Raw genomic sequence first — 144,179 nt, 5'->3', positions numbered from 1 at the left:
CGCTCGGCTCATAGACAACAGAAAAATAAATTTAATAACAACTCTTAGAGCACAAAGTGTTCTCTATTGGACCGGCACACGTAATTTATAGGGGGTTTTGAATTCAAATCCGACCGTTCCCCCCAATTTCTGATAATAAATTTTGTTTTGGCAGTAGATCTTCAAAGATTTTTGCGTTAAATGCTGCCACCTCACTCCACTTAACCATTTTCTGACCGTCAAGTAATGAATAGTAACTCCAAGGGTCATATTCCTGCTGTGTTGCGTGGTACCTTCCCCCATGGCACAACTTCCTGAGTGTAGCTTCTTGGGTTGTATCTATGTCATTCTCCACGTAGCCTGCTCATTGTGTTGTCCTCCAAGCTGGGTAGTGTATTTTATAGTCCCGCGCTCCCTTGCAACTGCCTTGAGCACTAATACTATCCTACTTCCATATAGTCATTGTGCAGGATCCCCTGTATACAACTTCAACCTTCTCTCATTCACTTTTCCCAGGAAGGGTTCCCCATTCAGCTTCACGAGCTGAACTGCACCTCAATTGTAATTTCTTTGACATTATATGGTCCTAACCAATGCGTCTAGAATTTACCTAGAAATTTAGTGAATTGACTATCATATAACAGGACAAGATCGTTTACCTTGAACTTGTGAAGCTTGATGTGGTGATCATGCCATGCTTTTTCGTGTTCCTTATACACTTGTTGATGGAATCCTACCAAAAATCTATCTTCTTCTAAATCCATTAGCTGCACGAGTCATTCCTCCAAGGCCTCGCGATCCGCCATACCCGATAGAGCTATTATGCACAAACTAGGCACAATGTACTCCATCGACATTACGGTTTCGACCCCATATACTAATCTGAATGATGTTTACCCTATCATCTTCTTACAAGTAGTCCTGTAAGCCCATAGTACTGCAGGTACATGCACATCCCATTCATTCTGTTGCGCGTTACAGATCATTTTTCAGTGCATTCTCCAAAATATTGTTAAAAGCTTCGACAATTTCGTTTGCCTGCAGGTGGTATGGCATACTCTTCTGATGGTAGACCTGGAACACTGCAATTAACATGTTGATCGTTTTGTTCAGAAAGTGCGTACCCTTGTCACTCATCAATACTTTCAGGCAGCCAAATTTGGTTAATATATACTCAAACAAGAATTTGGCTGTTGTAGCCCTTGTACAACCTTTAACCGGCTATGCCTCCACCCATCTAGTGAGATATTCTGTCTCGGTGATAATATAGCACACACCCAATTTCTTTCCAGGGGGCTGGATTGGCCCAACAAAATAAGTCGCCCACTTCTCAAAGGGCTGCAAAGATACTTGAGGATGTAGTGGTAACTCATCTCTGCGCGAAGGTCTACTAGTTTTTTGACATGCATCACACGCCTTACAATGTGCCTTGGAATCCTTGTGCAATGTTGGCAACCATAGAACTGCGCGTAAAATCTTTTGCACAGTTTCCTTTCCTATATAATGACCTCCCACAACTCCCCCATTAGCTTCAACGAGAATTCTATCCCGCGCAAAGTCCAGCACATATCTTTGCAATATTTCATCTGCACCCATCTTATATAAATGTCCCTCAATGACTGTTATATGGAATTTGTACCTACGGATAGATACATCTTCCCTAAGTGGGTAGTTACACTTAGAACAATAGAAAGAAAGTGGTTTAGCCTTTTCCTATAATAGATAGATGAGATGAAGGAACTCACTTGTGATCTTTCGCTTCCTTTGATCTCCTTTGAATTGCTCCTGTCGCTCCTGCTCGAACTGAATTCATTCAATTGGTACCTATCAATAGAAATAGAAGATGACAACGATCAAAGCATATGATCTATCTACTATAAACAAATGGAATCGAAAACATTTAAACATATATGCATCATAGATATGAACAAGAATATGGGAAAAGGAACAAACAACTTTATTAATGTAGAAGGAAGAGTTACACCTAATGCGGTTTGATCCTGTGTCACTCATCCGGCTTCAGTCCAAACCATCGTCACACCAAAAGCACATCAATCCAGTAGCATAACATTACTTGACATGAACTCAAATATCAAACCAACAGTATTTCTCTACAATCTTCAAATTCCACCCACCTGATCACTCTGATGAGTGATCAATTTCTAGGGAAATGGAGGTGGTTTTGTCATAAATTGGGCTTTAAATGGTTTTCCAAAGTTGGAGTTAGTTTCCATGGAGCAAGGGATGAGAGGATAAGAGGTTAATTGATCCATAGCCTATCCAAATTCAAGCTCATAGGATGAGATAAGAGCTGGGATCCTTCTAGAATGATCTAGAATCAAGGAATATTCCCAGAACCCTATGCAAATTTCGCTCATTCTCGCCCAGCGTAGGTGTAAGTGGGCCTAAGTGCATTGAAGTGCAGGCCTGAATGGGCCTACCTGCTATGCAGTGTAGTTACCCCTGACCAAGGCTGCGCTAGTGTCCCAAGGAGGCATTTCAGCAAGGTTTTAAGCTAGGAAACTTTCATGGATGGAAGCATTCAATGTGATGACTTGTCTAGGGCATGTAGCAACTGAATTAGGGTTTGATGAGCCCTAATTGTACTGATCTAAATGTTGGGAGTGATGTGCCCAAATAGACTTGTAACAGTTGCCCCCTAAAGCATGAAGTCGAAAATGATAATGTCGAGTGATATGCTTTATGATGTGTTGAGGAGGATCTGAAGTGGACGGTGACCTGCATCGATTACAATACATAATATCATGATATCTTTGAATTTTTCATGAATTGCTGAGGGAAGGCATACCCATACTCAGCATATAAAATTTTCATTACATGTACATAAATCAGATAGTCGTTTACAGATATAGACCCTTGATATGATGACCATCTGTGTAAAGCCATCGTACAAATGATTTAGTACTCTCCTGAAATCGTAGCCCGGATGGATGAAACTAGATCCGGGGTCTTCTATCTCGTCCAATCGTTCACTCAAGTACGAGTCTAACCATGTGAAAATATGATCTGAAGTCGAACATGGGAAGACACCATCTGATTACTGGCCAATGATGTAAGTTGTTAACAGACGCAAGAGAAATCACCAATAATGATAATGATTCTCAAGGTACTACAGTACATTTTGCATGGTGTGAATAGACGTTTTGATGTCGAACACCATACAAAGTCTTTCGGTCGAAGGTTAGTGATGTCAACCTGTCGCCGGAAGCGAGAAACTTGCCATTAATGTATGTAAGCCTCAAGGTACTAGAAGGGTGTTTCTAAGTCAACTTCCTGGATAATGTGCTGATGTCGACAAGAAGCGACTTGTCACAGGAGGGCCTTGATGTATCCCCCATCAATGAAACGAAATGAGTGTTAAGGAATGGCATCATGAAAATGAAGGTTTATGAGTATTGCAAAGAATGAAGTTTACTGAGTGACTTCTCTTGAACATGTCGGTGACACTGAATGAATTGGCAGCATTGACCCAAAACCAAAGTGATGGATGGTGTGATAGACCATATGTATGATAACCATCAAGCAGATAACATAATCCAAATAGTCACAGAGATGAAGTGAAAGTGTCATGTTCAAGAGCGACTTGCTACCATAAAGTGGTTTACCCATTTTCCCATTTTCCCCAATCATTGCTGACTAGTACCTCTTTATTTTTTAGACAATATGAAGGAGGATAACATATGATTGTTGTATAATTCCACCCTTCGGGTGAATCCATCGCTATGTGATGTTTTAACGAGTCTAGCGAAGGTGAAACTTGGTCTTGTCATGATAGACAAGTTTGTCTCTATTTGATGTTTTAACGAGTTTAACGACAATGAGAACTCGGTCCTTTTCATGTTTAGAGAGTTTGAAAATGGACGAATAGAAAACTCCAGAAGTTCTTTTTCGTAAATTTGTCTCTCAAGTCTGAAAAAGCATAAAATAATACAAGAGAGAACCTATTGACCATGTTCGATCAACATATTCCTTTTTTGTAAGTAATCTATCTCAGTCTGAAAAAGGGTTAAACTTATACTGAGTAGATGTCATTTCCAATCCATTTACTAGCTGAAAAGGACAAGCGCTTGACAATTATTTCATTTTTTACAAGTCAGAAACAAGCTTAAAGGTGACTCGTCTTAGAGGAATGAGTGGTGTCTAGGATAGCGACTGGTTCCGGTGATGTTGGAACTTCTCAAAACATGTTGATTTATGTGAAGAGGCAGGCTAATAAGACCACTCATTGCAATTTTTCCTCAAAAAGGGTAAAACAGCCAAGTGAAAGCGTATGATCAGCCAAGCAGATAGTGACGATGGAAGGAGGAAAACCAAGGCTCATCTGATGGAAGAGGCTGATAGAATGGCAATCACGAGGGTTAAAATGGAGATGGGTTCATTTTTACACAAGTTTGAACCATAGGGAACTACACTTGGATTCAGTTTCATGTTTACACAAGCTTGAAATGAAAAACTATGCTTGGATTTAATTTCATTTTTACACAAGCTTGAACCATGAAAAAAACTATGCTTGAGATTAGTTTACATGCCCCCACCATGATGACTTGATTCTAGGTGCATGCCCCCCAAGCTTCATTACATTCACCTAAGTAGACTGCTCGTGGTTATCAGGTGGATGGAATGAAGGTTCATTTACGAGATCAAGTGAAAAACTCAACTAGGATTTTACGAGATCTGAACAAAGACTCAAATTGGAACTTTTCCCCAGGGGACCTTCTTTCATTTTCTAATGAGCTTGACACAAGACAAGGAACTCTACTCAGGTTCCTTGTTTCATTTTTTAACGACCTTGACACAAGACAAGGAACTATGCTCTGGGACCTGTTTCATTTTTTAATGAGGTTGACACAGTAAAAGAACTATCCTCATATTCCTTGTTTCATTTTTTAACGAGCTTGACACAAGACAAGGAACTATGATCATATTCCTTGTTTCATTTTTTAATGAGCTTGACGCAATACAAGGAACTATGCTCATGATTCCTTGATCACGACCCATAAGAGGTCATGACTTCCAAGAGGTTCTCATTAGATGGGAGAAAAATGCTCTAGAAGGGATACGTAGTAAGGAATCCAATACAGAGATCTGGTTCCATAGCCCTCAGTACATAATGCACAACATCACAGAATTGATCGTCAGTTGATGTAGCCATGGAACAGGTTGCAACATAATTGACCCATGGCAGGGAAGATATCATTGGGACAAAAGGACCATTTAGGGAAGATGGTTGACTGGAAGCCATATTTGGGCTGAGAAATGAAAGATGGTCAACGATGACAATTCTGCCTTCATGCGGGAAACACATCACTCGAAAGAGTGTTGAAACAATAGCCCCCGTGTCATAAACATAGTCGCGCCCAAGAAGTAAATTGTAATCTAAAGGGATTGGGACTACCATCACATTGAGATAAACAATTTTTCCTCCCAAAGTAATAGGCAACTGAGGAAGGATCCCTAATGGTTGACTGGTTCCTCTGTTAAAAGCCAACAGTTTCTGGGTAATAGGCACAAGTGGCAGTGAATCGAGCGCTTTCCAAGCAGTGGAGGAAATGATACTCACATATGCACCTTCATCTATAATAGTGCTAGATAAAATCATATTATAAACCTGTACTATGATATGGAAAGGCACATAAGAAGGAAGACAGCATCCTGCCAGTCGATTCCAATCAAAGGAAGTGACCAAACTAATTGGAGAGTGTACGGTAAGAATGGGAGAATTACCCCCTTGAGTTACAAGAACGGGAGTATTTTCCTCTTGTCTTGATGGAATAGGAGGGTTGCCTCCAAGATCATTGGAATCTGAAGAAACAAAAAGAGCCTAAGTGGTATCATACTCACTCTCTATGGGAAAGGTACGATTAACTGAAGGTGAAATCAGGTCAACTGTTTCCTCGACTTGTGATTGGTTAGGTATAGACTCATGGGATTCACATTCAGAGAGAGTGGGTTTGACCGACGGTTGATTTGGGTCAGTCACTTCATCAACTAGTGAAGGATTAAGGGAGAGTCTCTTGTAACCAGATGGAAGTCACTGCAGAGAAGCAGGATGGTTATCCAACACTTTTTGGGCTTCATCTAGATAGGGACAAAGGTGAATGGGGTGATTCCCTTCGCATAACCTACAGGGAAACTTAACTTTACCCTTCTTTCCATGAACTTTACTACCACTAGTTGATGGTGTGTCACCAACATGATCTCCAAAAGTTGATGACACAAGATGATGTGAATGAGAAGACCATTCTTCTAAGATCTGAGGAATACCATAACAGTTTCGAAGAAGATGGTCTCCCATACAAAGTTTACAAGGATATCGAAGTTTGTGAGGCTTATCGGACAGTTTCTCATCAAAAGTTGCATTCAAAGCAATGGTTGCTTGGTTCCCCCTGCTGAATTTTCTTCTTCTTCTTATTCTTCCCTTCTTCTTCTTATCCACCTGGTGACTAGTGTCAATACTTTCACCAGGTGAAGAGGAAGAAGGGGAGGAAGAAACAACCGACGAAGAAGGTAAAGGGTCAACTTTAAGATCAACTGGAGGTTGATTTTGTCCAAGTGGAGGAGTACTCGATTGCGGAGAAATCACGACATTTTGAACCAAGGAGGTTGAAAACAACCAAACTAGCAAACCAATGGTAAATCCTGGAAGGGATAATGTATCCATATATGGAGCACCAATATTTCTAAAAGGTGGAAAAGGACTAGGATTCCCATCAAAAGGAATTCCTTGATCGGTGGACTCTGAATTTGTTGCCATATGTCTCAACCTAAGATCAACTAAGGAGTGACATGGAGGGTTCATCCACGGTCAATTAATTTTATTTTAATCAAAATAACATAATAAAACAAAAGAGGGATAATCTAAGCAAAAGGATTACCAAGTAACTGTGAACTGCAATATACTTCCTCAGTAAACCAAGGACTTAACATACATGTAGGAAATATCCTCGAATGTTGTTTTCGGTGTATCAAAGTATACAAGGTGACCGACTCGGTTACCTATGGATGAATAGCAACCTAATGTATTCCTCCCAAATATACCTGAAAGTACGTGGATGCCTAATCCGTGTTAGCGTTGTCTAATGCGAAACGACATAGTGAGAGCATTCATTTATACTTTTCATACTATAAGACCGCCCAATATACCCAAATGTACGTGGAAGAGCTATGATATACTTACGTACGTGGAATGACGTATCACACTTGGAATGTATCGTAGACCATTAATGACAACTGCTACGTTTAATGACGTCAGAACACGTCTCTAGCCTAGACCTCTAAATGTTATGCGTTAAGTTACAATGCTCAATTAGGTTAATTGAGATAACTTTTAAGTTGATCTTATTAAGAATTTTCCTTTCAAGGTTCACCACGTGATGTATGTTTGCAATTACTAGAATGAAAATAACATGAGAAACATTCTTTCATTCAATTAACAATGAAAACCGTAGCTAGTAAGGGATAGAACAATCAGATCTTTGACAAAGAGCAAAGAGCACACCTAATGCAATTTCCCTAGCTATTCCTATCAAGCATTCACAAACTAAAATATGCACAATGTAGGTTTTTTCTTTTCAGTCCCTTTAGTATTTAGATGAACAAAAAGGAACTAGATGCACAAACGATCAATCAATGCTTTTCACAAGAAACAAAGACTTTACGACAGTTTCTTTTTCAAAGAAATGAAGACTTTACAACAATTCTTTTTCAGAAAAGTAAAGACTAATCAATGTAAGCTAACTTTGACAATGAATTGATAATGATAAATAAATCTCTTAAGAAACACTAAACAATCAAGGCCAAAGTAGGGCTAGGAGAAGAAATGCAAATTGATTTCAGAGGCATAAAAAACTTCGATCTTTCAACAAACAACATCATAAGAAACTTTGGAAAAATCAAGAAAAAGATGGGTTTTTTAGCTTGAGAGGGACCAACATAGGTCTGAGTGGGAGATAGTGTGATGCAGAGCACTGTCTCTAAGCCAAGGGTGAATTGCAATGTACTATCCCCTGAGCATGGGTGCACTGGTACCAACACATTCCTAGAATAGGCATTCTAGTGAAAATTTCGACCAAAAAAGCTTCAAAATGACTGAAAAGAGATCAATGAAGTCAAGTAAAGTCTATTAGGATATAATATGATAAGGGTGAACTACCAGGAATGACAGTCATTCCCTAGCGGAGTCTCCAATTTGTTATATGGAATTTGTACCTACGGATAAATACATCTTCCCTAAGTGGGTAGTTACACTTAGAACAACAGAAAGAAAGTGGTTTAACCTTTTCCTATAATAGATAGATGAGATGAAGGAACTTACTTGTGATCTTTCGCTTCCTTTGATCTCCTTTGAATTTCTCCCATTGCTCCCGCTCGAACTGAATTCACTCAATTGGTACCTGTCAACAGAAACAGAAGACGACAACGATCAAAGCATATGATCTATCTACTATAAACAAATGGAATCGACAACATTTAAACATATATGCATCATAGATATGAACAAGAATATGGGAAAAGGAACAAACAACTTTATTGATGTAGAAGGAAGAGTTACACCCAATGCAGTTCGATCCCGTGTCACTCATCTAGCTTCAGTCCAAACCCTCATCACACCAAAAGCACATCAATCCAACAGCATAACATTACTTGACATGAACTCAAATCTCAAACCAATAGTATTTCTCTACAATCTTCAAATTCTAGCCCCTTGATCATTATGATGAGTGATCAATTTATAGGGAAATGGAGGTGGTTTTGTCATAAATTGGGCATTGAATGGTTTTCCAAAATTGGAGTTAGTTTCCATGGAGAAAGGATTGAGAGGATAGGAGGTTAATGGATCCATAGCCTATCCAAATTCAAGCTCATAGGATGAGATAAGAGCTGGGATCCTTTTAGAATGATCTAGGATCAAGGAATATTTCAAGAACCCTATGCAAAGTTCGCTCATTCTCGCCTAGCGCAGGTGTAAGTGGGCCTAAGTGCACTAAAGTGCAGGCCTGAATGGGCTTGCATGCTATGCAACGCAGTTACCCCTTACCAAGGCTATGCTGGTGTCCCAAGGAGGCATTTCAACAAGGTTTCAGGCTAGGAAAATTTCATGGATGGAAGCATTCAATGTGATGACTTGTCTAGGGCATGTAGCAATTGAATTAGGGTTTGATGAGCCATAATTGTACTGATCTGAATGTCAGGAGTGATGTGCCCAGATAGACCTGTAACAATGATTGAAAAATCGGCCGCGCACACTACTAATTCCTTCTTTTGTTGGCTTGTATAGCCTTCCGGTGCCATCCCCGTAGTGAATAAGTGAATAATGTCTGAAAATGATCATCTGCTACATGCACTGCAAAGAGTTGCGCATCTGGAAACCCTTCCTCCAGATTATTAGGCTCCTCTCCTATTTCGATCTGCAACAGATGGTCAGGTCCTGAAATTAACCTTCGTAGCTTCACAATGAATTCAAAGTCATACTGCTAAAATAATAGCAACCATCTGTAGATCTTACCCCCCAACACAGGCTTTTTGACCAAGTATTTCAAGGCAGAATGATCTGTGTACATCTTGAAATGCCCTCCTAACAAATAATGCCTAAATTTTTGCAGCACGTACACCATGGCCAATCCTTCATGCTCAGTCGTTGAATAATTTTTCTCGGCCTTCGATAACTTCCTACTTGCGAAGGATATAGGATGGTCCATTTCTCCTTCACCGACCTACATTAGCACTACACCCAATGTAATGCAAGAGGCATCCACATGTACATGAAACTCCTTTTTCTAATCAGGGAATATCAAGATCGGCGCAGTGACCATCTTTTCTTTCAACACATCTAAGCTATGCTGGCATTCTTCGTTCCAACAGAATGTTGCATCCTTCTTCAGTAGTTTCTCCATGGGCACGGTAATTTGAACATAAGCTTTGATAAATTTTCTATAGTATCCCGTATGTCCCAGCATTGCACGTAGCTTCTTGACATTCCTAAGGGCCTCCAAATTCACAATTACCACAATCTTTGTGGGGTCCACCATCAATCCTTTCTTGCACACAACATGACCCAAAAAGATCCCAAAAGGAACACAGAATATGCATTTTTTCAAATTCAGTGCAATCTGGTATCTGTGACATGTATCCAACATCATGCGCAAACTTGCTACATGGCACTTCACTAATCCAAACACCATCCAGTCATCAAAGTATACTTCCAAAAAATTATGAATGAACTCTTTGAATGTTGCTATGACTACATGGGAAAATATCGCAGGCACATTCTTGAGTCCAAATGGCATCACAGTGTACTGAAAACAACCCCACTTTGTCACAAAGGTCATTTTTCTCTTATCCTTGGGCACGATCTTAATCTGATGATACTCGAAGAATCCATCAGTAAAGGAATAGGCCTCCTGCCCTCCAACATTGTCTAACACTTTGTCTGTAAATTGCGTTGGAAATGGATCATGAATGCATGCATCATTAACCTTCTCAGATCTACGCAAATACTTATTTCACCCTTTTGTTTCTTATCCTGAACCACCATCGGGCTCACCCAATCAGATTCTTCAATAGGTTCTATGATGCCTACCTCCAACATCTTATCCAACTCTTGGTGAACCTTTTCCTTGTATTTAGGATTAAGGCGATACAACCTCTATTTAATAGGCTTCGCGTCTGGCTTCAGAGTGATCTTCATAACACCCAAATCGCCAACTATGCCCTTCAAATTTGAAAACTTAGTGGGGAAGAGATCCTGGTATTCGTGGAGTAACTCAAAAACTTTATCCACTGTAGCGTCGTCCCAATAATCTCCAATTTTTATGAACTTCGGTTCTTCTTCAGTGCCAATGTTTACTTGCTTTGTCTTCAAAGGTGCGGAGATGTCCGAGTTTTCTATTTGTGGGCCTTCGACTTCACGATGCCCTTCTGCCTTTGGAATATTAATGTTTCTCGAATCTTCATCTTCCTCTTTAGTAGTTACATTATAGCATTCCAATGCATGATGTATCTAGGTGCTCCAGTCTGGTTAGATCCATTCCATAGGTTCCTTCGGCGCTCTGAAGATAACGACCTTAATCTCTTGTAGTGCTTCATCAATGCTTGCAAAGTTGTCTTCAAAGCAGAAGGTCAATAAGAACCCTTCCTTCAATACATCCCATTCTGTGATGCCATGGCAGAGCTCCGTTTCCAGATACTAGTTCATGGGAATTGTATCCAAAGTATGGAAAAATATGTGTACCCACTTTGGCTATGGTTCTGTTCCCCATGTTTTATTCCATTTTGCTAGGTGATCACGAGGATCGTCCCTTGCTTTATATTTCTCAGTCATTCTGCTGTTAGGATGCCCAAACCATAACTGCATCATTCTTCGGTAATCCCACCATCCAGCAAAACTATCCTTATGCGTACCCCACCATCGTGTAGGCGTAGCATGCAGTGCCAACTCTAATGCTTGGAAGCAGTGATCCTCAGGGACTTCACGCTCAAATTCATCCAAAAACAGATCTACATTAGTTAAACCATCATAATATGGTAATTTCCTTACCTCCGATGAAACACAGTGCAGCGACTTCGTCATCATATTGCATCACAATGTAGACACTTCATGCAAGCAATTATGCCAATGCTCTAACTCTTCGTCTGAATCAAAGGTGCAAGAACTCTCCTGGTCCCATGCAACCCATCCATCTATCGTGAGATTGATCCAGTCCTGATCCTATGTTGTTATCTTGTAAATCTGATCTAGTTCATCGTCACTTTCATCATAATCATGGACTGGTTCAGTATAGCGTGCCCCTTCTATAGGATCTAGTGGCACTATAACTTGCAATGACTTTCTTTCAAAGGACATTGTCCTTTTCTTCAAATTAATGACCCCATTCATGTCAATAGCCTAGTCAATTCCCAAGAGTGCGGGGTAGGGGTTACTGTCGTCAACGATTTCTATAACCTCAAAGTTGGCCATCGCGCTTGCACCTTCTATATCAATTGTTATTCCATATAACCTTCCCATGGGGATGATTTTCTGCTGGTTCGCCATTCTAAGCTGAATCGAAGACCACTGCAGCTCAGGTCTCCCTATCCTTTCCCATGTTTGTTTCGATAATATGTTCGCATTAGACCCCAGATCCAAAATGACCTGGTCCTTCTCATAATCACCTATCTGTGGGGTGAGCCTCATATCGCACCCTGTTCGTGCCTTATGTTTGCCAATTTTTCTGACCACCTGGTGTCCATCAGGGACCTTCTCTTTGCTGGAACATTTTTTTATTAATTCTTGTAGGCCTTCCCCAACTTCTCTATCGTGCAACAGTTTTATGCAGGTCTCCAAAAACGTAGTGAGTACAGAGGGATCAACCATTGCAGGCACGCTGATATCTTGCATCTTGTCCTGGTTCCTTGAGGTGGAGACCTCAATAAAGCTCTTCTTGGCTTCCATAAATGTTTCCTTAGCGCAATCCAGATCAAAGCCGGCTTCTTTCTCTGGTGCTTTGCATACCCATCCTTCTTCTTCAGGCTATTTACCCTTATCAATGACAAGCGTCATTCCACTTCTTAGCACAATGTTAACGCTTTGATCTTCTTTGTGGGGCTCAACCCTCATCATCTGTAGATTTTGTGTAGGCTGCTGAGGCTGTGTTTTCTTCTCTTGTATTTTAGCTATTAGCATTGGGCATTCCTCTATAGTATGGTCAAACTGTTTGCAATATTGACATGACGGGTGTGTAGGATTCTGGCACTCTCGCGCGTAGTGCCCTAACTATCCGTAGTTGTAGCAGATAATCTGACCGTGACCTCTACCAGGTCCTCCTCCTCCTCGACCCTTATAACCTCCGTGTGCTCCTCTGGTGCCCTGTTCTGGAGGCCAAGTTTCTACTTTCATTCGGTATGTAAGTGTCCTTTCCATCCTCAGCTCATAGTTTCGACTGTGGCACTCATCGTGTCCCATAGATTTTTAGAAGTTACAGAACAATTGTTGGGGTGTTTGGTTGAAATTTTGAAGTAAATGGAAATTATCTGTCACATTTTGTCCAGCAACTTGACAAATAGCACACCATAGCACAACCCTCACGCTCGGCCCTGCTGAGGCTTCTGGCTTCAGGGGAATTGGCCCCCCTCCTGTAATATAATTCGCGTACACTGGAGAGTGGTCTTTATCATGCCCATGGACCTTCCACTTCAAACACCAGACTTTCACGCGCACTTCTGGTTTAGTCTCCTTGTCTTTTTTCGAACTCTGTAACTCTGGGTGTAAGCTAGCTAATTATGAGTGGATCTGCTGTACTCCTAGGTTCATATCCTGAATAGGTGATGCCTGTAGCCTCATTGCAATCTCTAAGGCTTCTGCCTGTGTTTCTATCTTCTGTTGTTGTCATGTGGAAAGAGTCAATTTTGCGGACAAAACCGACCTCCCTAGAAAACAAGGCTTTTCTAGTGACAAACAAAACAATCAAGCACTATCTTTCCCTAAATATGCATTTAAAATAAAAGCAACCAGGTGTTTAGGGCTTACCTCTAGTCCAACGCTTGTTTGTAGCAGCCAAGCCTCTTCGATCCAGATGAGCTCCTTCTCCTTGAAGCCTGCATTCACTAACAAGCAAACGATTACATAGCACCTTAATAACTCATATAATAAAACATATTCATCATAAAGACCAAGGAGTTTATGAAACAAATTATATATAACAACTTGTTGAGAAAAATGAACTTAATTGCATTAATTGGAAACAAAAGAAACCATTACAACTAGTGCCTTGGTGTTGTGCAGGTCCCTCCCAGGGTCCAGCAAGAGTTCTCCTTTACTTTGATCAGCTCACCCACTTCCAAATGAAGCTAAGAAATGATTGGAATCTCTCCTCTCAAGCTCTAAAAGGGAGTCCTAATTTCAGCAGCATCTACCCTTAGGAATGTTTAGCTTTCAAACTCCCCTCCCTCTGGCCCAATGCCTGTACTTATAGTGCTTTGGAGGAAGTTAATCAGGTCCACCATCAAAGGGATAAGCCCCTCTTTCAAAGGGATAGCTCCCCTCTTCATGGGATAAGTTCCTCTTTCATAGGGATGCATGAACCATCTGGAGGTGCTCAATCCACGTCAAACCATCTTCTAGAATGCTCTAGAATCGACCACAAGTAAGTTTTTTGAATTAAAACTTGCGCCCTTTGACCTTTATAGGAGTACGCACCCACCCCTTTACAGACAGAGCATACAAGTACGCAGGTATTATGTACTTGAGGTGCGTACACACAGGTAAGGGTAGGAGAAACTGCGTAACCACAGTTATATTGAATTTTAAAGACTTTCTCTCTTTTTTGGAGTTTGACATGAGGAGCAGAGGTATAAGACTTGCTAAGGAGGACAATATGACTATTGATGGAGTCATACTGATTGCAAATAGTCATGGTGACAAATTTTAGTGTAACAGATTGCCCCCTAAAGTGCGAAGTCTGTAGTAGATTAGGGTTTTATATCATCTAGGAAGGGTGAAGCACTTTTATCATTTCGAGGATTATCTTGTGGAGAGCCCAGTTGGAACCTGCAAATATTCAACACAAAATACATATATGAGATCATATCATCGTTGAGGTAGGAATTCCCATACTCAGATCAAAAACTTAACTAACAAACTAACCACTGCTCTGATATAGGAATGCTTTCGCAGTACATCATAATCATGGACACATGTAGACACAGTATGGACGCAACCATCTGTTTATAATTAGTCTACTATATAATGAATACAAAACTCCTCGCAGCCTCGATGGCGGAAACTAGATCCAGGGTCTTCATTTCTACTTCCCGAAATAGTACGATTCTATCCATGCGAATAAATGAGTTGATGTCGAACATGGTAGAAACCACTTGATTACCAGTCAATGACGTAAACTGTTAACAAGTGTGAGAGAGACCACCAGTGATGTCAATGGTTCTCAAAGTACCCAGTACAATCCATGAGATGTGAATGAATGTGTTGATGTCGAACATGTCACGGAATCCTTCGATCGAAATTCAATGATGTAAATTGTCGTCAAAGGCGAGAAAACTACCATTGAGGCATGCAGATTTCAAGGTACTGACGATTCCTAGATCATCATTCTAGATAATGTGCTGATGTCGATAGAAAGCGATCCGTCGTAGGTAAGCCCAGAACACGAAATCATAGATCAAGTTGAAGAAATGTAGCTGTAAGGACTGACTCAGGGATGGTTAAGATGGATGACAGATATTTTGTAGATGAATGTTTTATTTGCAGTGACCTCTTGAACACATAACGACACAACAGATGGCTTGGTGACAATTGACCCAGAGTTAATACCCGGAAACTGGCTGAAGACTTTCAATGTGGTTTGATCAACTGTGAGGCAAAGGATTTCCCAACCCAGGTGAATGAAAAGTGTCGTGTTCAAGAGGGGTGATAAGGTTTTTCTGAGACAAAGGATAACAAATAGGCTCATTTTTCTCTCTTTTCCCCCACCATTTCTGGCAAGTACCTCTTTATTTTTTACAAGCTTTAGGAGGATAACATTTGCTTGATTATAAGCTCATCCTTCGGATGAGTCCAACTTAGTTTAGATTCGAACCCTAAGAAGGAGTGGTTCGTTCCTGTTTGTAATCGAACAAGTCCTTTACTGTGAAATTTTAACGAGTCCAGTATAGGAGAAACTCGGCGTTTTTCAATTTTAGAGAGTCTGAAAAACTTAAGAAGACTCCAGGGTTGACCTTTTTCGTAAATTTGTGTCTCCCAAGCCCGAAAAAGTATAAAATAATACTTGAGAGAACCGCTTGATCTTTACGACCAAGGAGTACTTTCATGATTAGTGTCTCTGACCTGAAAAGTAAAAAGCGATCAAGGACACGTCATTTTATTTCCAATATCGAATTTGAAACGACAAAAATCCGGCAATCTTTTCTTGTTTTTACGGTCAGAAAAGGGCTGTAAGAGGACCTTCTTTTAATTTCGTTTTAACGAGTGTAAAAGAAACGCTCGGCAATCTTTTCATGTTTTAGGAGTCAGAAAAGGGCTTAAAGATGACTCTGATGTTTTTGTTTGTAAAAAATGACAATTTCCCCTGAAAATACTTTATCTTGCACAAAAACCAACACATTACTCATACCTGTTGAAGATAGATAAAAATACTTTGAAAAATACCTTTTCATGGTGAAAAATAAACAAATTTACCATTTATTTACCCAAAAAACCTATAAAAAGGGCTTTTACCAATTCATTTTTACCATTTTACAGTTGAGGAGAGAAAAAGGGCTTTTGGCAAGAAACTTCCCGTGGACATTGCGGAGAATCCGACCGTCAAACCCGAACGCCGTCTCTTCTAGGTAATTTTCAACATCCTCCTCTTCAATTTCATCCGTTTAGAATTCTTTTTAAGGCCCTAGATTTCATTTTTTGGAGGCTTTGGGGTTTCAAAGACCGCCTCTCAGGGTACGCAGGCACTACATTAGGGACCTGCGTACCCCGACATTTTCTCAGTTGGAAAAATGTCGGGAGTACGCACCTTGCCTTCAGGGAACCTGCGTACCCACGCTCTGTCCTAAAGGCGGGGTGCGTACCCCGCGCAACGAGTTTTTAAACCCCAAATTCTCCAAAATGGACCAATTTTTTTTTATTTTATAGAATCTAATGGATGTTTTTGGCATGTAGATTGCTCACCATGCTTGATTGGCGAGAGAGAGAGCACGAAGATGTTGATTTGGCCGCCATTAATCATCAACCGTCAATTGATGCTTTGAAGGCATGCGGCCTTTATAAATACTGGGCCATACCTGGCATGAGGGCCCAAGTGAGCTTTCTAGAGTGGCTGGTAGAAAGATGGAACGTTCAGGACCAGTGTTTTTATATTGGAGGGCACCAGCTCGAGATGGAGCCCACAGATATCTACTTTCTCACTGGTTTTCCCAAGAGAGGCGAACACTTGACTCTGTTCGGGACTAGGCCGGGTGGCCAGTCCATCGCTAGTCTCTGACTAGAGTGGTGTAACACTCAGACTCAGGAGAAGGGGATAGAGATCAAAACTATATCCCATCCTGAACTTAAGGTGATTGCTTTTATAGTTACTAGACTTTGCGGGGCTGCCGCTTTACACATTGCTACTGGAGCGCAGATGCGGATGGCGATTGATTGCTATCGAGGTACCATTTTCAACTGGTGTGATGCTGTGTTGACCAATATAAAAGGCCAACTGACTAGAGCCAAAAACGGACAGCTAAAGACTTTTGGTTATGGGCCTTTAGTTGTGAGTTTTGGCTTAGAGAGGGTTCCGATGTTGATCCCACAGCAGCTCACTGTTGGTGTTGGGCTTCCTCGAGAGCCCAAATTGATGCGATGGGTTGCGGTTATGGCCTGTCATCCTGATGAGGGAACAGAGGTTGTCCGATTTACTCCGGAGTACTTTCACTGGTTAGAGGACCAGGTCTTTTCTATACAGGATTTCCCTTATGCTGGAGTTGATTTTCGTGGAGATCCGGACATGGTTCTTCCACCGGGAGAACAATGGGATGATACAGGTAACTTCATTTTCCACAAGTTTTTTAAACTATCTATTTTTTTGTTTGTTTTATATCGTCTCAAAATTGATAGTAATAATTTTCAAAATGCAGATGTAGGTCCACGACGTCCAGCCAATCTCCGGCCTTACGAGAGGAGACTACCAGTTGCAGCGGCGCCGGCCCCACAGGACGAGGCCACAGAGACTTTGGCTGAGTTGTAAACTGACCTAGAGCGTCTTACAGCAGACATACCAGAGACTACAATAGATGATATTCCAATCAGGCTTTAGCGCTATGTAGTTGGGGTCCCAGGACCTTTTAGGAGGTTCTTGTGTAGGGTGGCCCGTGTAGTGGTGTCATATAGAGATCATCACCAGTGATTGGATGGTCGTTTTTGTAGACACATGTGACATTTTGGTTTTTTGTACTTATCATTTTTGCCGATCATAAGGTGTTTTTCAACCTATGATCGAAGATGATGTATTTTTTGACACACTCCTATATATATATATATATATATATATATATATATATATATATATATATATATCATTATTACCGGTTTATCTTGTAAATCATGTTATGGAATGATTTTAAATTTACATGTATGATTATCGCAAATGTTTATTTAACACTCGAGAAGCAATTGCATCTGCTAATGTATTTAAAGACCTTGGAATATGTTGATATTCAATGTAATCAAACTCACGTTCCAAGAGATGCACTCTCAAAAATAACCTTAATAACACTGGATTTCTAATGGCATACACTCTATTAAGCTGTAATACAATGAGTTCAGAATCTAACCTCACTATCAAACTCTGAATCCCAAATGAAATAGATTCAGACAATAACTCAATCACTGCACTGTATTCTGCAATGTTGTTTGTTGTTTGACCGAGGCTCACCCCATGCATAGATACTAACTCGTCAGAGGGCGAATAGATAACCCAAGCTGCGGAAGAGATATTCCGTGTACTACGACAAGCACCATCAACGAAACCAATATATGTTTGGAGAGGCATCGACATCTGCATCATCAAGAGTAAAACCAAGATAAGCTAGAATAACGACGAAAAAACACACTCTCTAGGCTAAGCACACTGTCTAAACTAACAAACACACTAGCTAGAAAGAAAAACTAACCTAACTAAAAATCTCCATACCCATCTTTTAAGCATAATACCTCTTTAGGTAAAGTCCATTTCTGGGTTTACCCAAAGAGTCCCTGTCAAAGTCTACCAACTCATAGGCCCCTTTTGCTAGCTTTCGCTTGACAATATAGGGCCCATGCCACATAGGAACGAATTTTCCAGCACCTAATTTATCATTAGCTTGATCATATAATAACACTAGGACTCCTTCCGAAAAATTTCGAGGGGTCACATTTCGATCATACTGAGCTTTCATACGTTTTGCGTGAGTCTCGATCGCCAATGCAGCATCACGTCGATTCTCATCTAATTGAGCTAAGTATAATAAACGCTTCTCCTCTTCGGAAGTAGTTGGAAGTAACTCGATGGCCATTTGCAGTGATGGGATTTCGCATTCAATGGGTAGCACAGCTTCCAAACCATAAACTAGTTGGAAAGGAGTGAACCCTATTGATGTTTTCACTGAGGTTCGGTACGCCCAAAGCGCTGAAAATAACATGTTGTGCCAATTCGACCGATGAATACCAATGATTCGTCAGATCATGATAACTAAAACTTTGTTGATGGACTCAACCAGACCATTTGCTTGTGGATAATAAGGAGTTGAACTATCGTGACGCAAACCAAGCTGGCCCGTAAGTTTTGTCATCATAACGTTTCGAAAATGGCGCCCATGGTCAGTGATTATCGCTTGTGGGACACCAAACCTAGCAATTATATGATTGAACACGAAAATTGCAGTTGTCTTGCCGTCTGCCTCGAATGTAGGCATCGCCTCGGCCCACTTAGTAAAATAATCTACCGCAAGGATGATATACGCATGCCCCCCGGTTGAGTGAGGGTTACATGTAATAAAATAGATACCCCATTTGGCAAAAGGACAAACGGCAATTATAGGGTGGAGAGGAGCAGGTGGAGCGCGCATCTTTCGATCAAACACTTGACAGTTGTGGCATTTTCGGACCGCAGTAATACAATCTTTAAACAAGGACGGCCAGAAGTAGCCAGCGCGCAATATCTTTTGGGCTGTGGCATACCCAGACATATGACCGCCACATGCTCCAGAGTGACAGTCATTTAGAACCCTCTCAGCCTCTTCGTGAGTTAAACAACGTCGAAAGATAGAGTCCGCCCCACGGCGATAAAGAATATCTCCAATAATTTTGTATTGTTGGGACTGGAAGCGAATTTTCCGACGTTCCGACTTTGAAACTTCGGGCCGAAAGGATTGGGTCTGGAGATAGACGATGTTATCCCCATACCACAGATCTAAAGTGCTGATTAGAAACAAAGATTCGTCCGCAATTGGCTCTTCTGCCACAGTTTCCGTGTCAGCACGCGAGAAGTCACACATTAACTCTACAAAAACTAAAGATTTCTTAGACTTGGATTTCTCAAACTCCAAGTCGAACTCTTGCAGGATAACAATCCATTTAGAGTACTTGCCCCCTAGCAATTGTTTGGTCAAAATGTAGATCATAGGGTTGCAATCCGAAATGACTGTAGTTTTACGAAGTAAAATGTAGTGACGAAAACGTTAGACAGCTTGAACGGCTGCCAATGCCAATTTCTCCACATGTGAATATTTTAGCTCAGTTGGATTTAACGTCCGACTAAGGTAATATATCACATGTTCCGTTCCGAATTCATCTTCCTGAACTAAGACCATTCCAATGGTGGAAAGGGAGGCGGCGAGGTACAAAAAGTAATCCTGGTTGTAGTTGGGAGGATGCAACAACGGTGCATGGGTCAACTCGTATTTGAGTGCATCAAAAGATTTCTGAGCTATCTCATCCCAAGAGAATTGAGCGTTCTGTTTCAACAACCTTGTAAAACCCTTTGTAACCTCGGCGTAGTTAGGAATGAATCGTCGTAAAAAGTTTTCTTTCCCCTGCAAACTTTGGAGTTGGCGAAGACTCGAAGGAGGAGGCAATTTGATGATAGCTTCTACCTTCGAGGGATCGACGCGAATGTCGGCTTTCGAAACTACAAATCCTAGTAATCGACCCACTTCTATACAAAATACACATTTGTGTGGGTTCAACTGAATACGATAATGCCTACACCTCATGAAGATTGCTCGTAAATGGACAAGGTGGTCAACTCGATGTAATGAATGAGTGGGCAAATCATCGAGATACGGTTGCACAATGTGTTTGATGTCATGAAACGCATAAGACATCGCCCTTTGAAAAGTTGCTCTGGTATTATTTAGCCCAAAAGGCAATTTGCAATAAGAAAATGTCCCCCATGGACAAATGAAAGCCGTTTTTGGTTGATCGGCAGGTAGAATATTGATTTGATTGTAACCGGAAAAACCGTCCATAAAGGAAAATATTTCACTGCCGGCACAATCATCAATGATTTGATCGATATAGGGTGTTGGGTAGTTGTCCTTTGGACAAGCTCGATTAATGTCCTTATAATCGATGCATATTCTTATTGTTCCCTGTTTTTTGTTAACCAGAACAATATTCGATACCCAATCCGTTAACGGGATCGGATAAATGAAACCTTCTTTCAACAGTTTTTCAACTTCTGCTTTAATTGCAACAGCTTTTGGTGGGTGAATCTGAAGCAAACGTTGACGGACGGGTTTAGCATCCGGGTAAGTCTTGATCTCATGAACAACAATCGCGGGATCAATTCCTGGCATTTCCTCATAAGACCAGGCAAACACGTCGCGAAATTCTTGAAATAGGGCCTTGTATGTCTGAATCTTGTCATCTGTACATGAGGCACCTATATCAATGTTTTCAACAATTCTGGGCTTAACTGAAATGTCAATGGGAATAGTTCGAGAGATGTTCCCTAAATTCAGCTCTGAATCAGGATGTTTCATGGGATTCTGAGCTTCCTTGACATATTCAGCTGTAAAAATTGATGAGAAATCATTTTCAAAACGATCATCCTCGGGTAAAAACGAAGATCTATGATGGAGATCCTCCCATGGTAAATCATCTAGACACAGGACTTCACGAAGTTGCTCGTCAGATGACACAACTTCGGGAAATGCTATTATCTCCGAGGTTGATGTGAAAAGTGATTCCCCACGGACCACATTCATTTGGTCGATTTTGGTTGAACACGGGTCGGTAAAAGATTGCACGGCTTCATAGGCAATTTCATATGGACTCAAAGGCATAGAATTACCAAATGAGTCTATTTCAGATTCAGAAGGAACGATCCAAGGATCGTCATAATAAATAGTGTCTGATGTAATCATATGAATGGTTGCAAATGAAGATGATGCGTTGAGTGGAGGAAAAGGAAAAGTTCCCAGTAAACCGGCATCTTTAACTAATCCTACTCCAACATCCTTATATGGGATAGTCGTTTTACCGACATGCTGAATACTCTCTGAAGAGATTGGGTCGGATGAAAAGTAGGCCAGCTGGTCTATTGTTACGATCTTTCCATTATGTGGAAACTTTATTACTCGGAAGACCGACGAAACGATCGCTGTCATAGCATAAGACCAACTTCGACCCAAGAGAAGGTTGTAGTCTAGAGGGGCATCAACCACCTCCACATCTAGACTAACGGTTTTTCCTTCAACCCCTATAGGAAAATCCTGTAGAATGCCAAAAGGATGAAACCCACGGCCATCAAAGGCCTTAAGAATTGTCGGGGATTGATTTAGTGAAGGAGAACCAAGCGATCTCCAACACTGTATCGACATAACACACGTTGAAGCTCCCTCATCAATTACAGTCCGATGAATAGGCCTGTTTTTGACTATCACTGGGATCTGGAAAGCCATTTGGTGAGGCAAACGCGGTGTACTATTTTCTAGATCAAATATTATTAGGTTCGGGTCCTGAACATCAACAGCTCCTATAGCCGACAAAAATAATTTGCGTTGTGCTGGGCATGATTGCAGCGCTTCCAAAGCCGACATTACTGAGGGTGAAGCAGCTAAGTCCTCAACAATGTTGTAATTCTGAGCCGCTCTCGTATGTGGATTGAAAGCAGACCTTCGAAGTACACCCTTGGCGGGCGGTTTGATTACTAAGTCTGGGTTAGGCTTCTCGATCTGTAGTGGATCGGAACCGGGAGCTGAGGTTGATGGATTAGAATGAGAAGATTCTGCTTCTTTACCATCAACAGGACTTTTACTACCATAATCTTGCGATCAAGTCGCAATCCTTACATGGGACATCATCAAAATGGGTTCTTGATTGGCACTCGAGGAAGAACCTATCGTTTTGCTATCTTTGGGAAATGGATCCTTCAAGACAACAGGAATTTGGGAACCTTTGACGATCTTCGCAACCTCTGCTCGATGAGGGCAGTCTCTTGTAAAGTGATCTTCTTCACAAATGAGACATGGATAACGAGGTTTGCGCTTTTTGTCATTGGATTCCGCTTTTTCAGTTTTCTCCTTTGGAGTTTTGTCTGCTTTATTCTTCTTCTTCCCTTTCTTCTTCCCACCGGATTTTGATTTAGCTGTAGATGACTCTACAGCGTGAATGTCGGCAGAGAGTTCAGCAGAAGAATCTCCTGTCGGGGAATCAGGCAAGGTTATAATAGGAGAAGAATTCTTAGAGGATTTCTTCTTGCTTTTAGTGTTAACCGAACCAATCATGCCATCAGCGGCATGAGATCCCGAAGGAGCTGCAGCGATTTGATTTGACTTTGGAAGATCTGGGATCTTTTCGTGTAACGTACCTGACTGAGTATAAACTAAGTCAAGGTACTGCGATTGAGCAATCACTTGCTCCTCAGTAACTACTTCGGCCTTAGCTATGTCTTCAGTAATCTTCGGTAACAATGATTTAACAAACCATTCAGCTAAGATTTGGTCCGGGATAAAAACTTTCACTAATCGCCTTCGACGTCTCCATTCATAAATATGATCGGAAATATAAGTGGACGTCGATTGTTTTAATGATGTTAGTAACTCCGTGCCATTGTCATATCTGACTGGCAACTGAAAATGAGTTAAAAACGAGGTAGCTAACTGGCTAAAATTATAAAAAGAGGCCCGTGGTAACTCAATGTACCACTTGGCCGCAAGACCAATGAGAGTGTGCTCGAAAAGATGTAGGCGGATCGAATCATCCGAGATGGAATTAGAGGCACACCAGAGGTGGTAAGTCATCACATGATTCGACGGGTCCTCTCCATATTTACCCTCGAACTTGGGAATGTCACTGGGCAACTTATTCGGCATTGGCGGCCAAAACGGAAGATAATTAATTGGATCGTTTGTTAGGCGCGACAAGTCTAGTAAATCCAAAGTTGCGATAAACGGTAGCTGCCAATTAGGATCCCTAAAACTCTGGGTCACGAGACCAGCCCCAGGAGGAGGATATCCGGGATAACTAGGAATAGGAATTGCGTTCGGGATATTGTATCCTCCTGGAAAACCAGGATTAACCGAACCGTACTGGGGTTGCTATGGTTGTTGATAAGTGTACCCAGGATACGGTTGATACTGGTAAACTGGCTGCTGGACAGCAGGACCGAATTGGTATTGTCCCTGGTACGGTTGATAAGTGAATTGTGGTTGACTTATGACAACCGTACTTAAACCAGGTTGTCCTACAGGCATCTGAACCGTAGTTTGAATCGTGGATCCAGACGATGGTAAAGATGTCTGAGGAGTAGATACAGGAACAGTAGAAACCGGAGCTGTCGATACTCCAGAAGTAAGTGGGGTAGATTGAACAGATGTTGCGGCAGTTGCAGGAGTCGTTTGAGATGGAGTATGAGGCGAAATAGGCCCTGACTGAGAAACTACTGAAGGTACAGAAGTTTGAATATTAGACTGGACTGGTTGCTGGGGTGAACCAGAAACTAAGGGTTGTCCAGTTTGAGATGACAACTGTTCATTTGGCTGCAACACCTGTTGAACTTGCGATGGATCCCACACTATGTTGATTCCGGGGTACTGACCCATAACAGGTTGAGAATATTGAGATCCAAAACCGGGTTGAGGGTAGGATTGATAATTGAAAGGTACATTTCCCATACCTTGAACATAAGATTGACCTTGGGATGGTTGGAAACCTTGACTCGAGTACTGACCTTGGGGCAGATACCCTTGAGGCATGTACTGATACTGGGGTTGACCTTGATGTATAAATTGGTACTGGGGTTGACCTTGGGGTACATATTGAGTCTGGGGTTGACCTTGAGGCACGTACTGTCCTTGAGGTTGCCCCCCAGATGCAAATTGTGTACCTTGAGGTTGCCCCCCAGGCGTTAATTGAGGCTGCCCCCCAGGCGGTAACTGGCCACCTTGAGGTTGAGAAGCGGGAATAGAACCTGACATCATAAGAATGTCTTCTACGCTCAACGGCTTTGTACCATTGCTTCCAGTGAATATCCTTTGTTCAATGGGTTGAGGAGATACTCCCGAAAAAGTACCAGCAAGCGACTGATACCCAGAGGGAACAGAAGGACCGCCGTGCAAAAAAGATTCAGGCGATTGAGTAAACATGGACGACTGACCTGACATATTTACGAGAGTATAAATACCCCTAGGTGGATAAGAAACACAAGGTGGTGAAAAACTTGACACTGAGTTGTCCAAATAATTAGTTAGAGAAAGATACCAAGTAGTACTTCTAGGTGGACTGTAAAAAATTGATTCACGCTCCCTTAGATCAATAGTAGGTTGATTTTCAAGGATAGGGATGCCTATTTCTTCTTCCGGAGCAAGTTCTTCAATAGCTATCAAACCAGAAGGAAGATTTTCGGTGATTACTCTTTCTACCCTAGGTGAATCAGGAGCACTAGAAGTTGGAGAGATTAACCCCGATGTTGGAGTAACAGGTTCAGATATCTCAGGTTCTTCGCCTATATCACTAGTAGATGAAAAGCTACCAGCAAGTTCGGAAACCGAAATAGCTTCAGGATTATAACCTGTTTCTAGAGTTTGGTAATCAGGATGAACAACCAACGAAGACTCTCCTTCTTCAGGTGACCCTACTTTATTGCCACTAGGAGTTACGAGGACTTTCAAACCTTCGTAATGGCCCGGGACTTCTTCAGGAGGTTGGCCCCGAAGTCTACGAGACTTCCTCAACAAATCAGCCACGGTTACAACCTCAGGAGACTGGCCCCGAAATCTACGGGACTGTGTTGGTAATTCAGCCACAGCTAAAAACTTTTAACTACTGCACACGCAAACAAAGTAAAATCTCAAAGCAAACCGCCTAAAGTCTCTAAAGAACCAAAAAAATTCGAATCACACGCCTAAAGAATCTAGGGCGTCAAACCACACACAAACAGTAACTTTCCGGATCGAAAACACTAGTTGGTGATGAAATCCAACATCGCAGAATTCAGTACAGAAATGGCGGGTGGAACAGTTACCCCGGCAACCTGCTTAATGAATAGACTGGACCAAATTCCTCCACTTTAACCGTCTCGAGTGAAGTGAACCCCCCAGAAAATCCAAGTGAGTCTAGCCGACGTCTGCTCCAGGTACAGTGGGATCTTCCCTCCACCGTCACCTTAGGAAGAATCCTAAAGATAATAGTCACTAAGGTCAGCAACAGCAACAAATATACCTGGGGGAACAGTCTACGATCCAATAGCATGCAAGGGCAGAGTAACAAGCTCAATCCCCTTGCCGGCTCCTTGACAATAATCCAAAGTTTACCAACAAGTGACCCCAGGCTCCTCGACAATGATTAATCCGAGGTTTACCGTTTGTAGTACGTGCATATCTGGTGTCGTTCCCAATGAAGGAGGATTGATTCCCTCACTGGTTCGGACACGATCTCGTGCTTCTCCTTTAAGAGGAGCTTTCCCAGAGTATAAATGAAACAGTTGGATTTATCCTACCGCAAGATAAGCTACTTGTTTGTTTTTACTGTCTTGGAGAGTTAATTACTCTCCTACTCCAAGACACTAGCCTGATCTATATTGGTGTATCAGAGCCCTAGTAAATAAAAAGTTACTAAGTTAATTTTACTTTAAGCGTTAATTTTATGGCTTTTCTTTAGGACAAAAGGTAGCGGAGATGAAACTTATGATGTGTAGACTCGACTCAAATCCACTAAAAAGATGCACCTAGGATGAAACAAAACAATCTTTCCTTTTCAATGAATTCCCTAGCTAAGAGAGTTGGAGAATGCAAAATTTATAAAGACAACTTTCTTGGCAATGAAAATCAAAGAAAAAATCTCTTTATCTTTTCCAAAGCACACAACACATGACCACTAATTATTTCACGAAAACTTCCTTTCTCTTTTCAAAGACTTCAAATGCTACTAAAACAAACTTTCTTCAAAAGAGATTTTGTATTTTTCCTATTTTAACAAAGCATGTAAAACTACTTAACGAAAATCAATTTTAAGATCTATGAAAATGAAATCAATTTTAAGATCTATGAAAATCTAAGAGAAATTTACCTAAAAAACAAATCTAATGAGGTAAAAGCCTACAAAATATAATTCCAGGTTGTTTTACTCAGTTACAATTCAACCAAGGACTAATTCATGCAGAATCATAAATCAGTCAAAAACAAAAATTAAAAACTCTTGTTCTTTTTCTTAAGAATGAAATTCACAGCTTAACAAACAAGCCTTCTCGAAATTCCGCAAAGAGACAACACAACGGTAGGTTTCTCAAACAGAGGTGGATTTTACGAATGGTCTAACTCCTAAGAAGACTGAAAAGACCAGGGATATCCAAGGTTTTTAAACTTCTAAAGCCAGAGTCACTACAAGACCAATACAAAAATCAAACCTAGGGCTAGAATCTCTATGAACTTCACTAAAACCCTTGATGCTAATGAAACAAGTCTAGATGAAAACTTTTGACAGGTAACCAGTGGATCTGGGTAGCAACAAATAAACTATAAACAAAATCTAATAGGTAAAAAGGAAAAAAATTGAAATTTTCTAAACTTTTGACAGGGTATGCAGGCAGCCTGTTTTCACAGGTGCGGCCACGCTCTGTGTACAAATCAGAAGTGCGTACAGGTACGCACTGTGCTTGACGCAGAGGGTGTGTACTGCTCTCAAAAACAAGAAAAATAAAAACTAACTCAATCCTAAGCTAATCCACCCAAATTCATAGTCAATCAGTAAAAAACTATAAAGAAATCAGATTTTCTCAAATCAAAGTATCAATCAAAAGAGAAATCAATCAAATCCATGGATTCCCCAGTGGAGTCGCCATTTTGTCATGCGGAAAGAGTCAATTTTGCGGACAAAACCGACCTCCCTAGAAAACAAGGCTTTTCTAGTGACAAACAAAACAATCAAGCACTATCTTTCCCTAAATATGCATTTAAAATAAAAGCAACCAGGTGTTTAAGGCTTACCTCTAGTCCAACGCTTGTTTGTAGCAGCCAAGCCTCTTCGATCCAGATGAGCTCCTTCTCCTTGAAGCCTGCATTCACTAACAAGCAAACGATTACATAGCACCTTAATAACTCATATAATAAAACATATTCATCATAAATACCAAGGAGTTTATGAAACAAATTATATATAACAACTTGTTGAGAAAAATGAACTTAATTGCATTAATTGGAAACAAAAGAAACCATTACAACCAGTGCCTTGGTGTTGTGCAGGTCCCTCCCAGGGTCCAACAAGAGTTCTCCTTTACTTTGATCAGCTCACCCACTTCCAAATGAAACTAAGAAAGGATTGGAATCTCTCCTCTCAAGCTCTAAAAGGGAGTCCTAATTTCAGCAGCATCTACCCTTAGGAATGTTCAGCTTTCAACCTCCCCTCCCTCTGGCCCAATGCCTGTATTTATAGTGCTTTGGAGGAAGTTAATCAGGTCCACCATCAAAGGGATAAGCCCCTCTTTCAAAGGGATAGCTCCCCTCTTCATGGGATAAGTTCCTCTTTCATAGGGATGCATGAACCATCTGGAGGCGCTCAATCCACGTCAAACCATCTTCTAGAATGCTCTAGAATCGACCACAAGTAAGTTTTTTGAAGTAAAACGTGCGCCTTTTGACCTTTACAGGAGTACGCCTTTTGACCTTTACAGGAGGAGTACGCACCCCTTTACAGACAGAGCGTACAAGTATGCAGGTATTATGTACTTGAGGTGCGTACATGCAGGTAAGGGTAGGAGAAACTGTGTAACCAGAGTTATATTGACTTTTAAAGACTTTCTCTCTTTTTTGGAGTTTGACATGAGGAGCAGAGGTATAAGACTTGCCAAGGAGGACAGTATGACTATTGATGGAGTCATACTGACTGCAAATAGTCATGGTGACAAATTTTAGTGTAACAGTTGTGACAGAGCCATTCTCAAATGGGGAAAAAGCGACGTGATAAACCATTCACAATGTTGGTTGTTTGTGATCTGCATTTTAGCCTCTTTGATCTGACACTTCAACATCTGATCAAATTCCCAAGTCGTCTCATTGACCCGCATCATGATCTCTTTAAATCTAATTACTGACTATGAGTCAGACTTAGGTTTACTAAACTCTTTGTTTAAAGATACCTTACTCTTTGTTAGCATTGCAAGATGATTATTAGAAAAATACTTAATGTACAAGGTTAGAGTGCAATCCTGGAAAGAGGTAATCAACTGTGATTTCTTTATATTTTCATCAGTAATCTGTTGTGTTGTCCATATGGCATTCGCAACAAACCAGAACTGCTTTGCATCTTCACTTCCTATACCCTTGAAGATCGACATCTTCATTGCATTCAACATGTTGAATGGTGGTGGTGGAGGTGGAATTGTGGGCGAAGGTGTATGCGGTGGAGGTGGGGGTGGAGCTAGAGTGGAAGGAAGCTTTGCTGAAGGAATCCCCTGAGTGATTAGCTGAACAATGCTTCGAGGCATAGTCTACCCAGCCCCTTCGTCGTCACTTGGAGGAGGTCCAATCAGTGGAATATACTCTGGTCCCGATCCTTCGCGATTTCCAAATAACTGTATGTTTCACGTAGCTATGAACATAAAGGTAATGGCATCACCCATTTTTCACATAACAACATTTTAATCCAAGTATTCAATGATCTTAAATACTTACCTCGCGGTCATTTGAAAATTTGCTGCTCTGCTTCGTTATCGCTGACTGAGGTATCCACTGCAAATTCTATAACAAATCCTCTTAGAATTCGATCAAGTCCATGATCGATAGCCTGCACAATCTTGTTTTTAGAAGTTTCTAATCGTCACACTAATTCTGGAGTCCATACCATAGGACTATCGAGCTTCCACGTTCCTTAACTGTTTGTGAATTTCACTAACCACTCATATAGTTCAATGGGGAAACTGTAGAAGAAGATCTTGTGTATCTTCATATACAGATACATGTTCAACCACTCTTCCTTTGACATGCGCATATTCCTGTTTTCTCGTGCCACGAACTCGTGAATATTTCGATCCAACCAATTTTCAATTTTTTCTTGGTCGGATTCCAATGATGCGACATCACACATCTCTTTCAAGTAGATCCCGGTCCCAGTAATGGAACCATTTGTTGGCTTAGGGGGTCTTGACCCAGGTTCAAAGTTATCTGTGCCAACCAACAAAACCCTACACTATTGGCCCTTTCGGAAACAACCTGTGTAGCGCAGGTTGTAGTCTCACCTGAAGCAGTATGGGGGGACGCAAGAACCAAGTTTCTACATCCAGAGACTAGTGTGATGTATTCGAGCGCCTCAGATCTGCCTTCACGCATATCGATAAACTCTTAGGGAACATTGCTGCAACTCTGTTAAAGTAGCCTTCAGACCTTCGTGAAGGTCTACGATCAGTCCTTGAGGACCTCTAACAGTCAATTTGCCTACTTACATGCATCAGAGAGTAGTTCTAAATTAGTGTTCACGCAGATTTACTTAAGTCAGAGAGATCATTAGAGTTTTCGCGATAGTATTTAAACATGCATTGTGCACATTATTAAGACTTATTCAAGAGAATTGCGTAACATTCAATCAATATCTCATAAACAAATCATTCATCAACAGAATATAACATTAACAGAGATAAATAAAAATACTCAGGAATTCTTTGAAAAACAGTCTTTATTGATCTTCAATTCAAGGTTACAGACTCAAATTGCCTTGCGCACATAGCTACAGGGGTCCGTGCACTCAGCTGCGGACTCTACCTAAGCCTCTGCGCACTCAGCTGTCGAGTCTTTTTTCCCCTATCTAAGCGCAGGAAGAAGATCCTTCCTACCCTAGCTCCCATCCTAGACTCTTCAATCGACCCAATTCTCTATCTTTTCTCTATCTTTTTTTCTAAGTCTACTTGTCCCTTCGTTAAGACTCACTCTTTTTACAGACTGTGAATCTCCAAATCGACTCAAAACTTTACATAAAACAAGGGGCTAAGCCCCTTTGACTCCTATTCATCTACGCGCTTGGCATCCACAAATCGCGTAGACTTTACATTATTTACAAAACTGTACCAAAACTTGGGTTATCTTAACCCCAAACTAACCCAGGGGACCCCGTCCCAACAATGTGGGTTGATATTTTAATGTAAATTAAGTATATATTATATATCATTTAAAAAAATGTATATATATATCATAAAAGAATTAAGTTTTTATGGTTAAAACTTTTATTTGCTAAAATAACATATTGTATTTTGCATTCCCTCTCGGCTCATATTAAATGTATACTTAAATAGATCTATATTAGTCTAAATTTAACTTATCAATTTTTTTTTATACTGATCAAACTTAATCCCAAATCCAAAAACCAATAAAATAAAACACATAATTCTAAAGTTATTAATTCATATTTGACCACCTAATTTGATAAAGTCCCTTTACCTAGAAATGAAACTAAAATAACAGAACTTTACCACATGTTCACTATGTTCGCTATATCATTTGCCTACTCAATGAACATTTTGAAAAGAGTGATACTTTATCAATTCCTTATGTGTTAAATATTTCAAAAATAATAAGAAGCATAGAATTTAGTTTTATTATTTATTCATTAACCCTTTCCAGCATGAATGGAAAAATGATTTTTCACTATAAATTTCTAAAAATCCTCGTAATAAAATCTAATATGGTGAACCAACTGAATAGGTGGACGGTCTTTTTCTTGAAAACTCAGGTTACTTCTAACCAACCATCAATTTCATTAAAGAAAAAAATAACATAAAAATTTATGGGTAGTTTTAGATTTATGATCTAAATTAATTCTCAAATCATTTTAACAGTAAGTCAATTTTCCATTTTTAATATAATTTGTTAATTTTAAAGATTTATTTAAATAATAGACATTTCACAAATAAACTACTGATTATTTTTTAATTGCATTTGTGAAAAATGTTTGAATACCATTTCAATTTATCTTTTGTCAATTATCTATCGCTGAAATTTTATTTACAATACTAGTCATATAAATATACTTGTTTTGAGGTAGTTCCATTTTTTCTATCCAACTTTTTCTTTCTTCATTCTTGAAACATATACCAACATTATTATCGGTTATGTGGAGTTTTAGTTTTTTAAGTATTTTATTTCATTTTCTAAGCCATTTAGGTTTAGGAATTATCTTTTCATCGCAATATATATCGGTACCAATTTTATTCCTATTCATTTTACAAATTTAAATGTCTTTTAAACTGCTCTTTTGTCTTCATTCCATTTTCTCATGTTAAGATTTAACATCCTTTAAACTATAAATCCCTATGTCATGGAGATATTCAATTAAAAGACACAAAAGTATGAAAATATTGGAGCATCTTCATGAGCATCATATCCAAGGATCTTCACCTATTTTGATTGTATTCATTTTCCTAACTTCCCAACCTAATCACTTACCAAGTAGAGGATAAGGGTTGACTAGATTTTTCTAGATTATTGAGACTTCCTTCAAGGACTTTTTCTTATTCCTTAACTAATCCTCTATAGACCTCTAATTTTTCTATGAACTGTTATAACTTTATAACTTTTTCTTAAATAGTTTGTATTATTTATAAATTTTGTTGTTTTATTAATATTTTGTCCATCATAATTGGAAATGTGCTCTTTTGCAATAAAATCTCCCTATGTATTTTAGGTCTTCAAATACATGTATTGTAATATATGGGAGTTAGTAATACACACTATTCAAAATATTAAATATTAATAGATAATTTGACATTAATATCATTGTAAATTAATTAAAAATTCAATCTTAAAATATTATAAAAATTAGCTTTTAATTATCTCATGTTTGTAAAGCTTACGTACACCATGCTTGTAAATGCACAATAAAAATGTTAATTGCAAATTAAAATATTATCTTGTCTAGGCAAAGAAAAAATATTTCACTATAATCAAACCATTCAACATAAGCAAAATCAGAAAAATTTAAGTTCTAAAATAGGTGTTTTAAGAAAAATAATAAAATAATAGTTAAAATAATGTTTTTATATATTTGAGACTTGACTAAACCTATAAGGATATCAACAATACAAAAAAATAGTTTTTTTCTTTTCCGTCCAAAAATATTTACCCCACATCATCATATTGAATCTTTTTTTTTTGGTAGGTAAGGAGCCATGGGGGATTTGAACTAGTGACCTATTGAAAGGAGTGCTTTAACAGTGCACCCATTCACGGTCAATTCAAAGCCCCATGGGCTATCATCATCTTGAATCTTATTGGTTCTTTTAAAATTGATTTTATTAATAAATTTTATTAGTAATTTTTTTTAAAGCTCATATTTTATCTCAAAATAAAACTTAATAACACTTAAACCATCCATTAACATCTAAACAAAATCATCACCAAAATAAAATATATAAATCAACTTTAATTCATAATTCATTGAACAATAATTTAAACAATATTATCACTTCAATCATTCAAACACAAAATAATTAAAGAAACTCAATACATTAAACAACAATTATAAAATAATATAAAATCAATTGATAATTAACTAGAATTTGCACCACATGTTGCAAAGGAAACCCTGTAAGGCAATGACATAAGTTTTCAACACCTCTTCCTCTGGAATATAGCTATTCTGCAGAGTTTGCCAAATTTCTTCTCCCACAGAGATTCAATTTCGTTAATGGAGTAGGCTATGGCAGAAAGCCTCAAATACAGGATATCATAAGTCTAAAAATGCAAAGGGAAGAAGGAAAAATATTGCAAATCATTACCTGCAATTCTTTTCAACACCTCTTTCTCTGGTATATAATTCTTCTCCAAAGTCTTGCTAATTTTCTTCTCCCATAGATCTATATGCTCATTAGTGAAGTAGGTGTTGGCAAGAAGCCTCAAATTCAAGATCTTGTTTAGAGTTATAGGGTCATCCACTACCTTGACGAGATATATGTCCCATATCATCCTTCTTTACAAAAACGATTGCATATCTAATGTAGGACAGTACATTAACAACTGATCAAAGAGTACACGATCAAATGCTAGTCATAGAACGCAAACATTTTTTACCAGAGAGAATACATTAAACGCCTTTAGCATTTCCATCTCAACATATGGCAACTTTATCCCTTGCACTCGCAGTGAGGTCTGGATACCCCAAATTTAGAAAACATAGCCCCAAAAGATAGTTGCTAGAGACGTGTAAGGGATGCCTTCTATCTCAATGTCTTTGAGAATTTGATAATTTTCGCTTTGGTAGAAAACATGGTCTTTATAGGCTCCATCACATGGGTTTAATCAACATAATCCCTAAAATCAAATGGCAAAAACCTCTGTAAACTTCATAACTAATGATTATGAAAAAATTTGGAATTCCCATCTACTTCTAATATATATACAAAATTCTCAAACCTCATCAACAATGCTATATACCTTGATGGTTCCAACCTCCTTAATGGCCTCAATATTATTCAACTGATCCATCTTCCATGGTCCCTTTACAGCCAGGATAATGGGATAACTATGTCAACTTTCCTGATTACCTCCACCAAGCTTGCCTAAATCTCTAAAGATCCCTACAAATATGCGATCATAAACTATGTCATGCATCTGGGCATATCCAAAAACAATAAGGCCCTATATGAAAACCTACTGCAATTTTCTGCCTGAAATACAAGATTCTCTGGAACACAAGATGACAAGAACATTATTCTTTTAGGATGAATAATGACAAAATCTATGATATAACCCCTACATTGTTGAATCCAAATATATAACACATAAATGCAGAGTGGAATCTCTATGTTGGGAGAAAACAAACATGTTAGAATGTTTACTCATAATGAATCACAAAAAATAAAAGCCAAAATATGCATAGCAACAAGGAAAAATGTAGTAAACTATTACGTCCTTCTCAGTTATCACAAACCACTTGGACAGATGACCTATTGGGATACTGATGAGAAAAAAGAAGTAATGAATCTATAGATTAAGCCTAGTGTTCACAATCTAGTGACATGGAAAAATGAAATTGATTTCCCAATGGAAAAAATCAAAAACAGATATTAAATGTGCTCATCATCTCTGATGAATATGAAATTAGCAAGCATCCACGGGACAAAACCAAAAGGAGCAAGAACTTATCTCGATTGTAGAGTAAAGATAAACTAAACATAACACTAGAATCTCTCATCAAATTTACAATACTTTGGATGACTATTTGAATTTGAAATATGATATACTTCAGATTGTAGTAGAGGCTTCTCATAGCAAACTATATTATCCACGCCCAATTGGATGCATCAATGAAAACTATATCGTCCACGCCCAATTGGATGCTTGAAGAGATGTTCAAACGCCAAACACCAAATTTTCTTAATGTGATTAGACATCTCCAGAATTATGCGCATCTATGGCAATGGTTGCTTTACCAAATTGTTTGGAGGTTTCATTAGATCAGGACGCCTTAAATTTAAGGTCTCGTCTAATGTGAATAAATAAAATGTTTCATTGTACACATATATAATGGAAGCAAATAGATGCATAAATCTCTTCAGATCTTCATTAAGTCTGGAAATGTCAAGGGAACAAGGAAAAATATTCCAAGTTAACCTACAATTTTTTTCAACACCTCTTCCTCTGGAATATAGGTATTTTGCAGAGTTTGTCCAATTTCTTCTCCCACAGAGATACAATTTCATTAATGGAGTAGGCTTTTGCAGAAAGCCCCAAATACAGGATATCATAAGTCTAAAAATGCAAAGGGAAGAAGGAAAAATATTGCAAATCCTTACCTGTAATTTTTTTCAACACATCTTTCTCTGGTATATAGTTCTTCTCCAAAGTCTTGCTAATTTGTAGGATAGTACATTAACAGCTGACCAAAGAGTACACAATGAAATGCTAGTCATAAAACGAAAACATTTTTTACCAGAGAGAAGAATTTAAACGCCTTTAGCATTTCCATCTCCAGATATGGCAACTTTATCCCTTGCACTTGCAGTGAGGTCTGAATACCCCAAATTTGGAAAAAATAGCCCCAAAATATAGTTGCTAGAGACATGTAAGGGATGCCTTCTATCTCAGTGTCTTTAAGAATTTGAGAATTTTCACTTTGGTAGAAAACATGGTCTTTACAAGCTCCACCACATGGGTTTAATCAACATAATCCCTGAACTCAAATGGAAAAAACCTCTATAAACTTCATCGCTAATGATTATGAAAAAAATTGGAATTCCCTTCTACTTCTAATATATATACAAAATTATCAAACTTCATCAACAATGTTATATACCTTGATGGTTCCAACCTCCTTAATGGCCTTAATAATATTCAACTGATCCATCTTCCATGGTCCCTTTACAGTTGGGATAACGGGATAACTATGTCAACTTTCCTGAATACCTCCACCAAACTTGCCTAAATCTCTAAAGATCCCTGCAAATAGGCGATCATAAACTATGTCATGCATCTAGGCATATCCAAAAACAATAAGGCCCTATATGAAAACCTACTGCAATTTTCTGTTTGAAATACAAGATTCTCTGGAACACAAGATGGCAAGCACATTTCATTTCTTTTAGGATGAAGAATGACAAAAATATATGATAGAACCCCTACATTGTTGAATCCAAATATAGAACACATAAATGCAAAGTGGAATCCCTCTGTTGGGAGAAAACAAACATGTTAGAATGTTTACTCATAATGAATCACAAAAAATAAAAGCCAAAATATGCATAGCAACAGGGAAAAATTTAGTAAACTATTACGTCCTTCTCAGTTATCAAAAACCACCTAGGCAGATGACCTATTGGGATACCCACGAGAAAAAAGAAGTAATGAATCAATAGATTGAGCTTAGTGTTCACAATCTAGTGACATGGAAAAATGAAATTGATTTCCTAATGGAAAAAATCAAAACAGATACAAAATGTGCTCATCGTCTATGATGAATATGAAATTAGCAAGCATCCACGGGACAAAACCCAAAGGAGCAAGAATTTATCTCGACTATAGAGTAAAGATCAACTAAACATAACACTAGAATCTCTCATCAAATTTAAAATACTTTGGATGACTATTTGAATTTGAAATCTGATATACTTTAGATTGTAGCAGAGGCTTCTCATAGAAAACTATATCATCCATGCCCAATTGGATGCATCAACGAAACTTATATCATCCATGCCCATTGGATACATCAATGAAAACTATATCGTCCATGTCCAATTGGATGCCTAAAGAGATGCTCGAACACCAAACACCTAATTTTCTTAATGTGATTAGACATCTCCAGAATTATGCTCATCTATGGTGATGGTTGCTTTACCAAATTGTTTGGAGGTTTCATCAGATCAGGACACCTTAAATTTAAGGTCTCGTCTAATGTGAATAGATAAAATGTTTCATTGTACACATATATAATGGAAGCAAATAGATTCATAAATATCTTCAGATCTTCATTAAGTCTGGAAATGTCAGGGGAACAAGGAAAAATATTCCAAGTTAACCTACAATATTTTTCAGCACCTCTTCCTCTGGAATATAGGTATTCTACAGAGTTTGCCAAATTTCTTCTCCCATAGAGATACAATTTCGTTAATGGAGTAGGCTTTGGCAGAAAGCCTCAAATACAGGATATCATAAGTCTAAAAATGCAAAGGGAAGAAGGAAAAATATTGCAAATCCTTACCTGCAAATTTTTTCAACACCTCGTTCTCTAGTATATAGTTCTTCTCCAAAGTCTTGCTAATCTATAGGATAGTACATTAAAAATTGATCAAAGAGTACACGATCAAATGCTAGTCGTAGAACGCAAACATTTTTTACCAGAGAGAAGACTTTAAACGCCTTTAGCATTTTCATCTCCAAATATGGCAACTTTATCCCTTGCACTCACAGTGAGGTCTGAATACCCCAAATTTGGAAAAAATAGCCCCAAAAGATAGTTTCTAAAGATGTGTAATGGATGCCTTCTATCTCAGTGTCTTTGAGAATTTGATAATTTTCGCTTTGGTAGAAAACATGGTCCTTACAGGCTCCACCACATGTGTTTAATCAACATAATCCCTGAACTCAAATGGAAAAAACCTCTGTAAACTTCATCACTAATGATTATGAAAAAATTTGGAATTCCCATCTACTTCTAATATATATACAAAATTCTCAAATCTCATCAACAATGTTATATACCTTGATGGTTCCAACCTCCTTAATGGCCTTAATAATATTCAACTAATCCATCTTCCATTGTCCCTTTACAGCTGGGATAACGAGATAACTATGTCAACTTTCCTGATTACCACCACTAAACTTGCCTAAATCTCTAAAGATCCCTGCAAATAGGCAATCATAAACTATGTCATGCATTTGGGCATATCCAAAAACAAAAATGCCCTATATGAAAACCTACTTATGTGTTGTCTGCGTAATTTTATTTTTCACCTATGGATCTGCTAGAACTAATTGTTTGTCTATCTTCCCTTTTTCATTCAGATTGATGCAATATTCAGACTCCTCCATTGATCAGAGAGATTTCCAATGTTAATTAATTTTGGGAGAAGAAAAAATAATAGTTACCAGTGCGTGGGTGTGTCAAATATGATGGAAAAAATGAAAAAGAAAAAGAAGAATCCAACTCAGTCGTTTCCTCTTGATGAACAGGTAGGTTTCTCTTTCTATTTCTAAAATAAATAATGCTAAGTAAGATAAATATGGATATATCAATCTGGAATTTCCTGATTAGATTACATTGGTTGATTCCATCATAGTTTTCCTCCTTACACAAAAAAAAGTACACATCACAAAGCTAATACACAATAAGTTTCATATCAAATTTCGTTTCATATTCACGTTAGAGTTAGAACTTGCACAAATTGCCAATGCAAGACACGTAGATTATGCCTCTACATAAGGCTCGCAATTAATTAGAGTTTGAAGCACCCATCAAAATCTGTTATATGTTTAATATTTACAACTTTCACTCATGGATCCACTGGATTTATTTGTTTCCTTGTCTTCCTGTTTTCATTGGGTATGTTTCTTCCATCGTGAAATAGTATTTTGATGCTAATTAATTTTTGGCAGTAGTGATTACTTGGAATGAAAAGAGAAAATTCCACCCACTTCAATTCTTCTCCATGTCCTGAATGACTAAGTAGGTTTCTCTTTATTTTTTCTAAAATAATATTGATGGTTTGTAACAGCCTTAGTAGTTTCCTCCCTTTTTAATCCAAAAAAATTTATACATATTAGAAAACCAGAATAAGGTTACGCAATATTGTTCTCATATAGCCATCCTCATGGTAAAACCTTGAATGGGTATACTCTCCCATTACTATTTTTAGTATAGCACTTAAACACATAATATAGTATTACTATTTTTAGTATAGCACTTAAACACATAATATAATATACATAAATGGTTACATTTAATCATAGAATGGGATTGCTAATGTTACACTTAGATTACTCTAAGTAAAACTATGAGCTAATCTCAAAAGAAATGACTCACTTGATTCGATTCAGTGCCCTTTTCAAGGAATCGATTGATTCGATTCAATGCCCTTTTCAATGTAGCTCTGTATGATTGACCTTTTCACAAGTCAAGTATTTGAGATAAACAATCAGAAAACCCATATGACTCTCATATCATTCTCAATGTTTATGTTTGTTATTAAGGCTTGTGATTAATCAATGTTTGTTATTACTGAAAGGACTCGATTACATCAAAACTTTCAAGACAATATTAATAATTAGTATGATGAAACAGGTAACAAGTAATACAAAATCCAACACATTGACCACATGACGTGATAGATAATATCAAAACCTTAATATTTGAATTTATGTAACTATTTATTTATTGAACCTAGAAACAAAATACAATTACAACAAAACATTATCAAAGTTGATGAAAACACGTGATGTCTACTGGCTAATTTCAAAAAATAAGTCTTTCTAGTCTCTCATAAACTATGTCATGCATCTGGGCATATCCAAAAACAATAAGGCCCTATATGAAAACCTACTACAATTTTTTGTCTAAAATACAAGATTCTCCAGAACACAAGATGGAAAGCACATTTTATTTCTTTTAGGATGAAGAATGACAAAAATTTATGATAGAACCACTACATTGTTGAATCCAAATATAGAACACATAAATGCAGAGTGGAATCCCTCTGTTGGGAGAAACAAAACATGTGAGAATGTTTACTCATAATGAATCACAAAAAATAAAAGCCAAAATATGCAAACATGTTAGAATGTTTACTCATAATGAATCACAAAAAAAGGCCAAAATATGCATAGCAACAGGGAAAAATGTAGTAAACTATTATGTCCTTCTCAGTTATCACAATCCACTTGGACATATGACCTATTGGGTTACCCACGAGAAAAAAGAAGTAATGATTCAATAGATTAAGCTTAGTGTTCACAATCTAGTGACATGGAAAAATGAAATTGATTTCCCAATGGAAAAAATCAAAACAGATACAAAATGTGCTCATCATCTCTGATGAATATGAAATTATCAAGCATCCACAGGACAAAACCCAAAGGTGGAATAATTTATCTCGACTATAGAGTAAAGATCAACTAAACATAACACTAGAATCTCTCATCAAATTTACAATACTTTGGATTACTATTTGAATTTGAAATCTTCTATACTTAGGATTGTAGCAGAGGCTTCTCAAAGAAAATTATATTGTCCACGCTCATTTGGATGCATCAACGAAAATTATATCGTCCAAGCCAAATTGGATGCCTGAAGAGATGCTCGAACACCAAACACCGAATTTTCTTAATGTGATTAGACATCTCCAGAATTATGCTCATCTATGGCAATGGTTTCTTTACCAAATTTTTTGGAGGTTTCATCAGATTAGGACGCCTTAAATTTAAGGTATCGTCTAATGTGAATAGATAAAATGTTTCATTGTACACATATATAATGGAAGCAAATAGATGCATAAATCTCTTTAGATCTTCATTAAGTCTCGAAATGTCAGGGGAACAAGGAAAAATATTCCAGGTTAACCTACAATTTTTTTCAGCACCTCTTCCTCTGGAATATAGGTATTCTATAGAGTTTGCCAAATTTCTTCTCCCATAGAGATACAATTTCAATATATGGAGTATGCTTTGGCAGAAAGCCTCAAATACAAGATATCATAAGTCTAAAAATGCAAAATGAAGAAGGAAAAATATTGCAAATCCTTACCTACAGTTCTTTTCAACACCTCTTTCTCTGCTATATAGTTCTTCTCCAAAGTCTTGCTAATTTTCTTCTCCCACAGAGTTTTATGCTCATTAATCGAGTAGGTGTTGGCAAGAAGCCTCAAATTCAATATCTTGTTTAGAGTTATAGGGTCATCCACTACCTTTATGATATATGTCCCATATCATCCTTCTTTACAAAAAAGACTGCATATCTAATGTAGGATAGTACATTAACAACTGATCAAAGAGTACACAATCAAATGCTAGTCATAGAACGCAAACATTTTTTACTAGAGAGAAGATTTTGAACGCAATTAGAATTTCCATCTTGAGATATGGAAACTTTATCCCTTGCACTCGCAGTGAGGTCTAAATACCCCAAATTTGGAAAAAATAGCCCCAAAAGATAGTTTCCAGAGACATGTAAGGGATGCCTTCTATCTCAGTGTCTTTGAGAATTTGAGATTTTTCACTTTGGTAGAAAACATGGTCTTTACAGGCTGCACCACATGGGTTTAATCAACATAATCCCTGAACTCAAATGGAAAAAACCTTTGTAAACTTCATCACTAATGATTATGAAAAAATTTGGAATTCCCATCTACTTCTAATATATATACAAAATTCTTAAACCTCATCAACAATGCTATATACCTTGGTGGTTCCAACTTCCTTAATGGCCTTAATAATATTCAACTGATCCATCTTCCATGGTCCCTTTATAGTCGGGATAATGGGATAAATACATCAGCTTTCCTTATTACCTCCACCAAACTTGCCTAAATCTCTAAGATCCCTGCAAATAAGCGATCATAAACTAGGTCATGCATCTGGGCATATCCAAAAACAATAAGGCCCTGTATGAAAACCTACATCAATTTTCTGTCTGAAATACAAGATTCTCTGGAACACAAGATGGCCTTGTGAACTGTTACGAAAGTACCTTACTCTATTTGACCTGAAATTTTCTTGAGAGTTAGATTTTGGTATTTGGATCATTCTCCCTTTTTACAGTAAGTCGTTGATCCACATTATCATTGAACAAGGCCGAGAGAGATTGAACCTCGACGAGAGGGAAATTATGTCAAAGGTGTTCAAGCAGGTCGGCATTTCGGCAAGTCGGGTTGGGGGAGGGGAAGGCCAAGCCAACATCTTCAAGCTATCTGACATCGACATCGTTGTCAGCCTGCTAGCACTTGAATCCCTGGCGGAACCAAGAAACCTCCATGACATGTAGAATGGTGATGCTCGTACGAGGGTTAGGGTCTAGCAGTTGGATAGCCAGACGCTAGACCTCAGAGGAAAACCAGGGCAAGCATTTGAAATCCCCTTTAGATCTTATTATACATCACTATCAGATTTGCATTGTTTCGCATCGTGGAAAGGCAAGTAGCCCGCCAGGGGCAGGAGCGCAAACAGTATGACTCCGCAGGACCAGATGTCTGTCTTGGCTCCATCGTATTCCTTTCTTGGTAATCGCCTCTAGCGAAAAGTATGATTCCTTCAGTTTCCCCTTTTCGACAACCACATTTAAGAGCCTTTAACTATGTGATTCGAATACCTGTAACGAATTTGTAACTATTTTTTGTGATCGAACGGTTTAGCCTCTCAATCATCTAACATATAATCTTAGGGTCTATAAGGATGACAGGTGGGCAAGAAGGGGAGTTGATTTCAAAGGTGAACACCTTACGGCGTAAAAAAAAACCACAATCTATAAGACATAGATCACCATTCTCTTTATATAGTCATGGATCAAGGCATACATCGTCATTCATATTAATCATGTTGTTGTCATTTATATTAGTATGCTCTTGGCTCATGGCACATTGATGCATAGAGATTAAATAATTCATACCCATGGATCAAGGCATACATCGTCATTCATATTAATAATTTTGTTGTCATTTATCTTAGTATGATCTTGGCTCATGGCACATTGATGCATAGAGATTAAATAATTCATACTTATGGATCAAGGCATACATCATCATTCATATTAATCATTTTGTTGTCATTTATTTTAGTATGCTCTTGGCTCATGGCACATTGATGCATAGAGATTAAATAATTCATTTTGTTGTCATTTATCTTAGTATGCTCGTGGCTCATGGCACATTGATGGATATAGATTAAATAATTTGACGTTAACAGAATTTAAGTTATGATTTGTGCAAAGGTGTCTAAAAACAAATGTCTAAAAATATTTATCAAAGTAATTTGATGGGAAATTTGTTGTTTAGGGTTAGACAAATAGAAAGAGATAAAAAAACTACACACAATACAAATCACTCTCATATATTTATTGATCACGAATGTTATAGATATATAGGATACAAATTACTGACTTCAACAAATCTAGATCCTAAGAAAGTGGATCTGTGACTAGGACATGACACAACAACAACTCATATACATGGAAACAACCACATCTAAAACTAGCTTAAATCCATCTAACAAAGGATCTATCATGCGCCAAGAGGGGTCAAATCCCTCTACGTGCAAATCTTCTTTTTGGTGTGTAGAACTTGAGGAAAGGTTTGCACCTCAAGGGATTTGATCCCTCTCCGCCCATGATAGATCCAGTGTTAGATGGATCTAAGGTGGTTCCAGATGAGAGAAACAATGTCACATTTTTAGATTATCATTATTATGTATATGTTTGAGATAAAAATTCAAATTCCACATTATGTTTTTTTTTCTTGGCATGACCATATCATTCTCTTCTTTATTGTGGTTTGTGTTTCTTTCCTTGAATGGTTTATACAACTGCATTTGGATGCTTGGACTCGTTTGTGTGTTTATGTATTTGGATTTCGATAGTAATGTTTGTAAATATTACAATTGTTTTGTTATATTTATTTATATATGTGTATGTAAGTGTTTATTAGTAATTAGTTGGTCATGAAGAAGGGAGACAATTTTGTCAATAATTTGCAGGAAGATTGATATTGCACATCTATTTCATTTAAGTTTAGGTATCACAACTTTTGAAAATTAATTAATTCTAAATAGTGTTCTTCCAAATATTACAAAATATATCATGAAGAGTAGTTTTAATAATTTGTTGCGTCAAGATTACTCTTGAAATAATTTGTTCTTTTTTTATGTTTGAAATAATTAATTTCCTTCAAGAATATTTTGATGATTTTTTTTTTTTTTTTTTTTTGGTTATCTATAGTCTATTTTGCAAAGTCAAGAACTAATTTTTTTTGAATTTTTTAACTAATGTGTTTTTGAATTTTTTTTAATGAGTGTCCAGATTTGTAAAATATTTACATTATTTGTTTCTCCAAACAATTATTACATCCCCTTCAAGAATATTTTGATCTTTTTTTCTTTTTTTTTTATGTTTATAAATATACATTTTTCTCTTATAAATATTTTGAATACGTTGTTGTAAGCAATTACTCTATTAGTAATTTTGAATATATGTAACTGTCTATTTGTAATTAGTTGGTGATGAAGAACGATCTTGTCAATGATTAATTTGCACTTTGCAGAAGCATTGATTTTGCACATCTTTTTCACTTTAATTTTAGCTATCGCAACCTTTGACAGTTAATTATTTCTTAATAGTGTCCCTCTACGTGTTACTAAATATATCTTGAAAAATATTTTTTTTATAATCTATAACTTCAAGATTAACAACATCTAATGCAAACAATCAAATAGGATTAGAAAACAATATCTTCACTAAAATCAATGCATCTAATGTAAGCAATCAAATAGGATTAAAAATCCACATCTACACTGAAATCCATGTATCTAGTGCAAGCAATAAAATAGGATTAGAAATCCACATCTACATTGAAATCCATGCATCTAGTGGAAGCAATCAAATAGGATTAGAGATACACATATACACTAAAATCAATGCATCTATTACAAGCAATCAAATATAATTAGAAATCAACATCTACACTTAAATCGATGCATCTAGTGCAAGAAATCTTCTTCCCTATCTTCTGCATCAATCTAATCTTGTTTTTTTTTTTTTTTTTAAATTTATAGTCTCAAGATTAACAAAAGATAATCCATCTACTGCAAGTAATCAAATAAGATTATAAAACAACATCTACACCGAAATTAATGCATATAATGCAAGCAATTAAATAATATTAGAAACCAACATCTACACTGAAATCAACGCATCTAGGGCAAGAAATCAAATATAATTATAAATCAACATCCACACTAAAATAAATGCATTTAGTACAAGCAATCAAATTAGACTATAAATCACCATCTATGGTAAAATAAATTCATCTAGAGCAAGCAATCAAATAGGATTAGAAATAAACATCTAAACTGAAATCAATGCATCTAGTGCAAGCAATCAAATAGGATTAGAAATCATAATCTACATTGAAATCAATGCATCTAGTGCAATAAATGTTCTTCCCTCTTCCCCCCCCCCCTCTCCCCAATCCCCCACCCGCCCCCTCCATTATATCTATACCCCCCTCCATCTCTCCTTCTTTGTCTCTCTATCTCACCCCCCTCCAAACACACACACTCTCTCTCTCCATATCTATATATCTCTCCCACCCTCTCTATATCGCTCTTCTTCCCTCTCTTCACCTCCAATCTATATCTCTATCTCCCTCTGCCTCTCCTTTGTCTCTCTATATCAGCCCCAAAACATACACACTCTTTATCCATATCTATATATCTCTCCCTCCCTATTTCTCTCCCTCTCTCTTCCTGTTCTCTCTCTCTCTCTCACTTATATCTCTCTTCCCTCCTGCTCTCCTCTCTCTCATTCTCTTTATCTCCCTATCGCTCCCTCTCTCTCTCTCCACCTTTCTCTCTCTATGTATTTCTTCTTACCTCCCTCTCTCTTACCCTCCAACTCCATCTCTCTCTCCCTCCCTCTCTCCTTCTCTCTCTCACATTCTCTCTCTCTTCCTTCCTCTCTCTCCCTTTGTCTCTCACCTTCCTTTGTCTCCCCCCCCCTCTTCACCCTCCAACTCTTTCACTATATCCCTCCCTCTCTCCTTCTCTCTCATTCTTTTCCCACTTCCTTCCATATCTCCTTATTTGTCTCTCTATCTCACCCCAAAACATAAACACACTCTCTCCATCTCTCCCTTGTCACTCTCTCTCTCTCTCTCTCTCTCTCTCTCCACTTTTCTCTCTCTTTATGTCTTTCTTCTTCACTCTCTCTCCCCCCTCCAAATCCACCTCTTTGTCCCTCCCTCTTCATCCTTACCTTTTTCAAATATTAGAACTTTGATGTGGAAATATTTATGCCTTTAAAGACTTTAATATATCCATAGGATATGATTTATCCTTTTAAAGATTCATTTTACAAATATTTAATCAAAACAATTATTAAAATATTTGAATTAACCTTGTTCCTTTGATTTAAGAGATGATATTGGCTTTAGTAATTCTCAGTAAAGATGTTTAATATTTTACCTAATTTGGAATTTTAATGTGGTAAATTTTTTTGTTAAAGGTAAATTTATGATCCATTCAAATTCACTTATATCATAAAGGAACTATTAAACACATGAGAAAATTCTAATTATATATAATAATACATGGTTATATTTTAATAATTAATCTTAGACCATTAATAAGATAAAAAAAAGTTATATATAATCTAAAGATTCAAGTTATATATAGTTTAAGATTCAAGCTAATGTTTTGGTTTACATTAGTAAAAAATATTTTTATTATCTTTTTAGGACATGACATACTTACACATCGGTGCCATAATGGGCTGTAGAATGTGCCTCTCGGCGCAATAACACCTCAGAATACTCACTAATAACTTGTAATACATATGGAACACATGACATGGAAGCATTACTTCCGGCACCCTCCCTTATTGCTTACATTGAAAACACATATTATAACAAGAAGGACAATTTATGTTTGACTGGTCTTCATCAACACTCACATCCACTCTAGAATCTCGCAAACACCTCTCTTTACCACCACATCTTTGAGTTGTCACATGACCTCTATTTAAAATGTAACCGCCTCTGACCATCGTTGATGAAATCTCCAAGATCAACCTCCAATTTTAACACTTTTGACATATATCATTGGCCACTTGAAACTCATTCGCACCAAATTTCAGATCCATATCTCAAATTCAGATCTGTGTAGCTACATGTATAGTTTGTGGGCATGATTTTGCAAATTTATAATATGATAGTGCACACAACTTTGACAAAACCATCTAGGCATGAATTTAATTCCTTTGAACATTCTGGGTAGATAATCACAAACGAAACTTTACAGATGGAAATATGACGGATAAATCTGACGACGCTTGAAGAAGATGCAAACAAACGAATCTATATGCACACGATCATAAACAATTTCACACATTAGAAATAAACTCTCACACATATATACTAATATGTACAAAAATAATAACACTCGGATCCCTCACATATTCCTGGCTTTCCCTTGAGGGAGGCAAGCTAGTACTAACTCTTATACCATGTTAGAAAAATAGAAAGAGAGAGGAAAATTACACACAACACAAATTACTCTCATATATTTATTGATCACAAAGGTTACATATATATAGGATACAAATTACTCACTTCAATAAATCTAGATCCTAAGAAAGTGGATCTATGACTGGGACATGACACAACAACAACTCATATACATGGGAAACATCTAGAATAAGATCCTAAGAGAGTGGATCTATGAGTGGGACAGGACATAACAACAACTCATATACATGGGAAACAACCACATCTAGAATAACACCTCGAAATACTCATTGACAACTTGTAATACACAAGGAACACATGACATAGAAGCATTACTTCCAACAAGTCAGATAAATTAACTTTTGATCTTGCACATTTCCTTCTAAAAAAACCTCTTTGTCAATTGCCTAAAAACTTGTTGGTCGTTTCTCATCATCTCTTAATATTTATATCTTTTTATATTAATTAAATTTAATTTAAATTATAAAAAAATAATTATTATAAATTTAAATTAAATAATATCTAAAAAATTCTTAATAAACATATTTTCATTTTTATTTTAAAATTTTAAAATAAAATCAAAATAAACTTAGATTTTTTTAACCGTTTGAATGCGTATTCCTCACATAATTGTCACATGTATAAAAATTCTATGAGATAAGAATATTGTTGCGATGTCGGCTTTTATTGGTCCACACAAAAACAAAAGTTAAAGACGGTCTTCACATGCCTTATGTGTCTACACTATTGAGTGTAAGTTTTTATGTTAGGTTATTTTTAATAAAGTTTATTAAAATAAATGTAGATATTTTTTTAATTCTAGACGTGTAGAGATGAATCAAATTATTTAAGGTGTAATCAAGTTGTGTACTAGAAATGGTTTAAAGATTGAACTTGAGTAAACGTTTGCACCTCGAGAGATTTTATTTTGATAGCTCTGAAGTTAAGAATCACCTACACTGGTTTACATAATAGATAATTATACAAAAACAAAGCATAAAATTTTAAATATAAAGACTATAAATACATGAATCAAAATCATTAAAATGAGATTCCTTATTTTTATTTTCAAAACTTTGCCTATAATAAGACATAAAAAATAAAGCTTATATTTTCAAACATAAGGACCATTCACAAAAGCTTTAAATAAATTAATACACTATCATAAAAACACTCTCATAGACAACAAATAGAGGTAATTTTGGTTTGAAAATTTTCTTTTATTTACACAAACTATTGGTTGGGTATAAAACACTTTAGAGGACAACAATAATTATACAAAAATAAAGCCTAAATTTTCAGACATGAAAACTATAGATACATAAATCAAAATCATTGAAAAAAAGTTCCCTAAATTTTTTAAAAACTAGCAATCTCACACAAAAATAGAACCTAATCGTCCAGTCAAATGCGTGTGGAGCCGACACGCAAAGAAAGTCTGAAAACGTGTTACACTTTGTTCTTCATTCGAAGTCAGAACGCGTCCATTCGGCCTGGAGGAACAATTTATCATATTGGATGGTGGGTCTATCAACATGCATGACCGAGGAGAAGGCCTCAAATTTCAACTTGTTTAGTATAAGCGTCCCAAATTTCAAGTGGTTTATATTTTTTCCCTCGTTAAGTTAGAAGTGATGCAATTTCAAATTCCTTATTATTATTATAGATATTTATATTTTTGTCGTTTATGAAAGAAGTAAAACGAAAAAGATGGTAATTCACTAGTGTTTTATTTAATTGAAAATGTTTGGGCTTTTGCCTTATCAGCATTCAGGTATAAATGGTTCACATTAGTAATTGATTCGATAACATTTTCTTTATTGTTTTTGTTACTCCATTCCTAAGTTTTTAAGTGAAATCAAACAAATTATGTATATAAGATTCCATAAAAAAAAATAATGCATACTAGAATATATTATTTTGTAGTTTTTATGCGTGTAATCGAAGAATATGTTTTGAATATCTAATGCAATGTGTAAGGTTTTTATTTTAGATAATGTAATGGGTATTTTTAGATGGTTAGATTTTAATTGGTTGGGATTAGGTTGTAAGATTAGAAAAATATGTTTTGGGCAGTTTAGTACTTGACAATGCATGCTTAAGTGCTAAAGAGTTGGTAAAGTAATTTGGTCAAGTTGGAGTTCTTTAGAGAGACTACATGATATCATGTTAATGGATGTTTGTTGGTTCACGGAGTACCTTGCTTTGTGGGCATACCATCCAAGTCCATGGGTAAGAGTAACTTGGTGGTTGGGCATGCATTGCAAGTTGGATAGGTGGATCCTCGGTAGGATGAGAAGCTCAAGGAATGGCAAGAAGCGCCATGGGTAAGAGTAACTTGGTGGTTGGGCATGCATTGCAAGTTGGATAGGTGGATCCTTGGTAGGATGAGAAGCTCAAGGAATGACAAGAAGCGCCTTGGGTGCCATTGAAGCAAGATAGTTGTAGCCTTCTAGAGTAGGATTCCTTCGAAAAGAGCACACAAGCAAATGTGTGGACCCAAGGATTGAGTATTCCAAATATTTGGTAGACAATTGGGTCTATGTTGAACATTGAGAGGATTGCAAAGTACTTTAAAAGAAAGAAATGATAAAGCACTTTCTATTGGACATTAAGAGGATTGCAAGATATTTTAAAAGAAAAAAATGATAAAGCACTTTCTACTATAAAAAGATGACCTCTCCATTATACAAATTCATGTAAAAAAAAAAGCCATTAATCAAATGAATACTAGCTTAAGAGGTGCAAAGTTCATTTTTTAGTACTACAAACACTATAGATGTTAACTAAGCTAGTAGTTTGCATGTGGAACTTAGATAATTTGGCAAATGTTTAAGATAAGAGAGTTCTAGACTAAGATTGTGGTGAGTGAAGAAAAGAAGATGTAGAAAATAGACCCATGATGCTTCAAGGATAGATTGTGCAAACTTTTGGTAAATGGGTAGTGTCACCCTTAGTTATATGTATATGTGTAAAATATTCCTATGTAGAAAGTCACACTCCCTTGTTATAATTTTATAGCATTCTTCTCATTAATAAAGTTTAGGAATTCCCATTCGGTGCTGCATATAATATTTTGTTGTGTTCATACAACGGAATTTGACTTATTTGTGGAATTTAGGAATCTAAGGCCATAGTTGGATGTGTGAATATTGTTAGAAAGCTTAATTGTGTTTGACTTATTTGTAGGTGTATGAAATTATAAATATAAATTAAGGGGTGTTTATAAGAAATATTGATTATACAATGTCTAGTTCTCGTCGGCCCTGACTTTCAAAGTGTGCGTTTGCGAATGTCCGGTGGAGGGGCATGAAGTCGGTTGATATTTCAGGGTCGTCCAAGTTCCACTCTAACTCCGTTCAACATTCCGAGTTCTCAAATATCTATCCGAGGTGGAAAACCATTTAAAATATCACATGCCGAAAATTGAAATGTATCTATGGTAAAATAAATCTATGGTAGACTCCCGCCTTATAAAAGTATATGTAAATAACACTCGTATAGCTATTGCTCCGAATCCTTCTGCGTCCAATCTGCTGGTTCCGGAGAATTTCATAAAAACTGGTCCAGCGATGGACAAAATTCGTAACGGCAAATGGAATGGTTGGATAGTCCCACTAGGCGTGCTTTTGCGTTTACTCTCTGTGATTACGGCTCAACCAGGTATGTCATCTCAAGAAAATGCTCATGAGTGCTCTAATTACCTGCAATGTTGGAGTGTTTCCATTCAGTATTTATTTTCTGGTGATATGCAGGATTTCTAAGTATTAGGTGTGGAGGAAAAACGAATTACACGGCAGAAAACAACATAACATGGGTATCTGATGCTGCTTACATAGACGTCGGTGAGGCAGCAGACATAGGGGACGCCAGTGCCTTGGGTTCTTACTTGCACAGTCTACGTCATTTCCCTAAGCCCCTTAACAGGTCTTGCTATAAGTTGCCCGTGGCCCCTAATGTGCCTCATCTCGTGAGATTATGGTTTGTCCTTGGAAATTTTAGTGGATACCCACAGGGCGCAAACTTCTCTTTCTCCATTCAGACACTGGAAATGTTTTCTGCGCAAAACATAGAGATATCTACATATCCAAATCAATCTTATTACGAATATATATTTGTTACCTCTGGCAGAGTGCTGTACGTTTGCTTGTTCAGAACGCGGTCGAATGATGATCCCTTTATATCTGCTATCGAATTGAGGAGGCTCCAACATGGCATGTATCACGACGCTAAACCAGGAACACCTTTGTTTTTATACTCAAGATATGATATTGGTAGAAATTCTGTTGTTAGGTCGACCAGTTGAACTTCTATTTGCTTACTGAAATCTAGCCAAAAGTGAAAATTTGTATTAAATTTCAGTGCTGATTCTAGTAAATTCAAGGCTTCCACTTCTACCTCCCAATTGAATTATTGATATATCACCAAAATTTGATGCAGTTGTGATAATTTTTGTTAGTTATTAACATGTATATCTTTGAATGGTTAATTGGGCAGGTATCCTCAGGACAAATTCGACCGTATCTGGATACCGTTAGAATCTGCAAGTATTTCACGGAACGTAAGTGTGAAAGAGCCTATTTCAACAGCCAATACCAAAGACCTCCCTCCAGCTGCTGTGATGCAAACTGCATGGGCTACAACCCCGCAAACCGATCCATTCTCTTTGGCTCCAACATTCTCATTCACAGAAAATCCATTACTGGTGTTGTATTTTGCAGAGATCGAGACGATGAATGTCTCTGAATCGAGATCATTTAATGTCCGCTTAGATGGTAAAAACGACTCTGAAACCATTACTCTGATGCACAATTATTCTGCTCTAGAGGCTACAATCGCACTCGAATATGGGATGGAAAGAGAACATACGTTTGAACTGGTTGAGAGCAGTAACTCCACGCTGCCTCCGATAATCAACGCTTATGAGTATTATTCGCAAGCTGACAGCGACCTGCTAACATATTCGCAAGATGGTAACAACGCTTGCGCTCAGCAAATTTGTTTCAAGTAAATTACTGACATTATAAATACATGTCTAACGAATTAGTTCTTAAACTGCAGTTGACGCTCTTAACGCTATCAAAAGGAGATTTCAGATTGGATTTCTGACCCTTGCTATATGATACCCTGGAATGGAATTGGCTGTGATGACACTACTTTGCCCAACAGAATTTCTGAAATATAAGTTTAATTTTTCGATTTGTTTACAGCCTAAATCACATGATTAACATGTTACGATAATACTCTTACTCTGGTTGTCAGCGATTTATCCGGAAGGAAACTTACAGGGACGGTGCCTAACGAAATTGAACAGTTAACCGCATTAGTTAATGTGTAAGCAAAATTCGATCCTCCTCTCTTTTTTTATAATGACTTTTTAATTTTGAAAATGTATTTTAAGATAATTGTTTTAAGTTTATGAGGATTAATTCCAGTGAACATTTACAATACATATAATTTATTTTTATTTAATATGACTGCTCAGTAAAGTGTAAAGAACTGATTGATTGTTAGTCTCCTACATGGAAACATAAAACTCGATTCGGCAAACTTTTTATGATATTTATTATATATATATATATATATATATAACTTTTTATGATATTTATTATATATATTTTTAGTGTTTATGTTTTTATAAAATAACAAACTATTATGACTTTTATGCAGATATTTACAAAACAACAACTTGAGTGGCACTCTGGAATGGTTATCTAAATTTAAAAACCTTAAAGAATTGTAAGTATCTCATTTTTTAATTTATTTATTTTATTGAAAATTTACTTTATTTTTTAAATTTTATTTTAAGTTATATAAAATTTAATTTTGTTTTATGGAATCAAAAATGTATTTTCACAAGAATATAAAAAACAATCATTTCAGCGGTGTAATTCCAGCGAAGCTTTTCCTCGATTGTTCACTGAATCTCAAGTAATCCTATCAATTTTATATTCATCAACTATTCGTTGAAATTTGAGTAATCATTTCCTATTATATACTCATACCCAATTTAGGCTTTCATTTCAAAATATAATTAATCATTATCATCTAAGTGCAAGACGAAAAAGATTTTCTTTTGTGTTGTAGTTACTCAGGAAACCCGTACCTTATTCAAACAAGAATAAATGGAAGGCGATGTCTTCAGCATAATTCAAACAATAATAAATGGAAGGCTGTCTTTGGGGCTGTCTTTGGAGCTGTGAGCGGAATTGTAATTCTCCCGGTGATAGTGATTGGTATTGTTGTAATAGTCGAGAAAAAAGACGAGGGTGCAGCCACTAAAACAACCGGGGCGAAAAAGGAACCAAAATTTTTATTATGCCAACGTGAATATTAGAAATATTAGAATATGATACAGAGTGGGGCTGTGCCTTAGAAACGAAATACCGTCGTGTAACTGTACTTTACATGAATGATTTGCAGACTCTTCGATCATTATGGTGCCAATTCCAACAAAATTCCGTGCCTTCACTCTAAATGAGATGATAGCAGCCACACGCAGCTTTAGCCGGGAGATCGGACGAGGTGGATTTGGATCGGTGTTTCTCGGCAAATTGCCACAAGGACAGGTTGTAGCTGTAAAAGTGCTCTCGTTGTTTTCACGAGAAGGAATTAAGGAGTTCTTGAATGAGGTAATTCTCAGAGATTACCCTGGAATACGTTTCAATTTGTAATCAATCTATTGATGTTTATGACTTAAAACAGAAAACTCACACAACTTCATTAATCTCTTTGCTCAATTACATCACACTTATATAAGAAATAACACAAACTAATTCCTAACCACTCATAACTAATTCTGTTCAACCACCTACAACTAATTCAGTTCAACCACTCATAACTAACTATTTCTGCATTATTCTCACATCCTCCCTTAATGGAGAAATGGATTTTCTACAATACCTAACTGACTTCTAAAAACTTCAAATTTGATTTTACCAAGGGGCTTAGTAAATATATCAGCCACATTATCCTTGGTGTTACAAAATATCAATCCAATTTCATTTGAATCAATTTTCTCACGTACAAAGTGGTACTGTAACTCAATGTGTTTTGTTCTAGCATGGTAAACTGGATTATGTGCTAATTTGATAGCACTTTGATTATCACAATTGATACATGTTACACCACCACTTTGATTATCACAATTGATACATGTTACACCACTTTGCGCTTCTTCAAGATCTGCAAGAATTCTCCGCAACCAAATAGCTTCACAGATGGCATTGGTCAAAGCTTTGTACTCTGATTCTGTTGAAGATAAAGAAACAGTTGGCTGTTTCTTACTACTCCAAGATACGACCCCTGATCCAATATGAAATGCATAGCCAGAGGTAGATCGTCTGTCATCTGGATTTCCTGCCCAATCTGAATCAGAAAAACCTGTCAGTGCAACATCAGATACATCAGTATACATAATACCAAGATTCACTGTTCCCTTTAAGTATCGGAGAACTTTCTTTGCAGCATTCCAGTGATTTCCTGAAGGCTTAGCCATGAATTGACTAAGGATACTGACTGAGTATGCAATGTCTGGTCTGGTAGTGGTGAAATAGTTCAAACTTCCCGACCGCCAACATACCGACAGCCAACATACCTTTAGACAGCAATTTGAATGGAAAATTGGCTGATTTCGGTCTTTCAAGGATGGCTATTGATGGGGAGGCTACTCACATTACCACCGCAGTGAAAGGAACGTTTGGATACCTGGATCCAGAGTATGTGTAATTTTTTTTTTAATATTTTATATTAAAAGAATTTAATATATTATTGAGATCTGAGTGCGTAGATTTTGAACTATTTTGGAAATCTCATGAACTCAACCTCTCTAGCACAGAGCATATTTTGAAATTTTGATAACCTTTTTTCAACACCTCTCTAGAATATTCTTATATGTTGATGACCTTTTTTGACCTTAATTGTCAGCTAATTCTTTCTAGCGAGTTTTTACAGATATTTCAACACTCAAATGTTGACGGAGAAGAGTGACGTGTATAGTTTTGGAGTAGTTTTGTTAGAGATCATATGCGGGCGAGCACCCATAGATATAAAACTGGCTAAAGAAAAAGTAAACATTGTTCGATGGGTAATGAATCTTATCATCACTCATCCAACTATAAACTTTATCAATAGAATAATTCGTACGGTATCTTCTGGTGGTTGCTAACAATAAGAATTGGCATATTTACAGGTGACACCATATCTGGTAGAGATGGGTGAAAATGGTGGCGAAATAATAGAAATCATAGACAAGAGGTTGGGTGGAAGTCACGACATGAAATCCATGACTCGTGTTGCCAAAGTAGCCCTGAGATGTGTTCAAGCTGTGCCGTCTTGTAGGCCGAGTGTGGTTGAGATAGTGGTAGAACTCAAAGAGGCTCTCAGAGATGAGGATAAGGATTCCATTTCCATTGCAGAGGATATTGGCATCCACAATGAGGATTTTGTGGCAGGTAGCGCAATTTCGAATAAACGCGAAGGCATGGAGCGGAGCGAAAACAGCTCCAACATTCCAAACGTAGGAAGATAAGTGTTCGCAGGTTGTTGCGGATACGGATTGGATGAAATGGCGAACAAAACACTTGAACCACATTTTAACGAGAATGATAACTGGTTATACCATATTTAAACTTCACCTGGTGCTTCCATTCGATGAATATTATGTACTATTATTATAGTACAACGATCGTTTATTTCAAAGAAGCAAAGCAAGTAGTATATTGAATATTTCAGTGCCAGAAATCAGATTATATATTTACATGTCAGGTAGACACTGCTTATCTTCACACGAAAAAGAAAAACTGATGATAATAGATATTGAAACTAATTTATAGTACACTAAATCCACATTTTCCATCTTATTTAGTATTATGTGGTTGATAAATGTCTATCAATCACATTAATAATTACAGAGAAAAACCTTCTTATTTGACTATATTATTAATAAAAAACACTTATCTAAATCCAAACCATTATAGAACTTTTGTACTGAAACCTAATCCGTAATCTGAAGTAGAACTTTTATACTGAAACCTAATCCGGAATCTGAAGATCAATCAAATGAGACGCATAATTCTAAAATTATTAATTCAATCAAATGAGACGCATAATTCTAAAATTATTAATTCATATTTGACCTTAATAAAGTCCCTTTACCTATATAATGCTTGGCCTCCATAGAGAATTTGTCATTTTGAATTCTCTGTAAACAGATGAAAGTTAAATAACAAAGCTTTCTTTTTAAAATTGGTACTTTATCAATTTTATGATAAGTGTACATTTCAAAAATAATAGCCAGGCATAGAATTCAATTTTATTATTTGTTCATTAACCCATTCCATACTTGAAAGGAAAATTGGTTTTTCTTTTATATAAATATGTCACCAACATCACATGTTCTGTGAGTTTTTTAATAAATAATATTAAAAAAAATATATTTTTATGAAAAATGAATTTTTATATAATTATCTTTGAAACATGTTTCAAAAATATATCTTTTAATTTTATTTTTTTTATAAATTTTCAAAATTCTTCGTAATCAAATCCAATAAGGTGAATCAACTATATAGATAGATGGTCCTTTTCTTGAAAAGTCATTTTTGCTTTAGCCATCAATGAATTTCATAAAACAAAAACAAAAAATAGATGGATGTTCTTTTTCTTGAAAAGTCATGTTGCTTCTGGCCATCGTGAACTTCATAAAACAAAAACAAAAAAAATAGAGAGCAATGGGTAGCTTTCGATTTATGATCTAAATCAATTCTCAAGTCATTTTACCACTGTGTCAATTTTCTACCTTAGTTAATTTTAAAATCAATAAATTTTAAAATTTCAACTTAGCTCTCTTTAAAGAAGGGAGATTTCACAAAAAGATCACTGATTATTATTCAATATTTTTTTGTCGGGTCAAAATTTTATTAATAATGTTGGGCATATAAATATTATTTTTGTTTGGAGTTTAGTGACATTTTTTATTTATTTAATTTTTCTTTTTTTTCATTCTAGTGAGTTTAGTGTATATGTTTGGGGATGAGATAGAGAGATAAAAGAGAGATAGATAGAAGAGGGGGGAGAGACAGTGACAACGTTGGAATGGAGAGAGAGAGAGAGAGAGAGAGAGAGAGAGAGAAAAGAAAAGAGATAACAGGGGAGAGATAGAGGGAGGGAGGTGAGAAAGGGAGAGAGGGAAAGGAAGAGAGCTTGGATGTGAGAGAGAGAAGGAGAGAGGAAGGGAGAGAAAGAGGGAGGTAAGAAGAAAGACACAGAGAGAGAAAGGTGGAGTGAGAGAGGGGGAGTAACAAGGGATATGGAGAAAGAGGGAGAGAGGAGAGCAAGAGGGAAGAGAGATAGAAGTGGGGAGAGAGGGACGGAAGGGGAAGAAAGAGAGAGAGGGAGAGAAAGATGGAAGGAGAGATAGATAAATATGGAGAAAGAGTGTATGTTTTTGGGGTGATATAGAGAGACAAATAGAGATAGATATATATAAAAGGTGAAGAGAGGGAAGAAGAGAGAGATAGAGAAAGGGAGAGATAGATAGATATGGAGGGAGAAAGCATGTGTGTTTGGGGAGAGGGGGTGAGATAGAGAGACAAAGAAGGAGAGATGGAGGGAGATATAGCTATAGATGGAGGGGGGAGATAGGGAAGAAGAATTCTTGCACTAGATGCATTGATTTCGGTGTAGATGGTGATTTCTAATCCTATTTTATTGCTTGCACTAGATGCATCAATTTCAGCGTAGGTGTTGATTTCTAATGATATTTGATTTCTTGCACTAGATGCATTGATTTCAGTGTAGATGTTGATTTCTAATCCTATTTGATTGCTTACACTAGATGCATTGATTTCAGTGTAGATGTTTTCTAATTCTATTTGATTGCTTGCACTAAATACATTGAATTTAGTGTAGATGTTGATTTTTAATTCTATTTGATTTCTTGCACTATATGCATTGATTTCGATGTAGATGGTGAAGTCTAATTGAATCTATTTGATTACTTGCACTAGATGCATTGATTTTGGTGTAGATTTTGATTTCTAATCCTATTTGATTGCCTGCACTAGATGCATTGATTTCAATGTAGATGGTGATTTCTAATCCTATTTGATTGCTTACACTAGATGCATTGATTTTAGTGTAGATGTTGATTTCTAATCATATTTTATTGCTTGCACTAGATGCATTGATTTCAGTGTAGATGTTGATTTCTAATATTTTTTAATTGCTTGCATTAGATGCATTTATTTTAGTGTAGATGTTGATTTCTAGCCTTATTTGATTGCTTGCATTAGATTCAATGATTTCAGTGTAGATGTTTTCTAATCTTGTTTAATTGTTGCATTAGATGCATTGATTTCAGTGTAAATGATGGTTTTTGATTTGATGTAACTCAATGTATGATGGTACATTAACTTAAAGTGGTTGGATTAACAATGTGCATTGATTTCGGTGTAAGCATAAAAAGATGATAGACAATTTGCATTGATTTTTGTGTTATAGTAATTCAACCTATTACTAGACAAGGTATGATGTTGACTACAATAGTTCGAGTTACAGAATTGAATGGTTTACAATATCAACTATCATTTTCATATAATCGATATGAAAAGATGGAAAAACTAACAAATAATGTAAAGATTTTGTAAATTTGACCACTCATTTAAAAAAATCAAAATTGTATTATTTCTTGGCTTTTACAAAACAAACTAAAGATAATAATAATAATAATAATAAAATCATCAAAATATTTTGAAAGAAATAAATTATTTCAAACATTAGCAATGAAAGAAATGGTTTCAAGAGTGATCTTGAAGGAGTAAATTATTAGAATTACTCTTCAAAATATATTTAACAATGCGTGGAGTGACACTATTAAGAATTATTAATTGTCAAAAGTTGTGATACCTAAAATTAAATGAAATATATATGCAGTATCAATCGTCTTGAAAACTATTGACAAGATTGTCTCTCTTCTTCATCACCAACTAATTACGAACCGACAATTACATACACTTATAAAAATATAACACAACAATTGTAACATTCACAAACATTACCATCCAAATCCAAACGCAGAAACACACAAACCACTCAAAGCATCCAAGTGAAGATGTACAAACCATTCAAGACAAGCAACAAAATCAAAATTAAAGAAGAGAATGATATAGTCATGTCAAACAAAGAAAACATAATGTAATTTTCAAAGTATGAACTTTAGCTCAAACATATACGTAATAATGATAATCTAAAAATGTGTCATTGTTTCCCTCAAGTGGAATCATTTAGATCGAGGGATCAAATCCCTCGAGGTGCAAACCTTTCCTCAAATTCCACACTCCAAAAAGAAAGTTTGCAGCTCGGAAGATTTGATCCCTCTCGGCGCATGATGGATCCGGAGTTAGATGGATCTAGGATGATAAAGATATTCAATTAAAGGACTCAAAAATATGAAATTCTTGGATCATCTTAATGATTATCTTATCCAAAAATTTTCATCTATTTTGATCGTATTCATTTTCGTAACTTTTACCAACAAAAGGGTAAGCCTTACCAAATCTTTCTAGATTATTGAGACTCCCTTCAAAGATTTGTTCTTATTCCTTAACTAATCCTCCATACAGCTATAAATTTTTCTTAAATGTTTTGTATTATTTCTAACTTTTGTTATTTTATTAATGTGTTTCCCATCACAATTGGAAATGCGCTCTCTTGGAATAAAATCTCCCTATATATTTTACGTCATTGTGTATTTTAATGGATGAGAGTTAGCAATAGACAATTTACTCAAAGTATTGAATATTAATGTCATTGCAATATTAATTAAATATTCAATCTTAAAACATCATGAAAATTAGCCTTTCATTATGCTATGCTTTTAAAGCTTATGTACAACATGATTATAGATACACACTAAAATAGTTAATTGTAAATTAAGATATTGTCTTGGCTAGGTAAAGAAAAAATCATTAGTTACAATCAAACCATCCAACATAAGATCATTCAAGGAATCACTCGACCCAAATCTATATCAACAAGCATAGGGTGTTTTAAGAAAAATAATTAAATAATAGTTAAAATAATTTGTTCTATACTTGAGTAAACTAAATCAATTAAAAATGTAATAAAAAAATTAGTTTTCATCTTTTTCCTCCAAAAATATTTACCCTAAATTAACATATATTAGTTCTTTTTAAAATTGATTTCATTAATAACATTTTTTATTTAGTAACACAAAGCATACAATAACATATAAAATAAAACGATCACAAAAAAATAGTTAAATCAACCTTAATTCATAATTCATTCCATAATTTAAACAATGGTATCATATCAATACTCTTAACATGTTACAATAATACTATTACTCTGGTTGTCTTAATTCATAATTCATTCCATATTTTAAACAATGTTATCACATCAATACTATTAACGCGTTACGATAATACTATTACTCTGGTTGTCAGCGATTTATCCAGAAGAAAACTTACAGAGCCCAACGATATTGCAGAATTAAAAGCGTTAGTTAGGCTATAATAAAAATTAGATCCCCTTTGTTTTTTGGGTTGTAATCTGTCCTTTCAATGAAATGCTTCGAATTGTAGATTGTTGGAAGGGTTGTAACCTATCCTTTCAATGAAATCCTTCGAATTGTAGATGGTTGGAAGAAACATGAATAAATAAACAAGATCCGCAGGCAGCGGTAGCCCCTCTCTGGCCTGAAAACAAATAATAAACTAATTATAGCTTTGGAATTAATGAAAAGAGACGTGGTAGCACTAGTACGGCCACAATCATTTATACTTGCTCGAGTCGTTAAGAATAGGCGAATGAAATCCAAATACTAGTAGCGTGATTTGAAGCCAAAGAAAATTATCAGAGCTCACTAAAATTCTGTCAAGAAAAATTAAGGCAATTTCTAAAAACTATGTTGAGGACAAAGTATAATTCTTGCATGTGTGAGGATCAGTACGAACCCTGTTCATACAACTCGTGTTAGAAACCACCGTTGGTATCCCTATAGTCAACACCTATTTCAACTTTTTTAAGGTAGCTCAAAATTTCTCGGATTTTGTGGCGATGCACTTCCTTTCGGATGAGGACCAAAAAGGATGAGTCCGTACAACCTCCTATTAGACGCTTTTTCTGAGTGTGAGCCAGCATATGAAGGAGAGAATTTTTCATTATATGCCAACATGCCCTCTAAAAATGCATTGTAAATCCATTGAGACCCGATTCTTGGTCTAGAAAGAAACTCCAAATCACATTGATCACTTCCTCTTCCTCTATTCTTTTGCACAACTCTTTGTTTTGTTTTCTTCATTTGATATGAGTGCAGTGATGTTGAATAGCATATCTTGGACAACATTGTGATCGACCTCAGCGCTTTCATTGTATAACTCCTCAAAATGCCTGAAGGTTATCGTCTTTCTTGCTGAAGATTCTTCCACTCTGGAACAATCTGCTAGCACTATCTCTTTTACACTGTTCTTTTGTGTCCTGGTGTGATTTCAAACCTTCCCAATTGAACCGGTAGTTAACAACCATTCTTCTTTCTCTTCAAAAAGACTAAGCTAAGCCCTTCGCCGAGCCGAAACCTCAACTCTAGTAAATTTTCCCAAATTTGCCTAACTTATGAAGTTATTTCACTGAGGCCAACTCGATCTACTTAGAAATAACAAGACATCGAATCGAGCCAGCCAACCTTACTCTAAATCACCAGGCGTGACTATGTAAGTTTTTTGGCTACTCCGGCTTCTGGGTGCTACTCTAGCTATGTGAAAAGAATTTATCTTCACGTTCTTTTGGCATGAGGATATAGAGCTCAAGGACATTACTTGAAATGATGGTGGTCGATAGCAACATTCCATGTTGGTCAACAACAATAATAATGTTGACAAGTGTATGTTGGCAAGTGTATTACAGATGTTGCAAGTTTGTGACAATTGTTGCAGTTGAAAAATAGATGGGATCCGCACAGTACATCCAAAGCACTAACTACATTGAATTGTAAAAAACTAGTAGTTATTAGTTGATGCTCATTGATACCCCATTCCTAACAGGGTACCTAAGTTATCCTATAGGTACCACTAGTATGTCAGGTTATGTTCGGGTTTCAATTGTGCTAGTGGAGGTTTCTAACACTGTTGCCTACCCTGGAGGAGGTGGAAAATTATATGTATGGACCAAAGAATGAGTAACATTAGTGGTAGACAATGTGGGGTTTTTTATAGATGGCAAAGTCCAGGGTCCTGGTAGGAAAATCGACTAGTTGTTCCACTCCATTACTTGTTGGTGCCCAATCCCCCATTTCATTTCTTATGTTATCCGATAGGGGCATATGGTCAGGATGTTGGCCTGAGTAGAGTCCAACTCTATTTCACAACTGATTAAAGGCACAAGAAATTTTGGGATCTTAGATGGTGATGGGGACAGTTCGGTTGTTCAAAATCTGGGAGGAAATGATTCTTGTGATGGGAGATTTAGGCTAGCCAAGACGAACGGAAGAACTGGCCCCTGCATTGAAGATTTCGATGTGTTGGACGATCAACAGAGGAACTTCAAGACTCGTTAATGGAACAATGAGAGCTCTGGGATGAGCACGGTCATGTCTGAGGGCAAGGGGAAGAATATGAATTATAATTATGCTTTCTATGCCCTTCGCCAGAATCCAAGCGGCGAAAAAATAATTGTCAAATGGAGGAACCATGCATATCACCAGGCGCTGTTAGAAAATTTTGCAGAGGTAGAGGAGAGAAGTCTGGCCTAGAAATTAGTTGCGATAAGGAAAGTCTTTAGTTGCGGAAAGGAAATCACAACTACACAGAGGCTTAATTAAAACACAGAAAATAACTCACAGTGAAACAGAGTAAAAAGCAAAATGGTTGCGGTAAATCTACTTGTGAAAGTTTAAGACCATAATGCAACTAACTACACTTTAGATTATATGTTAAAACATAGGGAAATACATTTTCATGATAAATTAGAGGTTGTTGCTCCAAGTAAAACAAAAAATATCTTACTACAATTTACACTTCACCAAATTTGTGGAGTAACACACAGTAAAACACAATAATTGTTGTTTTTGAGCATCCACCAAAATTTACTCCACAATTTTCTCTTTACCTCTCAGACTTTCACTCTCTCTCTCGCTCAACCTAGAAAATGAATTTTACATTCATATTTAGCCAAACATACAACTTTGACTCATTAATACATGTCAGAGCAAATACTTAAGACACAAGATGGGCGATTATACAAAATGAGGGATTTCCAAAACTTGCAGAGCTTGCAGACTGCAAGCGAGAGTTGCACAGTAAATGTTTGCCCATACTTATTTACCAAATTCATTAAGTTCTTTAAACTCTTTGTTGTGCTGTGGAATGGTCAGCGATGTACTTCTGCGCAGACTTTAGTCCTTCCGCCTACAAACAAAATCGCGACCCTGCAGGAGTTGAATGGGAAAGCATGGTGTTTGTTAGTGTGTTTAAGGCGATGGTTGGGATTAAAATTTCCAACACTCCCCCTTAATCACAACTTCCGCCATTGACAATTTCCAAACAGTCTCTGAGATAAACAAAACTTTCACATGCCAATGACTTTGTGAAAATATCAACAGATTGTTCATGTGACCTGCAGTGCTGCAACACAATTTCATCATTGTTAATAAACTCTCTGATAAAATAATATTTAGCATCAATATGCTTAGTACTCTTGTGAAAGTCAAAATTCTTTAACAATGCAATTGTGGATGTGTTGTTTCAAAAAATAGTTGTTGTTCCCTCTTGATCGTGGCGAAGATCCCTCAACATCCTTCTCATCCAAACTGCCTGACATGCTACTATTGTTGCAACGACATATGCAGCTTCTGCTATTGACAGTGATATTATTGGTTGCTTCTTGGAGTCCCATGAAATGGCTCTAGAACCCAAATGAAAAACATATCCTTACGTTATTTTCCTGTCATCGACACTTCCTGCTATAAGTAACCATCTATCCTACTGCACCATGCACACAGTGCTTGCTTCAGCCCATAAAGTTCTTTCCCCAACTGATACACCTTGTCTTCTTCGCTTTTAACCTCATAACTAGGTGGTTGCGCAACATACACTTCCTCTTTTAGCACTCCATTCAAGAATGTTGATTCTACGTCCATTTTATACACTTTCCATTTATGTTGCGCAGAAATCGCCACAACTGTATGCATTGTCTCCATTCTCGTGACTGGCGCAAACGTCTCCGCATAATCTCTTCCATGTTGTTGCTTGTATCCTTTGATAACTAGCCTCTCTTTATGCCTTTCAATCTCACTTTCCATTTATGTTGCGCAGAAATCGCCACAACTGTATGCATTGTCTCCATTCTCGTGACTGGCGCAAATGTCTCCGCATAATCTCTTCCATGTTGTTGCTTGTATCCTTTGATAACTAGCCTCTCTTTATGCCTTTCAATCTTACCATCCAAATTTCTCTTGGTCTTATAGACCCACTTCACTCCAATGACATGTTTTCCTTCCGGAAGGTTCACTAACTCCCATGTGTCATTCATTTCTATTGCCTCTATTTCTTCCTCCATTTCTGCAACCCATTTTTCTTCTTTGACTGCATCCTCAAAAAGGATTGGCTCATCTACATGAGAAAACAATGCAAATAAGGAATTCAGACCAACGCTACTTTCAACTTCATCTTGTTCATAAATTTCATTTAAATTTCTGAATTTTGGTCTTCTTGTGCTTACTGAAGGTGGGCTTGACATGTCACTTGGTGTTTCTCTTTGTGGCGTGCTTGGAGAAGCACACACTTGACTGCACAACGTTGTCCTATTTTTTGTTAATGGTGTTTCTTTTTGCCTACTTTGTTGCGCTTGAATAGGAGTATAGGGAGTCACTATTGAGGAATTTCTTGATGTTGTCAATTCTTTTTGTCCTTATGTGGTATACATGCTTTGACATTGAATGTCTTCCCTAAAATTCCATCCCATGCCTCCTCTTCTATGAACTGCACATCTATGTTGATTATGACCTTCTTGGTTGATGGATTGTAAAGCTTGTATGCCTTGGATTCATCATTGTATCCAACAAATGTGCATTTCTCCCCCTTGCTATCCAAATTCTTCCTCAACTGATCATCCAGGACATGTGCTTACGCCACACATCCAAACACTCTCATGTGAGTGACACTATGCTTTCTTCCACTACATGCCTCTTTGGGAACTACATTCCTCACACTTTTGGTTGGACACCTATTAATGATATATGTTGCACAAGCGATAGCTTCAACCCAATAATCATTTGGAAAATGATTTTCCTTCAACATACTCCTTGCCATTTCCATAATGGTCATATTATTCCTTACCACAACACCATTTTGCTAAGGTGTATGTTGAAAATAGCAACAGGAAATGATAAAAATAGAATCCAGAAAATCCAATTTTAATTTTTCCTTGAATTAAAATTGTGAATTAAAATAGAATTTAGTCTCACCAGCTGCTTGGAATTAATTAATTATGGATTAATTAGTTGGAGAAATTCAAGTTAGAAGTCTTTCTGAAGTCATGCAAGAGTTATCCCTTAAATTAAGGAGATAAGATTGAGTTATATTTGAGTTGTAATTAGTTAGCTCAATTTACTGAGGTAAGTCCAGTTAAATTAGTTCCAAACTGTTTGAAGAACTAATTGTGAGTTATCAGTCATTTGATGCATGCATGCACTCAACTAGTGTACTCCAGTTAACTGAAGATTCCCTTATCAGAAACTCATGCATCTCTATTATGAGAAAGACCCAGTTGAGAGTAAAGACAAGGACAATGTACTATCAGTTGCATGTGTTTTCCTATAAAGGAAACTCATGCATGCAGTCAAGGTAAGGTTCCTTGAGGATTGAGGAGTTTTGATAAGGTGTGAGATTAGTGTGTGAGATCATTTTTCCACTTGGTTGGAGGAGATCATCCTAGAGGAACAACACAAGGAAATAGGAGCTTGGAGGGCAAAGGAGAAGGCTTGTGAGAAGCTTGGATTACCTGTGAGCATCTGTGAGGATTGTACTAAGAGCTGGCTAGCTGTGAGAGCTAAGGCTTTGTATAATCTCTATGTATTTCCACCTTGTATGATAATACAGATAGTGGGGTTTTTAGCTGAGGTTTTCCCCAAAGTATTTTCATGTGTCTTGTATGATTGATTCTTCTTCTTTTAGTTATATTTTTCAGCTCGATTCAGCTTGATTCAACTCGATATTTAAGCTTCTGCAAAGAAAATTGATAGTAGAAGTAGGTTATAGTATTTTGCTTTGGTTATATTGCATTATCGGGTTAATCTACAGTCAGATTTTCTATATGGTCTCAGAGAGAGATTTGTAGAATTTCTACATGGTATCATAGCCAAGTTTATCAGAGCTATGAACAGTATACGAAGAAGAGAATTCAAAGTTTTAAGTTCGGGGTTGTAGGTGCAAATTGAATTCATATCATACTTCAAGGTTGGCCAATGGCATTCTGTGGCTTGAGATTTGAGTATGCCTTGGAAGGTAGCTCGAATTACATAGCATAGAAAGATCACATGGAGGCTGTATTAGAAGACAATGGCTTGAAGGATTTCATTGATCAAGAAATCCAAAATCTAGCTTCAACTAATGCATAAGAGTTAGCTGAGTGGAAGAAGTGTGCGGCAAAGGCGAGCTAGATCATCCTTGAGGGAGTTAGAAACCATATTGTCTCGAGTCTCCATGGGAAGGATACTCCATTTTCAATGTGGAAGACATTGAAGGGCCTCTACTAGAACAATAGCGACCAAAGGAAATTGGTGCTCAAGGATAAGCTTCGAAGAATCAAGATGGAGAAGGGCGATACTATTTCCACATATATGAACAAGCTCACCACCTGCAGAGATGAGCTTAGAAGTGTGGGAATAACTACTGCCGATGATGATATGGTGAGCCTCGCCCTCCTTGGCCTTCCAAAGAGTTGGAATAGCTACCAGGAAATTGGTGCTCAAGGATAAGCTTCGAAGAATCAAGATGGAGAAGGGCGATACTATTTCCACATATATGAACAAGCTCACCACCTGCAGAGATGAGCTTAGAAGTGTGGGAATAACTACTGCCGATGATGATATGGTGAGCCTCGCCCTCCTTGGCCTTGCTTGGAAATAATTAATTAATTCATTATGGATTAATTAGTTGGAGAAATTCAAGTTAGAAGTCTTTTTGAAGTCATGCAAGAGTTATCCCCTAAATTAAGGAGATAAGATTGAGTTATATTTGAGTTGTAATTAGTTAGCCCAGTTTACTGAGTTAAGTCTAGTTAAATTAGTTCCAAACTATTTGAGGAACTAATTGTGAGTTATCAGTCAGTTGATGCATGCATGCACTCAACTAGTGTACTCCAGTTAACTGAAGATTCCCTCATTAGAAACTCATGCATGTCTATTCTGAGAAAGACCCAGTTGAGAGTAAAGACAAGGATAGTGTACTATCAGTTGCATGTGTTTTCCTATAAAGGAAACTCATGCATGCAGTCAAGGTAAGGTTCCTTGAGGATTGCGCAATTCTGACAGGGTGTGAGATCAGTGTGTGAGATTGGTTTTCCACTTGGTTGGAGGAGATCATCCCAGAGGAATAGCGCAAGGAGATATGAGCTTGGAGGGCAGAGGAGAAGGCTTGTGAGAAGCCTAGATTTCCTGTGAGCATCTGTGAGGATTGTACTAAGAGCTGGCTAGCTGTGAGAGCTAAGGCTTTGTATAATCTCTATGTATTTTCACCGTGTATGCTAATACAGATAGTGGGGTTTTTAGCTGAGGCTTTCCCCAAAGTATTTTCATGTGTTTTGCATGATTGATTCTTCTTCTTCTGGTTATATTGTTCAGCTCGATTCATCTCAATCTTTAAGCTTCCACAAAGCAAATTGATAGTAGAAGTAGGTTATAGTATTTTGCTTTGGTTATATTGCATTATTGGGTTAATCTACAATCAGATTTTCTATATGGTCTCAAAGCGAGATTTGTAGAGAATTTGCAGAATTTCTATAGTGTATACCTTCTTGTAAATTTCTTGCCAATTCCATGCTCCCTACAAAATCAAAGGAAATCCTTTGAGATGTATTTTCCATCTCTGTCAGTCCTCAAGACTTTGATGTAGTTTCCACTTTTCTTCTCAACAAGAGCTTGTATTGGCGAAAGCGCTCAAACACTTCACTTTTCTGTTTTAGAAGATAGACCCACGTCTTCCTTGTGTAACATCTATGAAGGTCAATACATAGTGGTTTCCACCAATTGATGGTGTTTGCATTGGTCCACATAAATATGAATGGACAATCTCCAAAGGTGCCTTTGCCCTTACTGAATTTCCTACTGGAAATGTCTCTTTATGTTGTTTGCCCAAGATACATCCTTCACATAGGCTGTCTGGTTTTTCTGTGAGTGGAAATCCCTTCACCATGCATTTCCTATGCAACAAATTCAAACCTCCAAAGTTGAGATGACAAAATCTCAAATGCCATAACCAATTTTCTTCTTTGACCTCTGCTTGATAGTTCACTTGTGTAACAGCTACAACTTTTCTTTAATCCTCTTGTGAGTTCATTGATATTTGTGCTTGTGCACCTTCTTCCTTCAAATCTGATCTTATTTTTAAGGGAAACATTCTATTATTTGTCATTTGAACCTTTGCAATCAATTGTTGGAGGCTTTTCTAAAATTGTGCACTCCTCATTTTTGAAAAAGACATTGTAGCCCTTTTGCATGAGCTATCCAATGCTTATGAGGTTATGCTTCAAACTAGGGACAAATTAAACATCTGAGATGTACTTCTCCCCCTTATTTGTTAGAATATTAACTCTTCCTTTTCCCTTGACAAAGACTTTGCTATCAGTCCCTAATGTCACTTCAGATTTCACACTTTCATCTAGATTGGAAAACATTTCTATGTTTCCTGACATGTCGTTGTTGCACCTTGAATCTAGATACCATATATCACTTTGTTTTTCTTGTGCTACATTACAATATAAAAACATGCTATCATGGTTTTGATTTTCCCATGTGAAATTTACACTTGGTTTGTTGCTAATGTCATATTGCTTCTTTCTAAGTTCATTTTCATAATGACCATACTTCTTACAATAATGACATTGGACTTGAGATTTATCATACCTCTAATCCTGTGCTTGATTTTGGCTTCGAACTTGACTTGGATTTTGATTGCTGCCCCTTCCACTTGAGTTTGAAGGGCTGCATTCTTCCACCTCTGTGTGGGCTTCTTCCTCTTCCTCTAGCATATGATCTTCGTCTTCCTTGGCCTTGACCAAATGAAACTTGTGTCTTGAAGGCATGCTCCAATGAGGATCTTGTTGCTCTATTCAGTCTACGTTCATGAGAAATCAGTGATGCATGAATCTCATCCATTAAGAACTGTGAGAGATCCTTTGTCTCTTCTATGGCCACAACAATGGCATCAAACGTTGTTGGCAGACTTCTCAAAACTTTCTCAACTATTCTCCTTTCTTAAAGTGTCTTACCATGAGACCTGATTTGAGTAACTAGCCCTATTACATGTGTAAAAAAAGAGTATACATTCCTTTCATACAAAGTGTTTCAAAATCTCTCCTCAACATTTGCAGTTTTGTTGTCTTGACTTTTTTCATCCCTTGGTAGGCTGTCTAAACGGTGTCTCATGCTTGCTTGGACTTCGTTGCTACTGCAAACATTAGGAAAATACTTTCATGAACTCCTTGAAAAATGTAAAAGAGGACTTTTTCATCATTCTTTCTGTTTTCCCTCAACAAATCCCTTTCTTCCTGAGACAAGGCATTGTATGTTGTTGCATCTCCTAGTTCTTGAAAACCATTCTCCACCAAATCCCAAATGTCTTGAGATGAAAATAGGGCCTTCATTGTAATAGCCCAATAATCATAATTTTCCCATTAAACTTAGGTATCTTAGGATTAGTCAAGCATGTGCTTTATGTTCCATTTGTGAGTGTAAAAAAAAAATTCTAATGCTGGTAAATACACTTCAAAAATTTGCCCTCAAATTTTCTTTTTTTGACTCCTAGTAAAAATACTTGTTTTTACACTAACAAAGTTAACCTGCTTTGATACCATGTTAGAAAATTTTGCAGGGGCAGAGCATAGGAGTCTGGCTCAGAAATCAGTTACGGCAAGGCAAGTCTTCAGTTGCGGCAAGGAAATCGCAACTACACAGAGGCTTAATTAAAACACAGAAAATAAACCACGATGAAGCAGAGTAAAAAGAAAAATGTTTGCGGTAAATCTACTTGTGAAAGTTTAAGACCATAACACAACAAAACACACTGTAGATTATATGTCAAACATAGCAAAATAAATTCGCATGATAAATTAAAGGTTGCTGCTCCATGTAAAACAAGAATTGTGGAGTAACACACAGTAAAACATAGTAACTATTGTTTTCAAGCGCCCACCAAAATTTACTCCACAATTTTCTCTTTACCTATAAGAATTTCACTCTCTCTCTAGCTCAACCTAGCAAATGAATTTTACATTCATATTTAACCAAACATACAACTTTGAACCATTAATACACGACAGAGAAAATACTTAAGACACAGGATGGGCGATTATACAAAATGAGGGATTTCCTGAACTTGTAGAGGTTGCGGACTGCAAGTGAGAGTTGCGCAGTAAATGTTTGCCCATACTTATTTACCAACTTCATTAAGTTCTTTAAACTTTTTGTTGTGTTGCAAAATGTCTAGCGATGTACTTCTGCTCAGACTTTAGTCCTTCCGCCTACAAACAAAATCACGACCCTGCAGAAGTTGACAGGGAAAGCATGGTGCTTGTCAGTGTGTTTAAGACGGTGGTTGAGATTAATATTTCCAATAGCGGCAAGCATCAGCATCAACATCAAAAACAAAAATAAGATCACAAGTCTATTTTTGCGAAGAAGACAAATTACATATTCCTGGCAGAGAAAGCCAGAGCTTGTACTGAATGTGGGAAGGCGTTCTCATCCTGGAAAGCTTTGTTTGGGCACATGAGATGCCATCCGGAGTGGGAGTGGAGAGCAATCCTACCCCGACAAGGCATTTTCCAAGAAAGAGAGACCTTGATGATGACGAGGAATGGATCCTCCTCCTCTATTCCATGCCCCCCTCCAACAGGTTAAATTTCATAGCAGACAGGTAATTAATTACTGACTCATTAAAACATAACAAGTCACTCATTAAAATATAACATTTAATGTTCTAGGTTAATGCTAACTTAAAACATAGCATTAGTTTCATGTATCAGGGAAAAGCCAACCCCATATAATTTTAACCAAATTTTATATGCATGACAGAAAAACTAACTTTGGCTATCTTATTTTGAATACATTGAAAAATTAAAACTTACAATAAGGCTTCAAATCTAGTTATCCAATGAAATTAACATTAAATAATTTTAAATATGTTTTTTTACAAAAATTTTGGTTAACTACATGAAACAAGATGTATTTTCAGTAATCAACTCAGATTACTAGAAAATCAATGCTCTTGTGAACGCTATAGTCCCTCAAGCAAGGACTAATAATTGTAGATTGTTAAAATAAAAATGAATGAATAAATAAATAACTATAGTTTGGGAAATGGTATACAAAAATGTAGACTAAAAAAAAACATAATAAGGTTCAAAAAATACATAATTGGTTTCTATAGTTTGGGAAATGATTGAGTTTAAGAATATTTTTATGTTAATAAGTGTGTTTATTTTAAAATAAAGTTTTTCAATTTTTAATTTAATTTTGTGGATAGTTATTTTTATTTTGAATTAATATTTTTAGTATTTTAATATAATTATCAATAATTATTTTTTTGTTAAGCTTGGAAGGACCTTTTCATTTTCTATTCAATCAAAGGCAAAGTTACACCACATAGATTGGCTAGGTGGCCTCAACTTACCCAGGTGGGAAACCAAGTCTATTGACCACCTATCTACATTGTAAGCCATCCAAAAACAATATAGTTGTAATCTTTCTAGCGAAGTTATATATGTATTTGTTTCATGTCCATACTCTTTATTTCTATCTATACATATACTTGCATGATGGAAATTAAAATCTAACCGCATATAAAACAAAAGTAAACATAGTAAAATGACTAGCCCTTATTCTCCTCTGAGGCCGATTCCACAGGTGTCGATTCCTTGACTATTGATCCGAGCATCTTAGACAATTCTAGGATGCATGGAATGTGTCTTTCAATTATGTCCAGACAAATGTATTACTTATGGAGTTGGAAATGAATTTTCTATAGGTCTTGCTTGTATCTGGGCATACCTTGGAGTGAAATCGCCATGCCTACCCAGATATGTAACATAGATTTTCCCAAAAGGCTTTTCATCAACCAATAAAGGTATAAGGTATGTTTGAACTACCTACTTCTTCCTCTGGTGTTGCCCGGATCCAGTACAAGGGTCCTCCAGTTTTCCATATCCTCCTCAGTTTCACTGCCTTGCTTAATTTCCTCTTCCCATTCTTCTAGCATCTTCCAAATTCCTTCATCAATTTCTTTTTTTTTTAAAGCTCATATTTTATCTCAAAATAAAATTTAAAAACACTTAAACCATCCATTAAAATCTAAACAAAATCATCACCAAAATAAAATAGATAAATCAACTTTAATTCATAATTTATTGAACAATAATTTAAACAATATTATCACTTCAATCATTCAAACATAAAATAATTAAAGAAATTTAATACATTAAACAATGATTATAAAATAATTTAAAATAAATTGATAATTAACTAGCATTTGCACCACATGTTGCAAAGGAAATGCCGTAAGGAAATGGCATAAGTTTTCAGCACCAATTCCTCTGGAATATAGGTATTCCGTAGAGTTTGCCAAATTTCTTCTCCCACAGAGATACAATTTCATTAATGGAGTAGGCTTTGGCAGAAAGCCTCAAATACAAGATATCATAAGTCTAAAAACGTAAAGGGAAGAAGGAAAAATATTTCAAATCATTACCTGCAATTCTGTTCAACACCTCTTTCTCTAGTATATAGTTCTTCTCCAAAGTCTTGCTAATTTTCTTCTCCCACAGATCTATATGCTTATTAGTGAAGTAGGTGTTGGCAAGAAGCCTCAAATTCAGGATCTTGTTTATAGTTATAGGGTCATCCACTACCTTGATGAGATATATGTCCCATATCATCCTTCTTTACAAAAACGATTGCATATCTAATGTAGGATAGTACATTAACAACTGATCAAAGAGTACATGATCAAATGCTAGTAATAGAATGCAAACATTTTTTACCAGAGAGAATACGTTAAACGCCTTTAGCATTTCCATCTCCACATATGGCAACTTTATCCTTTTCACTCGCAGTGAGGTCTGGATACCCCAAATTTAGAAAACATAGGCCAAAAAGATAGTTACTAGAGACGTGTAAGGGATGTCTTCTATCTCATTGTCTTTGAGAATTTTAGAATTTTCACTTTGGTAGAAAACATGGTCTTTATAGGCTCCACCACATGGGTTTAATCAAAATAATCCCTGAACTCAAATGGCAAAAACCTCTATAAACTTCATCACCAATGATTATGAAAAAATTTGGAATTCCCATCTACATCTAATATATATACAAAATTCTCAAACCTCATCAACAATGTTATATACCTTGATGGTTCCAACCCCCTTAATGGCCTCAATAATATTCAACTGATCCATCTTCCATGGTCCCTTTACAGTCGAGATAATGGGATAACCATGTCAACTTTCCTTATTACCTCCACCAAACTTGCCTAAATCTCTAAAGATCCTTGCAAATAGGCGATCATAAATTATGTCATGCATCTGGGCATATCCAAAAACAATAAGGCCCTATATGAAAACCTACTACAATTTTCTGTCTGAAATACAAGATTCTCTGGAACACAAGATGACAAGCACATTTCATTTCTTTAGGATGAAGAATGACAAAAATCTATGATAGAACCCCTACATTGTTGAACCCAAATATATAACACATAAATGCATAGTGGAATCTCTATGTTGGGAGAAAACAAACATGTTAGAATGTTTACTCATAATGAATCACAAAAAATAAAAGCGAAAATATGGATAGCAATAGGGAAAAATGTAGTAAACTATTACGTCCTTCTCAGTTATCACAAACCACTTGGACAGGTGACCTAGGATAACCACGAGAAAAAAGAAGTAATGAATCAATAGATTAAGCTCAGTGTTCACAATCTAGTGCATGGGAAAATGAAATTGATTTCCCAATGGAAAAAATAAAAAACAGATACAAAATGTGCTCATCATCTCTGATGAATATGAAATTAGCAAGCATCCATGGTACAAAACCCAAAGGAGCAATAATTTATCTCGACTGTAGAGTAAAGATCAACTAAACATAACACTAGAATCTCTCATCAAATTTACAATACTTTGGATGACTATTTGAATTTGAAATCTGATATACTTCAGATTGTAGCAAAGGCTTCTCATAACAAACTATATCGTCCACGCCCAATTGGATGCATCAATGAAAACTATATCGTCCACATCCAATTGGATGCTTGAAGAGATGTTCGAACACCAAACACCGAATTTTCTTAATGTGATTAGACATCTCTAGAATTATGCTCATCTATGGCGATGGTTGCTTTACCAAATTGTTTGGAGGTTTCATCAGATCAAGGCGCCTTAAATTTAAGGTCTCATCTAATGTGAATAGATAAAATGTTTCATTGTACACATATATAATGGAAGCAAATATATGCATAAATCTCTTCGGATCTTCATTAAGTTTGGAAATGTCAGGGGAAAAAGGAAAAGTATTCCAGGTTAACCTACAATTTTTTTCAACACATCTTCCTTTGGAATATAAGTATTCTGCAGAGTTTGCCAAATTTCTTCTCCCGCAGAGATACAATTTCGTTAATGGAGTAGGCTTTGGTAGAAATCCCCAAATACAGGATATCATAAGTCTAAAAATGCAAAGGGAAGAAGGAAAAATATTGCAAATCCTTACCTGTAATTTTTTTCAACACATCTTTCTCTGGTATATAGTTCTTCTCCAAAGTCTTGCTAATTTGTAGGATAGTAAATTAACAATTGATCAAAGAGTACACAATGAAATGCTAGTCATAGAACGCAAACATTTTTTACTAGAGAGAAAACTTTAAACACCTTTAGCATTTCCATCTTCGGATATGGCAACTTTATCCCTTGCACTTGCAGTGAGGTCTGAATACCCCAAATTTGGAAAAAATAGCCCCAAAATATAGTTGCTAGAGACATGTAAGGGATGCCTTCTATCTCAGTGTCTTTAAGAATTTGAGAATTTTCTCTTTGGTAGAAAACATGGTCTTTATAGGCTCCAACACATGGGTTTAATTAACATAATCTGAGAACTCAAATGGAAAAAACCTCTATAAACTTCATCGCTAATGATTATGAAAAAAATTGGAATTCCCATCTACTTCTAATATATATACAAAATTATCAAACTTCATCAACATTGCTATATATCTTGATGGTTCCAACCTCCTTAATGGCCTTAATAATATTCAACTGATCCATCTTCTATGGTCCCTTTACAGCCGGGATAATGGGATAACTATGTCAACTTTCCTGAATACCTCCACCAAACTTGCCTAAATCTCTAAAGATCCCTGCAAATAGGCGATCATAAAGTATGTCATGCATCTTGGCAAATCCAAAAACAATAAGGGCCTATATGAAAACCTACTGCAATTATCTGTCTGAAATACAAGATTATCTGGAACACAAGATGGCAAGCACATTTCATTTCTTTTAGGATGAAGAATGACAAAAATATATGATAGAACCCCTACATTGTTGAATCCAAATATAGAACACATAAATGCAAAGTGGAATCCCTCTGTTGGGAGAAAACAAACATGTTAGAATGTTTACTCATAGTGAAGCACAAAAAATAAAAGCCAAAATATGCATAGCAACAAGGAAAAATGTAAATGTAGTAAACTATTACATCCTTCTCAGTTATCACAAACCACCTGGATATATGACCTATTGGGATACCCATGAGAAAAAAGAAGTAATGAATTAATAGATTAAGCTTAGTGTTCACAATCTAGTGACATGGAAAAATGAAATTGATTTCCTAATGGAAAAAATCAAAATAGATACAAAATGTGCTCATCATCTTTGATGAATATGAAATTAGAAAGCATCCACGGGACAAAACCCAAAGGAGCAAGAATTTATCTCGACTATAGAGTAAAGATCAACTAAACATAACACTAGAATCTCTCATCAAATTTACAATACTTTGGATGACTATTTGAATTTGAAATTTGATATGCTTAAGATTATAGCAGAGGCCAAACTATATCGTCCATGCCCAATTTGATGCATCAACGAAAACTATATCATTCACGCCCATTGGATATGTCAATAAGAACTATATCGTCCACGCCCAATTGGATGCATAAAGTGATGCTCAAACACCAAACACCTAATTTTCTTAATGTGATTAGACATCTCCAGAATTATGCTCATCTATGGCGATGGTTGCTTTACTAAATTGTTTGGAGGTTTCATCATATCAGGACACCTTAAATTTAAGTTCTCATCTAATGTGAATAGATAAAATGTTTCATTGTACACATATATAATGGAAGAAAATAGATGCATAAATCTCTTCAGATATTCATTAAGTCTGGAAATGTCAGGGCAACAAGGAAAAATATTCCAAGTTAACCTACAATTTTGTTCAGCACCTCTTCCTCTAGAATATAGGTATTCTGCAGAGTTTGCCAAATTTCTTGTCCCATAGAGATACAATTTTGTTAATGGAGTAGGCTTTGGCAGAAAGCCTCAAATACAGGATATCATAAGTCTAAAAATGCAAAGGGAAGAAGGAAAAATATTGCAAATCCTTACTTGCAATTTTTTTCAACACCTCTTTCTCTGGTATATAGTTCTTCTCCAAAGTCTTGCTAATATGAAGGATAGTACATTAAAAACTGATCAAAGAGTACACGATCAAATGCTAGTCATAGAACGCACACATTTTTTACCAGAGAGAAGACTTTAAATGCATTTAGCATTTCCATCTCCAAATATGGAAACTTTATCCCTTGCACTCGCAGTGAGGTCTAAATACCCCAAATTTGGAAAAAATAGCCCCAAAAGAGAGTTGCTAAAGACGTGTAAGGGATGCCTTCTATCTCAATGTCTTTGAGAATTTGATAATTTTCGCTTTGGTAGAAAACATGGTCCTTACAGGCTCCACCACATGGGTTTAATCAACATAATCCATGGACTCAAATGGCAAAAACCTCTATAAACTTCATCACTAATGGCTATGAAAAAATTTGGAATTCCCATCTACTTCTAATATATATACAAAATTCTAAAATCTCATCAACAATGCTATATACCTTGATGGTTCCAACCTCCTTAATGGCCTTAATAATATTCAACTGATCCATCTTCCATTGTCCCTTTATAGCCGGGATAACGAGATAACTATGTCAACTTTCCTGATTACCTCCACCAAACTTGCCTAAATCTCTAAATATCCCTGCAAATAAGCGATCATAAACTATGTCATGCATTTGGGCATATCCAAAAACAATAAGTCCCTATATGAAAACCTACTTATGTGTTGTCTGTGTAATTTTGTTTTTCACCTATGGATCTACTAGAACTAATTGTTTGTCTATCTTCCCGTTTCAGTTCAGATTGATGCAATATTCAGACTCCTCCATTGATCAGAGAGATTTTCGATGTTAATTAATTTTGGGAGAAGAAAAAATAATAGTTACCAGTGTGTGGGTGTGTCAAATATGATGGAAAAAATGAAAAAGAAAAAGAAGAATCCAACTCAGTCGTTTCCTCTTGATGAACAGGTAGGTTTCTCTTTCTATTTCTAAAATAAATAACGTTGAGTAAGATAAATATGGATATATCAATCTGGAATTGACTGATTAGATTACATTGGTTGATTCCATCATAGTTTTCCTCCTTACACAAAAAAAAATACACATCACAAAGCTATTACACAATAAGTTTCATATTCACGTTAGAGTTAGAACCTGCACAAATTGCCAATGCAAGACACATAGATTAGGCCTCTACATAAGCCTCACAATTAATTAGAGTTCGAAGCGCCCATCAAAATCTGCTATATGTTTAATATTTACAACTTTCACTCATGGATCTACTGGATTTATTTGTTTCCTTGTATTCCTGTTTTCATTGGGTATGTTTCTTCCATCGTGAAATAGATTTTTGATGCTAATTAATTTTTGGTAGTAGTGATTACTTGGAATGAAAAGAGAAAATTCCACCCACTTCAATTCTTCTCCATGTCCTGTATGAACTAGTAGGTTTCTCTTTATTTTTTCTAAAATAATATTGATGGTTTGTAACAGCCTTAGTAGTTTCCTCCCTTTTTAATCCAATTTTTTTTTATACATATCAGAAAACCAGAATAAGGTTACGCAATATTGTTCTCATATAGCCATCCTCATGGTAAAACCTTGAATGGGTATACTCTCCCATTCATATACTATTTTTAGTATAGCACTTAAACACATAATATAGTATACATAAATGGTCACACTTAATCATAGAATGGGATTGTTAATGTTACACTTAGATTACTCTACATAAAACTATGAGCTAATCTCAAAAGAAATGACCCACTTGATTCGATTCAGTGCCCTTTTCAATGTAGCTTTGTATGATTGACCTTTTCACAAGTCAAGTATTTGAGATAAACAATCAGAAAACCCATATGACTCTCGTATCATTCTCAATGTTTATGTTTGTTATTAATGCTTGTGATTAATCGATGTTTGTTATTATTGAAAGGACTTGATTACATCAAAACTTTCAAGACAATATTAATAATTAGTATGAAGAAACAGGTAACAAGTAATACAAAATCCAACACATTGACCACATGATGTGATAGATAATATCAAAACCTTAATATTTGAATTTATGTAACTATTTATTTATTGAAACTAGAAACAAAATACAATTACAACAAAACATTATCAAAGTTGATGAAAACACGTGATGTCTGCTGGCTAATTTCAAAAAATAAGTCTCTCTAGTCTCTCATAAACTATGTCATGCATCTGGGCATATCCAAAAACAATAAGGCCCTATATGAAAACCTACTACAAATTTCTGTCTCGAATACAAGATTCTTCGGAACACAAGATGGCAAGCACATTGCATCTCTTTTAGGATGAAGAATGACAAAAATATATGATAGAACCTCTACATTGTTGAATCCAAATATAGAACACATAAATGCAGAGTGGAATCCATCTGTTGGGAGAAAACAAACATGTTAGAATGTTTACTCATAATGAATCACAAAAAATTAAAGCCAAAATATGCAAACATGTTGGAATGTTTACTCATAATGAATCACAAAAAAAGGGCAAAATATGCATAGCAACAGGGAAAAATGTAGTAAACTATTACGTCCTTCTCAGTTATCACAAACCACTTGGACATATGACCTATTGAGATACCCACGAGGAAAACGAAGTAATGAATCAATAGATTAAGCTTAGTGTTCACAATCTAGTGACATGGAAAAATGAAATTGATTTCCCAATGGAAAAAATCAAAACAGATACAAAATGTGCTCATCATCTCTAATGAATATGAAATTAGCAAGCATCCACGGGAAAAAACCTAAAGGTGTAAGAATTTATCTCGACTTTAGAGTAAAGATCAAATAAACATAACACTAGAATCTCTTATCAAATTTACAATACTTTGGACTACTATTTGAATTTGAAATCTGCTATACTTCAGATTGTAGCAGAGGCTTCTCATAGCAAACTATATTGTCCAAGCTCATTTGGATGCATCAACAAAAACTATATCGTCCAAGCTGAATTGGATGCCTAAAGAGATGCTCGAACACCAAACACCAAAGTTTCTTAATGTGATTATACATCTCCAGAATTATGCTCATCTATGGCGATGGTTGCCTTACCAAATTTTTTGGAGGTTTCATCAGATCAAGACGCCTTAAATTTAAGGTATCGTCTAATGTGAATAGATAAAATGTTTCACTGTACACATATATAATGGAAGCAAATATATGCATAAATCTCTTCAGATCTTCATTAAGTCTGGAAATGTCAGGGGAACAAGGAAAAATATTTCAGGTTAACCTACATTTTTTTTCAGCACCTCTTCCTCTGGAATATAGGTATTTTGCAGAGTTTGCCAAATTTCTTCTCCCACAAAGATACAATTTCGTTAATGGAGGAGGCTTTGGCAGAAAGCCTCAAATACAGGATATCATAAGTCTAAAATTACAAAAGGAAGAAGGAAAAATATTGCAAATCCTTACCTGCAATTTTTTTCAACACCTCTTTCTCTGGTATATAGTTCTTCTCCAAAGTCTTTCTAATTTTCTTCTCCCACACAGCTATATGCTCATTAGTGGAGTAGGTGTTGGCAAGAAGCCTCAAATTCAATATATTGTTTAGAGTTATAGGGTCATCCACTACCTTGATGACATATGTCCCATATCATCCTTCTTTACAAAAGTGACTGCATATCTAATGTAGGATAGTACATTAACAACTGATCAAAGAGTACACGATCAAATGCTAGTCATATAACACAAATATTTTTTACTAGAGAGAAGATTTTAAACGCATTTAGAATTTCCATCTTGAGATATGGCAACTTTATCCCTTGCACTTGCAGTGAGGTCTGAATACCCCAAATTTGGAAAAAATAGCCCCAAATGATAGTTGTCGGAGACATGTAAGGGATGCCTTCTATCTCAGTGTCTTTGAGAATTTGAGATTTTTCGCTTTGGTAGAAAACATGGTCTTTACAGGCTCCACCACATGGGTTTAATCAACATAATCCTTGAACTCAAATGGCAAAAACCTCTGTAAACTTCATCACTAATGATTATGACAAAATTTGGAATTCCCATCTACTTCTAATATATATACAAAATTCTCAAACCTCCTCAACAATGCTATATACCTTGGTGGTTCCAACCTCCTTAATGGCCTTAATAATATTCAACTGATCCATCTTCCATGGTCCCTTTACAATTGGGATAATGGGATAAATACGCCAACTTTCCTTATTACCTCCACCAAACTTGCCTAAATCTCTAAAGATCCCTACAAATAGGCTATCATAAACTAGGTCATGCATCTGGGCATATCCAAAAACAATAAGGCACTATATGAAAACCTACTGCAATTTTCTGTCTGAAATATAAGATTCTCTGAAACACAAGATGGTCTTGTGAAGTGTTGCGAAAGTAACTTACTCTGTTTGACTTGAAATTTTCTTGAGAGTTAGATTTTGGTATCTGGATCATTCTCCCTTTTTCCAGTAAGTCATTGATCCACATTATCCTTGAACATGGCTGAGAGAGATTGAACCCTGACGAGAGGGAAATTATGTCGAAGGTGTTCAGGCAGGTCGGCATTTCGGCAAGTCATGTTAGGGGAGGCGAAGGCCAAGCCAACATCTTCGAGCTGTCTGACATCGACATCGTTGTCGGCCTGCTAGGGCTTGAATCCCTGGCGGAACCAAGAAACCTCCATGACCTGCATAACATTGATCCTCGTCAGAGGGTTAGGGTATAGCAGTTGGATAACCAGACGTTGAACCTCAGAGGAAAACCAAGGCGGGCATTTTAAATCCCCTTTAGATCTTATTATACATCATTATCAGATTTGCATCGTTTCGCATCGTGGAAAGGCAAGTAGCCCACCAGGAGCAGGAGCACAAACAATATGACTTCGCAGGACCAGATGTCTGCCTTGGGTCCGTCATATTCCTTTCTTGGTAATCACCTCTAGCGAAAAGTATGATTTCTTCAGTTTCCCCTTTTCGACAACCACATTGAAGACTCTTTAACTATGTGATTCGAATACCTACAACTAATTTGTAACTATTTTTTATGATCGAACGTTTTAGCCTTTCTCAATCGTCTAAGATATAATCTTAGGGTCTATATCGATGACAAGTGGGCAAGAAGGGGAGTTGATTTCAAAGGGGAACACCTTACGGCGTAAAAAAAAAACCATAATCTATAAGACATAGATCACCATTATCTTTATATACAGATGGATCAAGGCATGCATCGTCATTCATATTAATCATGTTGTTGTCATTTATCTTAGTATGCTCTTGGCTCATGGCACATTGATGCATAGAGATTAAATAATTCATACTCATGGATCAAGGCATACATCATCATTCATATTAATCATTTTGTTGTCATTTATCTTAATATGCTCTTGGCTCATGGCACATTGATGCATAGAGATTAAATAATTCATACTCATGGATCAAGGCATACATCGTCATTCATATTAATCATTTTGTTGTCATTTATCTTAGTATGCTCTTGGCTCATGGCACATTGATGGATATAGATAAAATAATTTGATGTTAACAGAATTTAAGTTATGATTTGTCAAAGGTGTCTAAAAACAAATGTCTAAAAATATTTAGCAAAGTAATTTGATGGGAAATTTGTTGTTTAGGGTTAGAAAAATAGAAAGAGAGAAAAAAATTACACACAATACAAATCACTCTCATATATTTATTGAACACAAATGTTATATATATATCACAGATCCACTTTCTTAGGATCTAGATTTGTTGAAGTCAATAATTTTTATCCTATATATATATATATATATAGGATAAAAATTATTGACTTCAACAAATCTAGATCCTAAGAAAGTGGATCTGTGACTAGGACATGACACAACAACAACTCATATACATGGAAACAGCCACATCTAAAACCAGTTTAGATCCATCTAACAAAGGATCTATCATGCGCCAAGAGGGGTCAAATCCCTCAATGTGCAAATCTTCTTTTTGGTGTGTAGAACTTGAGGAAAGGTTTGCACCTCAAGGGATTTGATCCCTCTCTGCCCATGATAGATCCAGTGTTAGATAGATCTAAGGTGGTTACAGCTGAGAGAAACATTGTCACATTTTTAGATTATCATTATTATGTATATGTTTGAGATAAAAATTCAAATTCCACATTATGTTTTTTTTTCTTGGCATGACCATATCATTCTCTTCTTTATTTTGGTTTGTGTTTCTTTCCATGAATGGTTTATACGACTACGTTTGGATGCTTGCACTCGTTTGTGTGTTTATGTGTTTGGATTTCGATAGTAATGTTTGTAAATGTTACAATTGTTTTGTTATATTTATATATGTGTACGTAAGTGTTTATTAGTAATTAGTTGGTCATGAAGAAGGGAGACAATTTTGTCAATAATTTGCAGGAAGATTGATATTGCACATCTATTTCATTTAAGTTTAGGTATCACAACTTTTGACAATTAATTAATTCTAAATAGTGTTCCTTCAAATATTACAAAATATATCACGAAGAGTAGTTTTAATAATTTACTGCATCAAGATTACTCTTGAAATAATTTGTTTCTTTGTTTATGTTTGAAATAATTTATTTCCTTCAAGAATATTTTGATGATTTTTTTTATCTATACTCTATTTTGCAAAGTCAAGAACTATTTTTTTTGAATTTTTAACTAATTTTTTTTTGAATTTTTTTTAATGAGTGTCTAGATTTGTAAAATATTTACATTATTTGTTTCTCCAAACAATAATTACATCTCCTTCAAGAATATTTTGATCTTTTTTTTTTTATGTTTATAAATTTACAATTTTCTCTTATAAATATTTTGAATACGTTGTTGTAAGCAATTACTCTATTAGTAATTTTGAATATATTTTGAATATATGTAATTGTCTATTTGTAATTAGTTGGCGATGAAGAACGATCTTGTCAATGATTAATTTGCACTTTGTAGGAGCATTGATTTTGCACATCTTTTTCATTTTAATTTTAGGTATCACAACCTTTGACAGCTAATTATTTCTTAATAGTGTCCCTCTACGTATTACTAAATATATCTTGAAAAATATTTTTTTTTTTATAACCTATAACTTCAAGATTAACAACATCTAATTCAAACAATAAAATAGGATTAGAAAACAATATCTACACTAAAATCAATGCATCTAATGCAAGCAATCAAATAGGATTAAAAATCCACATCTACACTGAAATCCATGCATCTAGTGTAAGAAATCAAATAGGATTAGAAATCCGCATCTACACTGAAATCCATGCATCTAGTGGAAGTCAATCAAATAGGATTAGAGATACACATATACACTAAAATCAATGCATCTATTGCAAGCAATCAAATATAATTAGAAATCAACATCTACACTGAAATCAATGCATCTAGTGCAAGAAATCTTCTTCCCTATCTTCCACATCAATATAATCTTGATTTTTTTAATAATTTGTAGTCTCAAGATTAACAAAAGCTAATCCATCTAATGCAAGCAATCAAATAGGATTATAAAACAAAATCTACACTGAAATTAATGCATATAATGCAAGCAATTAAATAATATTAGAAACAAACATCTACACTGAAATCAATGCATCTAGTGCAAGAAATCAAATATAATTAGAAATCAACATCTACACTAAAATAAGTGCATTTAGTACAAGCAATCAAATTATACTAGAAATCACCATCTACGCTAAAATAAATTCATCTAGAACAAGCAATCGAATAGGATTAGAAATAAGCATCTAAACTGAAATCAATGCATCTAGTGCAAGCGATCAAATAGGATTAGAAATCATAATCTACATTGAAATCAATGCATCTAGTGCAATAAATGTTCTTCCCTTCCCCCCTCCATTATATCTATATCCCCCTCCATCTCTCCTTCTTTGTCTCTCTATCTCACCCCCCTCCAAACACACACACACACTCTCCATATCTATATATCTCTCCCACCCTCTCTATATCGCTCATCTTCTCTATCTTCACCTTCAATCTATATCTCTATCTCCCTCTACCTCTCCTTTGTCTCTCTATATCACCCCCAAAACATACACACTCTTTATCCATATCTATATATCTCTTCCTCCCTCTTTCACTCCCTCTCTCTTCTCGTTCTATCTCTCAACCTCTCGCTTATATCTCTCTTCCCTCCTGCTCTCCTCTCTCCCATTATCTTTATCTCCCTTATCGCTCCCTCTCTCTCTCTCCACCTTTCTCTCTCTATGTACTTTTTCTTACCTCCCTCTCTCTTACCCTCCAACTCCATCTCTCTCTCCCTCCCTCTCTCCTTCTCTCTCTCACATTCTCGCTCTCTTCCTTCCTCTCTCTCCCTTTCTCTCTCCTCCCCCCTCTCTCTCTTCACACTCCAACTCTATCACTATATCCCTCCCTCTCTCCTTCTCTCTCCTTCTTTTCCCCCTTCCTTCCATATCTCCGTATTTGTCTCTCTATCTCACCCCAAAACATAAACACTCTCTCTCTCTCTCTCTCTCTCTCTCTCTCTCCACTTTTCTCCCTCTCTATGTCTTTCTTCTTCACTCCCTCTCCCCCACTCCAAATCCATCTCTTTTGTCCCTCCCTCTTCATCCTTACCTTTTTCAAATATCAGAACTTTGATGTGGAAATATTTATGCCTTTAAATACTTTAATATATCCATAGGATATGATTTATCCTTTTAAAGATTCATTTTACAAATATTTAATTAAAAGAATTATTAAAATATTTGAATTAACCTTGTTCCTTTGATTTAAGAGATGATATTGGCTTTAGTAATTCTGAGTAAAGATGTTTAATATTTTACCTAATTTGGAATTTTAATGTGGTAAATTTTTTTGTTAAAGGTAAATTTATGATCCATTCAAATTTACTTATATCATAAAGGAACTATTAAACACATGATATAATTCTAATTATATATAATAATACATGGTTATATTTTAATAATTAATCTTAGACCATTAATAAGATAAAAAAAGTTATATATAATCTAAAGATTCAAGTTATATATAATTTAAGATTCAAGCTAATGTTTTGGCTTACATTAGTAAAAAATATTTTTATTATCCTTTTAGGACATGACATACTTACACATCAAGGTCATAATGCGCTGTAGAATGCGCCTCTCAGTGCAATAACACCTCAGAATACTCACTAACAACTTGTAATACATATGGAACACATGGCATGGAAGCATTACTTTCGACACCCTCTCTTATTGCTTACATTGAAAACATTGAAAACACATTACAACAAGAAGGATAATTTATGTATGACTGGTCTTCATCAACACTCACATCCACTTTGGAATCTCGCAAACACCTCTTTTTCACCACCACATCTTTGAGTTGTCACATGACCTCTATTTAAAATGTAACCGCCTCTGACCATCGTTGATGAACTCTCCAAGATCAACCTCCAATTTTAACACTTTTGACATATATCATTGGCCACTTGAAACTCATTCGCACCAAATCTGATCCATATCTCAAATCCAGATCTGTGTAGCTACATGCATAGTTCGTGGGCATGATTTTGCAAATTTATAATATGATAGTGCACACAACTTTGACAAAACCATCCAGGCATGAATTTAATTCCTTTGAACATTCTGGGCAGATAAGAACAAACAAAACTTTACAAATGGAAATATGACGGATAAATCTGACGACGCTTGAAGAAGATGCAAACAACAAACGAATCTACACGCACACGATCATAAACAATTTCACACACTAGAAATAAACTCTCACACATCTATACTAATATGTACAAAAATAATAACACTTAGGATCCCTCACATATTCCTGGCTTTCCCTTGAGGGAGGCAAGCTAGTACCGGCTCTTATACCATGTTAGAAAAATAGAAAGAGAGAGGAAAATTACACACAACACAAATTACTCTCATATATTTATTGATTGCAAAGGTTACATATATATAGGATACAAATTACTCACTTAAATAAATCTAGATCCTAAGAAAGTGGATCTATGACTGGGACATGACACAACAACAACTCAAATACATGGGAAACATCTAGAATAAGATCCTAAAAAAGTGGATCTATGAATGGGATAGGACATAACAACAACTCATATACATGGGAAACAACCACATCTAGAATAACACCTCGAAATACTCATTGACAACTTATGATAGACAAGGAACATATGACATAGAAGCATTACTTCCAACAAGTCAAATAAATTAACTTTTGATCTTGCACATATTCTTCTAAAAGAACCTCTTTGTTAATCGCCTAGAAACTTGTTGATCATTTCTCATCATCTCATAATATTTATATCTTTTCATATTAATTATATATAATTTAAAATATAAAAAAATAATTATTATAAATTTAAATTAAATAATATTTAAAAAAAATCCTAATAAACATATTATCATTTTTATTTTAAAATTTTAATATAAAATCAAAATAAACTTGGATTTTTTTAACCGCTTGAATGCGTATTCCTAACATAATTGTCACATGTATAAAAATTCTATGAGTTAAGAATATTGTTGCGATGTCGGCTTTTATTGGTCCACACAAAAACAGAAGTTAAAGATGGTCTTCACATGCCTTATGTGTCTACACTATTGAGTGTAAGTTTTTATGTTAGGTTATTTTTACTAAAGTTTATTAAAATAAATGTGGTTTTTTTTTAATTCCAGATTTATCTAGTGTTTAGATGAATAAATTTTTTGAGGTGTAAGTTTTTTCAAGTTGTGCATTAAAAAAGTTTAAAGATTGAATTTGAGTAAACGTTTGCATTTCGAGAAATTTTATTTTGATAGATCTGAAGTTAAGAATTATCAACACTGGTTTACATAATAAATAATTATACAAAAACAAAACATAAAATTTTAAACATAAAAACTATAAATACATGAATCAAAATCATTAAAATAAGATTCCAGTTAAATGTGTGGCTATATGAATTTAATCGTCCAGTCAAATGCGTGTGGAGCCGACACGCAAAGAAAGTCTGAAAACGTGTTACAATTTGTTCTTCATTCAAGTCAGAACACGCGTCCATTCACAGAGGCGTGGAGGAACAATTTATCATATTGGATGGTGGGTCTATCAGCATGCATGACCGAGGAGAAGGCCTCAAATTTCAACTGGTTTATTATAAGCATCCCAAATTTCAAGTGGTTTATATTTTTTCCCTTGTCATGTTAGAAGTGATGCAATTTCAAATTCTTTATTATTATTATAGATATTTATATTTTTGTCCTTTATGAAAGAAGTAAAATGAAAAAGATGGTAATTCACTAGTGTTTTATTTAATTGAAAATGTTTGGGCTTTTGCCTTATCAGCATTCAGGTATAAATGGTTCACATTAGTAATTGATTCGATAACATTTTCTTTATTGTTTTTGTTACTCCATTCCTAAGTTTTTAAGTAAAATCAAACAAATTATGTATATAAGATTCCATAAAACAATAATGCATACTAATGCATACTAGAATATATTATTTTGTAGTTTTTATGCTTGTAATCGAAGAATATGTTTTGAATATCTAATGCAATGTGTAAGGTTTTTATTTTAGATAATGTAATGGGTATTTTTAGAGGTCCATTAAAATGATTATTGTTAGATTTTAATTGGTTGGGATTAGGTTGTAAGATTAGACAAATATGTTTTGGGCAGTTTAGTACTTTGACAATGTATGTTTAAGTGCTAAAGAGTTGGTAAAGTAATTTGGCCAAGTTGGTAAAGTAATTTGGCTAAGTTGGAGTTCTTTAGAGAGATTACATGATATCATGTTAATGGATGTTTGTTGGTTCACGGATATGTCTGGCAAGAGTGCCTTGCTTTGTGGGCATAACACCCAAGTCCATGGGTAAGAGTAACTTGGTGGTTGGGCATGCATTGCAAGTTCGATAGGTGGATCCTTGGTAGGATGCGAAGCTCAAGGAATGACAAGAAGTGCCTTGGGTGCCATTGAAGCAATATAGTTGTAGCCTTCTAGAGTAGGATTCCTTCAAAAAGAGCACACAAGCAAATGTGTGGACCCAAGGATTGAGTGTTCCAAATATTTGGTAGACAATTGGGTCTATGTTGGACATTGAGAGGATTGCAAAGTACTTTAAAAGAAAGAAATGATAAAGCACCTTCTATTGGACATTGAGAGGATTCTAAGATACATTAAAAGAAAAAATGATAAAGCACCTTCTACTATAAAAAGATGACCTCTCCATCATGCAAAGTCATGTACAAAAAAAGCCATTAATCAAGTGAACACTAGATTAAGAGGTGCAAAGTCCATTTTTTAGTACTACAAACACTATAAACGGTAGATGTTAATTAAGCTAGTAGTTTGCATGTGAAACTTAGATAATTTGGCAAATATTTAAGACAGGAGAGTTCTAGACTATGATTGTGGTGAGTGAAGAAAAGAAGATGTAGAAAATAGACCCATGATGCTTCATGGATAGATTGCACAAACTTTTGGTAAATAGGTAGTGGCACCCTTAGTTATATGTGTAAAATATTCCTATGTAGAAAGCCACACTCCCTTGTTATAATTTTATAGCATTCTTCTTATTAATAAAGTTTGGGAATTTGTTAAGTTTAGGAATTCACATTCGGTGCTGCATATAATATTTTGTTGTGTTCATACAACGGAATTTGACTTATTTGTGGAATTTAGGAACCTAAGGCCATAGTTGGATGTGTGAATATTGTTAGAAAGCTTAATTGTGTTTGACTTATTTGTAGGTGTATGAAATTATAAATATTTTGTTGTGTTCATACAACGGAATTTGACTTATTTGTGGAATTTAGGAACCTAAGGCCATAGTTGGATGTGTGAATATTGTTAGAAAGCTTAATTGTGTTTGACTTATTTGTAGGTGTATGAAATTATAAATATAAATTAAGGGGTATTTATAAGAAATATTGATTATACAATGTCTAGTTCTCGTCGGCCCTGACTTTCAAAGTGTGCATTTGGGAATGTCTGGTGGAGGGGCATGAAGTCGGTTGATATTTCAGGGTCATCCAAGTTCCACTCTAACTCCGTTCAACATTCCGAGTTCTCAAATATCTATCCGAGGTGGAAAACCATTTAAAATATCACATGGCGAAAATTGAAATGTATCTATGGTAGACTCCCGCCTTATAAAAGTATATGTAAATAACAGTCGTATAGCTATTGCTCCGAATCCCTCTGCGTCCAATCTGCTGGTTCCGGAGAATTTCATAAAAACTGGTCGAGCGATGGACAAAATTCGTAAGGGAAAATGGAACGGTTGGATAGTCCCACTAGGCGTGCTTTTGCGTTTATTCTCTGTGATTACTGCTCAACCAGGTATGTCATCTCAAGAAAATGCTCATGAGTGCTCTAATTACCTGCAATGTTGGAGTATTTCCGTTCAGTATTTATTTTCTGGTGATATGCAGGATTTCTAAGTATTAGGTGCGGAGGAAAAACGAATTACACGGCAGAAAACAACATAACATGGGTATCTGATGCTGCTTACATAGACGTCGGTGAGGCAGTAGACATAGGGGACGCCAGTGCCTTGGGTTCTTACTTGCATAGTCTACGTTATTTCCCTAAGGCCCTTAACAAGTCTTGCTATAAGTTGCCCATGGCCCCTTATGTGCCTCATCTCGTGAGATTATGGTTTGTCCTTGGAAATTTTAGTAGATACCAACAGGATGCAAGCTTCTCTTTCTCCATTCAGTCACTGGAAATGTTTTCTGCGCAAAACATGGAGATATCGACATATCCAAATCAATCTTATTACGAATATATATTTGTTACCTCTGGCAGAGTGCTGTACGTTTGCTTGTTCAGAACGTGGTCGAATGATGATCCATTTATATCTGCTATCGAATTGAGGAGGCTCCAACATGGCATGTATCACGACGCTAAACCAGGAACACCTTTGTTTTTATACTCAAGATATGATATTGGTGGAAATTCTGTTGTTAGGTCGACCATTTGAACTTCTTCTATTTGCTTACAGAAATCTACCCGAAAGTGAAAATTTGTATTAAATTTCAGTGCTGATTGTAGTAAATTCAAGGCTTCTAGTTCTACCTCCCAAATGAATTATTGATATGTCACCAAAATTTGATGCAGTTGTGATAATTTTTGTTAGTTATTAACATGCATATCTTTGAATGGTTAATTGGGCAGGTATCCTCAAGACAAATTCGACCGTATCTGGATACGGTTAGAATCTGCAAGTATTTCACGGAACGTAAGTGTGAAAGTGTTAAGAGCACAGGCGCACAGCATACCCACACAACTCAGAAACATTGAACACAAGAACATGCTTCGATTGATCAATTAACAGATATATATACAAGTTGGAGAAATTTCTGGAGATGGATTCAGTCAGTGGCTTCCTGGAGAAGCACACAAGAACATGCTTCCATTGATCGATTAACAGATATATATACAAGTTGGAGAAATTTCTGGAGATGGATTCAGTTGGTGGCTTCCTGGAGAAGCTTCCCTATTTTCAACAGTTTCTAGAATCAACATTAAATCGTTGTTGAACATTTGTGGCAGGTAGATGGAATTAATTAGTTTCTTCCAGCACTCCCCCTTAATTCCAACTACATGTAATAAACAAGACACTATACTCTTAATTGTCATGCCTGGTGGTCTAAGTCTAGCTGGCTTACAACATAATTTGGATTTTCTACAATGTACATCTTATTTCTACATGTTTCAAATTTAGCTTTTCCAAGAGGCTTGGTGAATATGTCAGCCACATTTTCATTTGTATTACAATATGATAAGTTAATCTCTTTTGATTGCAATTTTTCTCTTACAAAATGATGTTGTGTCTCAATGTGTTTTGTCCTTGCATGATACATAGGATTGTTTGCTAATTTGATAGTGCTTTGATTGTCACAACTGATTACTGTAGGTGCTTTTTGTGTTTCTCAAACATCTTCAAGTATTCTCCTAAGCCATATTGCTTCACAGGTAGCACTGCATAATGCTTTATATTCAGCTTCAGTGGATGACAATGAAACAGTTGGTTGTTTCTTACTGCTCCATGATATTGGTCCTGAACCAATATTGAACACGTATCCAGTAGTAGATTTCCTATCATCTAGATTACCAGCCCAGTCAGAATCAGAATAACCTGCCAATTCAACATCAAATTCATCAGTATACATAATACCAAAATTAAGTGTTCCTTTCAGATATCGAAGGACATTCTTTGCTGCTTTCCAATGGCTTTCACAAGGCTTAGCCATGAACTGACTAAGTATGCTGATAGAATATGCTATATCTGGCCTGGTAGTGGTGAGATATTTCAGACTTCCTACCAGTTGACGATACATAGTTCCATTCACCTCTTTGGTTCCATCATCACTACACAATTTGACATTATGTTCTAAAGGAGTAGATGTTGCCTTGCATTCAATCATATTGAATCTTTTAAGGATTTCCCTTGTATATTTGCTTTGTGTGATCAGTGTCTTACCAGGCTCCCTCCAAACTTCAAGACCTAAACAATAATGCAATTCACCAAGATCCTTCTTCTCAAATACATGTGACCACTGATTTTTAATTTGTTCAATCAACTTGCATGTATTTCCTGTTATGATTAGATCATCAACATATACAGATATCAAAGCAATATTCTTGTCTTCATCTTCCTTGATGTATAAGTTAGGATCATTCTTGCTTCTCATAAAAGAAAGAATCAATTTTCACATACCATGATCTTGGTGCTTGTTTCAAGCCATATAAAGATTTCTTTAACCTGCAAACCAGATGCTCCTGTCCCTATTTTACAAACCCTTCAGGTTGAACTAAATAAACATCTTCTTTTAACTCACCATTCAAAAATGCAGATTTGACATCTAATTGGTGCATTTTCCAATTATATTTTGTAGCTAATGCAATCATGATTCTAATTGTGTTCAACTTAGCTACAGGCGCAAAAGTATCTTCATAATTAATTCCCTCCTTTTGTGAATATCCTTTGGCAACCAATCTAGCTTTATGTTTATCAATACTTCCATCAGCATTAAATTTAGATTTATAAATCCATTTGCATCCTACGAGAACTTTGTTTTTAGGCAATTCTGTTAATTCCCATGTGTCATTTTTCATTATAGAGTTATATTCTTCATTCATTGCATTTCTCAATTCTTCATATTCTTTAGCTTCATCATAGCTTGAAGGTTCTACAACATTCATAACCTGAGACATTAATGCATAATATTTATTTATAGGTACCTGACTTTGACGTGATGACCTTCTTGGAGTTTTACTGTTTTCATCTTTCTTTTGGCTTTGCAGAGTCTACTCTCCTCTCTTTGGAGTGTCATGACTGCTTGATGCTACTTGTTCTTGATCTTCTACCTGTTCCTGTGCTTGTTCCTGTTCTTGTTCAACTCTATAACCATCAATATCATGCCATACACTAGTATTATTTATTTTATCACCTTCATTTGTATTCTCATGAAACACCACATCCCTACTTGCAAGCAGTCTATGTGTACTGGGATCAAACAACTTGTATGCTTTATGTTTATCACAATAACCAATAAATATGCACTTAATTGATTTTGCATCAAGTTTTCTTCTTTCATCTTTTGGAATATGAGCAAATGCCTTGCAACCAAAAACTCTTAAATGACTCACTTTTGGTTTGTACCCATAAAATGCTTCAAAAGGTGTTTTAAGCTCTAAACTTTTGGTTGGACTCCTATTTTTTAAATAAACAGCAGTATTAATGGCTTCAGCCGAAAAAACATTAGAGATATTTTTACCTTGAAGCATACTACGTGCACATTCAACTAGAGTTCTGTTTTTCCTCTCAGCAACTCCATTTTGCTGAGGTGTATGTGGCACTGTAAATTGTTGTTGAATCCCATTGCTTTTACAATATTGATTAAATTCTCTTGATTTGAATTCTCCCCCTTGATCAGATCTCAAAATTTTGATGTAGTTACCAGTTTGTTTTTCTACCATATTCTTAAATTCTTTAAAATACTCAAAAGCATCACTCTTCTTTCTTATGAAATAAACCCATGTATATCTAGATCTATCATCCACAAAAATAAGAAAATACCATGCTCCACCAATAGATCTAGTTTTCATAGGTCTACATACATCAGTATGAATTAATTCAAGTATTTCCCTTTGCCTTTTTTCTTTATGTATAGGAAATTCCTCCCTATGTTGCTTGCCAAGTACACATGCCTCACATTCAACATGATCATTTTTCAAGATAGGAAGACCTTCAACCATAGTGTTCTTTTGAAGTAGCATTAAATCTTTGTGATTTAGATGTCCATACCTTTGATGTCATAAATCTACTGTTGATATTGCTGTAGATGCCAATGCTTGATGACTTTTCCTGGTCACATCCAGCTTATACAAGCCTCCAACTCTGGTTCCTGTGGCTATCTTGAATGTCTTTCACTACACACTGTGATTTAACAAATTCCACCTTCAAATCTTGGTCAGTAATGGTAGAAACAGAAATTAAATTCTTTTTGATATCAGGGACATACATCACATTATGAATCTGTTTCTCTTGTCCATTAGGCAAATTCACACCTATTACTCCATAACCTTGAACTTTAAGTGATCTGTTATCTCCTAGGCAAACATATGTTCCATCAATATTTTCATGATATTCATCAAACCACTCCTTATTACAAGACATATGGAGTGATGCACCAGAATCAATGAACCAAGCATTCTTATCATCATTTTCCACAGACAATGCAACATCAGAAACAAACAATTTAAGATTTTTAAATCCATCATTGATATCTTTGTCCACAAAATTTCCATTATGCCTTCTGTTTCTCTACTTAGACTCATTATATTTTATTTTATAACAATCTTTAGAATGATGCCCAGATTTGCCACAATAATAACACTCATCATTCTTCTTTGGAAATTTAGACTGTATCATACCTTTTTGCTTTGCTTGAAACTTGCCTCCTTTGTTCTTGTCCCATGGCTTGCCTTTGTATGGATATTTGCCCTTGGCCACCAATGCCAAATCTGAACTGCTAGAACCCAAAAAGTTCTTCATCCTCTCCTCCTCTTGTAGAAGAATTCCTGTCAATTCATCAAATGAAGGGGGTTTCTCTCTAGCTACAAGACTTGAAACAAAAATTTGATAATCTTGCACTAAGCCATTTAATATGATGGTTACTAAATCAGTATTAGACACTTTTTCTCCAATATCTCCTAACTTATCACTTAAATCTTTGACACGAGATATGAAATTGCTTATACTTTCATTTGCTTCCATTTTTAAAGATAAAAGCTTAGTCTTCAAAAACAAGATCCGATTTGTATTTGTTGTTTCATACAAACCTTTCAACGTATCCCATGTTTCTTTTGATGTCTTACAATCTCTGATATGAGGAATAATGTTGTCCTTTACGGACATACGCAGCAACACCTTTGCTTTTGTCTCCCTTCTCTCCCAATCTGGAATAGAACCTGCAACAATGGGTTTGGGCTCATCCCCACACACAATGGACCACAAACTATTTCCTTCTAAAATAGTCATTAACTTAAATTTCCAATTCACATAGTTTTCTCCATCAAGTTTGGTGGATTCATTCATATAATTATCAAGCAAAAAATTTGCCATGATAGAAAAAAAAAACTTCCTCAAGTCACCAAAATGCCACCAAATCTAATTCAAATTTTACTAGATCTCACACATGCACCATAATTTTTTTTTATCTTTCACAGTTTTCAATGTTTCCTTACTCAATAATAAAGTGTCAAGATAAACCAAATTTCTGACCAGAAATACCACTGAACTCTTATTTTGTGGTTTATCACATCCACTATAATGGTACCTCCACACTCCTCTTTAACTACGAACCTCCACACTCCTCTTTAACTACGAACCACATATCTCTATAAAAAACAATCCATTTTTTTTTATTCTTTTCACCTCAAAGGTAGTGTCAAAAAACATTCAACATGCGTTTTTTCTGATAATACATGCAATATAAATACATGACCAGCACAGCATCAAAAAATATCGATTTAATTGCAATGATAATCGAACAACCCCTTTTCCTTCAAACGTAAAAGAGAAACCATACAGAATGAAACATAGAAGAAACAAATGATTAAAACTATGAAATGGCAAGAAAAATCACAGGCAACACCAACCAGATGGATTACTAGATCGAGCAGTAAGTGCGACACTTGTGTTTGCAGTCAAGGTGCATCCTTTGCCGCCACCGCCAGTACAGCCAGGACCTCCCAAGCGCACAACGCACAGCTCACCACACTTCTGCTATGCACACCAGGCTGAAAAGAAAAAACAGATCACCAAAACGTTGCTGCTGGTCTGTTCCAACGCAAGAATAAGTAATACTAAGATCTACTGACCCAGCTCACAGCTACAGCTCACTTTGCAGCAATATCTCACCTCCTTGTACACTCCACCGAGCCTCACACAGCTCTCGACCTCACGGCTCACACCCTCAGCTCTGATACCATGTTAAGAGTAGAGGCGCACAGCATACCAACACAACTCAGAAACATTGAACACAAGAACATGCTTCCATTGATCAATTAACAGATATATATACAAGCTGGAGAAGTTTTTGGAGATGGATTCAGTCGGTGGCTTCCTGGATAAGCTTCCCTGTTTTCAACGGTTTCTAGAATCAGCATTAAATCGCTATTGAACATTTGTGGTAGGTAGTTGGAATTAATTAGTTTCTTCCAACAGAAAGAGCCTATTTCAATAGCCAATACCAAAGACCTGCCTTCAGCTGCTGTGATGCAAACTGCATGGGCTACAACCCCACAAACCGATCCATTCTCTTTGGCTCCAACATTATCATTCACAGAAAATCCATTACTGGTGTTGTATTTTGCAGAGATCGAGACGATGAATGTCTCTGAATCGAGATCATTTAATGTCCGCTTAGATGGTAAAAACGACTCTGAAACCATTACTCTGATGCACAATTATTCTGCGCTAGATGTTACAATCGCACTCGATGCGATCGAAACACAACATACGTTTGAACTGGTTGAGAGCAGTAACTCCACGCTGCCTCTGATAATCAACGCTTATGAGTATTATTCACAAGCTGACAATGACCTGCTAACATATTCGCAAGATGGTAACAACGCTTGCCCTCAGCAAATTTGTTTCAAGTAAATTACTGACATTATAAATCCATGTCTAACGAATTAGTTCTTAAACTGCAATTGACGCTCTTAACGCTATCAAAAGGAGATTTTAGATTTCAGATTGGATTTCTGACCCTTGCTATCAGCGTTCAAAATTGAACACGTCAAAGCCCTTCAAAGGGCCTCTGGCACGTCAGAGAAGTAAGGGGAAATTTCTACACGTCAAAAAAAAATTTAAATATGATTTTTGTCATTTAAAAAAAAATTTGGAATAATATCTTAAATTTTTTTAAGAAGGGCTGTTAAATTTTCAACCCTTTTTTTAAATTTCATTTTTTCTAAAATTAAAATTTTAAGAATGTTGAATTTGGGAATTTCCTTTCATGTTAAAACTTAAATCCCATTTGAGAAACTCCCATTTCAAAAACAACAGTTTCTTTTTGAGTTGTTTTTTCTAATTGTGCATATGATGCAAGTTTTTATTACTTATTATGCCAAAATTACCTTTTCATACCATTACATTTGGCAGTTTCTAAGTTGCTCCCATTTAAAAAACAACAATTTCTTTTTGAGTTGTTTTTTCTAATTGTGCATTTGATCCAAGTTCTTATTAATTATTATTTAACAATTACCCTTTGATACCATTTCATTTGGTAGTTTCAATTGAGAGCCACTAGGTTTGACAACGATTTAAGCTGGAGAGGAGCGCATTCCACAGGCTTCCTAACATACTGGATTTTATTTGTTTGCGGATTCCCAATTCCTGGTATGTTTTCATATTCCCAATTTCTGAATGAGTTACTTGTATCAGTGTTAGTAAATGTGGTAGTGACTTGGAGGCAAGATACTAGTAATCAGAGAACAAATTTATCTTTGTTCATAATAATTATAGATGCCACCCCAAATCTGGAAAATATGTTGTGGAATGCTTGTAGTTTGCTTACTTTATTTTTCTAGAAAACAACAGGTCATCCACAAACATGAAATGTGAAATACCAGTGGTTCTTATTACCCAGCATCTAGCAATTAGTCCATTTTCTCTAGCCAACTGAATGCCTCTGCTCAGACCATCAATAACTAAAATAAATAGTAATGGAGAAGGGGAACAATCTTGTTTTAGTCCCTTGTATAGTTTGAAGAAATTATTCAGTTTCTGGTTGATGAGTATTGACAGTTTTGTTGAGGAAATGCATGTCATGACATAACAAGATTAGTCCAGATTGGTATAGCAGGAAATTCTCTGTCATTTGTAAATAAACATGTACTCATTTTTAATAAATCAATATCATATTATTTTCCCATCAAATTTCAATATCAATATTCAATAAGATGGTCCATTTCATCATCACCCTTTCGTTTGAACTTAGAATGATCTTTCAATTGCAATACAAAAACAATGTCCCCAGTTACAGTGTTCGGTGCTTCATCAGCTTCACCCTGAAAGACTATCCTCTGTCCATGCAGCAGTGACGGTACCAAGTAATATGGGGATTGGTTTCTTTCAAAAGCATATAATTTTCAGAGAGAATAATGTACATATGACGTCTCAGTCATTTCCCTGCTTATTCAGTCGCAATCTCATTAAAATTGCTGGGTAAAAATAAAGCTGAAGCTTTACAGACTTACCCGACTCTCAGGTAATGGCCTGCTTCAGATTAATTATATGAAATAAGGGTTGGCATCTAAATATCTTTGTGATGAACATGTGTCAGCGAACATGAAAATGAATCGCCCTTCTCCTTTTAACTGTGTCTTCCACTTTCAATTCAATTGATTGATGCCGCCTTCAGATGAAACTTATGTATAAAAGCTGGCATATGAATTCAGAGTTTGTGTGCACTGAATAAGCTATCCTAGTTGCAATTAAGTTTAATTTATTCAGTTTATAATAGAAAAAAAAATTGATGTCTCTTTTAACACTTATAAAATAAAATAAATTTAATGCTTCATGGCATTTTTAGATCCAAAATTAAAATCAATCTAAATTGGTAATATGAATATTTTATCAATACTTTAATTTAATATTTTGATTGAAAACCCTTACCCACACATAAATCTATCAAACTATCCCATGCCAAACACGAAACCGCCTCATCAATTATAAAAATTAGAAATACAGCCCACAGTTTTCCAAATCTGCCTCGCTTATGAATACAACCCACTGTCTTTAATCCCTTGTCTTCTATAAAATACAACACCCTTCTTCGATTCCTCAGAGCTTCTATTGCGTTCGCGTTCTGTTATCATTTTTATACGTCCGAATAACTATCCTAGTTGCAATTAAGCTTAATTTATTCAGTTTATAAGAATTAATAATAATTTCAAATGAGTGGCCATTAATTTTGCTCATACATTTGTTATGACTATGAATGTATGCTCTAAAACAGAATATCCTAAATTCTAATTGGTGAACAAGGACCAAAGCGATACATTGATTGATTTAATAATAGCGCAATATAAGAGATTTAAAGGGACCAAACATTGAAAGATTATCAATTTCATTAACATTGTATCCCAAATGAATTATGTATCCCAAACTCTAATTCATGAAGCTAGACCAAAGTGATACATAGATTGATTTAATAATAGCACAATATAAGATGTTTAAGGGGAATAAAAATTGAAATATTATCAATTTCATTGCCAATAAAGTTAAGGGTAAAGTGATTTACAATCAATTGTCTCTCATAATAACTTATTTTGAACATAAAAGTTTAGTTAATGAAATGAACATAGAAGAATAATGAGTAAAAAGAGAATAATAAGATGTAAGTGGAAAAGATTTAACAACAATTTTTTTTGTTTTTTATTTTTATTTTTCAATATGTCAATCATCTTTTTTACCAAATGTAATATGGATTTGAATTTTATAAATCAAGAAGTAAGAAAATAATTTTTTTATATCTTTTTAAATTAAACAAAGAAATTTAAAATGCTATATTTTAGAGTAGAAACACAAGTTTTTGGTCATGATATACAAAGCAATTTAATTACACTAGAAAAAACTCACACTCATGAGTGAATTGATTATTGTTCATTCACTTTATTTATTTTTACAAAAATATAAACAAGCATTTTGAAGGATAAAAAAATTGGAAGTTATTCAATCAATCAAAGTATTGTTTAAATCCCTATACAATAATGACATTGATCAAAGTATATCTACCTATATTTTAATCCTAGAGACGTCTAATATCACATGTTTGCAATAGTGAAATGAATAATGTTTATTTATTATAGAGAAATCCAACATACAAAAAACAATAGATATAATTCCATATAGGACAATAATAATAAATAAGATAGAATGAGTGATGGCTTTACAATGTCATGTGATAATATGTTTATATGTGTCGGCTAGTCAATATTATGTTTATTATAGCCAATTGACTTGAGATGCAATGGAATGATTTGAAACATATGTACATTGTTCAATGTATTTTTTTTACTGTATAAAAGAAGGATAAATAGATGAAGAAAAATATTCCACTAATAAAGGCATGTAACAACTGAAAGAGAGAGATAGAGGCATTTGTTGTTTTTATTTTCCTAAAGCAAAACACACAATAAGAGTATTTGAAACAGTTGAAATGCGCACTCTTTCATGTTTGTAATTTTATTTCAGATGTAATTAGAACCATAAAATTGAAATGTACACACATGCATGTCTATAATTTTATGTGTGATGTAATTAGAACCATGACATTGAAATGTACAGTTGTTGAGCATTGAAATTTGGAATTCTAGTTGCCCACCTCCACTCTCAACCATGTGTAGTTGTTAACATACATAACAATCATGGAACCATGCATGTTAATATTCATGGCTATCCTAATCATCTGGTGTTAGCAGTGTTGGGAGATAATCGTGTACGATTTTTATTCATTATTTATTATCCAGCCACACCACCTTGTACAGCTGAATTTTCTTGCTAATTTCTACCTTCTAATTCTGGGTGGGTGTAATTCAACTGCTGAGAATCACTTTCTTCATTTGAGACAAAAGGAAGCATCTTAATGCTCTTCTCTAGTTGGAAGTGTTTGTGAACTCTTCTCAAGAAGTATCCATACATGACACATGCTGCATAGACTTGCCCCACTCGAACTGCCAACTGCTTGTATGCTTTGTGCATCCCCTTTTTTGTGATTGTTGTCCTTGTGAATCATGATGCCTTCTACATTACAATTACTAAAAAAATATTTGAGATATTCCTTGTTATAGAAGAAATTTCATTTTGGTGATAGCAATGTGCATAACCTTCCATGAAGATCAATGTTAATTTTAATTTTCAATGATCAACAGACCTATGTGTGTGAGATCTATTTGTTGCTTTTCATTAGTTTTCATATGAATTTTGTTGTATATTGTCTTATTTTCAAATAAAAATATGTTTTTTTATATTAATTTATATTTTTATATTTCTTGTTTTGTTGACTATAGGTATAAAATGCTACCTCTTGGTCGCCCCAAAAAGGATCTGAAACAACTTTCACTTTCTAATGCATTTGGTATCTCTCAATGTTCTAATCAACCACATATTTCTAAAAATGAAGTATATGATCATGTGGATGAGGACCATGAATCAGATAGTGCAGAACTTCTTGAAGAGGAACCAACATCCAAGAGGTACAAAAGAACATTCAAGTCCAAATGGAAGTTGAGATTTCCATGGGCTTATGCTATAAAAGATTTTAATGGTGTTGAAAGGATAAAATGTTCATGGTGTGTAAAATTTAAAAGGGAAACTCCATTTGCTAAAGATGGAAGCACAACCCTTCAAGTTAGTGCTTTAAACATCCATGCAACATCAGATGCTCATAAATTTTCTTTGCAACTTGTAGAGGAAGAGAGTAAACGGAGTACTCTTCCAATTACAAAACATGTAAAACTAATGGTTGATGCTCAAAAAGAGAGAATTATATCAGTTATTGAGAACATATATTTTGTTGCAATACATGATTTACCTTTGGAAGTATATAAGCCAATTTGTGACTTGAATAGGTATAAAAACACTCCTCACATGCCTCTAACAGATGAATACTCAGCATATACAAATACAACATCTGGAAAAGACTTTCTAGAAGCTGCTAAGGAGGTATATTGGAAAAAATTAAAAGATGAGATTTTCCAAAGTCCATATTACTCACTTTTAGTTGATGAAAGCACTGATCGGACTATGGTGCAACATTTGATTATTTATATTACATATTTGACCAATGAAGGAAGAGGTCCATGTGCTACAAAATTCATACAATTGCTACAAATTAGGGATGGAACATCACAGTCTATGTATGATGCTGTGACATCTCTTTTAGCAGACATGAATCTATCCACGACAAAGTTAGTTGGACTTGGATCTGATGGAGCATCATCCATGAGGGGTATTCGTGAAGGTTTATCTACTAAGCTTCGTCGACATGCCCCTCATTTAGTAGATATCCACTGTATAGCTCATCGAGAAGCATTAGCAGCTAATGCTGCTTCATCTTATTTTGAAGAGTTGCAAGCTATTGATAAGTTTGCAAACAAGATCTATTCATGGTTAGGGAAATCTACTAAAAGACATGGAGAATTGAAAGAGCTACTGGAGTCATTTCAAATCACAAAGCTAGAAGTGTTACAAATTCATCATATTATATGGCTTTCTAGAGGAAAAGTCATGGAAAGACTCGTTAAGCTCATGCCTGCTTTGTTAAGGGACTGGGAGTTAGTGGAGAAAAAAATGTATGAGATGGCTACAATATTTCAAGTTCAATTTTGCATCCACTTACTTGCAGATGTGCTTATTGAATTAAATAAGCTGAATCAAAAGTTTCAAGAGGATCATGTTGACATTACATCTATTGGAACAACTTTGGATATCACTATTAGCTTGCTTCATAAACGATTTCTAAAAGGCACATTTGGGGCAGGTGCAATGCATACATCATCCTTCTTAAATAAAACACAACAGGGAACTCTTGAGTTTGCAGATTGCATAGGTATAGTACATGTACATGAATTAAGGTTTGAGAGTTTGCCAAAGTCACAAAGATCAGGGACACTAGATGATTGCATTACGCTGGGAAAGGCTTTTGTAATGAAGGTGATTGACTCTCTAAATGCAAGGTTCACAGATTTACCTATTTTTAATGCAGCTAAGTTTTTTAGTCCTCGTAATTATTATGAGGATATGGATGACAGAGACTCTCAAACAAGAAGATGGTTGACATGTTTATGTGAAAAATTTAGTGCTGGAGGCTTGCTTTTTGTGGACAACATTAAATGTATGGGTGAAATGGATGAATTTATATGTACTATGTAAAAATCTTACCCAAAGAAGCATATGTTTGGAGCATGGGATCTATGTGGAGGTGAAATTGAATGGTTTGAAGGATTTCCATGCTTAATGCAGCTATGGCAAGCAATTCTTGTTATTCCGGCTAGTACAGCAGTTTGTGAAAGAGGTTTTTCAAAATTAAATCAGATAAAAAATGAGGATAGATTAAGGCTTTCTTTAAAAACATTGGATATGTTAATGTTTATCTCTTTCAGTGCACCTCATGCTCTAAATGAGGTAGATTGGAATGCTATTTATGATGAATGGAAAGAGATAAAAACTCGAAAACCTCTTCCACTATAAAAATAGATTGAAAGAACTAGTAAGTTTCAGTGTTTATTACCATCATTGTCTTACTCCATCGAGCACTTGAATGAACCATTTTGGTAAGTGAATTTTTTTAGTTATATACCATTTTCCTTTTGTAAATGAAACCATAACCATATTTTTCAAGTTTGTATGTGAAGTTTTTCTAACACATATTGAATGTAATTATTGCAGGATATTGCACAAGATATGTTAAGCTGGAGGACCACAACTGTCAAAATTTTATAGCTGAAAGAAAAAGCTATCTTAGAACAATTTTGCGGCCAAGTATAGGGACTGTAGTTCCAATAATTTGAGATGTGCAAATATTGGAAGTCTCAGCTTTCCAAAAGAGTTCTAATAGACAATAGAATAGTGATTTGGTCAAATTTGAAGTTTATAAGCTAGAATTACACTGATACTTCCTATATAAGCTAGAATTTATTTTTAATTTTATAAATGAGACCTTCCATATACTTTTAATATAAGTATTTTTGTTTCTTCGTATTTTTATTTTTATTTCAATTTCATTAAGATGTAATTATGTATATATGTTTATTTTTTGTACTCATATGCAGTTTCCCAACTATGATTTTGTCCCTATAGTTGGTTCAATTGTGGCCGAGTTCAAAGCCTGTGCAATATGATCTTATGTGGTTACATTTCTCAATCATACGTGTAAGAGTAATTCATTCACTAATGCAACCTTTGACATAGTAGTATTTTTTTGTTTGTGAAAAAATAAAAAGAAATTTGAAAATAATTTACTATTGTCAATTGAATTGCTTTTTTTTATTATGTTTTTCATTCTAAAAGTGCGACCTAAATATGTGCCCTTCTAAATGAAATTAAGATTTACCCTTCAAATTTGCTCACTGCTTGCTATATGATACCGTGGAATGGAATTGGCTGTGATGAGACTACTTTGCCCAACAGAATTTCTGAAATGTAAGTTTAATTTTTCGATTTGTTTACAGCCTAAATCACATGATAACATGTTACGATAATACTCTTACTCTGGTTGTCAGCGTTTTATCCGGAAGGAAACTTACAGGGACGGTGCCTAACGAAATTGCACAGTTAACCGCATTAGTTAATGTGTAACCAAAATTCGATCCTCCTTCCGTTTTTTATAATGACTTTTTAATTTTGAAAATGTATTTTAAGATAATTGTTTTAAGTTTATGAGGATTAATTCCAGTGAACATTTACAATACATTTAATTTATTTTTATTTAATATGACTGCTCAGTACAAGTGTAAAGAACTGATTGATTGTTAGTCTCCTACATGGAAACATAAAACTCGATTCGGCTTTTTCACGGATCATACTTTGCCTTTGGATATCATATCAAGTGATAATTCTCTTTGCAGTATTTTATACAGTCGTGACTCGTAAGGGTCATGCTTTGCCTTTTTGAATATCGCATGAAAGCAGTAACTATCCGCGCGGCATTTATGTGTTGGCTTTGAAATGAACAGGTCACTGGACAATAACTATTTCAAGGGACCCATGCCAAATTTCACCAATTTAACCAAGTTGGAGCGCCTGTAAGTTTCTTTTGAAAAGAAATTTCATTTTCTGAGTTTCTTAAAGTCGCGATGCATTTTCATAAAACGAAAATTTAATTTAATTTAATTTAATTGAGGAGCGGATATGTTAAACATAACGAACTGAATGGTACTTTTGATTGGATATCTGTTCTGAAAATCCTTAAAACTTTAAGTGTATTCAAGTTATTTTTTCTCAATCATTCAAAATTTGTTGTGTAATTGGAAAATAGATGTATAAAAATATTGTTAAATAGTATGTACTAAGTAGTTATGAACATTTACTTTGTTTTTTATTTAATATAATTTTTAATTTTGTGTGGATATCTATTTTGAAAATCCTTAAAAGTTTAAATGTTTTCAAGTTATTTTTTCTCCAGCATACAAAATTTGTTTTGTAATTTGAAAATAGGATTGAAATATCTAAACATATTGTTAATGGTATGTAATAAGTAGTTGGGAATATATATATTCTATCTTATTATATAAAATCTTATAAAAAAATTAAATTAATATAATTAAATATTATATTAGATATTTAATCATTTTCATAGTATTTATCTATGTATTGATAATTATGTCATCAAATTAATGTGGAATTTTTATAAAATAGCAAACTATTATGACTTTCATGCAGATATTTACAAAACAACAACCTGAGTGGCACTCTTGAATGGTTATCTAAATTTAAAAACCTTAAAGAATTGTAAGTATCTCATTTTTTAATTTATTTATTTTATTGAAAATTTACTTTATTTTTTAAATTTTATTTGAAGTTATATAAAATTTAATTTTGTTTTATGGAATCAAAATTGTATTTTCACAGGAATATTAAAAACAATAATTTCAGCGGTGTAATTCCAGCGAAGCTCTTCTTCGATTGTTCACTGAAGCTCAAGTAATCCTATCAATTTTATATTCATCAACTATTCGTTGAAATTTGAGTAATCATTTTCTATTCTATACTCATACCCAATTTAGGCTTTCGTTTCAAATTATAATTAATCATTATCATCTAAGCGCAAGACGAAAAATATTTTCTTTTGTGTTGTAGTTACTCAGGAAACCCGTACCTTATTCAAACAAGAATAAGTGGAAGGCAATGTCTTCAGCATCATTCAAACGAGAATAAATGGAAGGCTGTCCTTGGAGCTGTGAGCGGAATTCTAACGCTCCTGATGATAGTAAGTGTTATTGTTGTAATAGTCGAGAGAAAAGACGAGGGTGCAGCCACTAAAACAACTGGGGCTAAAAAGGGACCAAAATTTTACTATGCCAAGGTGAATATTAGACATATTAGAATATGATACAGAGTGGGGCTGTACCCTAGAAACGAAATACCATCGTGTAACTGTACTTTACATGAATGATTTGCAGACTCTTCAATCATTATGGTGCCAATTCCAACAAAATCCCGTGCCTTCACTCTAAATGAGATGATAGCAGCCACACGCAGCTTTAGCCGGGAGATCGGACGAGGTGGATTTGGATCGGTGTTTCTCGGCAAATTGCCACAAGGACATGTTGTTGTTTTCACGACAAGGAATTAAGGAGTTCTTGAATGAGGTAATTCTCAGAGATACCTTGTAATACGGACCAATTTGTATTCAATCTAAGAAATTTTCTGCACCCTGAATATTTACATATGTATATATATTTTTCCCGTGATCAGGTGGATCTTCTTTCTAAAATCAACCATAGGAACCTGGTATCTTTGTTGGGTTATTGTAACGAAACCAAAGAAGTGATGTTGATCTACGAATACATGTCAGGGGGGTGCTTGAGAGACCAGCTTCAGGGTAAATATTGCTGGAAAATATGTCTTTTTTTTGGTACTTTAAATATTAGGCCAAGGTAACTAACACGCATTTGGTTCTTGTATTTTTTTCCAGGTCCCATCGCAGAAAATTCCAAACTAAGTTGGAATAGAAGGCTGAAAATAGCTTTAGATGCAGCGCAGGGTAACTAATTCTCTTCATTATTTTGGTGTATGGTACATACGTATGTTCTAAACAATAACACAATAGTAGTAACCATATATCTCATGGGATCGACCTGCGATTTGTATGTGAAGGCCTGGAATACCTGCACGTGGGTTCCTCCCCAAAGATAATTCACAGGGACATCAAGACCGCCAACATACTTTTAGACAGCAATTTGAATGGAAAATTGGCTGATTTCGGTCTTTCAAGGATGGCTATTGATGGGGAGGCTACTCACATTACCACCGCAGTGAAAGGAACGTTTGGATACCTGGATCCAGAGTATGTGTAATTTTTTTTTTAATATTTCATATTAAAAAAATTAATATATTATTGAGATTTGAGTGGGTAGATTTTGAACTATTTTGGAAATCTTATGAACTCAACCTCTCTAGCATAGAGAATATTTTGAAATTTTGAAAACCTTTTTTCAACACCTCTCTAGAATATTCTGATATCTTGATGACCTTTTTTGACCTTAATTGTCAGCTAATTCTTTCTACCGAGTTTTTACAGATATTTCAACACTCAAATGTTGACGGAGAAGAGTGACGTGTATAGTTTTGGAGTAGTTTTGTTAGAGATCATATGCGGGCGAGCACCCATAGATATAAAACTGGCTGAAGAAAAAGTAAACATTGTTCGATGGGTAATGAATCTTATCATCACTCATCCAACTATAAACTTTATCCATAGAATAGTTCGTACGGTATCTTCTGGTGGTTGCTAACAATAAGTATTGGCGTGACATATTTACAGGTGACACCGTATCTAGTAGAGATGGATGAAAATGGTGGCAAAATAATAGAAATCATAGACAAGAGGTTGGGTGGAAGTTACGACATGAAATCCATGACTTGTGTTGCCAAAGTAGCCCTGAGATGTGTTCAAGCTGTGCCGTCTTGTAGGCCGAGTGTGGTTGAGATAGTGGCAGAACTCAAAGAGGCTCTCAGAGATGAGGATAAGGATTCCATTTCCATTGCAGAGGATATTGGCATCCAAAATGAGGATTTTGTGGCAGGTAGCGCAATTTCGAATAAACGCGAAGGTATGGAGTGGAGCGAAAACAGCTCCAACATTCCAAACGTAGGAAGATAAGTGTTCGCAGGTTGTTGCAGATACGGATTGGATGAAATGGCGAACAAAACACTTGAACCACATTTTAACGAGAATGATAACTGGTTATACCATATTTAAACTTCACCTGGTGCTTCCATTCGATGAATATTATGTACTATTATTATAGTACAACGATCGTTTATTTCAAAGAAGCAAGGCAAGTAGTATATTGAATATTTCAGTGCCAGAAATCAGATTATATATTTACATGTCAGGTAGACACTGCTTATTTTCACACGAAAAAGAAAAACTGATGATAATAGATATTGAAACTAATTTATAGTACACTAAATCCACATTTTCCATCTTATCTTATTTATTATTATGTGATTGATAAATGTCTATCGGGGTATATGAAATATATATACAATCACATTTTCCAATGTAATTGATATAAGCGGATAAGATTATATCAACCACATTAATAATTACAGAGGAAAACTACCCATTTAACTATGTTATTAATAAAAAACACTTATCCAAACCATTATAGAACTTTTGCACTGAAACCTAATCCGTAATCTGAAGATCAATCAAATGAGACGCATAATTCTAAAATTATTAATTCATATTTGACCTTAATAAAGTCCCTTTACCTATATAATGCTGGGCCTCCATAGAGAATTTGTCATTTTGAATTCTCTGTAAACAGATGAAAGTTAAATAACAAAGCTTTCTTTTTAAAATTGGTACTTTATCAATTTTATGATAAGTCTACATTTCAAAAATAATAGCCAAGCATAGAATTCAGTTTTATTATTTGTTCATTAACCCATTCCATACTTGAAAGGAAAAATGCTTTTTCTTTTATATAAATATGTCACCAACATCACACGTTCTGTGAGTTTTTTAATAAATAATATTAAAAAAAATATATCTTTATGAAAAATGAATTTTGATATAATTATCTTTGAAACATGTCTCAAAAATATATCTTTTAATTTTTTTTTTTTTATAAATTTTCAAAATTCTTCGTAATCAAATCCAATAGGGTGAATCAACTATATAGATAGATGGTCCTTTTCTTGAAAAGTCATTTTTGCTTTAGCCATCAATGAATTTCATAAAACAAAAACAAAAAATAGATGGATGTTCTTTTTCTTGAAAAGTCATGTTGCTTCTGGCTATCCTGAACTTCATAAAGCAAAAATAAAAAAAATAAAAAGCAATGGGTAGCTTTCGATTTATGATCTAAATCAATTCTCAAGTCATTTTACCACTGTGTCAATTTTCTACCTTAGTTAATTTTAAAATCAATAAATTTTAAAATTTCAACTTAGCTCTCTTTAAAGAAGGGAGATTTCACAAAAAGATCACTGATTATTTTTCAATAATTTTTTGTCGGGTCAAAATTTTATTAATAATGCTGGGCATATAAATATTATTTTTGTTTTGAGTTTAGTGACATTTTTTTATTATTTAATTTTTCCTTTTTTTTTCATTCTAGTGAGTTTAGTGTATATGTTTGGGGTGAGATAGAGAGATAAAGGAGAGATAGAGAGAAGAGGGGGGAGAGACAGTGACAACGTTGGAATGGAGAGAGAGAGAGAGACAAAGGCAAAGAGATAACAGGGGAGAGATAGAGGGAGGGAGGAGAGAAAGGGAGAGAGGGAAAGGAAGAGAGCTTGGATGTGAGAGAGAGAAGGGGAGAGGAAGGGAGAGAAGGAGGGAGGTAAGAAGAAAGACACAGAGAGAGAAAGGTGGAGTGAGAGAGGGGGAGTAACAAGGGATATGGAGAAAGAGGGAGAGAGGAGAGCAAGAGGGAAGAGAGATAGAAGCGGGGAGAGAGGGAGGGAAGGGGAAGAAAGAGAGAGAGGGAGAGGAAGATGGAAGGAGAGACAGATAAATATGGAGAAAGAGTGTGTATGTTTTTGGGGTGATATAGAGAGACAAATAGAGATAGATATATATGAAAGGTGAAGAGAGGGAAGAAGAGAGAGATAGAGAAAGGGAGAGATAGATAGATATGGAGGGAGAAAGCATGTGTGTTTGGGGAGGGGGGGTGAGATAGAGAGACAAAGAAGGAGAGATGGAGGGAGATATAGATATAGATGGAGGGGGGAGATAGGGAAGAAGAATTCTTGCACTAGATGCATTGATTGCGGTGTAGATGGTGATTTCTAATCCTATTTTATTGCTTGCACTAGATGCATTAATTTCAACGTAGGTGTTGATTTCTAATGATATTTGATTTCTTGCACTAGATGCATTGATTTCAGTGTAGATGTTGATTTCTAATCCTATTTGATTGCTTGCACTAGATGCATTGATTTCAGTGTAGATGTTTTCTAATTCTATTTGATTGCTTGCACTAAATACATTGATTTCAGTGTAGATGTTGATTTTTAATTCTATTTGATTTCTTGCACTATATGCATTGATTTCGATGTAGATGGTGAATTCTAATTGAATCTATTTGATTACTTGCACTAGATGCATTGATTTCGGTGTAGATTTTGATTTCTAATCCTATTTGATTGCTTGCACTAGATGCATTGATTTCAATGTAGATGGTGATTTCTAATCCTATTTGATTGCTTACACTAGATGCATTGATTTTAGTGTAGATGTTGATTTCTAATCATATTTGATTGCTTGCACTAGATGCATTGATTTCAGTGTAGATGTTGATTTCTAATCTTTTTTAATTGCTTGCACTAGATGCATTTATTTTAGTGTAGATGTTGATTTCTAGCCTTATTTGATTGCTTGCATTAGATTCAATGATTTCAGTGTAGATGTTTTCTAATCTTATTTAATTGTTGCATTAGATGCATTGATTTCAGTGTAAATGATGGTTTTTGATTTGATGTAACTCAATGTATGATGGTACATTAACTTAAAGTGGTTGGATTAACAATGTGCATTGATTTCGGTGTAAGCATAAAAAGATGATAGACAATTTGCATTGATTTTTGTGTTATAGTAATTCAACCTATTAATATTTGAGAGCAAGAGAGACAAGGTATGATGTTGACTACAAGAGTTCGAGTTACAGATTTGAATGGTTTACAATATCAACTATCATTTTCATATAATCGATATGAAACGATGGAAAAACTAACAAATAATGTAAAGATTTTGTAAATTTGACCACTCATTTAAAAAAAATCAAAATTGTATTATTTCTTGGCTTTTACAAAACAAACTAAAGATAATAATAATCATAATAATAAGAAGAATAATAATAATAAAATCATCAAAATATTTTGAAAGAAATAAATTATTTCAAACATTAGCAATGAAAGAAATGGTTTCAAGAGTGATCTTGAAGCAGTAAATTATTAGAATTACTCTTCAAAATATATTTAACAATGCGTGGAGTGACACTATTAAGAATTATTAATTGTCAAAAGTTGTGATACCTAAAATTAAATGAAATATATGTGCAGTATCAATCGTCTTGAAAAATATTGACAAGATTGTCTCTCTTCTTCATCACCAACTAATTACGAACCGACAATTACATACACTTATAAAAATATAACACAACAATTGTAACATTCACAACATTACCATCCAAATCCAAACGCAGAAACACACAAACCACTCAAAGCATCCAAGTGAATATGTACAAACCATTCAAGACAAGCAACAAAATCAAAATTAAAGAAGAGAATGATATAGTCATGTCAAACATAGAAAACATAATGTAATTTTCAAAGTATGAAGTTTAGCTCAAACATATACATAATAATGATAATCTAAAAATGTGTCATTGTTTCCCTCAAGTGGAATCGCATAGATCGAGGGATCAAATCCCTCGAGGTGCAAACCTTTCCTCAAATTCCACACTCCAAAAAGAAAGTTTGCAGCTCGGAAGATTTGATCCCTCTCGGTGCATGATGGATCCGGAGTTAGATGGATCTAGGATGATAAAGAGATTCAATTAAAGGACTCAAAAATATGAAATTCTTGGATCATCTTAATGATTATCTTATCCAAAAATTTTCATCTATTTTGATCGTATTCATTTTCGTAACTTTTACCAACAAAAGGGTAAGCCTTACCAGATCTTTCTAGATTATTGAGACTCCCTTCAAAGATTTGTTCTTATTCCTTAACTAATCCTCCATACAGCTATAACTTTTTCTTAAATGTTTTGTATTATTTCTAACTTTTGTTATTTTATTAATGTGTTTCCCATCATAATTGGAAATGCACTCTCTTGGAATAAAATATCCCTATATATTTTACGTCATTGTGCATTTTAATGGATGAGAGTTAGCAATAGAGAATTTACTCAAAGTATTGAATATTAATGTCATTGCAATATTAATTAATTATTCAATCTTAAAACATCATGAAAATTAGCCTTTCATTATGCTATGCTTTTAAAGCTTATGTACAACATGATTATAGATACACACTAAAATAGTTAATTGTAAATTAAGATATTGTCTTGGCTAGGTAAAGAAAAAATCATTAGGTAAAATCAAACCATCCAACATAAGATCATTCAAGGAATCACTCGACCCAAATCTATATCAACAAGCATAGGGTGTTCTAAGAAAAATAATTAAATAATAGTTAAAATAATTTGTTCTATACTTGAGTAAACTAGATCAATTAAAAATGTAATAAAAAAATTAGTTTTTTTCCTCCAAAAATATTTACCCTAAATTAACATATATTAGTTCTTTTTAAAATTGATTTCATTAATAACATTTTTTATTTAGTAACACAAAGCATACAATAACATATAAAATAAAATGATCACAAAAAAATAGTTAAATCAACCTTAATTCATAATTCATTCCATAATTTAAACAATGGTATCATATCAATACTCTTAACATGTTACGATAATACTATTACTCTGGTTGTCTTAATTCATAATTCATTCCATAATTTAAACAATGTTATAACATCAATACTATTAACGTGTTACGATAATACTATTACTCTGGTTGTCAGTGATTTATCCAGAAGCAAACTTACAGAGCCCAACGATATTGCAGAATTAAAAGCGTTAGTTAGGCTGTAAGCAAAATTAGATCCCCTTTGTTTTTTGGGTTGTAACCTGTCCTTTCAATGAAATGCTTCGAATTGTAGATTGCTGGAAGGGTTGTAACCTATCCTTTCAATGAAATCCTTCGAATTGTAGATGGTTGGAAGAAACATGAATAAATAAACAAGATCCGCAGGCAGCGGTAGTCCCTCTCTGGCCTTAAAACAAATAATAAACTAATTATATCTTTGGAATTAATGAAAAGAGACGTGGTAGCACTAGTACGGCCACAATCATTTATACTTGCTCGAGTCGTTAAGAATAGGCGAATGAACTCCAAATACTAGTAGCGTGATTTGCAGCCAAAGAAAATTATCAAGGCTCACTAAAATTCTGTCAAGAAAAATTAAGGCAATTTCTAGAAACTATGTTGAGGACAAAGTATAATTCTTACATGTGTGAGGATCAGTACAAACCCTGTTCATACAACCGGTATTAGAAACCACCGTTGGTATCCCTGTAGTCAACACCTATTTCGACTTTTTTAAGGCAGCTGAAAATTTCTCGGATTTTGTGGCGATGCACTTCCTTTGGGATGAGGACCAAAAAGGATGAGTCCGTACAGCCTCCTATTTGACACTTTTTCTGAGTGTGAGCCAACATATGAAGGAGAGAATTTTTCATTATATGCCAACATGCCCTCTAAAAATGCATTGTAAATCCATTGAGACCCGATTCTTGGTCTATAAAGAAACTCCAAATCACATTGATCACTTCCTCTTCCTCTACTCTTTTGCACAACTCTTTGTTTTGTTTTCTTCATTTGATATGAGTGCAGTGATGTTGAATAGCATATCTTGGACAACATTGTGATCAACCTCAGCGCTTTCATTGTATAACTCCTCAAAATGCCTGAAGGTTGTCGTCTTTCTTGCTGCAGATTCTTCCACTCTGGAACAATCTGCTAGCACTATCTCTTTTACACTGTTCTTTTGTGTCCTGGTGTGATTTCAAACCTTCCCAATTGAACCGGTAGTTAACAACCATTCTTCTTTCTCTTCAAAAATACTGAGCTAAGCCCTTCGCCGAGCCGAAACCTCAACTCTAGTAAATTTTCCCAAATTTGCCTAACTTATGAAGTTATTTCACTGAGGCCAAGTCGATCTACTTAGAAATAACAAGACATCGAATCGAGCCAGCCAACCTTACTCTAAATCACCAGGCGTGACTATGTAAGTTTTTTGGCTACTCCAGCTTCTGGGTGCTACTCCAGCTATGTGAAAAGAATTTATCTTCACGTTCTTTTGGCATGGGGATATAGAGCTCAAGGACATTACTTGAAATGATGGTGGTCGATAGCAACATTCCATGTTGGTCAACAATAATAACAATGCTGACAAGTGTATGTTGGCAAGTGTATTACAGATGTTGCAAGTTCGTGACAATTGTTGTAGTTGAAAAATAGATGGGATCTGCAGAGTACATCCAAAGCACTAACTACATCGAATTGTACAAAACTAGTAGTTATTAGTTGATGCTCATTGATACCCCATTCCTAACAGGGTATCTAAGTTATCCTATAGGTACCACTAGTATGTCAGGTTATGTTCGGGTTTCAATTGTGCTCGTGGCGGTTTCTCACACTGTTGCCTACCCATATTAGGAGGAGGTGGAAAATTGTATGTATGGACCAAAGAATGAGTAACATTAGTGGTAGACAATGTGGGGTTTTTTATAGATGGCAAAGTCCAGGGTCCTGGTAGGAAAATCGGCTAGTTGTTCCACTCCATTACTTGTTGGTGCCCAATCCCCCATTTCATTTCTTCTGTTACCCGATAGGGGCATATGGTCAGGATGTTGGCCTGAGCAGAGTCCAGCTCTATTTCACAACTGATTAAAGGCTCAAGAAATTTTGGGATCTTAGATGGTGATGGGGATAGTTCGGTTGTTCAAAATCTGGGAGGAAAGGATTCTTGTGATGGGAGATTTAGGCTCGCCAAGACGAAGGGAAGAACTGGCCCCTGCATTGAAGATTTCGATGTGTTGGACGATCAACATAGGAACTTCAAGACTCATTAATGGAACAATGAGAGCTCTGGGATGAGCACGGTCATGTCTGAGGGCAAGGGGAAGAATATGAATTATAATTATGCTTTATATGCCCTTCGCCAGAATCCAAGAGGCGAAAAAATAATTGTCAAATGGAGGAACCATTCATAGCACCAGGCGGCTATTAGAAAAATTTGCAGGGGCAGAGGAGAGAAGTCTGGCCTAGAAATCAGTTGCGATAAGGAAAGTCTTCAGTTGCGGCAAGGAAATCACAACTATAGAGAGGCTTAATTAAAACACAGAAAATAACTCACGGCGAAACAGAGTAAAAAGAAAAATGGTTGCGGTAAATCTACTTGTGAAAGTTTAAGACCATAATGCAACAAACTACACTTTAGATTATATGTTAAAACATAGGGAAATACATTTTCATGATAAATTAGAGGTTGTTGCTCCAAGTAAAACAAAAAAGATCTTACTGCGATTTACACTTCACCAGGGTTGCGGAGTAACACACAGTAATTGTTGTTTTCGAGCATCCACCAAAATTTGCTCCACGATTTTCTCTTTACCTCTCAGAATTTCACTCTCTCTCTCGCTCAACCTAGCAAATGAATTTTACATTCATATTTAACCAAAAATACAACTTTGACTCATTAATACTGTCAGAGCAAATACTTAAGACACATGATGGGCGATTATACAAAATGAGGGATTTCCCAAACTTGCAGAGGTTGCAGACTGCAAGTGAGAGTTGCACAGTAAATGTTTGCCCATACTTATTTACCAAATTCATTAAGTTCTTTAAAATCTCTGTTGTGTTTTGGAATGGTCAGCGATGTACTTCTGCTCAGACTTTAGTCCTTCCGCCTACAAACAAAATCGCGACCTTGCAGGAGTTGAATGGGAAAGCATGGTGTTTGTTAGTGTGTTTAAGGCGGTGGTTGGGATTAAAATTTCCAACGCTCCCCCTTAATCACAACTTCCGCCATTGACAATTTCCAAACAGTCTCTGAGATAAACAAAACTTTCACATGTCAATGACTTTGTGAAAATATCAACAAATTGTTCCTGTGACCTGCAGTGCTGCAACACAATTTCATCATTGTTAATAAACTCTCTGATAAAATAATATTTAGCATCAATATGCTTAGTACTCTTGTGAAAGTCAAAATTCTTTAACAATGCAATTGCGGATGTGTTGTTTCAAAAAATAGTTGTTGTTCCCTCTTGATTGTGGCAAAGATCCCTCAACATCCTTCTCATCCAAACTGCCTGACATGCTACTATTGTTGCAACGACATATTCAGCTTCTGCTATTGACAGTGATATTATTGGTTGCTTCTTGGAGTCCCATGAAATGGCTCTGGAACCCAAATGAAAAACATATACTTATGTTATTTTTCTGTCATCAACACTTCCTGCTATAAGTAACCATCTATCCTACTGCACCATGCACACGGTGCTTGCTTCAGCCCATAAAGTTCTTTCCCCAACTGATACACCTTGTCTTCTTCGCCTTTAACCTCATAACTAGGTGGTTGCGCAACATACACTTCCTCTTTTAGCACTCCATTCAAGAATGTTGATTCTATGTCCATTTTATACACTTTCCATTTATGTTGCGCGAAAATCGCCACAACTGTATGCATTGTCTCCATCCTTGTGACTAGCGCAAACGTCTCCGCATAATCTCTTCCATGTTGTTGCTTGTATCCTTTGATAACTAGCCTCTCTTTATGCCTTTCAATCTTACCATCCACATTTCTCTTGGTATTATAGACTCACTTCACTCCAATGACATGTTTTCCTTCCGGAAGGTTCACTAACTCCCATGTGTCATTCATTTCTATTGCCTCTATTTCTTCCTCCATTTTCGCAACCCATTTTTCTTCTTTGACTGCATCCTCAAAAAGGATTGGCTCATCTACATGAGAAAACAATGCAAATAAGGAATTCAGACCAACGCTACTTTCAACTTCATCTTGTTCATAAATTTCATTTACATTTCTGAATTTTGGTCTTCTTGTGCTTACTGAAGATGGGCTTGACATGTCACTTGGTGTTTCTCTTTGCGGCGTGCTTGGAGAAGCACTTGCTTGACTACGCAACGTTGTCCTATTTTTTGTTAATGGTGTTTCTTGTTACCTACTTTGTTGCGCTTGAATAGGAGTATAGGGAGTCACTATTGAGGAATTTCTTGATGTTGTCAATTCCTTTTTGTCCTTATGTGGTATACATGCTTTGACATTGAATGTCTTCCCTAAACTTCCATCCCATGCTTCCTCTTCTATGAACTGCACATCTATGCGGATTATGACCTTCTTGGTTGATGGATTGTAAAGCTTGTATGCCTTGGATTCATCATTGTATCCAAAAAATGTGCATTTCTCCCCCTTGCTATCCAAATTCTTCCTCAACTGATCATCCGGGACATGTGCTTACGCCACACATCCAAACACTCTCATGTGAGTGACACTATGCTTTCTTCCACTACATGCCTCTTTGGGAACTACATTCCTCGCACTTTTGGTTGGACACCTATTAATGATATATGTTGCACAAGCGATAGCTTCAACCCAATAATCATTTGGAAAATGATTTTCCTTCAACATACTCCTTGCCATTTCCATAATGGTCATATTCTTCCTTACCACGACACCATTTTGCTAAGTGTATGTTGAAAATAGCAACAGGAAATGATAAAAATAGAATCCAGAAAATCCAATTTTAATTTGTCCTTGAATTAAAATTGTGAATTAAAATAGAATTTAGTCTCACCAGCTGCTTGGAATTAATTAATTATGGATTAATTAGTTGGAGAAATTCAAGTTAAAAGTCTTTCTGAAGTCATGCAAGAGTTATCCCTTAAATTAAGGAGAGAAGATTTAAATTAAGGAGATAAGATTGAGTTATATTTGAGTTGTAATTAGTTAGCTCAGTTTACTGAGGTAAGTCCAGTTAAATTAGTTCCAAACTGTTTGAGGAACTAATTGTGAGTTATCAGTCATTTGATGCATGCATGCACTCAACTAGTGTACTCCAGTTAACTGAAGATTCCCTTATCAGAAACTCATGCATCTCTATTATGAGAAAGACCCAGTTGAGAGTAAAGACAAGGACAGTGTACTATCAGTTGCATGTGTTTTCCTATAAAGGAAACTCATGCATGCAGTCAAGGTAAGGTTCCTTGAGGATTGAGCAGTTCTGACAAGGTGTGAGATCAGTGTGTGAGATCATTTTTCCACTTGGTTGGAGGAGATCATCCTAGAGGAACAACACAAGGAAATAGGAGCTTGGAGGGCAAAGGAGAAGGCTTGTGAGAAGCTTGGATTACCTGTGAGCATCTGTGAGGATTGTACTAAGAGCTGGCTAGCTGTGAGAGCTAAGGCTTTGTATAATCTCTATGTATTTCCACCTTGTATGATAATACAGATAGTGGGGTTTTTAGCTGAGGCTTTCCCCAAAGTATTTTCATGTGTCTTGGATGATTGATTCTTCTTCTTTTGGTTATATTGTTTAGCTCGATTCAGCTTGATTCAACTCGATCTTTAAGCTTCTGCAAAGAAAATTGATAGTAGAAGTAGGTTATAGTATTTTGCTTTGGTTATATTGCATTATCGGGTTAATCTACAGTCAGATTTTCTATATGGTCTCAGAGCGAGATTTGTAGAATTTCTACATGGTATCAGAGCAAAGTTTATCAGACCTATGAACAGTATACGAAGAAGAGAATTCAAAGTTTGAAGTTCGGGGTTGTAGGTGCAAATTGAATTCATATCATACTTCAAGGTTGGCCAATGGCGTTCTGTGGCTTGAGACTTGAGTATGCCTTGGAAGGTAGCTCGAATTACATAGCATGGAAAGATCGCATGGAGGTTGTATTAGAAGAAAATGGCTTGAAGGATTTCATTGATCAATAAATCCAAAATTTAGCTTCAACTAATGCACAAGAGTTAGCTGAGTGGAAGAAGTGTGTGGCAAAGGCGAGACAGATCATCCTTGAGGGAGTTCGAAACCATATTGTCTCGAGTCTCCATGGGAAGGATACTACATTTTCAATGTGGAAGACATTGAAGGGACTCTACCAGAAGAGTAGCGACCAAAGGAAATTGGTGCTCAAGGATAAGCTTCGAAGAATCAAGATGGAAAAGGGCGATACTATTTCCACATATATGAACAAGCTCACCACCTACAGAGATGAGCTTAGAAGTGTGGGAATAACTACTGCCGATGATGATATGGTGAGCCTCGCTCTCCTTGGCCTTCCAAAGAGTTGGAATAGCTACCAGGACTCTGTGAATGGAAGGGATAAACTGTCGGATTGGGAACAACTGTGGTCGGATCTCATGCAGGTGGAGATCAGGAGGAGCACATGAGATGGTTCTTCATCCAAGGATGATGATGAAGAAAATCTAGCCTTAGAGAGTAAGTCAAGGAAAGGAAAGGGGAAGGCTTCCCATTCCAAATCGAATTCTTCTCATGGAGGGAAGAAGGGTGACAAGTCTAAAGTGAGATGTTTTAATTGTCATGAGATGGGACATTATGCGACTAATTTCCCATCTAAGAAGTCCAAGAAGGGATCCTCGGAAGGATCGGAAGGTGAGGCATTAGCCTCTCAGTTCGAAATGGACTTTATCCTCATCACATGCATGGTGTCATCGATGATGGGTTGTGTTTGGTATCTTGACAGTGGAGCCTCATTCCACATGACCAGTGATAAAAGTTTGTTCAGTGCCTTGGAGGAGAAAGACCTCAAGATGCGCATAGAAATGGGTGACGACGAAAGGTATAGTGTTTCAGGAGTGGGCACAATTGCTTTTCAGAGGGAGCATCGAGCTCCTATCACCTTGACAGATGTGAAATATGTGCCTGGACTGAAGAAGAACTTGGTATCAGTCGCAGTATTGGAAGACCGTGGCTATGATGTGTTTTTTAGTAAGGGAAAGGTTTTCCTCAGACACATCACCACGAGATAGGTGAAACAGATCAGTTCACAAGTTAAGAACTTGTATGCTCTTGAGGTTCAAGATGCATGCAAAGCCTTAAGGAGCAAGGCAAATGTTAGAGACTTGGGGGTTGAGAGGGAGAGTAAATTACCTCTCAACATGCAGCCCCAAAAGAAGTCTCAGACAATTGTGGAGGAGCCACAATTGGAGAAGCAGAGAGGAGACCGAGTGAAGAGATCCACTCATGCAAATACCTCCATAAGGGGGGAATTTCGATCCAAGTGGGCAGAGGGATCACATGCAGCCATACCTCCAAGTGTGAGGTGGGGCGATGTGAAGTGATAGTGCCATGAAGGCTGAAATTGGGCAGGGTCCATTGAGAGGTTTTATCTTCTGGATCGTACCTTGCTACGGGAGCCCAAAGTATATAATAGTGGGAGGAATCAGTGGGATTGATGCAGTCAGAGATCAAAGTGACATAGGCTAGAGCAGTCAGATACAGAAGAGTGCACAGAAGGATTGACAACAATACAGAAAGGCAGAGTCAGCAGAAGCGCAAAGTTTTCAGTTGACAGAGACAATAGCAGTTAGAGACTTTGATGGCAGATGCATCATACTGATTCAGGTTGGATGTTTTTTTTGTTTCTGCAGTTGCTGGAGCAACAACACTAGAGAGAATTGTTGCATGCATAACATTCCAAAGGTTCACGATCGGGATCGAGTTGAATTCCTTTCTTACTGAGAGGGAGTGTTGAAAATACCAACAAGAAATGATAAAAATAGAATCCAGAAATTCCAATTTTAATTTGTACTTGAATTAAAATCGAATTTAGACTCACCAGCTGCTTGGAAATAATTAATTAATTCATTATGGATTAATTAGTTGGAGAAATTCAAGTTAGAAGTCTTTTTGAAGTCATGCAAGAGTTATCCCCTAAATTAAGGAGATAAGATTGAGTTATATTTGAGTTGTAATTAGTTAGCCCAGTTTACTGAGTTAAGTCCAGTTAAATTAGTTCCAAACTATTTGAGGAACTAATTGTGAGTTATCAGTCAGTTGATGCATGCATGCACTCAACTAGTGTACTCCAGTTAACTGAAGATTCCCTCATTAGAAACTCATGCATGTCTATTCTGAGAAAGACCCAGTTGAGAGTAAAGACAAGGATAGTGTACTATCAGTTGCATGTGTTTTCCTATAAAGGAAACTCATGCATGCAGTCAAGGTAAGGTTCCTTGAGGATTGCGTAGTTCTGACAGGGTGTGAGATTAGTGTGTGAGACTGGTTTTCCACTTGGTTGGATTAGATCGTCCCAGAGGAATAGCGCAAGGAGATATGAGCTTGGAGGGCAGGAGAAGGCTTGTGAGAAGCCTAGATTTCCTATGAGCATCTGTGAGGATTGTACTAAGAGCTGGCTAGCTATGAGAGCTAAGGCTTTGTATAATCTCTATGTATTTTCACCTTGTATGATAATACAGATAGTGGGGTTTTTAGCTGAGGCTTTCCCCAAAGTATTTTCATGTGTCTTGCATGATTGATTCTTCTTCTTCTGGTTATATTGTTCATCTCGATTCACCTCAATCTTTAAGCTTCCACAAAGCAAATTGATAGTAGAAGTAGGTTATAGTATTTTGCTTTGGTTATATTGCATTATTGGGTTAATCTACAATCAGATTTTCTATATGGTCTCAGAGCGAGATTTGTAGAGAATTTGCAGAATTTCTACAGTGTATACCTTCTTGTAAATTTCTTGCCAATTCCATGCTCCCTACAAAATCAAAGGAAATCCTTTGAGATGTATTTTCCATCTCTGTCAGTCCTCAAGACTTTGATGTAGTTTCCACTTTGCTTCTCAACAAGAGCCTTGTATTGGCGAAAGCGCTCAAACACTTCACTTTTCTGTTTTAGAAGATAGACCCACGTCTTCCTTGTGCAGTCATCTATGAAGGTCAATAAATAGTGGTTTCCACCAATTGATGGTGTTTGCATCGGTCCACATAAATATGAATGGACAATCTCCAAAGGTGCCTTTGCCCTTACTGAATTTCCTACTGGAAATGTCTCTCTATGTTGTTTGCCCAAGATACATCCTTCACATACGCTGTTCGGTTTTTCTGTGAGTGGAAATCCCTTCACCATGCATTTCCTATGCAGCAAATTCAAACCTCCAAAGCTGAGATGACCAAATCTCAAATGCCATAGCCAATTTTCATCTTTGACCTCTGCTTGATAGTTCACTTGTGTAACAGCTACAACTTTTCTTTAATCCTCTTGTGAGTTCATTGATATTTGTGCTTGTGCACCTTCTTCCTTCAAATCTGATCTTATTTTTAAGGGAAACATTCTATTATTTGTCATTTGAACCTTTGCAATCAACTGTTGGAGGCTTTTCTAAAATTTTGCACTCATCATTTTTGAAAAAGACATTGTAGCCCTTTTGCATGAGCTATCCAATGCTTATGAGGTTATGCTTCAAACTAGGGACAAATTAAACATCTGAGATGTACTTCTCCCCCTTATTTGTTAGAATATTAACTCTTCCTTTTCCCTTGACAAAGACTTTGCTACCAGTCCCTAATGTCACTTCAGATTTCACACTTTCATCTAGATTGGAAAACATTTCTATGTTTCCTGACATGTCGTTATTGCACCTTGAATCTAGATACCATATATCACTTTGTTTTTCTTGTGCTACATTACAAGATAAAAACATGCTATCATGGTTTTGATTTTCCCATGTGAAATTTACGCTTGGTTTGTTACTAATGTCATATTGCTTCTTTCTAAGTTCATTTTCATAATGACCATACTTCTTACAATAATGACATTGGACTTGAGATTTATCATACCTCTAATCCTGTGCTTGATTTTGGCTTCGAACTTGACTTGGATTTTGGTTGCTGCCCCTTCCACTTGAGTTTGAAGGGCTGCATTCTTCCACCTCTGTGTGGGCTTCTTCCTCTTCCTCTAGCATATGATCTTCGTCTTCCTTGGCCTTGACCAAATGAAACTTGTGTCTTGAAGGCATGCTCCAATGAGGATCTTGTTGCTCTGTTCAGTCTACGTTCATGAGAAATCAGTGATACATGAAGCTCATCCACTAAGAACTATGAGAGATCCTTTGTCTCTTCTATGGCCACAACAATGGCATCAAACCTTGTTGGCAGACTTCTCAAAACTTTCTCAACTATTCTCCTTTCTTAAAGTGTCTTACCATGAGACCTGATTTGAGTAACTAGCCCTAATACATGTGTAAAAAAAGAGTCTACATTCTCAGATTCTTTCATACAAAGTGTTTCAAAATCTCTCCTCAACATTTGCAGTTTTGTTGTCTTGACTTTTTTCATCCCTTGGTAGGATGTCTAAACGGTGTCTCATGCTTGCTTGGACTTCATTTCTACTGCAACCCTTGGGAAAATACTTTCATGAAATCCTTGAAAAATGTAAAAGAGGACTTTTTCATCCTTCTTTCTGTTTTCCCTCAACAAATCCCTTTCTTCCTGAGACAAGGCATTGTATGTTGTTGCATCTCCTAGTTCTTGAAAACCATTCTCCACCAAATCCCAAATGTCTTGAGACGAAAATAGGGCCTTCATTGTAATAGCCCAATAATCATAATTTTCCCATTAAACTTAGGTAGGATTAGTCAAGCATGTGCTTGATGTTCCATTTGTGAGTGTAAAAAAAAAATTCTAATGCTGGTAAATACACTTCAAAAATTTGCCCTCAAATTTTCTTTTTTTGACTCCTAGTAAAAACACTTGTTTTTACACTAACGAAGTTAACCTGCTTTGATACCATGTTAGAAAATTTTGCAGGGGCAAAACATAGGATTCTGGCTCAGAAATCAGTTGCGGCAAGGCAAGTCTTCAGTTGCGGCAAGGAAATCGCAACTACACAGAGGCTTAATTAAAACACAGAAAATAAACCACGATGAAGCAGAGTAAAAAGAAACATGTTTGTGGTAAATCTACTTGTGAAAGTTTAAGACCATAACACAACAAAACACACTGTAGATTATATGTCAAAACATAGGGAAATACATTCGCATGATAAATTGGAGGTTGCTGCTCCAAGTAAAACAAGAATTGTGGAGTAACACACAGTAAAACACAGTAACTGTTGTTTTCAAGAGCCCACCAAAATTTACTCCACGATTTTCTCTTTACCTCTAAGAATTTCACTCTCTCTCTAGCTCAACCTAGCAAATGAATTTTACATTCATATTTAACCAAACATGCAACTTTGAATCATCAATACATGGCAGAGAAAATACTTAAGACACAGGATGGGCGATTATACAAAATGAGGGATTTCCTGAACTTGCAGAGGTTGTGGACTGCAAGTGAGAGTTGCGCAGTAAATGTTTGCCCATACTTATTTACCTACTTCATTAAGTTCTTTAAACTCTTTGTTGTGTTGCAAAATGTCCAGCGATGTACTTCTGCTCAAACTTTAGTCCTTCCGCCTACAAACAAAATCACAACCCTGCAGGAGTTGACAGGGAAAGCATGGTGTTTGTCAGTGTGTTTAAGGCGGTGGTTGAGATTAATATTTCCAATAGAGGCAAGCATCAGCATCAACATCAAAAACAAAAATAACATCACAAGTCTATTTTTGCGAAGAAGACAAATTACATATTCTTGGCAGAGAAAGCCAGAGCCTGTACTGAATGTGGGAAGGAGTTCTCATCCTGGAAGGCTTTGTTTGGGCACATGAGATGCCATCTGGAGTGGGAGTGGAGAGCAATCCTACCCCGACAAGGCATTTGCCAAGAAAGAGAGACCTTGATGATGACGAGGAATGGATCCTCCTCCTCTATTCCATGCCCCCCTCCAACAGGTTAAATTTCATAGCAGACAGGTAATTAATTACTGACTCATTAAAACATAACAAGTCACTCATTAAAATATAACATTTAATGTTCTAGGTTAATGCTAACTTAAAACATAGCATTAGTTTCATGTATCAGGGAAAAGCCAACCCCATATAATTTTAACCAAATTTTATATGCATGACAGAAAAACTAACTTTGGATATCTTATTTTGAATACATTGAAAAATTAAAACTGACAATAAGGCTTCAAATCTAGTTATCCAATGAAATTAACATTAAATAATTTTAAATATGTTTTTTTTTACAAAAACTTTGGTTAACTACATGAAATAAGATGTATTTTCAGTAATCAACTCAGATTACTAGAAAATCAATGCTCTTGCGAACGCTATAGTCCATCAAGCAAGGACTAATAATTGTAGATTGTTAAAAGAAAAATGAATGAATAAATAAATAACTATAGTTTGGGGAATGGTATACAAAAATGTAGACTAAAAAAAACATAATAAGGTTCAAAAAATACATAATTGGTTTCTATAGTTTGGGAAATGATTGAGTTTAAGAATATTTTTATGTTAATAAGTGTGTTTATTTTAGAATAAAGTTTTTCAATTTTTAATTTAATTTTGTGGATAATTATTTTTATTTTGAATTAATATTTTTAGTATTTTAATATAATTATCAATAATTATTTTTTTGTTAAGCTTGGAAGGACCTTTTCATTTTCTATTCAATCAAAGGAAAATTTACACCACATAGATTGGCTAGGTGGCCTCAACTTACCCAGGTGGGAAACCAAGTCTGTTGACCACCTATCTGCATTGTAAGCCATCCAAAAACAATATAGTTGTAATCTTTCTAGCGAAGTTATATATGTCTTTGTTTCATGTCCATACTCTATATTTCTATCTATACATATACTTGCATGATGGAAATTAAAATCTAACCGCATATAAAACAAAAGTAAACATAGTAAAATGACTAGCCCTTTTTCTCCTCTGAGGCCGATTCCACAGGTGTCGATTCCTTGACTGTTGATCCGAGCATCTTAGACAATTCTAGGATGCATGGAATGTGTCTTTCAATTCTGTCCAGACAAATGTCTTACTTATGGAGTTGGAAATGAATTTTCTATAGGTCTTGCTTGTATCTGGGCATACCTTGGAGTGAAACCGCCATGCCTACCGAGATATGTAACATAGATTTTCCCAAAAGGCTTTTCATCAACCAATAAAGGTATAAGGTATGTTTGAACTGCCTACTTCTTCCTCTGGTGTTGCCCAGATCCAATACAAGGGTCCTCCAGTTTTCCATATCCTCCTCAGTCTCACTGCCTTGCTTAATTTCCTCTTCCCATTCTTCTAGCATCTTCCAAATTACTTCATCAGTTTCTTTTTTTTTTAAAGCTCATATTTTATCTCAAAATAAAATTTAAAAACACTTAAACCATCCATTAACATCTAAACAAAATCATCACCAAAATAAAATAGATAAACAAACTTTAATTCATAATTTATTGAACAATAATTTAAACAATATTATCACTTCAATCATTCAAACATAAAATAATTAAAGAAACTTAATACATTAAACAATGGTTATAAAATAATATAAAATAAATTGATAATTAACTAGCATTTGCACCACATGTTGCAAAGGAAACACCGTAATGCAATGGCATAAGTTTTTAGCACCTCTTCCTCTGGAATATAGGTATTCCGTAGAGTTTGCCAAATTTCTTCTCCCACAGAGATACAATTTCGTTAATGGAGTAGGCTTTGGCAGAAAGCCTCAAATACGGGATATCATAAGTCTAAAAATGCAAAGGGAAGAAGGAAAAATATTGCAAATCATTACCTGCAATTCTTTTCAACACCTCTTTCTCTGGTATATAGTTCTTCTCCAAAGTCTTGCTAATTTTCTTCTCCCACAGATCTATATGCTTATTAGTGAAGTAGGTGTTGGCAAGAAGCCTCAAATTCAGGATCTTGTTTAGAGTTATAGGGTCATCCACTACCTTGATGAGATATATGTCCCATATCATCCTTCTTTACAAAAACGATTGCATATCTAATGTAGGATAGTAAATTAACAACTGATCAAAGAGTACATCATCAAATGCTAGTCATAGAATGCAAATTTTTTTTACCAGAGAGAATACATTAAACGCCTTTAGCATTTCCATCTCCACATATGGCAACTTTATCCCTTGCACTCGCAGTGAGGTCTGGATACCCCAAATTTAGAAAACATAGCCCCAAAAGATAGTTACTAGAGACGTGTAAGGGATGTCTTCTATCTCATTGTCTTTGAGAATTTTAGAATTTTCGCTTTGGTAGAAAACATGGTCTTTATAGGCTCCACCACATGGGTTTAATCAACATAATCCCTGAACTCAAATGGCAAAAACCTCTGTAAACTTCATCACTAATGATTATGAAAAAATTTGGAATTCCCATCTACATCTAATATATATACAAAATTCTCAAACCTCATCAACAATGCTATATACCTTGATGGTTCCAACCCCCTTAATGGCCTCAATAATATTCAACTGATCCATCTTCCATGGTCCCTTTACAGTCGAGATAACGGGATAACTATGTCAACTTTCCTGATTACCTCCACCAAACTTGCCTAAATCTCTAAAGATCCTTGCAAATAGGCGATCATAAATTATGTCATGCATCTGGGCATATCCAAAAACAATAAGGCCCTATATGAAAACCTACTACAATTTTCTGTCTGAAATACAAGATTCTCTGGAACAGAAGATGACAAGCACATTTCATTTCTTTAGGATGAAGAATGACAAAAATCTATGATAGAACCCCTACATTGTTGAATCCAAATATATAACACATAAATGCATAGTGGAATCTCTATTTTGGGAGAAAACAAACATGTTAGAATGTTTACTCATAATGAATCACAAAAAATAAAAGCCAAAATATGGATAGCAATAGGGAAAAATGTAGTAAACTATTACATCCTTCTCAGTTATCACAAACCACTTGGACAGGTGACCTATTGGGATAACCATGAAAAAAAAGAAGTAATGAATCAATAGATTAAGCTTAGTGTTCACAATCTAGTGACATGGGAAAATGAAATTGATTTCCCAATGGAAAAAATAAAAAACAGATACAAAATGTGCTCATCATCTCTGATGAATATGAAATTAGCAAGCATCCATGGGACAAAACCCAAAGGAGCAAGAATTTATCTCGACTGTAGAGTAAATATCAACTAAACATAACACTAGAATCTCTCATCAAATTTACAATACTTTGGATGACTATTTGAATTTGAAATCTGATATACTTCAGATTGTAGCAGAGGCTTCTCATAGCAAACTATATCGTCCACGCCCAATTGGATGCATCAACGAAAACTATATCGTCCACGTCCAATTGGATGCTTGAAGAGATGTTCGAACACCAAACATCAAATTTTCTTAATGTGATTAGACATCTCTAGAATTATGCTCATCTATGGTGATGGTTGCTTTACCAAATTGTTTGGAGGTTTCATCAGATCAAGGCGCCTTAAATTTAAGGTCTCATCTAATGTGAATAGATAAAATGTTTCATTGTACACATATATAATGGAAGCAAATATATGCATAAATCTCTTCCGATCTTTATTAAGTTTGGAAATGTCAGGGGAAAAAGGAAAAGTATTCCAGGTTAACCTACAATTTTTTTCAACACATCTTCCTTTGGAATATAAGTATTCTGCAGAGTTTGCCAAATTTATTCTCCCACAGAGATACAATTTCGTTAATGGAGTAGGCTTTGGTAGAAATCCCCAAATACAGGATATCATAAGTCTAAAAATGCAAAAGGGAAGAAGGAAAAATATTGCAAATCCTTACCTATAATTTTTTTCAACACATCTTTCTCTGGTATATAGTTCTTCTCCAAAGTCTTGATAATTTGTAGGATAGTAAATTAACAATTGATCAAAGAGTACACAATGAAATGCTAGTCATAGAACGCAAACAATTTTTACTAGAGAAAAGACTTTAAACACCTTTAGCATTTCCATCTCCAGATATGGCAACTTTATCCCTTGCACTTGCAGTGAGGTCTGAATACCCCAAATTTGGAAAAAATAGCCCCAAAATATAGTTGCTAGAGACATGTAAGGGATGCCTTCTATCTCAGTGTCTTTAAGAATTTGAGAATTTTCGCTTTGGTAGAAAACATGGTCTTTATAGGCTCCACCACATGGGTTTAATCAACATAATCCCAGAACTCAAATGGAAAAAACTCTGTAAACTTCATCGCTAATGATTATGAAAAAAATTGGAATTCCCATCTACTTCTAATATATATACAAAATTATCGAACTTCATCAACAACGCTATATATCTTGATGGTTCCAACCTCCTTAATGGCCTTAATAATATTCAACTGATCCATCTTCCATGGTCCCTTTACAGCCGGGATAACAGGATAACTATGTCAACTTTCCTGAATACCTCCACCAAACTTGCCTAAATCTTTAAAGATCCCTGCAAATAGGCGATCATAAAGTATGTCACGCATCTTGGCATATCCAAAAACAATAAGGCCCTATATGAAAACCTACTGCAATTATTTGTCTGAAATACAAGATTATCTAGAACACAAGATGGCAAGCACATTTCATTTCTTTTAGGATGAAGAATGACAAAAATATGTGATAGAACCCCTACATTGTTGAATCCAAATATAGAAAACATAAATGCAAAGTGGAATCCCTCTGTTGGGAGAAAACAAACATGTTAGAATGTTTACTCATAGTGAAGCACAAAAAATAAAAGCCAAAATATGCATAGCAACAAGGAAAAATGTAGTAAACTATTACGTCCTTCTCAGTTATCACAAGCCACCTAGATAGATGACCTATTGGGATACCCATGAGAAAAAAGAAGTAATGAATTAATATATTAGGCTTAGTGTTCACAATCTAGTGACATGGAAAAATGAAATTGATTTCCTAATGGAAAAAATCAAAACAGATACAAAATGTGCTCATCATCTCTGATGAATATGAAATTAGAAAGCATCCATGGGACAAAACCCAAAGGAGCAAGAATTTATCTCGACTATAGAGTAAAGATCAACTAAACATAACACAAGAATCTCTCATCAAATTTACAATACTTTGGATGACTATTTGAATTTGAAATCTGATATACTTCAGATTTTAGCAGAGGCTTCTCATAGAAAACTATATTGTCCATGCCCAATTGGATGCATCAACGAAACTATATCATCCACGCCCATTGGATATGTCAATGAAAACTATATCGTCCATGCCCAATTGGATGCGTAAAGTGATGCTCAAACACCAAACACCTAATTTTCTTAATGTGATTAGACATCTCCAGAATTATGCTCATCTATGGTGATGGTTGCTTTACCAAATTGTTTGGAGGTTTCATCATATCAGGACACCTTAAATTTAAGGTCTCGTCTAATGTGAATAGATAAAATGTTTCATTGTACACATATATAATGGAAGCAAATAGATGCATAAATCTCTTCCGATCTTCATTAAGTCTCGAAATGTCAGGGGAACAAGGAAAAATATTCCAGGATAACCTACTATTTTTTTCAGCACCTCTTCCTCTGGAATATAGGTATTCTGCAGAGTTTGCCAAATTTCTTCTCCCATAGAGATACAATTTCGTTAATGGAGTAGGCTTTGGCAAAAAGCCTCAAATACAGGATATCATAAGTCTAAAAATGCAAAGGGAAGAAGGAAAAATATTGCAAATCCTTACTTGCAATTTTTTTCAACACCTCTTTCTCTGGTATATAGTTCTTCTCCAAAGTCTTGCTAATCTGAAGGATAGTACATTAAAAACTGATCAAAGAGTACACGATCAAATGCTAGTCATAGAACGCAAACATTTTTTACCAGAGAGAAGACTTTAAATGCATTTAGCATTTCCATCTCCAAATATGGCAACTTTATCCCTTGCACTCGCTGTGAGGTCTGAATAGCCCAAATTTGGAAAAAATAGCCCCAAAAGATAGTTGCTAAAGACGTGTAAGGGATGCCTTCTATCTCAATGTCTTTGAGAATTTGATAATTTTCGCTTTGGTAGAAAACATGGTCCTTACAGGCTCCACCACATGGGTTTAATCAACATAATCCATGAACTCAAATGGCAAAAACCTCTGTAAACTTCATCACTAATGATTATGAAAAAATTTGGAATTCCCATCTACTTCTAATATATATACAAAATTCTAAAATCTCATCAACAATGCTATATACCTTGATGGTTCCAACCTCCTTAATGGCCTTAATAATATTCAACTGATCCATCTTCCATTGTCCCTTTATAACCGGGATAACGAGATAACTATGTCAACTTTCCTGATTACCTCCACCAAACTTGCCTAAATCTCTAAATATCCCTGCAAATAGGTGATCATAAATTATGTCATGCATTTGGGCATATCCAAAAACAATAAGGCCCTATATGAAAACCTACTTATGTGTTGTCTGCGTAATTTTGTTTTTCACCTATGGATCTACTAGAACTAATTGTTTGTCTATCTTCCCGTTTTCATTCAGATTGATTCAATATTTAGACTCGTCCATTGATCAGAGAGATTTTCGATGTTAATTAATTTTGGGAGAAGAAAAAATAATAGTTACCAGTGTGTGGGTGTGTCAAATATGATGGAAAAAATGAAAAAGAAAAAGAAGAATCCGACTCAGTCGTTTCCTCTTGATGAACCGATAGGTTTCTCTTTCTATTTCTAAAATAAATAACGTTGAGTAAGATAAATATGGATATATCAATCTGGAATTGGCTGATTAGATTACATTGGTTGATTCCATCATAGTTTTCCTCCTTACACAAAAAAAAAATACACATCACAAAGCTGTTACACAATAAGTTTCATATCAAATTTAGTTTCATATTCACGTTAGAGTTAGAACCTGCACAAATTGCCAATGCAAGACACATAGATTAGGCCTCTACATAAGGCTCGCAATTAATTAGAGTTCGAAGCGCCCATCAAAATCTGCTATATGTTTAGTATTTACAACTTTCACTCATGGATCTACTGGATTTATTTGTTTCCTTGTCTTCCTGTTTTCATTGGGTATGTTTCTTCCATCGTGAAATAGATTTTTGATGCTAATTAATTTTTGGCAGTAGTGATTACTTGGAATGAAAAGAGAAAATTCCACCCACTTCAATTCTTCTCCATGTCCTGTACGAACAAGTAGGTTTCTCTTTATTTTTTCTAAAATAATATTGATGGTTTGTAACAGCCTTAGTAGTTTCCTCCCTTTTTAATCCAATTTTTTTTATACATATCAGAAAACCAGAATAAGGTTACGCAATACTGTTCTCATATAGCCATCCTCATGGTAAAACCTTGAATGGCTATACTCTCCCATTCATATACTATTTTTAGTATAGCACTTAAACACATAATATAGTATTAATATTTTTAGTATACTACTTAAACACGTAATATAGTATACATAAATGGTCACACTTAATCATAGAATGGGATTGCTAATGTTACACTTAGATTACTCTACATAAAACTATGAGCTAATCTCAAAAGAAATGACCCACTTGATTCGATTCAGTGCCCTTTTCAAGGAATCACTTGATTCGATTCAGTGCCCTTTTCAATGCAGCTCTGTATGATTGACCTTTTCACAAGTCAAGTATTTGAGATAAACAATCAGAAAACCCATATGACTCTCGTATCATTCTCAATGTTTATGTTTGTTATTAATGCTTGTGATTAATTGATGTTTGTTATTATTGAAAGGACTCGATTACATCAAAACTTTCAAGACAATATTAATAATTAGTATGAAGAAACAGGTAACAAGTAATACAAAATCCAACACATTGACCACATGACGTGATAGATAATATCAAAACCTTAATATTTGAATTTATGTAACTATTTATTTATTGAAACTAGAAACAAAATACAATTACAACAAAACATTATCAAAGTTGATGAAAACATGTGATGTCTGCTGGCTAATTTCAAAAAATAAGTCTCTCTAGTCTCTCATAAACTATGTCATGCATCTGGGCATATACAAAAACAATAAGGCCCTATATGAAAACCTACTACAATTTTCTGTCTGAAATACAAGATTCTCTGGAACACAAGATGGCAAGCACATTGCATCTCTTTTAGGATGAAGAATGACAAAAATATATGATAGAACCACTACATTGTTGAATCCAAATATAGAACACATAAATGCAGAGTGGAATCCCTCTGTTGGGAGAAAACAAACATGTTAGAATGTTTACTCATAATGAATCACAAAAAATTAAAGCCAAAATATGCAAACATGTTGGAATGTTTACTCATATTGAATCACAAAAAAAAGGCCAAAATATGCATAGCAACAGGGAAAAATGTAGTAAACTATTACGTCCTTCTCAGTTATCACAAACCACTTGGACATATGACCTATTGGGATACCCACGAGGAAAAAGAAGTAATGAATCAATAGATTAAGCTTAGTGTTCACAATCTAGTGACATGGAAAAATGAAATTGATTTCCCAATGGAAAAAATCAAAACAGATACAAAATGTGCTCATCATCTCTGATGAATATGAAATTAGCAAGCATCCACGGGACAAAACCCAAAGGTGCAATAATTTATCTCGACTGTAGAGTAAAGATCAACTAAACATAACACTAAAATCTCTCATCAAATTTACAATACTTTGGATTACTATTTGAATTTGAAATCTGCTATACTTCAGATTGTAGCAGAGGCTTCTCATAGCAAACTACATCGTCCACGCTCATTTGGATGCATCAACGAAAACTATATCGTCCAAGCTGAATTGGATGCCTAAAGAGATGCTCGAACACCAAACACCGAATTTTCTTAATGTGATTATACATCTCCAGAATTATGCTCATCTATGGCAATGGTTGTCTTACCAAATTTTTTGGAGGTTTCATCAGATCAAGACGCCTTAAATTTAAGGTATTGTCTAATGTGAATAGATAAAATGTTTCATTGTACACTTATATAATGGAAGCAAATAGATGCATAAATCTCTTCAGATCTTCATTAAGTCTGGAAATTTCAGGGGAACCTCTGGAATATAGGTATTCTGCAGAGTTTGCCAAATTTCTTCTCCCACAGAGATACAATTTCGTTAATGGAGTAGGCTTTGGTAGAAAGCCTCAAATACAGGATATCATAAGTCTAAAATTGCAAAAGGAAGAAGGAAAAATATTGCAAATCCTTACCTGCAATTTTTTTCAAGACCTCTTTCTCTGGTATATAGTTCTTCTCCAAAGTCTTGCTAATTTTCTTCTCCCACACAGCTATATGCTCATTAGTGGAGTAGGTGTTGGAAAGAAGCCTCAAATTCAATATCTTGTTTAGAGTTATAGGTTCATCCACTACCTTGATGATATATGTCCCATATCATCCTTCTTTACAAAAATGACTGCATATCTAATGTAGGATAGTACATTAACAACTGATCAAAGAGTACACAATCAAATGCTAGTCATAGAACGCAAACATTTTTTACTAGAGAGAAGATTTTAAACACATTTAGAATTTCCATCTTGAGATATGGCAACTTTATCCCTTGCACTTGCAGTGAGGTCTGAATACCCCAAAATTTGGAAAAAATAGCCCCAAAAGATAGTTGCCAGAGACATGTAAGGGATGCCTTCTATCTCAGTGTCTTTGAGAATTTGAGATTTTTCGCTTTGGTAGAAAACATGGTCTTTACAGGCTCCATCACATGGGTTTAATCAACATAATTCCTGAACTCAAATGGAAAAAACCTCTGTAAACTTCATCTCTAATGATTATGAAAAATTTTGGAATTCCCATCTACTTCTAATATATATACAAAATTCTCAAACCTCCTTAACAATGCTATATACCTTGGTGGTTCCAACCTCCTTAATGGCCTTAATAATATTCAACTGATCCATCTTCCATGGTCCCTTTACAATCGGGATAATGGGATAAATACATCAACTTTCCTTATTACCTCCACCAAACTTGCCTAAATCTCTAAAGATCCCTACAAATAGGCTATCATAAACTAGGTCATGCATCTGGGCATATCCAAAAACAATAAGGCCCTATATGAAAACCTACTGCAATTTTCTGTCTGAAATATAAGATTCTCTGAAACACAAGATGGTCTTGTGAAGCGTTACGAAAGTAACTTACTCTGTTTGACCTGAAATTTTCTTGAGAGTTAGATTTTGGTATCTGGATCATTCTCCCTTTTTCCAGTAAGTCGTTGATCCACATTATCTTTGAATAGGGCTGAGAGAGATTGAACCCTAACGAGAGGGAAATTATGTCGAAGGTGTTCAGGCAGGTCAGCGTTTTGGCAAGTCAAGTTGGGGGAGGGGAAGGCCGAGCCAACATCTTCAAGTTGTTTGACATCGACATCGTTGTCGGCCTGCTAGCGCTTGAATCCCTGGCGGAACCAAGAAACCTCCATGACCTGCATAACGGTGATCCTCGTCAGAGGGTTAGGGTATAGCAGTCGGATAACCAGACGTTGAACCTCAAAGGAAAACCAAGGTGGGCATTTGAAATCCCCTTTAGATCTTATTATACATCATTATCAGATTTGCATCGTTTTGCATCGTGGAAAGGCAGGTAGCCCACTAGGAGCAGGAGTACAAACATTATGACTTCGCAGGACCAGATGTCCACCTTGGCTCCGTCATATTCCTTTCTTGGTAATCGCCTCTAGCGAAAATTATGATTCCTTCAGTTTCCCCTTTTCGACAACCGCATTGAAGACTCTTTAACTATGCGATTCGAATACCTGCAACTAATTTGTAACTATTTTTTATGATCGAACGGTTTAGCCTTTCTCAATCGTCTAACATATAATCTTAGGGTCTATATGGATGACAGGTGGGCAAGAAGGGGAGTTGATTTCAAAGGGGAACACCTTACGACGTAAAAAAAAAACCACAATATATAAGACATAGATCACCATTATCTTTATATACTCATGGATCAAGGCATACATCGTCATTCATATTAATCATGTTGTTGTCATTTATCTTAGTATGCTCTTGGCTCATGGCACATTGATGCATAGAGATTAAATAATTCATACTCATGGATCAAGGCATACATCATCATTCATATTAATCATTTTGTTGTCATTTATCTTAATATGCTCTTGGCTCATGGCACATTGATGCATAGAGATTAAATAATTCATACTCATGGATCAAGGCATACATCGTCATTCATATTAATCATTTTGTTGTCATTTATCTTTGTATGCTCCTGGCTCATGGCACATTGATGCATAGAGATTAAATAATTCATACTCATGGATCAAGGCATACATCGTCATTCATATTAATCATTTTGTTGTCATTTATCTTAGTATGCTCTTGGCTCATGGCACATTGATGCATATAGATTAAATAATTCATTTTGTTGTCATTTATCTTAGTATGCTCGTGGCTCATGGCACATTGATGGATATAGATTAAATAATTTGATGTTAACAGAATTTAAGTTATGATTTGTCAAAGGTGTCTAAAAACAAATGTCTAAAAATATTTAGCAAAGTAATTTGATGGGAAATTTGTTGTTTAGAGTTAGAAAAATAGAAAGAGAGAAAAAAATTACACACAATACAAATCACTCTCATATATTTATTGAACACAAATGTTATATATATATATAGATATATAGATATATATCTAGGATACAAATTATTGACTTCAACAAATCTAGATCCTAAGAAAGTGGATCTGTGACTAGGACATGACACAACAACAACTCATATACATGGAAACAACCACATCTAAAACCAGCTTAGATCCATCTAACAAAGGATCTATCATGCACCAAGAGGGGTCAAATCCCTCAATGTGCAAATCTTCTTTTTGGTGTGTAGAACTTGAGGAAAGGTTTGCACCTCAAGGGATTTGATCCCTCTCTACCCATGATAGATCCAGTGTTAGATAGATCTAAGGTGGTTACAGATGAGAGAAACAATGTCACATTTTTAGATTATCATTATTATGTATATGTTTGAGATAAAAATTCAAATTCCACATTATGTTTTTTTTCTTGGCATGACCATATCATTCTCTTCTTTATTTTGGTTTGTTTTTCTTTCCTTGAATGGTTTATACGACTACGTTTGGATGCTTGGACTCGTTTGTGTGTTTATGTGTTTGGATTTCGATAGTAATGTTTGTAAATGTTACAATTGTTTTGTTATATTTATATATGTGTATGTAAGTGTTTATTAGTAATTAGTTGGTCATGAAGAAGGGAGACAATTTTGTCAATAATTTGCAGGAAGATTGATATTGCACATCTATTTCATTTAAGTTTAGGTATCACAACTTTTGACAATTAATTAATTCTAAATAGTGTTCCTTCAAATATTGAAAAATATATCATGAAGAGTAGTTTTAATAATTTACTGCGTCAAGATTACTCTTGAAATAATTTGTTTCTTTGTTTATGTTTGAAATAATTTTCTATAGTCTATTTTGCAAAGTCAAGAACTTTTTTTTTTTAATTTTTTAACTAATGTTTTTTTGAATTTTTTTAATGAGTGTCTAGATTTGTAAAATATTTACATTATTTGTTTCTCCAAACAATAATTACATCTCCTTCAAGAATATTTTGATCTTTTTTTTTTTTTTTTTTTTTTTTTTTTTTTAAATATACATTTTTCTCTTATAAATATTTTGAATACGTTGTTGTAAGCAATTACTCTATTAGTAATTTTGAATATATGTAATTGTCTATTTGTAATTAGTTGGCGATGAAGAACGATCTTGTCAATGACTAATTTGCACTTTGTAGGAGCATTGATTTTGCACATATTTTTCATTTTAATTTTAGGTATCGCAACCTTTGACAGCTAACTATTTCTTAATAATGTCCCTCTACGTATTACTAAATATATCTTGAATTTTTTTTTTTTTTTTATAATCTATAACTTCAAGATTAACAACATCTAATTCAAACAATCAAATAGGATTAGAAAACAATATCTACACTAAAATCAATGCATCTAATGCAAGCAATCAAATAGGATTAAAAATCCACATCTACACTGAAATCCATGCATCTAGTGTAAGCAATCAAATAGGATTAGAAATCCGCGTCTACACTGAAATCCATGCATCTAGTGGAAGCAATCAAATAGGATTAGAGATACACATATACACTAAAATCAATGCATCTATTGCAAGCAATCAAATATAATTAGAAATCAACATCTACACTGAAATCAATGCATCTAGTGCAAGAAATCTTCTTCCCTATCTTCCACATCAATATAATCTTGATTTTTTTTTATAATTTATAGTCTCAAGATTCACAAAAGCTAATCCATCTAATGCAAGTAATCAAATAGGATTATAAAACAACATCTACACTGAAATTAATGCATATAATGCAAGCAATTAAATAATATTAGAAACAAACATCTATACTGAAATCAATGCATCTCGTGCAAGAAATCAAATATAATTAGAAATCAACATCTACACTAAAATAAATGCATTTAGTACAAGCAATCAAATTAGACTAGAAATCACCATCTACGCTAAAATAAATTCATCTAGAACAAGCAATCAAATAGGATTAGAAATAAACATCTAAACTGAAATAAATGCATCTAGTGCAAGTGATCAAATAGGATTAGAAATCATAATCTACATTGAAATCAATGCATCTAGTGCAATAAATGTTCTTCTCTTCCCCCCCATCATTATATCTATATCCCCCTCCATCTCTCCTTCTTTGTCTCTCTATCTCACCCCCCTCCAAACACACACACACACACTCTCCATATCTATATATCTCTCCCACCCTCTCTATATCGCTCTTCTTCTCTCTCTTCACCTTCAATCTATATCTCTATCTCCCTCTACCTCTCCTTTGTCTCTCTATATCACCCCCAAAACATACACACTCTTTATCCATATCTATATATCTCTTCCTCCCTCTTTCTCTCCCTCTCTCTTCCCGTTCTCTCTCTCTCTCTCTCTCTCTCTCTCTCTCTCTCTCTCTCTCTCGCTTATATCTCTCTTCCCTCCTGCTCTCCTCTCTCCCATTCTCTTTATCTCCCTTATCGCTCCCTCTCTCTCTCTCCACCTTTCTCTCTCTATGTATTTTTTCTTACCTCCCTTAAAATATTTGAATTAACCTTGTTCCTTTGATTTAAGAGATGATATTGGTTTTAGTAATTCTAAGTAAAGATGTTTAATATTTTACCTAATTTGGAATTTTAATGTGGTAAACTTTTTTGTTAAAGGTAAATTTATGATCCATTCAAATTCACTTATATCATAAAGGAACTATTAAACACATGATATAATTCTAATTATATATAATAATACATGGCTATATTTTAATAATTAATCTTAGACCATTAATAAGATAAACAAGTTATATATAATCTAAAGATTCAAGTTATATATAATTTAAGATTCAAGCTAATGTTTTGGTTTACATTAGTAAAAAATATTTTTATTATCTTTTTAGGACATGACATACTTACACATCGGGTCATAATGCGCTGTAGAATGCGCCTCTCGATGCAATAACACCTCAGAATACTCACTAACAACTTGTAATACACATGGAACACATGACATGGAAGCATTACTTCTGACACCCTCCCTTATTGCTTACATTGACAACATTAAAAACACATATTACAACAAGAAGGATAATTTATGTCTGACTGGTCTTCATCAACACTCACATCCACTTTGGAATCTCTCAAACACCTCTCTTTCACCACCACATCTTTGAGTTGTCACGTGACCTCTATTTAAAATGTAACTGCCTCTGGCCATCGTTGATGAAATCTCCAAGACCAACCTCCAATTTTAACACTTTTGACATATATCATTGGCCAAGTGAAACTCATTCGCACCAAATCTCAGATCCATATCTCAGATCCAGATCTGTGTAGCTACATGTATAGTTTGTGGGCATGATTTTGCAAATTTATAATATGATAGTGCACACAACTTTGACAAAACCATCCAGGGATGAATTTAATTCCTTTGAACGTTCCGGGAAGATAAGCACAAACAAAACTTTACAGATGGAAATATGACAGATAGATCTGACGAGGCTTGAAGAAGATGCAAACAACAAACGAATCTACATGCACACGATCATAAACAATTTCACACACTAGAAATAAACTCTCACACATCTATATTAATATGTACAAAAATAATAACACTCAGGATCCCTCACATATTCCTGGCTTTCCCTTGAGGGAGGCAAGCTAGTACCAGCTCTTATACCATGTTAGAAAAATAGAAAGAGAGAGGAAAATTACACACAACACAAATTACTCTCATATATTTATTGATCACAAAGGTTACATATATATAGGATACAAATTACTCACTTCAATAAATCTAGATCCTAAGAAAGTGGATCTATGATTGGGACATGACACAACAACAACTCATATACATGGGAAACATCTAGAATAAGATCCTAAGAAAGTGGATCTATGAGTGGGATAGGACATAACAACAACTCATATACATGGGAAACAACCACATCTAGAATAACACCTCGAAATACTCATTGACAACTTGTAATACACAAGGAACACATGACATAGAAGCATTACTTCCAACAAGTCAAATAAATTAACTTTTGATCTTGCACATTTCCTTCTAAAAGAACCTCTTTGCTAATCGCCTAAAAACTTGTTGGTCATTTCTCATCATCTCTTAATATTTATATCTTTTCATATTAATTAAATATAATTTAAAATATAAAAAAAAAAAATTATTATAAATTTAAATTAAATAATATTTAAAAAAATCTTAATAAACATATTATCATTTTTATTTTAAAATTTTAAAATAAAATCAAAATAAACTTAGATTTTTTTAACCGTTCGAATGCGTATTCCTAACATAATTGTCACATGTATAAAAATTCTATGAGATAAGAATATTGTTGCGATGTCGGCTTTTATTGGTCCACACAAAAACAAAAGTTAAAGATGGTCTTCACATGCCTTATGTGTCTACACTATTGAGTGTAAGTTTAGAGTGTAAGTTTTTATGTTAGGTTATTTTTACTAACGTTTATTAAAATAAATGTGGTTTTTTTTTAATTCCAGATTTATCTGGTGTCTAGATGAATAAATTTTTTGAGGTGTAAGTTTTTTTAAGTTGTGCATTGAACTTGAGTAAACATTTGCACCTCCAGAAATTTTATTTTGATAGATCCGAAGTTAAGAATTACTGGCACTGGTTTACATAATGGATAATTATACAAAAACAAAGCATAAAATTTTAAATATAAAGACTATAAATACATGAATCAAAATCATTAAAATAAGATTCCTTATCTTTTTTTTCAAAACTTTGCCTATAATAAAACATAAAATTAAAGGCTATATTTTCAAACATAAGGACCATTCACAAAGCTTTAAATAAATTAATACACTTTCATAAAAACATTCTCATGGACAACAAAATAGTGGTAATTTTGATTTGAAAATTTTCTTTTATTTACACAAACTATTGGTTGCGTATAAAACACTTTAGAGGACAACAATAATTATACAAAAGTAAAGCCTAAATTTTCAGATATGTTTTCAGATATGAAGACTATAGATGCATAAATCAAAATCATTGAAAAGAGGTTCCCTAAATTTTTAAAAAACTAGCACTCTCAAACAAAAATAGAGCCTAATTTTTCAAACATAAAGACTATAAATCCATCCATCAAACTCATTGAAATAGAATAAAAAAATATGACTCTTTTTTTCTTTTTAAATTAAAAAAATTATTACGAATAGTGTCTTATCAAATATTTTTTTATTTTTTAATTTTTTTTTCCTATAAATATTTCTTTATTTTTTATTTTTATTTTCTTATAAAACACTCTCATGTTAAAACAACACAATAATCATACAAAAGTAAAGTGTAATTTACCTAAACAAAATTATTGAAATAAGATTCCTAATTTTTTAAAAAACTTTACTTATAACACACTTACACAAAAATAGATATTCTTGGTCTGAAAAAATTCATGATCTACACAAAATTTAATATACTAATGCATATGGTTTACAATCTTCACGCAAAAAAGATGCTTCCAGTTTTAACATCTCTGTTGATTTATTACCGTGTAAAGTGGGTTCAGATTCAACCCGTCGCGTGTACCTCTTATCTCTTTCTTTAATGTGTGGCTATATGCGTTTAATCGTCCAGTCAAATGCGTGTGGAGCCGATACGCAAAGAAAGTCTGAAAACGTGTTACACTTTGTTCTTCATTCAAGTCAGAACACGCGTTCATTCACAGAGGCGTGGAGGAACAATTTATCATATTGGATGGTGGGTCTATCAACATGCATGACCGAGGAGAAGGCCTCAAATTTCAACTTGTTTAGTATAAGCATCCCAAATTTCAAGTGGTTTATATTTTTTTTCCCTTGTCATGTTAGAAGTGATGCAATTTTAAATTCTTTGTTATTATTATAGATATTTATATTTTTGTCCTTCAGGAAAGAAGTAAAACGAAAAAGATGGTAATTCACTAGTGTTTTATTTAATTGAAAATGTTTGGGCTTTTGCCTTATCAGCATTCAGGTATAAATGGTTCACATTAGTAATTGATTCGATAACATTTTCTTTATTGTTTTTGTTACTCCATTCCTAAGTTTTTAAGTAAAATCAAACAAATTATGTATATAAGATTCCATAAAAAAATAATGCATACTAATGCATACTATAATATATTATTTTGTAGTTTTTATGCTTGTAATCGAAGAATATGTTTTGAATATCTAATGCAATGTGTAAGGTTTTTATTTTAGATAATGTAATGGGTATTTTTAGAGGTCCATTAAAATGATTATTGTTACATTAAAATGATTATTGTTAGATTTTAATTGGTTGGGATTAGATTGTAAGATTAGACAAATATGTTTTGGGCAGTTTAGTACTTTGACAATGCATGCTTAAGTGCTAAAGAGTTGGTAAAGTAATTTGGCCAAGTTGGTAAAGTAATTTGGCCAAGTTGGAGTTCTTTAGAGAGACTACATGATATCATGTTAATGGATGTTTGTTGGTTCACGGATATGTCTGGCAAGAGTGCCTTGCTTTGTGGGCATAACACCCAAGTCCATGGGTAAGAGTAACTTGGTGGTTGGGCATGCATTGCAAGTTGGATAGGTGGATCCTTGGTAGGATGCGAAGCTCAAGGAATGGCAAGAAGTGCCTTGGGTGCCATTGAAGCAAGATAGTTGTAGCCTTCTAGAGTAGGATTCCTTCAAAAAGAGCACACAAGCAAATGTGTGGACCCGAGGATTGAGTGTTCCAAATATTTGGTAGACAATTGGGTCTATGTTGGACATTGAGAGGATTGCAAAGTACTTTAAAAGAAAGAAATGATAAAGCACCTTCTATTGGACATTGAGAGGATTCTA

General features: G+C 35.4%; 2 protein-coding genes and 1 pseudogene across 3 annotated transcripts; all 3 read left to right on the top strand.

Moving 5' to 3' along the window:
• Positions 1-51,076: 51,076 nt before the first annotated feature.
• LOC149253422 (uncharacterized protein At1g24485-like) lies at positions 51,077-52,802 on the top strand. The gene is made up of 4 exons (XM_089454471.1): positions 51,077-51,284; positions 51,377-51,914; positions 52,119-52,594; positions 52,683-52,802. The coding sequence occupies exons 1-4, from the start codon at positions 51,077-51,079 to the stop codon at positions 52,742-52,744; spliced, it is 1,284 nt and encodes a 427-aa protein (XP_089310597.1). The 3' UTR covers positions 52,745-52,802.
• A 1,146-nt stretch (positions 52,803-53,948) lies between these two features.
• Positions 53,949-108,523, top strand: LOC149253420 (putative LRR receptor-like serine/threonine-protein kinase At5g48740; annotated as a pseudogene). The gene is made up of 5 exons (XR_016265471.1): positions 53,949-54,253; positions 107,484-107,619; positions 107,716-107,772; positions 107,886-108,075; positions 108,310-108,523. The product of XR_016265471.1 is annotated as a putative LRR receptor-like serine/threonine-protein kinase At5g48740 (transcript).
• On the top strand, positions 55,219-56,402 carry LOC149253421 (putative LRR receptor-like serine/threonine-protein kinase At5g48740). Its single transcript, XM_089456833.1, has 3 exons — positions 55,219-55,339; positions 55,575-55,707; positions 55,813-56,402. The coding sequence occupies exons 1-3, from the start codon at positions 55,269-55,271 to the stop codon at positions 56,149-56,151; spliced, it is 543 nt and encodes a 180-aa protein (XP_089312959.1). The 5' UTR covers positions 55,219-55,268; the 3' UTR covers positions 56,152-56,402.
• Positions 108,524-144,179: the final 35,656 nt, after the last annotated feature.

This window comes from Pinus tabuliformis, chromosome 7 (genome assembly GCF_031772625.1).
Source record: "Pinus tabuliformis cultivar Carrire ecotype Pingquan chromosome 7, CPIR1, whole genome shotgun sequence".
NCBI lineage: Eukaryota > Viridiplantae > Streptophyta > Pinopsida > Pinales > Pinaceae > Pinus > Pinus tabuliformis.
Note: the sequence above shows the minus strand (reverse complement) of the source record. Positions and strands in the feature narration are given on the sequence as shown.

What these genes read in the sequence shown, in the direction of transcription:
- LOC149253422 (XM_089454471.1), top strand. Translation starts at nt 51,077, where the DNA reads ATGGTAGACTCCCGCCTTATAAAAGTATATGTAAATAACACTCGTATA. An exon ending in GGTAGAAATTCTGTTGTTAG is followed by an intron (nt 51,915 to 52,118) that starts GTCGACCAGTTG and finishes TTAATTGGGCAG; the next exon opens with GTATCCTCAGGACAAATTCG. An exon ending in GCTAACATATTCGCAAGATG is followed by an intron (nt 52,595 to 52,682) that starts GTAACAACGCTT and finishes CTTAAACTGCAG; the next exon opens with TTGACGCTCTTAACGCTATC.
- LOC149253421 (XM_089456833.1), top strand. Translation starts at nt 55,269, where the DNA reads ATGGCTATTGATGGGGAGGCTACTCACATTACCACCGCAGTGAAAGGA. An exon ending in TTTGGATACCTGGATCCAGA is followed by an intron (nt 55,340 to 55,574) that starts GTATGTGTAATT and finishes GAGTTTTTACAG; the next exon opens with ATATTTCAACACTCAAATGT. An exon ending in AAGTAAACATTGTTCGATGG is followed by an intron (nt 55,708 to 55,812) that starts GTAATGAATCTT and finishes GCATATTTACAG; the next exon opens with GTGACACCATATCTGGTAGA.